Source organism: Scleropages formosus, chromosome 9, assembly GCF_900964775.1.
Source record: "Scleropages formosus chromosome 9, fSclFor1.1, whole genome shotgun sequence".
Lineage (NCBI taxonomy): Eukaryota > Metazoa > Chordata > Actinopteri > Osteoglossiformes > Osteoglossidae > Scleropages > Scleropages formosus.
The window spans coordinates 5,935,608-6,076,538 of record NC_041814.1 but is presented as its reverse complement, the minus strand read 5'-3'; the positions used below and the strand labels follow the sequence as shown (position 1 = coordinate 6,076,538).

The window sequence follows — 140,931 nt, the reverse complement described above, 5'->3', positions numbered from 1 at the left end:
ATCTGATCGCTGTTTGTCAACCAATGATATGACGCCAGAATCGTGAGCACGCCTTAGATTAGGCAACCATACAATGTTGCATCTAAATCAAGCCATACTTTGAAATCGAATTAGATGTATGCAATCGAATAGAAATAATAGAATCGGAAACCAATTACATTCTAAGTATATAAGCGAAATGTACCATTAATAAATGTACTCACGTTGACGTACAAATCAGGAATGTTTCTTCCGGTTCCCAAGAGTACAAAAACAAAACGGAAGCTGAGCTGGTAAGTTTTTTTTTTTTTTTTTTTTTTTTTTTTTGCGCCCAGTGCCTTGGTCTCTGGCCCTGTGCATTCGGCTGTGTCGATCAAAAAGCTGGTCACTGACTTCACCAAGTCTTTCCGCATGTCCTCTCTGAGTGAATAAACACACGTTTTCAAACTGGAAAGTTCTCACTTTCTGTTACACAAAAATAAGTAGAGTAAGCAAGTTATCTGAATTGCCGTGTTTGTTACGATAATAGTTATGGTTTGCCAGTCCCAGTTTTCGTTTTGAAATGTTAATTCTGTGAATATCGCAAACTTTCGCTAGCCTAGTTCTTTGATCGGTTTTCTACTTAAATTTTATGCCGACACGACAGTTTTGCCATTTCGGAGTTTTTTTGTTTGAAATATGTAGTAACGTGTATTCGTGCACACAATGTATTGAATCATGTGTATTTAATCTAATTACATGCTGGAAAATGTATGTTAAAATCATGCTGTTTTCGTTTTTCCTTCTTGTAAACGTGAAATGATGTGAGGACAGGTCTGATTATATTTACTAGGGTACGCGCTCCTTCAGCTGTGCTGTTATGAGTGGCTTCAGGTTAACTCTGTTTGATTCTTACAAGCCAAGATTGGTTATTTAATCTGGGAATTTAACAAACCCTCCGGTTTTATTTCATTCATGAAAAAAATGGGTGTCAGTTGTTGCCTAGTAAAGAACCTCACGCGACCTATAGCCAAAATCCGGCCTGACTCCCTAAAATGGTGCGGAACCGCGAGGCCATTCATTTTTCAAAAATATTGTCCGTGGAAACTGTAGACCTGTTTATGCGTGAGACCAAGTAGTTCCTTTATATCTGGTGCCACGAACTGCGTGGACAACGCGTTCTGCTCCTCCTGCGCTCTTCTTACTTTCTACCATGTCCCTGCAGCGCTGAACCCCTGAACTCGAGTTCCACAATGTCACACTGCTGTCATCCGTACAGAAGTTTAACTGTAGAGAGTTGAATTTCAAGCCAGCTATGGTGTGCTTGGTGATTGTAGGGTTACTTTACTAATTGGTAATTAATTAAAGGAGCAAATTGGGTTGGTGGCACAAACGACGTATGAAAAATGCGTTGATCGCCCATGTGATGGAAGTGCCGCCTTACATACCGATGGCGTGTTTGATACCCAGTTCATCGAGGCAATGACAGAAAAGTAGGAATATTCACTCCGTGTTTGGGATTTCGCCTCAACAAACCATACCAGAAGCCGAGATAACGAGAAAAGGTGGATGTTTTTTTTTTTTTTTTTTTTTTTTTTTATTATTAAGAGTCGGGACGGTGTGTGGGAAGGACTCCTCGTTTCTCTGGAAAGGTTTGAATATGGCGGCGGGGGAAGGGAAGGAAAGGAAGGGCAGGGCAGGGGCAGCAGGGGTGACTGTGCCGAGCAGTACATCAGCTGTCCCCTGGCTCTGGCGACGTGGACGAGCAGAAAGACACATTGCTCCCCATTGATCCTTTTCGCGGAGATCAGCTTATCCTCATCTCCACGCGTCATAACAGGACGGAAAAAAAGGCTGTTGACGAAGATATCTCGGGTTCCTTCTCTGGACGTAGACTCTAGAGACCAGAAAATTGTTCCAGAGAGCCATTTCAAGTGGCATTTGAGCAGTTACCTTATATTTTACTTTTTTCCTTCCCCCTAATAGAAAGACGCAGTATTCGCGCTCCAGAGCGGGCTTGTTTGTAAGATTTTTTTTTTTTTTTGAAAATTACGTGAGTAACAACAATACGGAACATTGCAGTTCTCATTCACAGTTCAGCGAGTTCGTTTCTGTAATTCGTGTCACTTGGCTTAATCCACAAATAAAGGTCCAGGATATGGAAAGGCAGCGGGGTTTGTGAAGCATTATAACTTTCATTTAAATTACAGCAAAAAATGAATAATTTGCTTTTATTTATGTTTACAACAGTGCTGTCGGTAGCACACAGTATTTGCATTTCAAACTAGGAGTATGTCTTCAGTTTTTACGTCGATGAACCTGCTGACCTACAAAAAAGAGCAGAATCCAGTCCAGGCAAACTTGCCTGTCAGGTTTATGAGAAGTACATTCTAATACTAAATATTTCCAGGGACCTCTGGAGTCGCATTTAACAGCATTGTTGATACTACTGTTTACCTATGACACACAAACTTAAACAAACTCTCAAAGGTCATATTTACTCTACTTTTCCAAATGTATATTAAATGGAGTGGAATTTCTGTTTAGTTATGTGAAATCTAGCAAGAGATTTCCTTGATGTAGCTGTCAAACAAAGGGACATGTGACTGTTCTAGAAAAATGGCATTCTCATCTGTTGTACAGAGTACAACCTGTTTTTAAAAAGTTTGAGTGATGCAGTAAATCCTTTGTGGGAGGAGTACTATACATGGTATTGTTGCATTCAGAGGCAGTAATTTAGTCACTAACATAAAGGGGAAGACAACAGATGGGGAAAATCCATTTGTTAATGAAGTCCTTTAATATTTACCTTGGAGTGCATCTTCTGCAAGGCAGCATTCAATTGAGTTCAACTATGATTTCACCTCTTCTTGCTCTTGGCTCATAAAATTCATTTTAATCATTAGCCTTAATTTATGAGGTATCAGCTGCATTCAGTTTGAACACTGGCTTACAGCGATATTTGTTCAAATCAGATCTGTTGAGGCAATTTGAGGAAAAGGAGATTTTCTCTGTGGTTGGAATGCTGTGGATTAGAAACGTATGGTATGTGATCAAGTTCCCCTCTTAAGCACCCAGTGTCTTCACGTGAAGTTGGTATAATGAATAACATGCCTTGTTAAAAGTTGAGAAGGGACTTCTCTACTTCCAGCTTGTGCTGGGTGAGACTTTATTTTTATAAAGTTCCTTCAAAGTCATCAGCATTAAGACTGAACGCTATATACGCAGTGCCCTCTTTGCTTTTTTTTTTTTTTTTTTTTTCTTTTTTTTCCCACCATGAAAAAGCACTTTAGTAAACTTAGAAATGACTGAATTTCCTTTTGCTGATGGATGGCAAATAATTATCATTTGTGCTGAAAAAGCCTAGTGATAGAAATAGGCTGTAGATGAATTCCTACATACGCTGGCAACAATCATCAGCAAATATTTTAGATGGGTATAATTTCCTGTTAAAGTTTCTTCACTTTGTTCATTTCTTTTAGCTGCTGCAGTTGAATTCAGCAGCTTTTTTATTTGGAGACACTTGAGTTGTCAGCCAGAAGGTTTTAATGATATGAAATATTTGTTCCTCTTTTTTCAAACAAGACTGTTTCAGTTTTGGTTTGAAATAGACTACAAAGTGGGGAAAAACAAAGACTGATAACTATGGCTTAGGTGACATTATTTCATAAGCAGTAAAACCCAAACACTAGTTTTCCTCAACTTTGTTAATTTTTTCAGTCAGATGCATTTGATAATTGTTTCAGTATTTTTATTCAACAATGTTGTATATAAATTTTGTACAAGTTCTTGCACCCCACCCAAAAAAAAAAAAAAAAGCCTTCAGGTATAAATAGCAGAAAGTCAGTTTGGGTCAAATGTTTTCTCAACTACCAGTTTAATGTATTTACCAACTGACATTCTTGGAACTAATAACAGATGTGAAATGAGAATACTGATCAGCTGGCAGTTTGAAATGAAGGCAGTCTTCCCCATTACGAGTGCCACTGTGATGGAATTCTACAGCAGTGCATGCAGACGAGATATTATTTCCTGTCATTTTACTACAATTTTTTTTTTTTTTTTTGAGTATCAGAAACTGTGCACAAAGATTTGACAGCCTTATTTATGAAGTGTTAAGTAATTGGTAGTGTTTTAGGGAGTATCTTGTTTGACTAATATCCTAAAGCTGTTATTGTGTCTTAGTTTTTTTTATTTTTCAGTATCTTATAAAAACACCTTTATTTTTTTGGGGGATTGTTAAGTTTTGTGCCTACCTTACTAAACATCTTGTTTATGTAAGTGCCTTTCAAATACATGTGTACTAGAACAAGGTCTTTTTTTAAAAAAAATATTTTGCACCAAAAGAGGTGAACCGGTACAATCTAAAAACAGCCATAGTTTTTAATCTTCATTCTTATTTTGGGATTATTAGCACCAGAAATTCGAGGATTCCATTCATATTATATTGTAATTTGAACATGCTTTTTTTTTTTTTTTTTTTGACCAATATGTTTTTGTCTAAAATTACTTTTTGAGACTAGCTTTACTTGAAGACTGTAGATCATATGGGAATTAAAGATAATGGAACAGATGAAGTTAGTGTTTGATTACTAATTGTACTTTGTCCTGATAATTCAACATGATTGTTTTATTTGTAGGGGGTGCGGTGGCGCAGTGGGTTGGACCGCAGTCCTACTCTCCGGTGGGTCTGGGGTTCGAGTCCCGCTTGGGGTGCCTTGTGACGGACTGGCGTCCCGTCCTGGGTGCATCCCCTTCCCCCTCCGGCCTTACGCCCTGTGTTGCCGGGTAGGCTCCGGTTCCCCGTGACCCCGTAAGGGACGAGCGGTTCCGAAAGTGTGTGTGTGTGTGTGTGTGTGTGTGTGTGTGTTTTATTTGTGAAGACATTTAAAATTCTTTCTAGATTAACAAATTTTTTTTGAAACTTTCATCTAAACAAATGGTGGTAGGTCATGAAGTAGACTGACTTCTCTTTCAGTATCTAGTGTTTCCCTGTGGTTGTAGCAAAAGCAAGTGGTTTGGCTTTTCTTCAGCTGTTCCCTTGCCAAAACACACATGTCAGTTTCTGGCACGTAGACTGTAGCGCAGATGCTGTCAAGAAGGAAAGTTGTCATTTCACTTTTTGGGCCTGGGCCATGTTGGAGTAATAGCCAGATTATTGCAGAACTTCCCTGTGGCCCTAGTGTCATAATCCTACTTTGCATGCTGGGTCTCCCTGGTCAGGAAGCCACCAAACTGACAATGGCCAGCATGCACCACTCCAGTGTTCTGGGCATATGTCCATGTGACCGCAGGAGCCTTCTGTTCACATTTGCACTTATTTATTTAGCAGACTCTTTTCTCCAAAGCAACTTCCAATAAACTCTCTGTTGTTACTAGCCCACACCTTATTCACCAAGGTGACTTGCACTGCTAGATACACTACTTACAATGGGTCACTCACCCATACATCATACCCAAATAGCATGTATTTGGACTGTGGGAGGAAAGCGGAGCACCTGGAGAAAACCCACGCAGAGAACATGCAAACTCCACACAGACTGAGCGGGGATTGAACCCATGTCCACTCGCACCACTCAGGCACTGTGAGACAGCAACACTACTCACTGTGGCACCAGTGAACTTCTGACTTATTTTGACAGTTCTTGGCACAGACTTGAACATATTGTGAGATCTGGCAATGTTCCTGAAGCAACTCAAGGGTCACATTGAAATAACCTTTTAAATGCTTGACTAAATTCAAAAGCACTGTTTTGAAACTTTAATTTTTTTTTCTCCCCTTCTTAATCTTGATAGGGCTGTGCTCTTTACATCAGGGTTTAGGAAGTTACCATGAATCTCTACGTGTGTGTGTTTTATTTATTAATGGATAAACATGATCTTGGGTAACTAAATTGGGTGTCGGTTAGTATATTAACATTTAAAAACTGTTGGCTAATTGGATAACAAATGTCTATTCACATGATACTAATTTATCAAAGTGACTCACATTTCTGCTACAGTGCCCTAAATGTTACCTCAGTCTGCAAGATATATTTATTTACAAGTGGTTACTGATATGTTGCTGTATAGACCCATCTATAGTAGATGAAATTGAAGTGGGGAGTGACTGATAGTGTGTGTCACCTTTTAGTTTAGAATCAAATGTCTTAGAGATTAAACAAAACTGTTCTCTCATTTTAGTCTTGGAACTGACTCCAGAATACCTAGAATTCTACAAGGTTGTTGGACTGGACAACATTCTTGACTTAGTAGTATGATGTTCTGGGACATGGTTGTAATGACAGCAAGACAAATCCTACAAACTCTGGTCTCTTTCCTTTCTGCCTTCTGTTTAAAAAGTTTCTGAAAAGATGTATTTGGTTAAATAATTGGGGGAAAGGAAGGAGACTGAGTTACTTGGAATTTATAGCACAAAGGTAGTTTTGCACACATGCTTACATGTCGGTTGCTTCATTACTGTTCTGAAGAATACTGGAAGGAGTTTATGGGGAATGGGTTGTGCCGTTTGAACAGTTACCAATTGAATTAATCGGTTTGTATCCCAGTTCACTTAATTTGGTTAATAGTTTGGTTAGTTTTTAAATTTCCTTAAATACATCTGTTTAAACAAGATTTATGATAGAATTCAACCTGTCTGTATGCAGAATTATCATGATTAAGTCTCAAACTGCTTATCCTGGTAGTTTCAGCAGTGGGAACAGGCTAAACAGGGTAGCCAGACATCCTTTCCACAGCAACGGCTCTCTAGTCGTTCACAGACCACTTGAGAGATATAATCTCTCCAGCATGTTCTGGGTCTGCCCCAGGGTGTCCTCCTAGTGTGGCACACCCAGTACACCTCACATCTGAGATGCTCATCCTGACTAGGTGTCCAAACCACTTTAACTGGCTTTGCTTGAGCTGGAAGACCGGTGGTCCTGCTGAAGTTCATGGATCGCTCGGCTCATCACTCTTACGAATGTTTTACATTTATTCATTTAGCTGATGCTTTTCTCCAAAACAACTTAGAAAACTTGAGGAAAAATTGCCTGAAACTGGAAGGTAAAAGTAATTTTTGCAGAAGAAAGCATTTTGAGCAGTTAATTACACTGGGCTATCAGTGGGTATGCTTATTGCAGAACTTGTTACAACATTAGTCTTTCTTAATGCTTTACTGTATTTCATAATAACTGGTGCAATATGATTTCAGTAAACATGGGCCTCCACCTCTTATCTAAGTAAGATGCCATGTTATGCTGAGTAGTATCCTCAGTAATGTAGGAGTTGTTGCTAAGGCTCAGCAGCTGCTGTGTTCTCAATCAGCACCCTACCCCTGTATCCTAAGGTTGAGAACACCTTGTACATGTCAACTGGAGAGTACACAATGGAACATCGTGCTCTGGTAATATTTATTTCAGAAATTTGATCAGTTTTTGTTATGCAACATTAATCTAGCATGACTTTCTACACTACAGCCCAACCCATTCTACATGACCGAGGCAACATGGTGTTCTTGCTGGTTAAGAACAGTCTTAGTCATTTAGTGACCAAAGTCTGGCTTAATGTCATCCATTTGGAGAAAAAAATGATTTCAGGGTGGTCTGAATGGCAGATTTCTTGTTGTTTGGTGTTGTGAACTAGGGATAAGCCATATGTGTGTAATGTTCTATGGAATGTGAACAAAAGCTGCATTGTTGAGATCAGCAGAAATGTAAGATTTGTTTGTGTGTGAATGTAGCTATAAGTTTTAAGATTGTTGCTGCATTCCAGTTTTTTCATACTTACTGCAGAAAGGAAGGTTTCACTGTTTCAATATAGGACAAACAAATGTTATGCTTATTCATACCTTAACATGAAAGCGATACTGGGTCTGTAATAAGGGACATGGTGTATATATTGTCAGCATGGTGACAATGGTACCATAGTGAAGATGTTCATCATATAAAATGAACCAGGTTTTGTGGGTCTGTAGCAGTCTAAATTGGTCTTGAAAAGATTTGTAATAATCAGAAGCTGAAAAATTGGTGAATTTTGGCTATGTACAATGTCTGGCATGAAGCTAAATTCTGGCATTTAGTTTTTGTAACTGCAGCCATGAAATGGAAAAAGGCATATCTCTACCAAGATTTTTTTTTTTTTTTTTAATATAAAAAAAAAAAAGGTTCTCTGTCTTTCTGTGGGATTTCTATGCATATCATTTGCATATCCATAGACTGGCCAAATTTTATTGGTTTAAACATCTCTCTGAGTGATCCTTCCATTGAGAAATTTGGAGCTCTGTAGGTTAGAGATTATAACGGAACTTTGCATGTTCTTGCTTTTTGATTTGAAGACTTGAAGTATATGGAGTGAATGTGTTCTTTGTGTACATGCATGTGAAGCAGTGTATATCTCCTTATCTGTGTGGAATTAGACCCTCCGTGCTTTCCTTATCAACCTATACCTATTTGTTCAAACCTTCCAATGTTCACCACAGTCCTCCTGCACTCTGGCTACTGGAAATATAACTATCAAATCTGAAAGCACATCTTGTACAGAGAAGTTTATATTTCAGTTAGATTTCTGGGACCTAATTGATGGTTTAAGGCTGCATTGCAGATCTGTCTACTGCATATAATTTTGTTTAGGTCAATTTTTGTCTTAGATTAAAAAAAACACAGTAATATATAATACTGTATAATTAATAATCACTTTTATTTGGTAGTTTGAAGGATAGGAGATGCTGGAGAGGTGCTTGTCCTCTATAGAACATGTTACAAAAGACATGCACCCCCACACCTACCTACCAGCAGCACCCAGAAGTATGGAGAAATGTTTCTGCAAACACCCTTTATCTGTAGTGAACATACTTAGCAGGCAGCAGTTGGGTCAATGATGTAATCTGAAACTTGAGCTTATTTATGGCCCTTTGGTTCAAGCAGAAGCTTTTTATGACTGGGGGGGGGGCTGTCAAAGATCTGTACATTTTCTTTTGTCCACAACAATGCATTTTGAACTATTGAGGTTATTTTAAAGACTGACTGAAAAATTTGTACTGAATTTTGTGTTTTTTTTTTTTTTTTTTTTGCGTGCAGCTTAAGGAATCTTCAGTGAGGGAAGTCATGATTTAAATGTGAGGATAACATATGACTTGGCTTTTACATAATTTTCCCCCTAGTATTACTTTACACAATATTTGTACTGTCTTAGATCTTTTTACTGAGTGTTTAAAAAAAGCTTGAGTCATTTTTCTGAAACTTTACTGTCAGCTAGGGTCTTTGTGGATTTTGGAGTTTCTCTGATCAGAGGTTGCTGAATGTTTTAGTTCGGTTTCATGCTGATCTAGGGGGGAGGGAATACAGAAGCATTTTGCTTTTCTGAAATCACATTATACTGTAAGATATAACATTTCTGAAGATTTCATGTACTGCATTATAATTAGTCATGCTCTAGTGGTGAGGATGTTGATAAGCCAGAACTGAAACTTTCCCATTTTGCTCTGAGAAACAGTGGACAAAATTGTCAGCCCCCCTAGGTTTTAAACCCCCTGCTAGGATAGAAATTATAAAATGCCATAGAAACACATTGTTTGAGTACTGTTTTTTTTTCACTGAAATCCACACGTATAGTAATATTCAAATGTTCTAAGTATCGCAGAAGTCATTTCTGTCTTTGCGTATAAATTCCAAGTATCTGTGGGGAATTCAAAAGCTACCTGTACATGACATCTTATGGGTTGTTGGTGCTTGGTCAAGAGTGACTCAGTCAAGATGGATTCATATGCAGTTCTGCAGTGGATTTGTTGGGTTATTGAGAAGTTTCTCCTGTCATCTCCTGGGATGGACTGTGTGAAAGAGAGAACTCCTTCCCCTAAACTGGTAGAACACATACTTGAAACTAAAGTTCTTACTTCAATAAAGGAACATCCACTCCAAATGGCTATACTCCAGCCAAAGGCATTGAACATGCTTTTGTTCTATGGTTGATTCATGCAAGATGCCAATGTGTCTGTCTGCTCTACTTGGATATAGATTGTGTAGCCAGGCCCCCAGTATCTCCAGGTTCGTTTGCTATATAGCTGCTTTCTATTCACCTCTGCACCCAAAAAGTTCTTCCAGTTGAGAAATTTGCAGCCTTAACAATATTTCCTGCTCTATTTGCTGAGTGAAACAACCACACGCCCACTTTACTTCCACCAACCCCCTTGTGATCAGGGGTCCAAAGACACTATGCTGCAATATACATTAACCAGAGACTAACTTAAAAGTATGCCAGTAGTGCTAAAAGGCTTTCAACAATTAACTAAAGTTGGTAGGCCAGTTTGTTCTAAATACTCAAGATGACTAGGTGTCTGATCACATTATTAGTCATGATTTGTTCAATTTATTGTGAGTTAAAATAACATGTAGCCTGACACCTCATCTTTTAACCTGTCATAATGATTAAATTGCTTTTAATGCACTTATTCTATAGGTTGCTTGCCTGGTCATTGTGGAAAATGATTCAGCAGTGCTCTGACTCATTCACTGAGAGCAAAGCTTTTTTTTATGTTTGTGGTTTACTAATTTACTGTAGTCTTACCACTAATAATAACTATTCGGCAATCTTCCCTGCTTGTTAACTGCAACTCGTGGTTTTCTTTTTGTTTACATCCGTAAATATAGGGCACAATTTTGCATAACTTTTCCAGTGACAAAAACTGGCTTCGGTAGCATCCTAATCCTGAAAAATATATTGCCAAAAATAAACTGACTTTTGTAACTGTGCTGTTTAAACCTTTTGTTTAAAGGCTCCTAGCAAACTGTATATTTTTACTTTATTTCCAGAAAGATCTGAGAGGTGTAGTGATACTGCGCAGAAGAAACTTCGTCTCTGAATCGGCTGCTAAATTGGACTGACCTGACTACCACCTGCACCAGTTTCCCTTGAACAGTGTGGATCCAGCAGCAACGTGTGCACTAGAACTGGGGCTGGTATCCGGGGAGGGAGCACCAGGGTATTTCTCCCTCCCTTCAAAGGATTTATAGTAAAGAATTTCACAGCACTATCAAGATTCATTTCTTAATTTTTTTTGTAAAGGGCATTAGCACTATAAATAATAGATTCCCCCCCCCCTCTCCTTGAAGCAAACAGAAATTTGGCCTGAGATTACAATCCAGGAGCCTCATACAGAGGAGGAAGGAGGCTAGAAAGTGGTGATCAGAGTTGAGATGAAGCTACAGGCTGTGATGGAGAATCTGCACCGGCAACAGAGGGCCAAGTTGCTCTTGGAGCAGCAGCAGCAGCAGCAGCAGCAGCAGCAGCAGCAGCAGCAGCAGCAGCAGCAGCAGTCAGTGGCTCCCCAACAGACTGGCCAGCCTCAACCATTAAGCTCTTCCCACAACAACACTGTGGAACCAGAGGAGGAGGCCATGGGGAGCCCCGTCACAGAGGCAGAGCAGTCCCAAATGGCAGCATTGGCAGCCATGCGGGCTGTGGCTGATGGCCTTCAGCGGACCCCTGACAGTCCAATGTCAGAGCACAGCAGTGTGGGGGAGGAAGATGAGGTTGATGATGATGAAGGGGAGGGACAGTACAAGGACATGATGGGCTCAGACGAAGAGGAGCACATGTGAGTATTTTCTCCTTGGCTGATTATAAAGTATGTGACTCAGTGTTCACTAAATATTTTTCTTGTGTTAAAATCATGTGGTTCTTTTATAGAACAGTGTTGTCTAACATTACCACTAAGATCTGTTCTGGTCTAGATCTACCATTTTCACAGGTTTCAGGGCTCTTTTTAAACCATCTACTGCCAGATAATGTGGATATCAAGGCACAGTACTCCACAGTGCTTGCACATTGAGAACATGAGAATTAAATCTAACATTTTTGTTACGACAGATGGAACACTAAAATCTTAGATGTATTGAAAATTTCCCAAGTATTTATGGTATGTTTTATAGAAATGTTTTGTACATTTGACATCCATAAACAGCATCCAGATAGTTTTGTGTATGCCAGGATTTACTTATGCTTTTAGTTTAATATTAATTTACTTTTTAAAATATGTTTAATTCATGGTCTGTAGACTTTACAATCTCATGACAGAGTACAGAAAAGTCTCTTGAGATAAAAGTTCAAGTTAATTTTTTGTTTGCTTTCTGTTTTGTTGGCACAGTAAGCAAAAGTGGGATGAGGAAGACTTTGAGAGAGAGATGGATGAGGATTATGAAGATGAGCTGAGTGAGGAAGGTACACCAATTGGCCGGGACAGGATGACCACAGGGAAAGGCATCCTTTTGTTGCCCCATCGTCAGCTACATCCCCACCCCCAGATGGCAAAGGGCCGACACAGCCTGGACCCAGAGCCCAGAGCATCCAGCCTTCAGTCTCATGGTTCTCATAGTCAGCTGGGTGGCCAGGACCATGGTGACTGGACCTATGAGGAGCAGTTCAGACAGGTATGGCCTCAACATTGTCTCCTGCTTGTGTGAAAGTCATTACAATGATTGATTGATTATTTATTTATTTATTTATTTATTTATTTATTTATTGGAACTTTTCAAGGAGTATTTCAGTTTCAGAGTTGTACCGATAATGTAAACTGCTCCAGTGAAATATTTAAGTAAATCTTTCAATGGTACAACAGCAGATCCCTTCCAATGAATGAAGCCTTGGCATGCTCTTGAGCCTTTTTTTAATTATTATTTTTTTAAATTTTAAAATAAGTGGAGTTTTACTCATGTTAAATGTAATTTTTCACAATAGGAATGGTATTGCTAAGCAGTGAAAGCAACCGTTTTGTGTAAGCAGTAAATAAAATGTCAGTTTTCCTTTCCCCCTCTCGTGCCGGTAATACCTGTAACAAGATATGCAACGTGATGTAGTTATTATATTTCTTTCTTTCTTTCTTTCTTTCTTTCTTTCTTTATTTATTTTTTTTTATTTAGTTATTTTCTTTTAATAACTGAAACTTAAGTGTTCACCCTGTCTTGTGACACAATGTCTGCAGAATAATTAGATTTTTATGGTTCCTCAAATTAATGACTATTGTTGGCAGTTACTTAATCAGTGCCTCCAGGAGGATACGTTATATATTCATCAGTCAGATTTCATAATATTTGTTAAATACTTGGTGCGGCCAAAAGTTCCACACAGTATTCAGGTGACAAGAGCAACACAGATAGGAAGGAGTTAAATTTTGGAGGTTTATTTCTGGCAGGTGGGTGGAGGCCAGTGGAATGTGCCTGAGGGGGAATTATAATCTGACCAGGCTGGACACAGACCTTGGCAGAGCAGTTTGCAGCTCTGTATCAGGCCGTGTCACTTGCGAGGATTCTAATTTGAAAGTGAGCCGAGTTTGAGCCTCAGCACTCCAGGTGACCATCTGAAGACAAGTGTTTTCCTTGGCCCCCAAAGCTTTTCTTCTTTAAATTGTGAAGAGAAAAGTCAAAATGTAAAATGTCAGCTTTTCTCTAGACAGTGGGGTGTTTGAATTTAGTTAATCCTTCAAGGCACATTTCCAATAAGATGATATAATTACTTCTCACTGGCTGAAATAATCCAGATTATGAATCAAAATTTGATTTGTGATTTTTGGCAGACACTTTATAAAGATGAAGATAAAGTAGCTATCCTAATCACTTACTTGTGCCCTCACCCCTCTTTCCCTCCTCCACTGGAAGGGCGAATGCCTGTAGCTGTTTTTATTTGTTACATGGAAAATGATCCTGCCTACACCCTTCCAGACCCCCTCCCCACACTGAAGGATATTTTTATAAATGCAACATTCATCATACACGGACATGTCTATCTTAAGAGATAGAACATGAAGAAATCTTATCACAAGATTTTGTTACTCTGGTACAGTGAAAACTGGTAGTGTATAATGGAGGGGAGGGGGGGGGTCCCATCACACAGGGAACAAGTCAAACCTGAATGTTCAACGGCCAGCCTCTACGTCTGTTTTCAGAACTTCCCCAGGCAGTTAGATCTGTTCCTGTGTAGTCATGACATTTGGGCAAAACGGGTTTATGCGAATTACAGGAGAAAAAGTGAAACCGAAATATAAAATGTTGGCAATATTCAGGTAGAGTACTAATACCTGCTGAAAGCAGGTACTTGAAATAAAGAACATCACTTGCTAACAAGGATTATTTAACTCCCTCTGGCTGTTGTGTGGCCCTTTCTTTCAGAAAAGCTCTTTAGGGTTTCTAAATGTTGGCTGTCTGAGGATGTTGTAGGCTTAACAACAAAGACAGAAAAGATGGATCATAAGGATGGGGTTCATAAAATATCTTGATTGTCCTTTGTCTTTATTACCTTAAATATGCTTTCTTATCCTCACTGCTTTGAGGAGAAACAGCCTACCTGCTGTAGCCAGTTGGAGGAATGAAAGGGGATGGGGGTTTTTCCACATTTTTCAAATAAGCTGATAATTACTCATGTCACGCTAAAGGCCCATGTTAAAGAACTGAAAGGTTATCCAGTTCAGAGGTATCGGTTCATCATGCCACCGCAAAAGAGTGGCAATATATGAACAAATGTAAGCAGCCTCTTCAATGGCACTGTCCATAGCCTGTTATGATCCCATTACATGACCACCCCAAGGCAAACGGCCTTTGAAGTTTCACCTCTTGTCTGTCCTTCTGTATTTCAAATGCAAACACGGCAGATGGAACCCAGATGGATAGTAAAGAAGGAATCTCTTTAAAAATTCATTGTACACTCTTGTTGGCCTGTGTATATTGAGGGTAGCATTAAAGATTAATTGGTTTAGCCTGGATGGAGGAAGGGCTATGGTCATGGGCCCCATGGCAGGTATATAGAGGCCTACCCGCAATCCCAGTCTGTCACTGAGAAAACTGGTCACTTTGAATACATAGATTGATTGATTGCTGCTGAATGTATTTGTTTTTTAATTTATTTTTTTTGTATAGTTAATACAGGTATTTTCAAATGTGCCCCATGCTTATTTGGTCCTCAGACCTTCCTAGTTTTCAGATTAGAGTGCACAAATATCACTGCAAGCAGTGTACAGCCTTAAACATATCGTTCCAAAATGCAAAACCATATCACTTCCATCTATATTGCAGTGCTGTTAAAATTGTGTGTGTGTGTGTGTGTGTGTGTGTGTGTGTGTGTGTGTGTGTGTGTGTGTGTGAGAGACATTTGTGGTTTATCTGAAATTTGGTCCAAAAACATGGTTTTATTATATTCAGACAGTATTTTTGTTATGCCAAAAAAAGTGTAAAGTCAATTTAAAAATATATATATATATTTTTTTTTTCCTTACCTGGAATAAACATACATGTATCTGTACAAATAATTGGATGGTGGGAACAAGGCAGACACAGAGAATAATGTGACTCAGCACTGTTTATCATTTGCTTTATTTAGCCGCTGACGCATGTTTGTCAAAATCTAGCCAAAAAAGTGCTGCTAAAATTTCTGTAGTCATGTTGACCAAACCTCTTAATTTTTTTTTTTGTGTGTGTGTGTGTGTGTGTGTGTGTGTGTGTGTTCATTCAGGATTAGCTGTGAAGGTTTCAGTAGTCTTGGACACTTTTTTTTGTAGTCCTTAGCATCTGTTGGAAATAACAGAATAAGGTGCTATAGCAAGCTTAAAATCCAGTAGTAAAGAACAGAAAGTAAAAAGACAAAGCCACAGGTAGTGTGGCAGTTATGGGAGTCGCCTTGTGATATGAAATCCCATTTGAATGCTACTCCTGTTGCAGTACTTTGGATGAAGCTGCTTAGAATGAGTTGAGGCAGTAGGAATACCCTGCTGTATAAGTCATGGCAAAGAGTCATCTAGGATAAAGGTGCCAGCTAAATAATGGCTAATAACAAAAAAAGATCTTGAGGAGGAAGGGAACCAAGGGATGGTGGGAATCAATGGCACAATCTGAACAAAATCCAAGTGAAGCATGAAGTTAAGGGCTTGCTCCTAGCTGTAAGGCACAACATTGGATGGTGTCCAGCAAATACTTTTTTGTGCTTGGCTCGTGTCAAAGTAGCGCAGCCAAGGGGATTCTGGAAATTGGCCGGCATTCAGTGCAACTTTGTGGATTTGGGGGGGCATTAGTCATGCAGGAATGTAAACAAAGAAGGCCCATGTCAGTTCATCTGTGACCCTTCTGTGACTTGCCTGCTCTTGTGATGCTGCATTTTCTTGATTTATTTTGATGTGTAATCCCCCCCCCCCCCCTTCAGGTTTGTTTTTCAAATGAGCAATATCATTTCTCTGTAGAAAGAACCTATGAATGTATGATGCAGCTGTGGATGTAAATATATTATCTGAAACAAGAACAGTCATGACTAAGTGTGAAGCGACAGCCGTTAATAATACAGGAAAACCACATACTTGCTAGTTTCTTGTCTTGTAAATTTCATGTGTAATTGTCTTAGTTCATTAACTCTAGAGGAAACATTTAATAATATGCTAGTCAACATCAGAAAAGTGACTTTAAAGCATTTTGCTCTCATATTTGGCTAAGTTACTTTGTATTCTTTATTAAATGATAGGAATGCCAAGCTGATGAGCAGGAGGAGGGTGTGTGTGTGTGTGTGTGTGTGTGTGTGTGTGTGTGTGTGTGTGTGTGTGTGTGTGTGTGTTGTTTGCTGGGGGTCCTGAAATTTTAGAATTTTGTAGTTATGTTACAAACCTAAGCTATGCTGTACAAGTTTTTATTCATGTATTTAATGAAGTGGTGAATCTGGTCTATTTCACCTATTAACACTATGATCAGAAGTTATGAACTGTTGTAGTTTAATCAGGAAATTGACTATATAACAATGATCTCTATCAGACAAGGGTTGTTTTTAGTCTTTGTCAAATGAAGCTAGGCATATATATTATGTATAATGAGTAGTTCAGGGCCCACCCCCTGTTCCTGCCACTGTCTCTCTGTTCTCTTTGTCCACTAGCACATACAACACAGCACAGGGGAGGACAGCTTACAAGAAGCGAACAAATCAGGGGTCAGGAAGGTTAAACGCCTGCCCATTCACCTATCGATTGGCCCGTGTGACCACAACAGCTCTATTTCTTTCAGAATGCCATGTAAAAAGGGTCCCAGGGTTGTAAACCTTGCGATGTGGGTTTTCTTTTCTGGAGTAGTGGTGGAGTGGAGGCTCTGCTGGGTCCATGGTTCCGGAGATAGCGGTATGTTTTTAGTTTCAGTATCCTTATTCCAAAGGGGTGAGAAGCAGGCCATACAGCTGTCTCCTAGCTGCATGACTCCACCACCCATGCGGAAAGGCTGAGGGCCTGGCACTCTCCAGAATAGCTTATCTGTCCAGGCACAACACTCCATCCATGGTCACCCCAAATCCTGTTAGCCTGGCTGAATGCTTTATTTATATGATTAAATTTGACCTTGCATCTCAAAGACTAGACCTCCATAAAGGGGAAACTTAAATCTAACTGCGTGGAGCTTTTTTTTACACAACAGGAGCATACTTGCATTTATTCATTTAGCAGATACTTTTCTCCAAAGCGACGTACATCTCAGCAAAAATAAAAAGAAAATACTTGTTATGCCTGTCTTGATTTTTGCGACTACTTGGAGACTGTAGAAGTTCTACAAAGACCTCAGCCTTGATTATCTGTTGTAATTATTTTTTCACTTCCCTTAAACTTCAACATGTTATGGTTCCTTCCTGATTTTTATTTGTAATCATGATAAAATCGTATTTGGACCTTTATGTTGCACATATTTCAAAACTGAATTGAGAAATAATACTTGGGTGCAAGTAGGCAAAACAAAATGAGGAAGCTGGCATCCTGTTAGCTTTATTAAGGAGGAACATTGCTGTCATTCATATTTTGCATGGGCCTGAACCCCAGTCTGAGTATAATACAGTCCTGACAAGATCTGTGACATTCTGAGAATAATAAATGGGACAAATACAGGGCCTATAATGAATACTAGCCAAACATCATTGCCTCTGCAAAAAAGAAAAGGTAATGGGAAGATTTTTATACTGGTCTGGTGCAGCCAGTGTAAAATATTCATATCTGTATAATACAACGTGCAAGTTTTAAGGTCTTTGGAAGTCTTATGTACATACAAGTTTTGTTTCATAAAACATGGTACACTGCAAATTACACTCCTGTGTAATTTTAAACATCAAAAGAGGCCCTGATTTCCTCCTGGACATTGTTGATGACTGTGGCTGATATAGTATACCTCAAATACTGTAGTTTAGATGATTAATCACTGCTGATGCATAATTCCTGATCTTCACATTAAACCATTGTGATCATTTTGAATGTGCTTTTGTCTGTTCATCAGTGCTGACAACAGAGAAGAATGTAGGAAAATGTATGTGTACATACTTGAAGGCTTGTAGAGTTTTATTTACACACACACACACACACACACACACACACACACACACACACACACACACACACACACACACAGAACCGCTTGTCCCATACGGGGTCACGGGGAACCGGAGCCTACTCGGCAACACAGGGCGTAAGGCCGGAGGGGGAGGGGACACACCCAGGACGGGACGCCAGTCCGTCGCAAGGCACCCCAAGCGGGACTCGAACCCCAGACCCACCGGAGAGCAGGATCATGGTTCAACCCACTGCGCCACCGCACCCCCCCCCCTAGTTTTATTTATATTCTCAGGAATTTTACTAAACTTAATATACAAAGTGAAGTGAAATTCCTACCCGAGAATATAAATAAAACCCTAGGGCTGGCTGCTCGTGGCACAGCGAATAATGCTGCTGTCTCACGGCACCTGGGTAGTGCGAGAGGACGTGAGTTCAATCCCTGCACAGTGTATGTGGAGTTTGCATGTTCTCCCCATGTCTGTGTGGGTTTCCTCCCACAGTCCAAAGACATGCTGTTCAGGTTCACTCATAGTGTGCGAGTAACAGAGTGTATTCCACTGATGTATGGATGAGTGACCTGTTGTAAGTAGTGTATCTAGAAGTGTAAGTCACTGTGGTGAATGAGGTGTGTGGGCTGATTACACTACATAGTTTAGTGGAAGTTGCTTTAGAGAAAAGTTTCTGCTAAATAAAAAAAAAAAAAAAAAAAGTAAATATTGACAGGTTTACAGAGTAGAAGTGTTTCTGAATTCCATATTTGGTTATTAAAAATACAGAAGGAAAATGTAAAAATTAAGGTGCATATATTTTTATTCTGAGAGCCTTTCCAGCTCAACATTTCTTGTGTTCAACAAAATTTCCTCAAGTAAATTTAGTTTAGCATGGCTGATCTTTTGTCCACAGCTATTGCCCCAACTCTGCAATGAGTATTTGAAGTCCAATCAAGCCAAAACATGTTTATGGATGCTACAAACCAAATTAGTACTTTGTCTCAGCTAAAATGGCACTTGTTTGCCCCAGAACAGGATCTTGCACAATTTATACATTGCTCTAAAACATGACTATCCATCTAGTGATTCTACAAATGTGAGACTTTCACAAAGGACAGAGTACCTGAATAGTTTTGTGTGTATGGGTGTCTTAAGTCTGATTCTGGGAAATTCTAGCCGTTAAAGACATCATATGACATGTCAGGTGTTACTCAGATGGGGAATTTAACTGATCTTTTTTTTTTTTTTAAACCAACTACAGGTGTGATTTTAAAAATCATTTGTTTACTAATTTATTTGTTTAACTACTGAAAAGGAAGTAAGCCTTTTCAGATGAGGGAACTGAGTAGTTAACCAAATTAATCCATTGTTTTCAAAGGCTTGTTTTAAGATGACTTGGTGGGGGGGGGATAGATCTAACGGTGGTGAATTCTTCTGAATGCATTTGAATTTTTTTAAAATACTTTCTTAATGAAAGTCATCCCAATGTGTGCATCAGATGCCAGACCTTATAACCCTCCACCAAAACATTAAATCCACTTGCCTAATATCGCATAGGTCCCCCTCATGTTGCCAAAACAGCTCTGACGTGATAAGGTATGGACTCCACAAGACCTCTGGAGGTGTCCTATAGTAGCTGGCACCAAGAAGTTATCAGCAGATCCTTTAAGTCCTGTAAGTTGCAAGGTGGGGCCTCCATGGATCAGACTTGGTTTTTCCAGTACATCCCACAAATGCGCTATCAGATTGAGATCTGAGAAATTTGGAGGTCAAGTCAGCACCTTGAACTCTGTCATGTTCCTCAAACCATTCCTGAGCAATTTTTGCAGTGTGGCAGCGTGCATTATCCCTCTGAATAAGGCCACTGTCATCAAGGAATACTGTTGCCGTGAGGGGGTGTACGTGGTCTGCAACAATCTTTAGGTAGGTGGTACATGTCAAAGTAACATCCACATGAATGCCGGGATTCAGTTTCCCAGCAGAACATGGGCCAGAGTATCACACTGCCTCTGCTGGCTTGCCTTCTTTCCACAGTACATCCTGCTGCCATCTCTTCCTCAGGTAAATGACACAAGCACCTGCCCGTCCAGACAAGGCCACCTTCTTCTATTGCTCCATGGCCTAATTCTGACACTCATGTGCCCATTGTAGGCTCTTTCAGTGGTGGACAAGGGTCAGCATGGGCACTCTGACTGACCTGTGGCCACACAGCCCCATATGCGGCAAGCTGCAATGCACTGTTGTGTTCTGACACCTTTCTGTCATGGCCAGTATTAAGGTTTTCAGCAATTTGTGCTCTTCTGTTGACCAGACAGTCTTGGGTGGTTGTCCTTCCTTTGACCACTTTTGGTAGGTACTTACCACTGCATACCAAGAACACCCCACAAGACATGCTGTTTTGGAGTTGCTCTGACCCAGTCCTCTGGCCATCACAATTTGGCCCTTGTCAAAGTCGCTCAGATCCTTACGCTTGCCCATTTTTCCTACTTCTCACACATCACATTCAAGAACTGACTGTTCACTTGCTGCCTAATATATCCCACCCCTTGACAGGTGCCGCCGTAATGATATAATCAGTTATTCACTTCACCTCTCAGTGGTTTTAATGTTGTAGCTGATCAGCGTATATAAAACCCATGCAAATAAGAGGCTTGTACAGTAGTTTCACAAAGATGGTGTGTGAGGGTTTTCTTTACCTGTGTTTGTATTCTTAGAATAGATGTAATGTTGTGTAGTTAACAAATTCCAGGCTAACTGTTTCTGTATTTTAAAAGGTTTTATCTTCTGACTAATGCACTGATTGTCCTGTCCAGTCTTTCTGCCAGATTACATCATGGCCTTCTTAAGGCTGCTAGCTTTGATTGGGAAGTGACTGGCAGATGTTAAATGATGGGGCAGCATTTTAGTGTGAGGGGAGTTCATGCTATATGTGTATGTAAGCGCACACAGGTGTGCTCTTGCACCCTAGTTTGAGTTGGGGTTCAGTTGCTAAGCCGATGGCACAGTTTGCTGGGCGCTGCTGCAGTTTTACCATAGCATGTGAAATTGAAGTATCATGCCCTCATTTGCTATGTCTCATGTAAATATGGCTTGTATGTACATGCATATATATATACACACACACACACACACAATTTGTTGAAGCTGCTTGTCCCAGGCGGGGTCGCAGTGAGCCGGAGCCCGGGCCGGAGCCCAACCCGGCAACAGAGGGCATAAGGCTGAAAGGGGAGGGGACACGCCCAGGGCGGGACACCAGCCTGTTGCAAGGCACCCCAAGCGGGACTTTAACACCAGACCCACTGTGGAACAGGACCCGGCCAAGCCCGCTGCACCACCGCACCCTGTTTACGTTCATACAGCTGTAACAAAATTAAATGCTCTTTTAAGGGAAACAGGCTTATTAATTACATACTGGGGCTTTGTTGCTGGTAGATTTTGGAAGCCATTTGAACTGCATGTTTCTATTGCTTTTGTATGATAGAAAATGGTTTTTGCAGTAAGTATCAAGATATTCTGAATACCTCAACATTTCATTGAAACCTAGGCTCCAGATGACTTGCTCAGGACGTGGCAGTTTTTGAAATAAGATGGATTTTATTGAAACTGGTAGTCATTTAAAAAAAAGTGTCAGTTGTCAACATTGTGATGCAGTTTTTCTTCATATATTCTGGGTGGATGTTAAAGCTGGCTTGGCAAGAGCCACTGTTTGAGATGCATTGACAGTGAAGAATGGAGGGCAGATGACTACCCCTCCCCCTAAAGTCGTAGGGAAAAAGGACTTCAGCAGATGTCAAACACAAATGTGTTTTGTTTCTATTGTAAAATTTAATGAACTTGAGCTCTTAAATTCTTTACATAATACAGCATTGCACCTTTCACAATGCATGCATTGTGTATCTGCCTGAATTTTAAAAAGAAGTATCGCAAGGAGATGCCTTATTAGCATGTGTGCTTTTTATTTTACTCCATGCAAAAAACCTAGAATTCCCCACCCAGTTAAGCAGATAAGCAGATGTGTTCTACTTAGACAGGGGTTGGAGGTGGGTTTGGGGATGGGGGTGGGAGCAGCACTGGGGGTCTCAGAGGTTCTTGAAGCAGAGATGAAGATGTATCCAGGAATAAGAACAAGAAGGAGCCAGTTAATGAACACAATGAGATGAGTGGAGAGGACTGGACTGTTTAGTTACGTTTGTACCTTCATTTTTGCCATTGTTTGGGTCGATCTTCCGTTTACCAATTGCTGATAATCTGGAAAAAAAAAATTTATCTTAACAGCGGGTTATTTCCACTTCCACAAGTGGTACGCTCAGACACACCCTTGACTTCACACCCAGAAGTTATTTGCTTTCATTTCTCTTGCTGCTACACATCAGAATGCCAACCTGTAAGCTATAAATTTAAAAAACACAGCAAAGTTTAAGACTTGATAACCAAGAGGGAACCAGTGCATTGTCTTGCATTTGCATTTACATTTACATCTATTTATTTAGCAGACTTTCTCCAAAGTGATTTCCAATGAACTCTATGTAGTGTTATCAGCCCACAGACCTTATTCACCAATTTATCCTTTGTATATTCTTGGTTTCTGTATTTGAACAATATTTTATGTTTATTTTACTGGTTGCTCATTCTTTGGTTTTTCAAAGCCTCCAGTTTCAGTACTAAAGTCAAGCTGTGTTTCTGGGTTGTGGTGAGCTACATTTGGACACAAGGGGGAGTTCAGGACTGGCAGGAGGGTAGAGGCGAAAGGAAGGTGACGACTGAACCGTCATGGACAAGGAGGAAGCAGGAGAAAGGGGTTCCATTAGAAACTGGGAGAGAGACTGAGGGGAGCCATTTAAAAGATTTGCAGCATGGCACTCCTCAGATATGCATACATCCTGTAATTAAGACTCTACTTGCCCCCCAGCTCCACATTACTGCCCCTCCTTCCCCATCCCCCACTAACTGCCCCCTGTGCCTTGGATAATAAGATCTTAAGGCTGCTTCCCGTCACTAATGAGTCCTAAATGGCACAAAGGGAATGGCCATCTTGTGGCTGCAGTATGAGCCTGTCAAACAGAGAAACTTTTTTTTCCCCCCCCTCTCCCAGATTTACCTTTCTCAGAGATTGAATTTGTAAGGAGCTATTATCTCTGCTTTGGTGCCAGTTGACCAGACATCAAAGTTTTCATTTTATTCATTCATTCATTCATTCAGTCATTTATTTCTTCCTTCCCCCCCTTTCTCTCCTCTCTTATTTTCACACCGTTTAGCCATGGAAACAACAAGGTTGTGTATTTTAAATGACTTTCAGAGATGTTTGTTTTTCATACAAGTTCTGTCTGTGGTTGTTTATCATGAAAATTGATCCTGCCACACATTTTTGTCTGTCTGGCAAACAAAAGTCAAGAGTGGTGAGAAGCTTGGTGTAAAAGAAGACACACCCTGCAGAGGCTTCAGTTACGCAGCCACGTCCTCAACAAATGTCCCTGGCTTTTTTTTTTTTTTTGGTTCTTCTTAATCCACAGTGGCACTCAAGAACCACAAAAGTTCTCCTCCCTCTATGTGTCTCAAAACATCAACCCTGTTTACTAACGTAAAGTCAGAGCTCAGATCCTGTTGATTTGATTGCTGACACAGCTTTTTTTTTTTTTTTTTTTAAAAACTAACAGCTCTATGAATTGGATGGAGACCCCAACAGAAAAGAATTTCTGGATGACCTCTTCAGCTTCATGCAACAGAGAGGTAGGCTCTGGGTTCGCTATCATGAGGACAGTAATATGGTGGTTCACCCCCCCCGTTCCCAGGATTAGACTTTCATGGCTGCAGGTCATGGGTTGATCCTGCATGACCCCCCCAAGGAAGGCTCATCCTAAATATAATCAGCTTTTTTTTTTTTTTTTTTTTTTTTTTTTTTTTTTTTTTCTCCTCCCTGTTGGTGAATTTTTTTTCTGAAACTTTATAGCAAGTCAAATTCACAAGACATGCAATTTTTACAGAACATAATTCATAGGCGGTAAACAATTTATTTTGTTCACTGAATTTACACACACTGTATTTGCCTGCTGTATCACTTCTTCCAAATGGGCAAAACGCAAATCATCAATGTCTTACTTTTGAAAAGGAACACTTTTGTTGTTGTAGTTTCCTATATATTGAAATTACTCAGCAAAAAACCTGCTACTTTTGGACATTTCTATTCTCAAAGAACGTTTTTCTGTTAATAACCTGCACTCGAGAATTATCTGAAGTTAACATTTCCGGTTAATGGTTTGTGTAAGCTGCTGTATGTCATTTTGTATCATTTGAATAACCAACCTTTCCCTGAAATGCTCTTTTTCACAAAGTCCTAATATGTGGCCTTCAGTCCCTTTTGCTCTAGTTCTAGTTCCACTGGAACCAAATTCAGGAGTGGGTCGCTGTACTCAACAATTTGTTACACTACCCAGTGTTATAAATGTGAGGTACTGCCCCCTGCAGACTGCAGAAGGAAGCACCTAGATCTTATACTCTGTCTGCAGCTGCACAATAAACTACCTACATCCAGACCTTCTGCTCCTCCAGAGTTTCCCTGTTTAAAACAAGTACTAATTAGGGTTATTTTTTTAAGTTGCATGTTTTGAATAATGTGAAGTTTTTTTTTTTTTTTTTTTTTTTTTTTTTTTTTTTTTTTTCCCCTCCTTAGAAAATAACTTTGTACCCAGTATAAAATCCATTGAGTTGAGATAATTATAGAGACAATGAAGGGGAAATTGAGTAACTAATCATAACATCTGTCATTCAAACTTCTGAGGTTTGAGGAAGTATGGATTGGATTATGGAAGGATGTAAAAATTCACATGACCTCCTCTTTGCTTCTGTAAGGGACCCCAGTGAACAGGATTCCCATCATGGCCAAGCAAGTCCTAGACCTTTATATGCTGTACCAGCTGGTGACAGAGAAGGGAGGCCTGGTGGAGGTCATCAATAAGAAGCTGTGGAGGGAGATCACTAAAGGACTCAATCTGCCTACCTCAATCACCAGTGCTGCATTCACCCTCAGGACACAGTGAGTAACTGGACTAAAGAGGAAGGAGTTCTCTGTTTATGAATTTGTCATTATATGTAACAGTAGAAAGAGTAAATGGTAGTCCTGTGACTGATATCCTGTAAAATAAGTTCTTGTATCTGTCAGATACATGAAGTACTTGTACCCTTATGAATGTGAAAAACGGGGCCTCAGCAACCCCACCGAGCTCCAGGCAGCCATCGACAGCAACAGACGAGAGGGCCGTCGGCAGGGGTTTGGTAGCTCGCTCTTCACTTACTCCCCCAATGGCACTCCAACCATGCTGTCCTCACCCAAGCTTACCATGCCAACCATGGGTGTGGCAGTGGGGACCAATGGGGTACCACTAACTCCGATTCAGAAAATCAAGAAAGGTGAGAAGGTGACAGGGGTATAAAGGTAAATCTTTTTGTATCAGAGGTTGAAATTCTGTTTCTACCAGGCTGGGAACCTGCAGATTCTTTAAATCTCTAACCACAAGGAGCATATGGTCTCCTACAGTAACTGGTTGTGTCAAATTAAGTGATTAATGGTTTGTAAGACGACAGACCCAGAAACAGCTCTGGGCCTTCAGATGCAGGATTTCCTGCACTTGCTCCAGAATGTTGAGAATTTTTGATGCTAACAATAAAGTTGACCTCCTCCGAATGTACTGACAAGTTCATCACTCCGAAAAACATGTTTTGGATGGAAAAGTTCTTCCTTGAAATTGGAGGTACTGCTACTTGCTTTTTGAAGGGCAGCGCAGGAATACCATGCATTATGATATCTCCATGCCATTTCTGCTCTTTTGTAGAAGACGAAAGCGGTCAGGCCCAGTCAGCCGGGGGCCGGGTGCCCGGTGCTCTGGTTGGTCACTCTGTAGTGGCAGCTCAGGCTGCAGTAGCCCAGGCAGCAATGGTGGCCCAGGTGGCAGCCCTGGAGCAACTGAGGGACAAGTTGGAGACGGGCGAGCCTCCTGAGAAGAAAATGGCCTTGCCAGCCGAGGAGCACCAGCGGCTCCTGCAGAGGGCACTGCAGCACAACCTGCTGTCTATGACTGCACAGATGCCCATGAACATTCGTATCAGCAATCAAGGTAAGGCCTCTGGCCCAGGAGACCGATAATAAAGTAATATTTCATTGAATATACTGGAATACAAAACTCTGGAAATTGTAACTGTGTTCTCAGTAATTTAGCTGCACATCTGTTGGTGTATAGAAGGACATAAATGGCCAAAGCAAGATGTTCTCTACAGCTACTACACTGCCAACCAATGTGGCACTGCTGAGCTTCATTTGGGATGAGATGTCTGCCCAGTCTTTCACTGCTTGTTGCAGCAGCATAGTGTATGTACTACCTTGGTCATAGCTCAGTGTATATCTGACTGCCCTTCACTTCTTTGTATCATGCCCAAGTTTAGCCATTAGCTGCAGACCATAGGGGGGTCATGAGTTGGCAGCAGGTGGTGTAGGGGTTACAGCAGCTGTCTCTGGACATGGAAGTTGCAGGTTCCAATCCAGTCTCCTGCTATAGTACCCTTGTGCAAGATACTTGTCCTGAATTGCTCTAGAAAAGTAGTGTTAACTGTGACTCTGCATGGTGAACACTACAACATAAGAGCTGAACAGAGCTCACACAGAGAATCACCTGCATATAGCACATCAATATCACATCACACAGTCCATTCAAACTGCATGTAAATGAGAAGAGATATTTCTTCTCAATGCCAGGGGAGTCCCCAGGTCTTGTGTAAATGTAGGACAGCCTGCAAAATTACTATATTTGGTTATCAGTTTTGTGGGCAGGGTTGCACAGGTGGGGGATTTTGACATGACACATTTCAAAAGAATGTTTTTCGGAATGCAGCATTTCGGAGAACTGAGAGCAAGTAAAACTCCTGAAGCTCATACCACTGTGAGGAAATCAGTTGTAGGTGATGAGTGTAATAACCATTTTTTTTTTCTTCTTTTTTCTTGCTAATTGGGATGCTTTTAGTTTGAACTTTTTTGTGACCTTTCGTGCTTTTCTTAGCTTGACATGTTCATGGTCTTTTTTTTAAGTTATGAGTAATTTTAATTTTTTTTAAACTATGCACCCCCCCCCCCCCCCCCCCCCCCACATCTTTTCTATCCTGCAATTATTTGAATGAGCTTGACAAAGGGTGGCTTTAGTGGCTAAAAGAAGAATTATAATTTTCACAAAACTGCTTAAGTCTAAGTTTTTGTAGCTTTTCTCCCTGCTCTATCACTTCTTCCAATTGGGCAGCTTGTGTCATTGTAGTGATGATCTGTGACCCCCACCTCCATTCCACAGACTGTAGACAAGACTCTGCCCTCAACCTCAGCAACAATGGTATGAACAGCATCAGCATGTCTGTGGAACTCAACGGTGTCATCTACACTGGTAGGGATCCCTTGCCGATGTCTTGTAATACATAAAAAAGATATTTAACTACATCATATTTATCCTTTTAGACTGCAAGGTTTTTCACTTCTCATACAGTGTAAATTTAGATTCTGTTCATGGCTAGAATGCATGGAAATTGAAACCACCCAATCTCTTTTTTTTCCTTTTATGTTTATGGATAGACAGTTCTGCATTTTTGTCATGTCAAAGCAGAACTGCCTCTTTTTAAGCCATCTAAATCAGATTAACATTTCGTAATCTTAAGTGGCCCGAGTTGATTTTCAAAAAGGATTTTGAATTGTACCCTAACAGAAGCATTGTGTGTTTTACAGGCTTTCACTATTATGCAATTTCTTTCAGGGGTGCTATTTGCTCAGGCCACAGGGTCAGCCGCATCAGGACCATCTGGATCATCAGGTCCCAACAACAGCAAAACATCTGGTGGGCGAGGCGGGTCCCAGCCAGTGCCCAACACACCTACCTCATCCTCTTCCACCAACCCATCGCCTTAACAGCCTCTGACCTGTCCCTTTCTAAAGCTAACTAAAGCCAAAAAGCAACCTCATTTTCTCTTTAGCCTGCACCAAAAAGGACAAATAGAAATGAAAATTCAAATACACTATCTCAGGTTTTCTTAGCACCATTGTTTTGTTGGAACTTTTTGGAGAACTTTTTTTTGTCTATTCAGCAACCAAAATGTTTCTGAAGAGCCAGTATATAATAGAGGTATATGGACATCTTGTGAATAACTTATTTCTTCATATTACTTTCATAACTGTACAGATTACCTGAGAACAAAAGGAAAAATAAATCAATATATGGTTTTATGAACTGTTTAAACAATTTCACACATCTACTGACAATGAAGCTTCTCTTCAGATGAGGAAATTTTTTTTTTTTTTTTTTTTTTTTTTCTTTCATACGAATGTTTATTATAAACATGGTCATTGCAAAACGTATATTTAGAGTTAAAATGTGTATATACATACTATTTTATTCTTTAAATGATGGATTAGAGTATATGTTATTTCTTCAGGGCATAAAAGAGCACCGTCGTAACCTCAAGTTTCTTCTCAAACCTGTTTTCAGATTATATTATGGATTTAAATGGGATGCAATGTTTGAGAAACAGTTGGTACATGACTGTAGCCATGCTTCAGACAGAGGCCTTCCTTTTCCAAATGAACATCAACAGATAATGCAATGTATTGTTTGCTTACCTAAAGTGCTTTTTCGATTAGGATTTTTTTTTTTTTTTGTATTGTGTACTGTGTCTGATTTTGATCTTCCTTCTGGTGTTAGATTATCCTTTAGTTTATTAGCAACATATTAACATAAATTTACAGCAGCAGTCCGGTCTATAATTTCTGTCATTGTTTCCCGTTACTTGTTAATGGAGTCAAGTGCCATTATTGCAGTATGTGTGTGTGTGTGTGTGTGTGTGTGTGTATATATAGAGCAATACCTCTAGACTCCCCATGCTATAGGAGCGTATATTCACAGCTTGACTTTAACTGGTTCAAGTAACTGATACCATTGCCTTTAAATGGGGTTACAGCTGACCAGGAGTCTCTGTGTGTTGGATGAACAGAGGCATCCTTCCTTCTCAGGGTGGTTGGGTTTTTTTTTTTTTTCCCTCCTCCCCCCCTGCAGTATGTGCAGCTCTGTGTTCAAAAAACTGCATTGCAGCAGAGGAAAAAGCGATTCTGTCTCGTAAGTGAGAGGGAGGATGAGGGATGTAGTCAAAAGTCTGTGATCATGCACATGCATTCAGATTTTTTTTACAAGCTAATTTATGCAGCGGAGGGGCAAGCTTTGTTTATTGGGGGAGGGGTGAAAATTCAGGTTATGCGTGAGTTGCTATCAGGTAATTGTGGAGCTTCTTGGGTGGTTCAGAACACTGGCAGTCCAGCAACTCTCAGGCATTTATGTAGACCTATTATGCAAATAACTCAATCTTATGTGAAGTGCCGAAAGACTGCTTCTGGTCTGACATTCCCAGCTTTGTGCCATGTTTAGAACATCGGTCTGTATTATTCATCTGGCACTACTGTTTGTTGGCTACCCTGCAATGTTTTTCTTGCTCAGAAGCTTCAGGATTTGCTCTTTGTCTCCACAGGAGCCAGTTTTAATGTTAAGGCATGTGTGTTTCAAACAACTCAGGTCTTGCGCCACAGCAGTAACCAGCACCAGGAGAAGTGTATGCCCCATATGTGAGAAAATAAAACTATTTAGCAGTATGGTTACAAAAATATTTTTTTCCGACTGTATTTATTTTATCCAATGTGATGGATTTAGATTTCGTATATTAGTAAATCCAATGGCTTAGGGTTTCGTGGTGTCACGTATTTTTCTGCTTTGCAGTGTGTGCACGCTCGTGCTTGTACTAACCATTCAAATATTTTTATATTTGCTACAGAAGATTGCTCTAACTCTTGGCATTTTCCAAGTGCTACACCTCTGCACTAGCACACTAATTTCAGTTTATAAGCAGATGTCGCAGATTCATACATTAGGGACCCTCTGGTTACACTGTTACAGCAAAGTGTTTTTATTGCAACTCTTGAAATACCTCAACTTTCCTGTACTTCATTTGATAGGCCCACAACACTACCTATCAGACAGCATTGCTATCTACTTGTAGTAATGTGGACAACAATCCTGGTGGTGCAATAAAGATGTGGTAAACTTTTTACTGATTCACTGGTCTCTGATACTCCCCCATTCTATGGAATTTTTACATTCTTAGGAAATATATTTGAATACAATGCAAATTTAATAAGCTGTTAACTCATGTTACATTAGGAAGAGCCTTTGAATGCTCAGCTTTGTATCTCACTTTTCTTTAGTATAAGCATAATAAATGTTGCTGTGAATGTAGGTTTGCTGCAGCACCCACTTAATAGAATCTGTTGACCTACAAGACTGTACCGAAAGTAGAGAAATGGTTTGTTAGAATGGTTAACAAGCCATTCTACTCCATCTTAGCATAACTGATCCGCTTTATCTGGTGTCTATAAACTTATATTTGTAGAACACGGAATTGTTATTGACATTCATTGTAACTGATTACCACATATACATGACTGCATGAATGGAATTTTCTAGTTTGATATATGAAACAAGGATTAAAGAATTAATTAATTAAATACTGAGAATGTAAACTGTTGTGGTAAATATGCCCCCCCCCCCTCATAGATCAGAATTATTTAAAGGGGCAATTCCTTGAACCCTGTGTGTTAATTTCTGTTTTCAAGTCTTAGCCTTCAAGGTTGGTGGAGGACCGGATGATTTTCAGGACAACTGTCCATAGTTGCCTTGAGTTGACATTGACGGCACCTAACAGAAATTATTGTTTCCTGGTGGAGGGTATTTGAGTATTTGGCTTAAAGGGGATGGTAAAGGCTCTTTGTATGTTCAAGCAATATCTGGTTAGAACTTGTATACATCTGACTTGCACATTAGCAGAGCGTATGAACTGGTTGTTCTGGATTGTTTAAATGACATTGTTTTGCCAAAGTTCAAGAACTGATTGCAATAGGACAAAAAGATAAAGAAAATATAAAATGAATATATGTGGCCTGTCTTGTTTTTCCTCATTCTGTGCTTTATTTTGCTATTTTCTTTTAAGAAAAAAATTTTAATTTTTTTTTTTTTTTTTTTGCATGTTAACGCATAACATATTCTTTTCCAACTCTTAAACCAAGCTTTGGGCAATATTAAATGTACCGTAAATGTAAATATATTTTTAAAACTTTTCTCTTCACAGCACCAATGCATGCTTTTCCCCACCCGGAGTAATCTTTCTTTGCCTCCACCTCCACAAACTAGTGCGTACCTAGTAAGCGTACTTAGTGAAGTGCTTGTCTACCATTTACCTTGTTTTGATAATTCCTCTGGCACTGCTCATATCTTTGTGTTTACACACAATTGAAACATGAGCAATTTCCTAAATACTGGCGCCATTCCATTTTTCGCTGATGTCTCTACACTCAAAATACGTAAAGCCGTTGAAGGTCATTAAATATTAATGACTGTTCTGCAATATCTGAGAAAATCCAAGCCATTGGTACAAGTCTGAAGACTATATAAACGTATAAATTTAAGCTTGACTGCATTTGTTTGCGAATGCCTGTGGCTGCATTTCATTTACTGTTTTTCTCCCCAGGGTTTGCTACAAAAGTCCTGTTGTGAGAATTGCGAGGTAAACTAGATTTTATGATGTGCTGCTGGTATGAGCTCAATGTAAGCTTGGGAGACCTGAGTTTGTTTATCTTTTGAGCCTCCCATTTTACATGATGTTTGCAGTTCAGCTTTAAGATTTTGTCAAAAAGTGGGTTTTTTTTCTTTAAATTTTTTTTTTAATTTTTTTTAAAAATATAAATACAGCTGTGGGCCTCAAGATTCAGTAATGTATGGTGGTATATGTATGTTCTTTTGTCCTTGTGATGCTCCTTTAGCAATGTTTTTCTGCTATGGTAGGTAATTACTGTCTTGTGAAAAGTCTTAGGTACCACATAAGTGCATGTTAATGGCATTTTATATGTTCCCTGCCTTTGGTCTCAGACAAATTAACTTCCGTTGCGCATTCTAAATGTCTAAAGGCCTTTACGGATAGTAATATTGTTCACTGTGAGACGGATATTTATGTAGTGGTATGTTTTGGTAAGAAGATGGGGGAAGGGTGAATGGCAATCAGTCTCAATGCTCAGGTCAGCACTGTTCTTCATATTGACCTCACAACCTCCTGGCCTTTGGGGAGACATTCTAACTTCTGACACATTGCTGCTCTTTTTCTATGAAGTCATTAGGGTGTAATATTCTTAAACATCTACTCATGAAAGTACAAAAGTCAAAGCTGTTGTTTAAATTTCAGTAAATCACAAGCAATTTAAAAATGTGTACTGTATAGTTTATTTAGCATTCTCAGGGAAAAAGCTATTTTGCCTTATAACATTTATCAGGAGATATTAAAACACTGAATACCTCATGACTATATTTACTGGAGCCTTTTTGATCTCAGCTGTGAGTTGTTTTCCACTTATGGTTGTCTGTATTTGATGCGTTAAGACTGTGTACTGGTTCCCAGTATCACTCTGCTATGATTCTGTAGCCTAGAGGACATCATAGAAAATGGATTTCTTATCAAAAACTGGGTTGCATTGACTCTTCCTTTTGTTGAATGAGTGTTAAACAAGTGGAAAGCAACTTGCTAGTATTTAATGTTTGAAATGACAGCTTTTCTTGTGTTGATTCAGTCATAAAGGGTGGCACTTATCTGGTATTTTTAAAGGTGGTAAGTGGTATTGTTAGCACTGTTTCATCTGGAGGTTTTTGGAGTCAGCTTTTAATTTTTATTCTGTGCTATATCTTATGTTCTTTGCTGGGTGTTATCTACATTTCTTCAGCTGTCCTGTCAGATGAGATGATCAATCTCTATAGTGTCTATATTTTCTAATAGTAGATCTACATTTGTTGAGCTCAAATGATTACAGCCAAATTCTTCAGAATTACAAGAATGTTCTCCCTGTCATTGTCATAGTTCATAGAAAAGGCTTTAGAGCGCAGCTCCTTTTGTCTCGGTTATTCCACTAACATGTGTGAGATATTTTGGAATCTGCTGACTGGAGACTTTGTCACTTTAGTCTTGTCGTATGGGGGTAGTTTTCTCACCACTCCTGGCTGCCACCCCGTGAAGTGAAGCTCACACTGCAGTAAATGTTGCTGAGATACAGCAAATCCTATGGAATTTTAAAATAAATGGCAGACAGATTTAATCAGTTTGAGAATTTCTTTTTACTGATGTTTCTTTCATGAATAATGTTGCTAACTAGTGCCATCATTATCAGAAAGGTGGGATGTGCTTTTTCTTTTCCTTCTTCAATCCTCTTTGCAGAATCTGAGTGTTTGAAGGGCAGTGATTTTGCAGTGTTCATAATTATAGTGAATTGTATGTTTTTATGCTTTGTAGTTATTTGTCTACCCTTCATAAACCTTGCATCTTAATTTCGTCATTAATGTTAGGCTGACAACAAATCACCTGAGACCAGGTCTTGCATTTTGGAATCACAATTATTGTAGCAGACAAATCTAATCTGGAAAGCAGTTACAAAATATTTGGCAATAGCAGTTTTGGGGTTTTTTTTTTTTTTTTTTTCTGGAAAGAGTCTGGTGTGATAAGTTGCCTCCTGGGGGGGGGGGTCAAACCTTACACAATGAACGACTCCAACAGAGACAATCCAAAGTTTTCAACACGAAAGGTTAAACAAGCTCTTGTGAAAGTCACTCCCTGGAGTTTTAAATGTAAGAAACAATTATCATCTACAAAAAAAGTTATGCTGTGAGTCTTTTTATAAAAATAACATGTTGATTGTAATAACATTATTATTTACATAAAGAAAACTATCTCAGTGTTTGCTTTTAGGTACTTGCCTTAATAGGTATTGCAAGTCGAGATGGCAAAATCTTAATTTACAGCATTATACTGTAGGTGCTGTAAACAAAAAAATACATAGTTTATTGCAGAGACAACCAAAAAATATGTGAAATATGGATATATTCTGAAGCTATAGAATGCCTTATGCTGATTGATGACTCATATTGTACTTTGCATAAAAGCATAATTCTGTTAACTTTATTCCTGCATTTCATTATTTGTATTAATCCAACATTTTTAATTGTACTTAGTTCTAAAATCTTATCTTGAAGTTCAGGGGTACTATTGCAGCTTTTCTAATATAAATGATTTGTCTGTGGTATGCAAAGGATATCAGAATATTGAGGAACTTTTTCTTCTTTCTCAGAAAATATGATTCTACCTCCAGTTTTGCTAATGAATTCATTTTATAACAGTTATAGTCCATTTTGTGCTGAAATGATTGCTTTTTTTTCTTTTAAGAGTGATATTTTTATTTTGGGTTTCCTAATTTTTGTACATCTATACTTGTATTGATTTTGTTGTGTATTTGTGTGACCTTATTAAATTTCCCTTACTGGCAGCTGATTTTATCAAGCCAGTGAGCAACTCCTAACAGTAGGAGTTTTGGGTGAAATATTAAATATTCCATAGCACAACAAGGACTGTGAACTATCCAGGAAGTGCAGCACAGACATGCTTCCACATTTTATCCAAGAACACTGAATTATTTGGTAAAAATAACTATATAGTGCAGATTATTGAATAGTTCTTTCTCTTTTAAAATTCAGAAGAAATCTATTGAACTTGAGTTAAAATTATTTTGTCTGAATATAGTGATTAGGTGTAAAACGTGTGTATGGAAAATGCTGCATTTTTGCAGTCTTCAAAATCATCTGTATATACAAGGCATCCATGCTGTGGCAAACATGCAGAAAAGTGTTAAGATTTCAATGAATACAATATAAGGAAAATGATGAAAACAAAAGTTTAAAAAAAAAAAAAAAAATACATTGGCCCTCTTAGTGCATCACATTTTGAACAGCATGGTTATGAGTTGAATGACTTGACCCTCTTTTTCAAAAATTGTTTTGCTTGAAGATTTTGTCTTTTCTTCTTTTACAGAACTGAAAAGTAATTTTTAGCATTAACTGTGTGTTTTGCAATGTGAAAAATAGTTTTTAAAGGGGTGCTCTTTTTCATTAGCTTTGTCTTTACTAATGTGCAGTATATTGCTGCTCTCAGATTTTACAAAGATTTGTGTTGGCAATTTTTAGGCAAAAACACTTGAGGTTTACATTTTTAAACTATCGTACATCGTATACTCAGCCTCAGAGTATTATTAAAAATGGAGAGTTGCAACTGTAACCAAATTAATATTATTAATAAAATACAATTGATATTTACCAAACTCGGCTCATGAGTGCTGTTTCTCCAATGGATTTACCCATAAAGATTAAAAGGTGGGATACTGTAAATTACACTTTTTATACCCAAAACGTGACTACTGAAAGTAAGATAAATATTAAAAGCAGTTTAACGTAACGGTAACTTCAGTTATGGATTATACCCACATTAAATCTAGCTTTTAAATACTGTACTATTTAATTTGGTTTTCATGCACAACTGTCAGCTTTTCATCCCCATAAACTAAGAGTGATATTAATCAAGCCGTTTTTTCCCCGCGACACCTGCGGCCTACTTTTGTCTTCGTGGTAAGCGCATCTGTTAAGCCGAGATCAATAACCATCGCCTCTTACTATGAAACGGTGTACAGAAAACAGGCAATATTTTAATCATTACTTTTAATATTACATTTTATGAGGGTTGAAATTAAATCTCACGACAGCCAGTATGAGTTGAAATACGACGAGAGGTCTGAAAACCAACACGTCAAACCCTGGAAGCATCACGTTACTCCGTCGTCACGTGGCCTCGAGAAGGTTCCGTAGCTCCGCCCCGCGGCGGATTTATTCCTGCTGCTGTTGTGGTTCGTTCGACCCGGTTGATTCGAATGAGCGACATCGGCTGTTGACGATGAGTAGGGAGAACAACAACAACAAGAATAAGAATAAGAGGTCGTAGCAGTATTAACAGACTGTTACAGGAGCCATGGCATGTTAGCGTGTCTTACCGTGATTCGCTCATGTCCCGTTATTTCACTCTCGACTGCTGCTTCCTTCTGTAGTACTGACTAGTGAGTAGTTTTGCTAGAACATGAAACTTCGATCGAGGAGCACTGGCGTGGCGGTGGCGGTGGGGACTCCGCGCAAAAAATGCCAGCTTTCCAGAAGAGCCCCGGCGGCTCGCCGTGGGCGAACGAAGGTAGGCTACGGCCAGTCAGTCCTACGGCAGAGTCAGTAAATGTTTCTGCTGACGTCGTCTGTGAGTTTCTGTTTATCTTATTAATATAAAAAAGTGTCCCCAGCGAAGTCAGCCTGTCACTGTCTGCGACGACTTCTCTTCTGCACGCAGAAACGCCTCAGACGCCTTCGTTCACAGGGACCGACCACACACAGCGTTCAGAGACTGTGTGTTAAACATGCACATGACATGTCATCATGTCGTGTATCGCTGCGTAGAGTCATGTCAGATCGACTGAAAAATAATTAGTTATTGGAAACAAACCTGAACTTCTCAAATGAAATACATAGCGGTGTGCACACGAGTAACTTCAGCTGTAGTTCGTCGTCTCTCTCTGCGCTATAGTTATCAAAGCTCAGCTAGTAAAAAGATGTTACTTCATTTCATTTCTCTTTGCGGCAATCCGGGGGATTGGGTTTGTATGAAGCTGGACGTCACGTGTCGCTGACTGTGTGCGCAGTGTTACACTGAGTGTAAACATGGCAGCGGGACAGGGATAGATGTAGGTCACCCATCCGCCCAGAGGCCCTGTGTTCGCACTGCACTACACGCCTGCTCTCCCACTGCTAGTATTTCAGAGAGCGTGAGGGCAGCAGGTGGCGTAGAATAGTGGTTAGAACCGTTCAGAATGGCAGGTTTGAAACCAAGCTGTTTTACCCTCAAGAAAGGTACTTACTAAGTTACCTTGAATTGATACAGAAAAAAAAATTCAACTCTATAAATGAGTAAACCACGGTATATCTGACTTTGTAAGTCACCTTTTTACAAATTTGACGTTATAAACTTTTTCATGCAGTGTTGATTTTTAAGATTAGATTTATTTTGAATTTACTGTAAGTTCTTAGTTGAATCCTGTATGCATAATAATATTACATTTATTTATTTAACAGATGCTTTTCTCCAAAGCAACTTCAGCCCACACACCTCATTCACCAAGGTGACTTACACTGCTAAATACACAATGGGTCCCTCATCCATACATCAGTGGAACACACTCTCTCTGTCCATCACACACTAGAGGTGAACCTGAACAGCATGTCTTTGGACTGTGAGAGGAAACCCATGCAGACACAGGGAGAACATGCAAACTACACAGACTGAGCAGGGATTGAACCCACATCCTCTTGCACTACCCAGGCACTGCGAGACAGAACGCCGCCCATCGTGCTACCCACTCTTGGTCTGACTCAGATGTGATTTGGCCTGTCTCTTATCATGTTTTGGTTTGTTTCCTGATTCATGTAGGTTGCTACCCAAGAGAACCCTGCAGAATGCTCCGATGAGGAGGACGTGCCAGTGGTCAGAAGGTCTTCCATCATGAAAGCAAGGGCCAGACGAAAGCCTTGGCCATCAGACAACAGCAAAGGTGCAGAAAAACAGAACCACAGTGATCTTCGTACTCTTCTTTGTAGTACATTAGCACTCTCCCAAAAAGACATTGCTGAAGAATTTATCACAGCACATAAGGGGTTTAGGGTTTCAACAGACATGAGCCCTTTTTTATTATTTGTTTATTATTCTTTATTATTAGATACCCTTCAACCTGTGTGCAGCAACACTTTTCATACTTTACCACACTTTACGGATCCCTGATCTGATACTGCTAATTCTAGCATCTGTTTTTCAAATTCCATTAGTTGTAGTCACACATTAGTGATTATCCCCATCCCCAAATGAAAGCACTACTTTACTTTTAATGCCATTTTAAAATTTATGAAGTAGAGCCCAAGTGATTGGTAGAATTGCGGATTAAAATGTGACATTGGCTGGTTAAATAAAACTATGCAAATGAACAAATACCTTTTAAGGTAGTTGTCTGCAGTTCTGACAGGTAGGTGTTTTTTCTTGCTTTATAAATCTGAAAGCACCTTGGTTTAACTGATCAGTAAGTGGTGGACTTAGATTCAAAATACAGTGAAATGTGATGGTATTTTGTCAACATTATCATTATTATTGAATGATATTCTATGTATTGTCTTAATTGTATTACTCATGCTTTACTGCTGTTATATTTTGTGGAACTCAGATTTGATTGCACCAGAAACTGGTTAAAAAAGATATTTAACAGTTGAGTGGATAACAACAAATATTTCTGTTCAGGTGCGACATTTCATCAAGAGGAAGCAATGAACCCAGACCAGTGTTTCTTTGGTTATAGTACATTTAGCCCTGTGAATAAAATGGAAGACGATAACCGAGTGTTTAACCCGTGAGTGTGATTCTTTTTGACTTTCTAGTAGTATCATGTATGAGGTAATAACTTAAGAATATGGTTATAATAACACTGTTTACATGTAAGAAATGTAACTGTATGTGAAATTTAAGAACTCACTATCAGATTTCCCCCCTCCCCCCCAGAACTCTAAATGTGATTTTTATAACCATCCCATCTTGCTTAGTAGTCTTATGATTTGAAATGGTTGTTTTAGCATTTTAGTTATATCAGTTTTACCTTCCTGACCTTTCAGTTACACTTTCATCAAAAACATTCCATCACAGTCTCTGCTGTCAAAGCCTTGTGTGCGGGAAATCCCACTGAAGACAAGGAGCACCCCTGAAGCCACACTTGTCTTAGATCTGGTGTGTTTTTCATCTTCCTTGCCTGTCATTGTTACACACACATAGACACAGACAGAGAGGCAATAACCGCTTGTCCCGAATGGGGTTGCAGTGAGCCAGAGCCTTACCCAGTAACAGGGTGCAAGGCCAAAGGCGGAGGGGACATACCCCGAATAGGATGCCAGTCTGCTGCAGGACACCCCAAGCAAGGCTCGAACCCCAGACATGCCAAACCCCCGTTTTCCATTTTTGGAATGTTCACTTTCTCATGTAGGAATGGTTTGTGATTTAAAAAATTGTTTGGACCTGTTTCCACATTGTGAAATAATCAGAAATTATACAAACAAATAGACAAAATATTAGTTCCAAATTTCAAGAATTTACTATTATGTCATACATCTGCAATGTGTTATTGTATTCCTGAGTCTTTTTTTTTCCAGGTTGAAGGTTTGGACTAGGTAAAAAATTCTTTTTTTTTTTTTTTTTTTGGTGATTTGAAGTTTTATCAAATAGTTTTTTTTCTTTGAATAGAAGTTGTTAAAATATTTTGGAATTATGCTTTGTTTACTTATCACATCTTTATTAAAAGAGTATGGTTTGGCTTTAACTAGTGAACAATGGGGGTGGAGTGGTACAGCAGGCTTGGCCATGGCCTGCTTTGTGGTGTATCTGGGGTTCGAGTCCTGCTTGGGGTGCCTTGTGGCGGACTGGCATCTCGTCCTGGGTGCATCACTTCCCCCTCCAGCCCTATGCCCTGTGCTGCTGAGCTAGGCTCCGGCTCACTGTGACCCCGCTTGGGACAAGCGGCTTCAGACTCTGTGTGTGTGTGTGTAGTGAACAATTTTTTTTTTTTTTTTTTTTTTTTTTGGGGTCCTGCAGGAGGAGACGCTTGTGTACAGTTCTCTTAGCATGATTGCAAAGGCCAGCTACACTTTTGACATACATTTTCAGGATTGTGAATACAAAGTAAGTTCCATTCCTTTGTTGTTTACTTTAAAATATTGTTGCACTGATTGCATAAATAATCATGCCATCCAGCATAACTTCAGTTTGTGCCAGTAGAACTTTCAGCTTTGTAAACAATTGTAAAATCTGCTGTTAAACAACAAAATGTCATTTGTGCAGTTTTGCAGTGTTACCATTTCTTTGTTTGCACTTGGCAAAAGTTTTCTGTCTTGGTGCCTGGAGATACAGTACCATTTACAATCCATACAGTGTCAGTATTTTCTCAACCTAATTTTGTGTATAATGGCACAATGACACAGTGGATAACACTGGTGCCTCTCAGTGCCTGAGTGCATGCTTAGGCATGGGTTCAAATTTGGCTCGGGCTGTGCAGAGTTTGCACGTTCTCCCCATTTTTGCAATCCCAAGACATTTAGAGGAGACGTCCATACCCTCCCTTACTATAAAAACCAGTATGTGTTTTTTTTGGCACTTCCTCATCCCCTTAACCAGTTTTGTATTCAAAATTTGTTCTTTTAATATATATACATACACATACAGGATTATCGAAGTACGCTCATGTAGTCCAGTCTCATGGGTTTTTTTTCCTGTGCATGTTGTACTGTAGCTGCATATAGAATTAGAATATGATAGAATAACAGAACTGATGACAAGTCCCTGGCCACCTCTGTGTTACATTTGACTAACATACTTGTCACATAATAAATCAACTCTCAGTCCTAATTAAGTTTATAAGAAGTGAATTTTAGGCCTTCTATTTTTACACATTAAGACCTTTTGATATACTGTATACAACTATCATTCATTTAGTTGATGGCTTGGTGGGACAGAAGTGTTTTAAATGCTGTGTAGTCTTTTTTTTCTTTTCTTTTCAAATTTAATTTTTTTTTTTTTTTTAAAATCAGGTTCTTTGCAGATATACCAACAGCGTATTTTGTAGTTGGAAATTTAGTTATCATAGGTTGTGCAGTGTAGGTGGTTTTCATTGTAAAATGAATTGTAATTATTGGTGGTTGTTTATATTCTTGTTGTAGGTCTACCTGATTCTAAGGCCATATGTCAAAGAATTTTTGAACAGAATGTCAAAACACTTTGAGGTAAGTTTCACTTTATGTGCAATGTAAAATTGGAACAATTTATTAGTTATTCATAGAAAAAAATGCAACTTGTATCATCTAGATCCAGCTGCTGGCAAGATATATATATACACACAAAAACAGATTTTCTTCAGTGGTAATGTCTGTAAAAAATTAGTAGGAAGGTGATCAGGAATGGTCGATATTCTGAGTTTTATGCAGCTATTCGTGTGATGAACATTGCTGCATATAGTGAAAAGAAAAACTAATTGTACTTAAGAGTCACATGACTGCAGCTGTGTCTCTTTCTGCTAAGGTAATGCACAAATTGTATTTTTTATGAGATGTATGTCATTTTGGAGAAAAGTGTCTGCTAAATGAATAAATGTAAATGGTTCATGTATTACTGCTCTGTATTTACTATGAATTTGTTGGATAAAATTTTATAGAGAATAATGCATTTTTTTATGGGCCTGGTACAATTCATTAATACTAAACAAATCCTTGGTGTGCTCTGCTGTTCTGTTTCCTGAGCTTCCTTTCAGTTTTATCTTATGTGTTTTAGATCTTTGTGTATACTTCTGCTAAGAAAGAATATGCAGAAAAAATCTTGGAGATACTGGACTCTGAAAAAAAGTCCTTTAGGTGAGAAATTTGTTCCCCTGTATCGGCATTATTTGAATAACACGCTTGTACCTCGTGTTACAAACATCAGAGTTACGAACGTTGAAGCTAGAAATTTTATACTTAATTGCATTTTCATCACCATTGGATTTTATTACATTTCTGTTGCAGTGTAACATGGCCTGCATTTCTGCCTGCTACCATTAGATGGCAGCAAAACGCATTCAGATGTAAGACAAATTCAGAAGTGCTGTGGGAATGAGGGCGCTGGATCAGATTTGCGGATGGATTTCAGTCGGGAATTTTTTTATTTATTATTTCTGTATCAGAGACTTTTACAGAAATTACCCAGCGAATAGAGTTATGTTTCTGTTATGCTTTTTTGACCACTAACTTAAAATTATTCAAATGCTGACAGAAATGTTTATGTAATGCTTCCTCATGGCCAGTTTTGTTCACCATGAAACATGCAGTCAGCATTTAAGGTGAGAGAGTTTTTAACATTCTCCCCACACAATCCTCAGTTACACTGCAACTCACCCCCCTTTCTCTATGCCACTGTATTATTCTGCTGTGGTTCTTGATGGAGGAACATAGCACTGTCTTGTGTGTATAAAGCAGAACACAGCACTTTGAATAGGAGGTTGCAGAGATGAGCCTTTATTTCAGTAATTTTAAACTACTGTTCATTTTAATGTTTTAATGTTAATAAAGGATGATAAAATAAACTGACATCTAGCCAGCCTGTCTCATGCTGAATGTTTCCAGGAACACTAAGACTTTGCAATAGAGGAACTTTTGATGAAAATAGAGTAGTGTAGTAGTGTATTTTCCTTAAGCTTTTGTTGATTTTTACCATAGTGGGTAGACCTACAGCCTACCCTACTCCAAGTTACGGACCGACTTGCCAATTGCATTGGCGTGGTGAGGTACAAGTGTATTTTGACATCCACGATTTCTTCCATTTGTTTACAAGATATACAGATTATATTATTGTCTTTGTGACAGCAGTTTAAAAATAGTCACTTATTCTGTTCAGTTTTATATTTTTGACTCTCACCTTTGTCTTATGCAAAATGTAATATACAGTAGGACTATCTTTCTCCTGGTGTTTACTATTATTAACATTTGATAGTTACCTCACCTTTGTATTAATGTGATAATAGTTTATAGATTATGTATCTTTTTGAGAAAACATGGAATAATGCATATTTAAAAGTGATGTGACATGCTAGTTTACTTAATTTGTTTCTTTTTTTTTTTTTTTTTTTTTTTTTAAAAGAAAAACTCATTTTGGACCTAGAATCTTTTGTAGCCGTTTAGAAGATGGAGGCACACTATGATTTCTGTTCTATTTATAAACATGTGACTTCAACCAGAGTTCTTTTTCCAGCTTAACTCAAGTAATGTGAACAAGCTGCCAAGTAACCTCCAAGATGAAATACAGTTCTTCAGTTTATAGCACATAGTGGATTCTGTGCTGAATAATACCTTACAACTTTGTCTTCTAAAAACAAAGATCAACTGTGAAAGGGTTTTAAACACAATCTTCTGTTTAATACTCTGAAATGCTGTATATCTTGGCAATATAATGGCAGTTAGTGTTTCTGTAAAGAGGTGTATAAAGTGAAAGTACTAGAGCTTGTGCAGTTTACCGCAGAATGAATACCGCTTTTGGAGTAGTTATAATCTTTCACTGTCTTCTCTGCAGACATCGTTTGTACCGTGAGGACTGTTTTTGTGTTCTTGGCCACTATGTAAAGGACCTGGGTGTACTGGAAAGGGACCTGGCGAAGACAGTGGTTTTAGGCACCGCACCCCACACTTTCCCGTACCATGTAAATCCTACATTCTTTTTTTCAGTTTGAGCCAATTTGATTGTTTGAGTTTGGTTACATTTTCTTGTTTACATTTCTCTTGTTCAGGTAATGAACATGATTCCTATTAAGAGCTGGACAGGAGACAAGGAGGACAAAGAGCTGCAGAAGCTGGTTCCATACCTTGAAAAACTGTCCGAAGCTGTAAGTTGACAGTGTGTTTGCAGTGTGCAGCCTGAGGTTCTGTGAGATAATGCCCTGTGTCTATGTTCACAAAGTAAACTTTTTAATCTAAGTCTTTAATTTCCATAAAGCAATTATCAGGCACATTTTTAAGGTTCCCGAATTTGGGTGGGGGGAAAAAAAAATTAACCACTGCCTGACTTTTGAGGCTCAATTTCCTTATCTGAAATATACAGTACATTGCTTCTATAGTAGGGGTGCAGTGGCGCAGTGGGTTGGACCGGGTCCTGCTCTCCGGTGGGTCTGGGGTTCAAGTCCCGCTTGGGGTGCCTTGCGATGGACTGGCGTCCCGTCCTGGGTGTGTCCCCTCCCCCTCCGGCCTTACGCCCTGTGTTACCGGGTAGGCTCCGGTTCCCCGCGACCCCGTATGGGACAAGCGGTTCTGAAAGTGTGTGTGTGTGTGTGTGTGTGCTTCTATAGTTAGCTTTTTTGATTTCACCTGATTGTTATTTCTTTGACATTAATCTGACTTCAGTAGCACAAATATTGTAATATTCTTAATCTAATTGTCATTTTGGAATGAATCTGCTACCAAATGGGAAAAGAAAACAAAAATCCTGATAAAAATAACCTCTATAATTTGAGCATCTTTGTGTACTAGACTGTGCTAAAGTTAAAAGGTCTATGTATAACATTATAATTTATTTCCAGTGTTAGGTGAGAAAGCCTGAACCACTAAATTGAACACATTGTATTGCTGCTGGGAGGTTGTCATTTTAAATTGTCAGTTTTTATCAGATTTCAGAAAAAATAATGTGTATGAACTTGCTTCAGTTTCTCCTGCCATGTTCTTGGTTCATCCTTAGTTATTTTTTACATTAAAAAAACTATTTTTCACGTAAGTTATTTTCAATTTTTGTTAAATACAGCATTCTTGCTCCTTTTACAGGCTGATTTTCGACATGTGTTGAAGAGAAGGACAGACCATTTGCACAGGCTGCTCTCTGAAGACTGAGAGTTGGCCTCGATTAATGACGCTTTCCTCCTCTGCTTGTTTACATCACCTCGCAACCTTGTTCAATAATGCACTTCTCTCATACTGTAATACTCACTGAACGATGGTATGGAGAGTAAGATCTGGTTCGAAACAATGTTTTTCATGGGAGTATATTGTAGGGGCTGCCCTAGGGAACCGTGTATGTTGTAGAAAATATTCATAATATTTTTAAATAGTCTGATAGACTTGGTGATCTAATGTTGACTTCCTTTATGAAAATAGAAGTTGACTTTGTTGGAGAAATGTATTTTTATTTACAAAAGAGTAGAACTTGATTTAAAAGATGCAGCATTTCAGCAGAACTTCTTGAAACGTGTTAAAATAGTGCAAAGGCAGTAAGTATCATGTTTTAATACGGATGAACATTTAAAGTATTTATACATTTCTTTTTCAAAGAATTCTGTACTGTTAAGAAAATTGTTTTACTTTACATGTAAACACACGGTCTTATCAGATATTTTTGCATCTGTGTCTGTATATTGTTTAAGTTTTTTTTGTAAATTATCTGTTGTGAATAAATTAATTCTAAGTATTAATTTGACTTGAATGGCATGGAACTAGAACTCATGAACTGTTATTATGAATGACTTACTGATGATAGTTTTGTTTGCCTCCTCCACCCCTCCATTATGTGTTCTGTGCTCTCTTTGTATGTTTCATAGTTATTACTCTTGCGAGAATTCAGTAATGTAATGAAGTAATACAATGTTCAAAAGATTTTGTATGTCTTGAGTACATGTTTCAAGTGCTTAAACAGTATTACTGTTTGAAAAAGTGTGTAACATTTTACAGATTGCATGAGGGTTGCACTACAAAGATGTTATAAACATGCGTTTTGGGCAAGGAATTGTAATCTACCTTTTAAAACAATTTAATGAAACTATCATTTAGAAAATGCAAATGAGATTATGGAATATTTAATGGACGATGCCATTCTGTTTGGAAATCCTTCTCTTGGGTTTCTTTTTTAAACTGCACTGCACCAGTGACTGAAAATCACAGAGAATGTGTCTATTCTTAAGTGACCTAGATGTCTGTTGTTCAGGTGTACCTCTGTAGGAATTCTAAAATAGTTTGCCCTTTGAGTTAGTTGTGGGGGTAGACTGATTGAAGTGCTTTCAAACCTTCCATCAAATTCCAGCAGATCAGTGGCCATAGAATAAAGATTGTTTCACTTCCAAATACCTAATATACATTAACATGTGATCAGATACATTTTATTTTGTGAAGATCTGTTTTTCATTGTAAAGTTACATTTTATGGTGAAGTGGTAATACACACACACACACACACACACACACACACACACACACACACACACACACACACACTTTCAGAGCCACTTGTCCTATACAGGGTCACGGAGAACCAGAGCCTACCCGGTAACACAGGGCGTATGGCCAGAAGGGGAAGGGTCACACCCAGGACAGGACGCCAGTCCGCCACAAGGCACCCCAAGCAGGACTCGAACCCCAGACATACTAGAGAGCAGGACCTGGTCCAACCCACTGTGCCACTGCACCCCCTACATTGAAGGGGTAATAGCTAGTAGGATATTTATATACATTTACACCTCCATGCTTTTATGCTTCTGGTAGTCTTTAGGAAATTACTAAAATATAAAAACTGTATACAACTACACAGTGACATTTGTACTGGACTGTGTAGTAAGTTAAGACATTTACTTTTATTTATTTAGCAGATGCTTTTCTCCAAAGCAACTTCCAATGAACTCTATGTAGTGTTATCAGCACACACACCTTATTCACCAAGGTGACTTACACTGTTAGATACACTACTTACACTGGGTCACTCATCAATACATCAGTAGAACACACTCTTTCTGTCACTCACACACTATGGGTGAACCTGAGCAGCATGTCTTTGGACTGTGGAAGGAAACCAGAGCACCCGGAAGAAACCCACGCAGACAACATGCAAACTCCACAGACAGGGTGGGGATCGAACCCATGTCCTCGCACACCACCCACGCGCTGTGAGATAGCAGCGCTTGCAAAGTTAACAAGAAACATACCCACACACATACAGTCACATAAACAAACCTATGTATGTAAGTGTGTGTGTGGCTCCAGACTAGTTGTAATCTTGGCTGGACTGCCCACGTGTGTGAGAAACAAAGAATCATTTGTGTGACCGGTCTCTTCCTGCGCCTTTAATGGTTCCGATGTGTTCTACATATTATTGTAGGTCCACACACAGGCGTCTCTGCCGCTTCCTTCTTGGCATCATAGCTGTTTTTTCCACTGTTCTTCTATGCTGCCAGATGCACACGTTGCACTAATACCTTCTCACAAGTGTCTTCCTTACTTTCTGGTGTAATCCTTAATTGCATCGATTGAAACATTTTGTGGTGGGTCAGTGTACATTTAAGCTTTTATGCATTTGTATTTAATTTTTTATGCATTTTGATTTTTTAACTACATATATGTAGCGGTATATCAGAGCTCTACTCGTATGATTTATTAACGTTAAGTGCAGCGTACAATTTGTCAGGTGCTGGGTGGGACACCAAAGAAAGTCGAGACTCGGTGAAGTTATTGACACTTAGTTAAGTGGGGGCACCGAGACACACACATATACACACACATCTGTAATGCAGCCTAATCGTCGATTTCACACTGAAGTCTTCGAACTAACGTTGCTTTTTTCACGTACCGCACACTACCGCATATCGACGAAGCGCTTCATGAAAGCGTTTTAAACAAGTGCCAAGAATCTGTAAAAAGCGTGTGGAGCCCGTGCTGTGGCGACTCCTCCTCGGTATGTCAGCCCCCCCCCGCACGTTATTTGCTCCATATGGTCCTGCTGACGTTCAGAGGTGGGGGGGGACTGTAGTAATTTGTCTCACTTGAAATTTGATTCAGAAGTTTGCAGTTACTTAAGAAGTTGGAGCTGAGGAGAGAGTGCGGACGAAATGGTGTCTGAGGAGCCGCTGCTACGCAGGAAATCCGAGGAAACCGTCTGAAACGTTCGCCAGGCGCAGCGCACACACACTTTTACACTTCGGACTTCCCGGCAGTTCACAGTAAGTGCATCACCATGCGTTTGTTTCAGAAAGAGGGATGCAGAGACACACATAGACGCACTGAGATTCGCACTGGATCTTTCCGTTCAACTCCGCTCTCTGGAATTTTAAATTGCGCTTTTGGCTGCTTTTAAAGTACACGTACGGAAATTAAAGGCTTCCCTTTTTTGCGATGCGCTGGGCTAAGTTCGTCCTTCTTCTTCTTGCACTTCACACAGACTTATTTCCTACACCTATCGTATGTATCGAGTACGTTTTTGGGCAAAATTATTAACGTCCTCAGAACATGGTAAAAAGATAAATGCAGTGTTTAGACACAGTTTTATTCTACTTAGACCGTTTTAATCGGCGATATTACTGTGCTTGTTTACCGACTGCAGCAGCAGTTGCGAGACGCCTTTCTGTTTGTTTGTACCGCGGAGGCAAGTATGAGAGATGAATAGCAGGCCTGCGCGCGGCGCTCCGCTGCCCCTTGACTGTGAGCCACTAATTAGAGCAGGCGGCTCCTCCCGGGCTGCCGCGCGCACGAGCCCGCCAATCGGGCCGGAGCTCCGCCGTAAACTCAGTTCCCAGATGTGCGTTTCTTCAACGGAGAGAAGGGGGCGGGAGTTGGGGGGGGGGGTCTGCAAAGCCCTGATGAAATAACCAGTTGTATAGATTTTCTGCAGAGCATCTTGACGCCCTGCATGGTCTTATAACATTTACATTTATTTATTTAGCAGATGCTTTTCTCCAAAGTGACTTCTAATGAACTCTATGTAGTGTTATCAGCCCACACACCTTATTCACCAAGGTGACTTACACTGCTAGGTACACTACTTACAATGGGTCACTCATACATACATACATAAGTGGAACACACTCATTGTCACTCACACACTGTGGGAGAACCTGAACAGCATGTATTTGCACTGTGGGAGTAAAGCAGAGCACCCAGAGGAAACCCACATAGACACGGGGAGAACATGCAAACTCCACACAGACTGAGCAGGGATCAAACCCACATCCTCTTGCACCACCCAGGTGCTGTGAGACAGCAGCGCTACTCACTGTGCCGTATGACATTATGCATCCTGTATATGATGATGATGATTATGCTTATGGTTAGTTTTACTATTGCTGTTGTGTAGCTATATTATTACGTATCCTAGGTGTCACCTATTATATTAGTTAGTTTGTTGCCTTGCAGTCTGAACGTCTTGGGCTCCAATCACGTTCCCGCTATAGCACCATAGATGAGGTACTTACCCTGAATTTATACATCAAAATACTCTCCTGCATAATTCGTTGTACAGTTGAGTGACATTATAAGGCTGCTTGGACAAATGACTCAAGTAAGTGAATGTTAATAATTAATAATCATAGTGGATATTATGGGGACAGCATGAAGCATTGTGGTTAGAGCTGCTGAATTTGGATCTGACGGTTGCAGGTTTGAATCCTCTAGTGAGATGCTTACCCTGGATTTCGCCAGTAAAAATTACCCAGCTGTAAATGGGTAAATTATCCTAATTTCCTTTGGAGAAAAGTAGGGAGCTAAATTAATATTTGTGTGTGATGTAAAGATTATTGTACTGAATTTTGTTGCTGATTAAGATCACGAAGCCACCACCTCTGGCACATAAACGAAGATTATCATACATCAACCCGTCGAATGTGAACGACCGGGCCATACTGAGGACAGAGCCTATCCCAGAAGCAAAAGACATGAGGAAGGATACACTGAATAGGATGCCAGTTTGTTGCCAGCAAATCACACACTCATTCTCTCGCGCATACACACACGATGGGCAAATTAGATTTAATTCTGTTGCTAAGTATGTATCTAGACAATTCAGTCTCTTTGCACGTTCTTTGTTCTGTTTACTCTGCTGGATATAGTCCTGCTTTTGCTGTCCTTTCTCTTTAGCTCTTTATATACAGATCTGGTCACCTTTATAAATCTCCTAGACACTGTATTGGTCTTACTACTGTACTGTCTGGATGTGTGTATAAAACACTGTCATAAACAGTTAAAATTAATAACTGCTTCTTTGCAATACAGGTTGTCTGGCCATGACATCAACAGGACACTTTGCCTCCAAGCGTGGGACTAAGGAGTTTGACAGTGTGAAGGAGTCTATCAGTGACATCATCAACCAGTTACAGGACATTGACCCAGCACGTTTATCCTTCTCCCCCTTCCTGGATCTGGACACCCAGATTTCCTTGGCACCAGTGTCTGATAGTCCAGAGTCCTCTGTAGAAGAGCTGCACTCTCCTTCTCACTCTGTGCCTGGTTCCCAGCACTCCTTGGAACCCCTGTCTGCAGGAGAACACCTTGATCGTAAGTGGATAAGTGGTTCTACTGTTTAATACAGTTAGTGTATTCCAAAGTTGATATGACTTTTATAATACTAGTTTTAGACTGAGTTTAGATTTTTCTCCATTCCATTCAGTGACAGTTCTCAGTTGTGATTAACAGAAGACTAAAAGCTGTTAATGTCTCCTCTGTTGGTTAGGAGGCAATTCATGCTGCAAGGAGACTTGCGATACCTTCTCGGAACAACCAAGGCGTATTTCCAGGAAGAAGGGTGCAGTGGTGGGGACTATGGTCAATGACCTCCATATGGTGACGAATTTAGAAGATTACTGTGACAATCATAACATTATTCCTGTACAAGCTCTTGAGGGTGGCATCCTCACGGGTAGGGATACAGAGGGGAGTCCCTTGGAGGCCACCAATCTAGATTCAACTGTCGATGAAGGCATCCCACTGATAAGGGCCCCGCCAGACTGCATTGAGCTGGCTGTGTGGGATTCACAAGAGCAGCAGGAGAGTGGAGCCACACTAGAGGCTGCAGACAAGGGGTGCTGCTCCTGCTCTCAATGTTGCCTGAGTGGCCGTGTTCCAGCAGCTTGCTCAGCATTTGCTGCCCTTCTGATTCTTCCTGGAATTTTGTATGCACTCTACTTCTACCTACCCCTGGATGCCCCCCACTGTCCTGATCTGGTCAGCCGACTGATCTTCACACTGCATTGCTGTATAGTGTCGGCTCTGCCTGTCTTGCTAGGTATGCTCATCTCCAAGATCTCTGATATTCCATAACTGTGTCATCCTTTTAACTATTGGAGGTTATGTGAAATACACCATTCAAAATAATAAAACACATCTGCAACACTTGAAGAAAATATTATGTGGTGCAGTCAGTAAATCCTAAAACTGGACACTGTGTAATGTTTCTGAGCTCTAATTTCTGATTACTGGCTTGAAACCATTGTAGTGTTACATGTGACCAGTCCAAGAACTTGGCTGTATCCCATATTTTGGTTCTTCATTTAAATTTGAGGTTAGATCTTTCTAGACTTGTAGTTATTTTATTTGCACATTTGTTGCAAACAATTCTGCGCGTCATCTTAATTCCCCTTCCCTTACAAAACTGTTTTTCTGGATTGGGATTAAGTTGTTGCAATACATTGTGAATCCATCTAAATGTGAATTAAGTGCAGGTGTTTTATTTCTTCTTAGTATAAATTGTTGCCACTCCATCTTAATTTGTTGAGTCTATACATCATGGTATATAATCGTCAGCAGAAATTGATGGTAATGTCAGATGTTCAGAGTCACACTATTTAGCAGCAAGATGGGTCACGGTACAAACACTGCTATAGCTATGGTCACGCTGTACTTATAAAATCAATGAGACTGGTTGCTCTCTTTTAGGTATGTTGTCCAGTGCTGTATGCCGGTTCTGTTCCGCATCCATGGATCCAGTGGGAGAGTGCCCTAGAAGATCCTTATTTCTGCAGTTATTTGTCACCTCATCCACTGAGCAGCTGTTCCTCTACACCCTTAATCTTGCTGTCATGGCAACATTCCTGCATCAAGATCAGCTAAAGGCTGTGCCTATTCTGTCTGGAATCTTTGTTGCAGGGAGGTAAGGGTAGCATGCGATTCAAAAATAAGAGAGTACAGTTATCACATATTCCTGGTCAGTTTATTTAGTTTTGAAACTGTAAAAACAAGCATTATGAATCATGTTTCCTCTCTTTCCCCTAGATTGGTCTACTGGCTCTCCCTTCATGTTTGCAGTGCCTGGAGAGGTTTTGGTTCAGGGCTCACTGTTTTTCCTCTTCTAGCTATGGTAGTCTTCAACTTGTACCATTTATTTGACCTAGCTATCAGGCAGTTTCTCCCTGAGTTGGAACACACAAACTCTCTCTTCCCCACTCCCTCTGCCTGGCCAATACACATACCAGGACAGATGGATTTCTTGCCTACAGGCTGTTCGGACACACAAAGCGGCAGAGGATACTGTTGAGCTTTGTCCTTTGGAAACTCAACGTGTTCCAGAAATCTTTCATTCCTGTGGTATATTGGTCTACAGCTTCGCACAGCTGCATGAAATACAAATAGAGCTAAGCTCCAAGCCAGTAAAACCTTAACTTAAGTGGCATTTTGCATACAAAGACTTTTTTTAGAATATTCTAGATCCCAGCTTCAGAAAATTTACTTTTTAATTTGAAGAAAACTGCAGCTAAACATATAATACTGTTGATTTACATTCCTGGTAAAGAACAAACTTAGTTTATAATCTGAACATTATTTGTTATGTTCAGATACACGCTTTAAAATAAACTAAAGTAACATTGTGTATATAGAAGGACAGAGAGAAGGACAGTTTAAGTTTTAGGATTTTTTAGGACCACTTACTGCACACTAAATTAACAAAACAAAAAATGTTTTTATTTACTTGTGACCAATTTTGTTCCTCAGTATGACACCAATGTACAAAAGTAAAGCTATATTAAAACAAATAAAACTATATGAATGACATACAGAAAATTGCTTAGACCTGTCAACAGAACCATGGTGACTTCAGATGTGCCAGTCAGAGTGTGTTTTATGCAGACTGGGTTTCCTCCAGGTTAAAAGTTGCCATCTCAATGTCTCTGACCTCACTGGCATAGCCACTCTGGCTCACCTGGTTCCTCGCTGCCGTTCGCGAGCGTATTACTCTGCTCGCTATCCACATGAGCACCCAACAGAGACATATGAGTGACAGCAAGCCCCCCACAAGAATGCCGAGCATGGTAGTTGACTGTTTCACGTCATCCATGATCTTGCCTCTGTGGTCCCAGGGGTAGACAACGGCGCTGCATGTTCCCAACTGAAGGTCCAAGGTGGAGTATGGGGGACAATCCAGGCAATTATTTTCCCATGGACCAAAGCATGTTTGACAGCTTTTGTGGCACGGCTGGCAAAGACGAATTGAGTCGGTGCTGTTACTGCCCCATTCGTAATAACGAGGGGGGCAGGAGACCAAGCAGATGTTCTCAAACTTGTATAAAGGATAGATGCATTCTGAATTAAAAATAAACAAAGAAGTTTCTCATTTAAGTAAAAACTCTCAAATGCATTGTAGTGTATTTTTATTCCCCTTGGTATTTAATTGGTAGTGGATTACTGAGCTTTCAGGCTTATTTTGATTAGTACAGTTTTAAATCAATGTTTGCATTTAATACTATATCCAAATCGTTAATAAGTTAATGTGTAGTCCAGAATATGAATAAGATCTCACAGGAATTCAAAACTGCAACGTAGAACTTGACAGAATAGAAAACAAGCATTTTTAATAAAAATAATTTAACAAAAGCTCGTATGCTTTCCAGTGTTACATTCTAAGTCATAGACTTTATGGCAGACAGCGATATGAATATGCTAAATTCAAAAACCAAACCACCAGCAAAATGCCACTTTAGATCCACATGAATACCTTTGTCAGCCAAATCTGATTTTAACTCTACAACAAAAATGTAAATGTTTAAACTATAAATATTTACGAAATAAAAATATGCTCCGATTATGCCTATGATATTGTTTATAATGTGTTAGTAAAAGCTACATATTGATGACAGGATACCTGAAAAAGTCCAATCACAAATCTGTAACAAAATGGACTCATAACATAAGCTACTGTACCTGCTGCAATTTCCTACCTTTACAAGTACCATCGGAATTGAGAACTGAACACTGCTGAACCACTGCGCGCTCTGTGCGACGTCCTCTCATATTCTCCTCTGTCCCATAAAGCTGTAGTTGGAACTTTGACAAGATACCTAAGGAGGTATGAAATGATGACAACATCAGCCATGGTGGAAAAGTGTAATATCCTTGTAAATTGATACACACATTTCACATCCTTTTGGATTTAATTTATAATTTTTTGCAGCTAATCAAGTAAGACGTACGTTCATTTTCAGTAAGCCCACAAAAGCTGATTCTTCCATTCAAGTAAAATGAATCTTTTTTTAATACATTTCCTGTTATTTTAAGTTGAGTCTGGAAAAAAAAGTTCTCATTTACCTGTGCTGGACCAGCCTCTGATATTCACTATTTTGAGGGCCCATTCTCCACTGGGTTCCTCGTCCCAGGCGTGCGTACTCATGAAGGCCCAGTTGGTGTATCCCTTATGAGATTTATCAAGAGGCCTGAAGATGAAGGAAGCTCATCTTCGTCACCGAAACACAAGCTAGTAAACTGTACAGTAAATTCAGAGAGCAGCTGTTTAAACACAGTCGGGGGGGCTGTCAGTGACCTATGAGCTGCTCAAAGACACATAACAGTAGCCGGCTTGGTGTGGTGTGACTTGCAACATAAATGCTGGCTAGTGGAAATTTAAATCACTTCAGTTTATTTTTATAGAGCACTCTTCTCACACAGTGACACAAAGCGCTGAACAAAGGATCAAGAGACATAATAGTAACCGATAAAAGTTCAGCCATACATTAAATGACTATAATCTATACTGTAAGACAACTAACCACGGAGGAAAGGAAAACAAAAAATGATTCTTTGGTGGTCCTGGGCATTCTAGAAAGAGAAATAGTGCCAGTTGTTACAGCTAACAGAAGCAAAGCTATACAGCTCTTTATGACACTGCTAGTCATTAGAAGCTAATAAGCTGATTCATAAATAAATCTAAAAAATAATGTTTTTTGGAAGGCATTGTGGTACAGGCAGGAAGCAATTAAGTACAAAATGTCACTGGAGCTGAAACACTTGAAATGAACTCTGTGAGAAGCACTATTTTTCTTAAATCTGAAAAGATTTAGTATAATTAATACTTATACAAAAGCTATTATTTCAAAGAGTGCAGTTTAGCGTTAATCCTGTAGCACTTGCCTGACAGTGGTCAAGACGGAGGGTGTTCCCGAGGGGCTCATGAGAACAATAATCAGATCTCCACGTCGGATGTAGCTCAGTGTGAGTCTTGCTTGGATATGTTCCAGCGATGAAATCCAGTTTCTGGTTCTCAGGCATGCTGTCACATTCCACTTCAGCACTAAATCCCCATGTAGTTCACTAGCAGACAGCGAGACATTCAGTACCAGCCAGTTATACAAGAATCCCAGAGAATTAATATTTGTCAATGGAAAAATTCACCTCCACTTGAACAATTTTAGAGTAGCCATGAAGATCAAGAAGAGGGCATTTTCCACGGGGTTGAAAAAGAGATGGACAGCTTCAAGACGTACTCCAATTCCCTCAATTAATGAAGGTTAGCGGCCCAACAATTTTAACCATACTAAAAGCAATTTTTTGGAAAGTTAAGTCCTCCCAACAAAAGCGAGGAAGCCAATTGCTTCCAATATAGCATGGATTCTCATACATTTTGATTTGGTGCTTTGCTTTTTTTTGGTCTTTTCTCATTTATCATTTAATTAAAGATGTTTAAAAGGCCAACATCCTCAGCTTTCTTTTTTCTGTCTTAGAATAAAGACCTATTTGTTAGGAAACTACTGTCCTGCACTCCTCTCTTGTCTATGTTCCCACTTCCACCCCCAACAGACCATACATTGGAAAATACAATTTCTATCTAAAAACACAAAATGAAACTATGATTTTCTTTACAGGGGTCTGGTGATGACATCAATGAGGCACTTCCTTTGAGGTCTAACAGGTTTCCATTTCCTGGCCAGGTCCACAAACATCCCAGCGTCGAGCAGTCCAAACCCGTAATAATGGCTAACTGGAACAACAATGTATTTTAAAGTCATTTTTTCAGCATCCCTTCATTTGTGTTCATTCATGATTCTACAACGCACGAGTATTATTTCATAATTGTTGCTCTTCAATAATTGGCTGTACTCTAGAATCACGTCTGCATCCAAATCTCTCCTTCTGTTCATGTAAAGCTCTCAGTGTATTGTTCTCTGATGTAAGTTGCTTTGGAGATAAGCATCTACTAAATGTATAAATGTAAAGAAGTATTACTTAAAGTATTTATATGTAACTTCACCTGTATTTCTAGATACCCCAGTTCTCCCCAGTAACTCTTTTCATGCTTCCAGCCTCACCAGGTCTGCCTGCTCCATTTATATGCCAGTCATTCACTCGCAGATTTGCTGGTCTGGAAGCTCGAACTGTGATGTGCTGCACGTCACGCCAGGTCAGTGTAGGGCTGTGGGTGTGACCAAACTATATTTATTTTGTTGTTGGTTTTAACCACAGAGGAACTGTTTTTTTTATCATTCTTTGGGAGTGGTTACTTTGCCTCTAAAGCCAGTGCGATGATCCCAGCAGCCAAAGGGGCGGATGCAGACGTTCCAGTATGAGATGAGGTACAAGAGTGCCGCAGGTCTGTTGTGACCTGTAAAACAGGGAAAAGGAGCGTATGAAATAAATGAGCCATGGCCTTAAAACAGGGACACGGAAGCTAGGGGACTGTGCTCTCTATGCTCTGATGGGAAATGCTTGTTGAGTTCTGAGTCAGGCAAAGGAGGTGTACGTTATCTGTTAAGAAATAATTCACTTTTAAGCACTCTTTTAAAACAAAATATAATATTATAAATTCAATATTATAAATGTATTAAACGCATAGACACATATTACATATACATTTATATGTATATAGAGAGAGAAGGGAAAAGAGAGAAACAATAAGTAAGCATTGCTCTCTTGACAGAAAATACAGATGTGACAAATACTGCACTCATGGAACAGAATGAAACGTAGAAAAGAAGGGAAACATTTTACAGTTTTGCGGTGATGCAGGCTGCCGCCGCTGTAGGTAGTCGTTAGAATGGCGGAACAAGGCTCACTGTAGACAGGCACAGTTCCCCTCTCTGTGGCACTGCTGACAGACAGTGTGTAAATGCTATTGACATAACCATCAAGGTTACAGTTGTCATAGTTGATGCCGCCATTCCCAGAGGCCCAAACATATATCGAACCCAAACCTCCACGGCCCTGTAAAATAAAATTTCATTGAGAGTAAAAGCTTTGCATAATTGAAAAAACTCTATCAATTTCTCATTCTCATAACCTCAGATTAAAATTCAGGGGTAAATTCAGCTCGTGCAGCAGTCTTTTTAGAGCATGACTATCAAGCCATACATTGTTTATGCCTCTGATGAAAGCCTCCTGGGTCAAGAAGCTTGGCCCATCCACAATCTTGCCATTGTCTTCAGGTCCCCAACTGGCACTATATATATCAATATGCTGTTGGTTGAAGTTTAGAGACTTGGCCTCTATTAGGTCAGTCAAATGACCATCCAACATCCGAACCCCTAAGTACCAAGGTAAAAACAATACAGCCATGAGAACAAAAACAGTATGACACTGACTCTTCTCATGATTAGAGCTCATGTTATCATGTAACCACCAGTATTCCAATAATTGCCCATCAACTGAATATTCGATTTATCTATTGCTAAAAAAGAAATGGATTGCTGCCCACTGTTGATCTTCATAAGGTGATTAATTTACTATTTCTTTCCGGAATAATATACATAGAAAATTCTGTGAAATCACCGCTTGCCTCCGATCTTAGCTTGAAATGCTACCCCAACTCCACACACTCCATTATTTGCCACAGCAGCCACTTGTCCAGCACAGCGTGTCCCATGACTACATGGTATGGGACCAAAATCATTGATTACAAACACATATTTAACTGTATTGTTAGCTGTATTGTTTGAAATGTATACAGATTTGAATCACAATAAATTAACTATGAATTGCAGTTCCCAGTATTGTTAATTACAGTTACCTGTTTTCATTTTTTAGTGTGTATCGAGGTTCAGGGTTGTCATCATTATCATTCATGTCATAGCTGGCCTGTGGGTCCTAGGAAAATAAAGGTCCAGGACAGACTCTGTTTGTGATTAAGGAACAAAAGGGTCCCTCTTTTTAACGATCAGACCACATTGTTTACATTTGCTGTGAACTCACATAGTTGCCCAAAATATCTGGGTGACTCTTCTCAATGCCGTCATCTATGACTGACACCACTACCCCTTTTCCTGTGTATCCTAAAGCCCAAGCTGACACTACATTCAGCTCAAAATCTTCACTCTTCAGGAGAAAGCATTTAAGAAAATTTTGAGTATTAAAAAAATCTAAACATTTAATATTTAAACATGCCACTGTTTTAAACATTTTGATAGCAGGGAAAAAATAATAGTAAAATTAAAGTGGAAATGTAAGTACCAAATACCACTGGTATTTAAAAAGAGGATCATTAAGTCGGAAATTCTGCTGCCTTTTCTTTCGTATTCTCCTGAACTGCTGGGAGAAAAAAAATACCTGAAAAATGAAGGTAAAGCAACAAACATAAGTGTAAATGTAACGTCATGTAGAGTATTTATAGCCCCTGGAGAAAACAGTTATTTGCAGGTTTTATTTCTGTGTTTCACCTCTGGATCCTTCTTGAGCCGCACATTATACAAATAATGGGGCTGTAATGATTGTCGTGGGACCCTCAGGTGCATCATGTGGTAGTAGTCGTCATCTGCAAAGACCTAACAAAGTCTGTTATTCTATATGTCACACCAACCCACTGCAACAAACATATATATTATAATTTAACTGTTTGGGGTATTACCTTGCCAAAGTTAAGGAATCCATGTTTCCTTGTCAGTCTTTCAATATTCTCAGGTGTTCCTTTCATAAGAACTGCCCAACTATTAGTATAAACGTGGCTCTTTGCAAAAATACTACAAAGAGCTATCAAAAACCAAATTAAATCCATATTTTCTCTTTTCTCTTGACTATTTTTTACATTGAGATGCTTTTAAAAAGATATGGCTAAATTAATTTGAGCAGATCCTTGTGTCAGTGTAGTAAGAAGTTCCAGTACCACCACCAACGACTTACAAAAACCTGAGTGCCAGGTGGAATAGGATGGAATAGTCTGCCTCTTCAGCCTTGGACTGTTTCTACATAAAGATAAACTTTCAGCTCATGTTATTTTCTGGTCAGTGTGCAGGAAAATACTATTTCACTTCTAAAAAATTAATTTTGATTGCGTTCGGGTGGTTGAAAATTGAGCGACTGTCTTAATAGTACCGCAGTATCTTGTCTGTCCAAGACTATTTCACTTAAATACATTGGCTTCTGAGCTTAAGAAAAGTCCTAAAACCAAGTCTGCTCGCAACTCATTTTGTTCATAACTCCTCTATTAGTCAATAAAAGCTTAATAATACAGACCTCACTCAATTTACTTATTGGTTAGGTTTTGTAAAAATCTTGGCTATAGCTGTAATAATTACTATAATAACATATATAGCCAATAATGTAGTTAAAGTCTCTACAAACTCCCAATTAGTCTCCACTGTTGACTGATTCCGAACAATATGCAATGCTCCTTCACATCTTCACATCACTGTCAACATTGTTTATTGTCTCCACTCTGGTCTCCATGGTAACAGGTCACCTTTTCTTAGTGGAGGTATTAGAATCACCATCAGTGAACAGCTCCGTGATGCACGAAAAACAACACAAATGAAATAAAAAATAATTTGTCAGTGCTGTGATTGTGCCAATTAAACCATGGTTCCACCTCTTACTTCTGGATGTAATTATATGACACATAACGTCACACAGCCCATGAAGTTGCCCCCCATGAACAAAAACAAATCTATGTTTCATTACCACATTGTTTATTCTGTTTTGTGCCGTTCAAAGCACGATTCTGTCTCTTATACTTTTCATATACTTTTGATTTTAATAATGATATTAATTAATATTATACTATTTCCAGACTTGGGGGTGCAGTGGCGCAGTGGGTTGGACCACAGTCCTGCTCCCTGGTGGGTCTGGGGTTTGAGTCCCGCTTGGGGTGCCTTGCGACGGACTGGCGTTCCATCCTGGGTGTGTCCCCTCCCCCTCTAGCCTTATGCCCTGTGTAACCGGGTAGGCTCCGGTTCCCCGCAACCCCGTATGGGACAAGTGGTTCTGAAAATGTGTGTGTGTGTGTATTTTCAGACTGCTGTCTTTTACCTGTGTTCAGGTTATACCACTTCCCTCTCATTTCCATTTGTAATTGGCTTAAAACAATTGTTGTTTTATATGGAATAATAGAGGACATGGGTGCCATATACATAATTTACATAATTGTTATTGTCTATTGATAAACTCAGCAGGCCAAGTAAAACCCCACAAATTAAAATGCCTGTTTTTTGGGAGGGGTCATATTGTTACTGGAGCATTTTAGGGTAGGTACCTTGCTCAGCAGAATTACAGCTGGAGGTGGAATTCATGCCTACAACCTTTGGGTGCAAAGGCAGCAGCACTAACTACTACACTACCAGCAGCTGTCCCTCAGTTTAAGTTAAAAAGTCAGGGCAATGGATGCAATGCATGCCCTCTCACTATAAAGTGTACAATTATAGTTTAAATCACTTGCCAGCAGACTGGAGGTGCGACATTTTCTTATGTTGCGAGAAATAGAAGAGTGATTCCATTGAAAATATTGGTCTCTAGTTGTACTGTATACCCTTTGAATTACTTACACATGCTTTAATAGAACCTTCCTCTAGGAGCGCTGTGCTATTCCCCCACCACGAAACAGATAGACTTTTATTTTGACAACACTTTTCCTCGGGTATCTACCGGAAGTGGTTTTTTCTGTGGCGATTAATCTGTCGCACCTAAGACAGTGCAGCTTCGTCTTTCGAGCATGGCGAACTTCATCGGTAAGTCGAAATTTTTAACGATATAATACGCTCAGCTGGTGTTGCTTGTTTACGATTACGTTTAGTGACCGAACACTATCACAGCCCTACTGCGGAAAAGTATGGGCTAAATCATTCATTGCAACCGCACGGAACACAGAGTCTGGACGGTGGATGTCCGGCGGTTGTTTATGTAATGCTTATTCTACTTAAGCTTTAATTTTGACATTTCACCTTGTGGCTCGTCCGACCTGAGACGGGCGCGCGGGATGAGGACGGTGTGGCACGGGAACGGGACGGGAAGGGGATCGCGAGGGTGTGTGTGGTTCTAAACCACTAGTGTGCGTTCCTCCAGCTGCGCATTTCCGCAGCATTTTTTCAGCGACACCGTTTTCTTATTGACCTTGACTAAGCGGTAAGCCTAGGCTTGAGCTAGTTGTAAGGGCTCATTCTGGAGCGCTGATAATTCCCGGGATCTCCATTAACGAGCCAGTGAAGTGTCCGTGAAGGATTAATTTAAACCAGTCCAGTCGCACCCCGGCCTCAGTAATGTGAAGTACTAGTAGTACCACTCCACACAAAGTAGATTCTGAGCAAAGAAAATTGCATGATTTACACAGCCTTTTACACGCCGGTCATAGGTAATGTGAGTTCAGCTATTATTTTAGTATGGTATGGTAAGCCGCTTCAAGCTTTTCAATCAGCATCCCAGGTAGGTACGCCAAGCAGTTTACACTACGAGTACTGAAATACACACAGCAGTTGCCAAGTTCTTCACACACCAGCACGGACGGTATCCTGGCAGGACTCTGTCAGAATTTTCTTCTAAGCCATTGTGTGACCATTACAACTTTTACTTTCTGCTTTAGAGCCATCATTACTACTAGTAAAACCCCTTTAAAGTCTTCACTGACTGCATGCACCATCTACAAGGTGGAACAAATATTGTATCACTTTGCAAAGGGTGCCTGTGGCTGGATCTACAAATATTGTTCCAGAATTAGTACATTAGTTTACACCATAGGATGCTGGTCAGAAGTTTGTAACGAACAAGCTTTCCCAGACTATAGTGTCGCATGTTATCAGTTATGTATCTTAGTGTGAATGTGTATAATCATGAAAAGCCAGTTACTATACAGTGAAAAGCCTCAATCCTTGCATAGTGACATGGTTCATTCTTATTAAAAACAGGTTTCTTACCAAGCAAGACAGAACGTGCGCATTTGTTATGTAACGAATATTAAGTTGGCTTCACGAAAGCTTTTAATTTTACACATTTATTTAATTCATTTAAATGTCAAAATTAAATAAAATCCTGTGGGGTTTTTCTGAAGAATGTATATCCTGGTTTAGAGAATAGATTTGAGAAGAGTTAATAGCTGCCAGTTCTTTTTTTTTTTTTTTTTTTCCTTCGCTGATTTCATTCATTGTGCTTTCAGTTACTCAGCTCGCCAAGTGTGGGTCCTTCTCTTTGAGGTAAGGACATATGGATCTGTGTACGTGACTGCACGTGTCATTCTTGTCCTTTTTAAATATCGCTTCTGTTTCTGTTCTGTTTGGTCCTTTCTTTGCAGTCGCTGAAAGTTGTCCATTTCCAAGAACTCCCATAGCCTCAGGATCACAGTTATGATTTAGTTAGAGATGATAAGCAGAGGATTTTAACTTATTTTTTAGTTAACTAAATAGATTACACAGATTAAACAAATTGTAGATTAAATAGATTAAACAGTATCAGTGACATAAGTAATGTAGTTATAGGAATACTAGCAGTTCTGAAAAAGTTACATTTGCAATTTGTTATATTTGTAAATAATGTCATTTCATTAGCAAGCATTATTTGCGCAGGGGATAACCTATTATTTTCTTTCACAAGACCCACTTCAGCATTTGTTATTCCGAAGAAGAGTATTCATCAGAGTCCAAGAAATGAGACTTCAAACAGGTAAGAAAAGTTAGCTGATCTTTACTGAATCTTTCTTTAACTGCTTCAGGTTTAGCAGGTTCTACAGTAGGGTTTGAGTGGTCAGACGATTCTTTCCCTCCACTTCAGCCTGGTTCCAGCAAGAGAGAAAAGCACTGCTGTGGCTACCAAGACATCGGCTGTGACCAGCAGCAAGGGGGAATACGTCATCACAAAGCTGGATGATCTGGTCAACTGGGCACGCAGGGTGAGGGCTCAAGCTGCTTAGTGTGTGTTATCTTGGAAAAACTTACTGCAGAATTTAAACGATCAATTCATAATCTTTTCATTTATGTTTGCAATCTTGTTGGAGGAATAGGTAGTGATGTGTCAGAGGGTCCTATAGCAGTTAAGGACATGGAATAGCTACCTCAAGGTTGCTGAATCAAAACCCACTCCCTACTACTGCTGTAGTGAGGAAGCTGCTTAATCTGAAGTGCTCTGGTAAAACACCCAGTTGTCAAAGTGGGCCAGATACTGTAAGCTGGTTTGATAAGTGTGTCAGCTGAACAATTTATTTATATTGGCTTATTTGAAAGTAACAGTAGATTAATGAAGATGTACCTTTGTTTGGAAGTGTATTCTGTTTTCATGTATTTTTGATGAAGTGTGTGTGTGTGTGTGTGTGTGTGTGTGTGTGTGTGTGTGTGTGTGTGTGTTCAATAGAGCTCTCTGTGGCCTATGACATTTGGTCTTGCCTGCTGTGCTGTGGAAATGATGCACATGGCAGCACCACGTTACGACATGGATCGCTTTGGAGTGGTGTTCAGAGCCAGCCCAAGACAGTCTGATGTGATGATTGTTGCAGGGACCTTGACTAATAAGATGGCACCTGCACTCCGCAAGGTAATGTTTGTCACAATAACTAGGATGTGGTAACACGCATGCAGCTTAAAGGTTATCCATTTCAACCTAGTGCTTGAAATGTGGCCTTTCTTGTTTAGTTTAAGTACTTTGATTTTTTATTTATTTATTTATTTATTTTAAATGAGGACCGTGAATCATGGAATTTGGAGTTATTGTATATGAAAGTACATTTAACCATAATTTATAATTTCATATGAATTCTCTATAATATCCGTCCATTAGCAATAACTGCTTGTTCCGTGCAAAGTTGCTGTGGTCTGGAGCCTGTCCTGGATGCACAGGATGTAAGTCAGGGTACACACTGGATGGGATGCCTGTTGTTTTATGGGTGAATTGAAAACCCTAAACTGCCCGTAGTGTGTATGTGTCAGTGACTCAATGTGTTATATTGCTCTGTTCTGCTGTATAAATGGGTAAAACATTGTGGGAAATTAAGTGTAGTATATCTAGCATACTGTATGTCACTGTGATTAAAGGTATCAGGTAAATGCTAGTAAATAATCATTCTAAGTTGCCTTGGAAAAAAGTCTCTGCTAAATGAACAGATGATATGGAAATGAAATACGCTGTAAAAATGTATTCTGGGACATCAAATTCTTTCCATTTGGAACATTCGTTTATGGGGGAAGATTTTTGTAAGCTTAGTTGACTAGAAAATCTTGGCTAATTCATAATGCCTGGTTTTCCTTACATTTCTTACATTCTACTGCTAGAATTTGTTCCAGATGTATGACTTTTTTATATGCCCTATATACCACTTGTTTATCCAAATGTTTTTTTTGCATTTATTTAATAGTATTATAACTTGTGTCATAATTCTCTCTTGATTTATCCAGGAACTCCTGTAGTTTTTCACTAAATTACAGTGTAACTTGCATATCATCATTCTATTTCTCATAAGCCTTGCTGTGCATTTTGTGCGTTCTGTATGGTCATGTGTCTTTTTTCCTCCAGGTGTATGACCAGATGCCTGAGCCAAGATATGTGATTTCAATGGGAAGGTATAGTGATGATTTGCCAAATATTTAACTTCTGATGTTCGGACTTGACTTAAACGAGTGTGACAAAATGGCTCTGGTTTACAGGGAATTTTATTGGTAACTTTGTTTTAATACCATCACATGAATCACACACCTTACACATCATATGTATATCTTTATCAACAGTTTTTTTTGTTGTTCTATACTTTAGTTAGCTCCTTTAGTGTTCATATGAAACTTGAAGTACTGTTTTTGATGTGTGCAGCTAATATTGTAACCATGTAATAGAAAATATACTTGAAGTCAGTTTTGTTGAGTACATTTTACTGTGGTGTTATACTGTAGTGTATTAGGCTTGTCTCAACATTAAGCCAAAAAATTGTATGTAATTAGTTTACCATATACTGCCCAAGGCATATGGTACCATAAGCTTGTATTTATGTAAAGTACTGAATACTTATGGACAATAACTTCTTATACATTTAAAAAAAAATAAACAGGAATCTAATACAGTAAATCAGTACACATTGTATGGTACTGTATATTGTATTAATACGTTTACCATTTGTGATAAGTAATTAGTGATTTGTAATTTCAGTGGCACTGTGATGCACTCAGCATTATTCATGCATAGAAATCAATTTTTGCTTTTTTTTCTGCACAAACTTGTAGTGGATACATGCATAAAACTGAGTTAAATGTGTGAATGATGCAACTCCACTGTGTATTAAGGCAGCGGGCAGCATTGCAGGTGGAGTGACCCAGTTGTGTAATCCCTGCTCCAGTCATTATCCTAAATTGCTTCTGAGATAGTTGGTCAGGTGTTTAAATGCCTACACAACTACAAGTTGCTTAGGATAAAAACCTAACATTTTAAGTCACTCTGAAGAAAAGTGTGGGTTAGCAATTAATAAAAATGTGTGTGAGAGATATATACACACTCACGAACATATTCCATGTTATAAGTATTATCTCCTCGATGTAAGTGTAAGATGTATGCCCCCTAGTTGATGTCTCTCCTACGGTCTCCTGCAGTTGTGCCAACGGAGGGGGCTATTACCACTACTCCTATGCTGTAGTCCGAGGCTGTGACCGCATTGTCCCAGTGGATATTTATGTTCCAGGTAAGAGATACTAGGTATTAAGCAGTGCCTTTCATAAGCTATGTCTGTATTGTTTTTCACTGAGTGTGCAAAAATGAAAACCTGTAGCATTGATTTAAACAGTTTATATTTGAAAGCTGCTTCTATTTGTGTAGCTGTCCCTTTAAGAGCATGACAATCAGTCTGTTGGTTATTCATTCATAACCTCTCCAAAACTGATCATAATGTTACCGCTGGTAATATCTATCAGTTAAAATCCATCTGTGGGGGGGAAGGGTAAAATTTCTTTTATACAGAACTATTTGGGGGGAGGGGTGCTTGGGGTGCCTTGTGACAGACTGGTGCCCCGTCCTGGGAGTGTCCCCTCTCCCCTAACCCTGCGTTCTGTGCTGCCAGGTTAGGCTCTGGCTCACCACGACCCTGCTTGGGACAAGCAGTTTCAGTCAATGTGTGTGTGATAACTATTTGGAGTGGTAGCATTTTCATTTCCTTCCCCCCCCCCTCTTCCCAGGGTGCCCACCCACAGCAGAAGCTCTACTTTATGGCACTCTGCAGCTGCAGAAGAAGATAAAGCGGGAGAAGAGACTGAGGATATGGTATCGGAAATGAGGAAGCATTTTCTCACTCAAGCAAATCTGTACTTATGTAATTTTCTCCTCTGAATTGACCACCACTAGGTCACTTTGACCCATATGGGGCTTTAAGTTTGTATTGTAATAAATCTATATTGTACATTGTGCTTGTGCTTTCACTTCACACATTTTTGTTGTGGGAATGGTTTAGTGAATTTCCTAGGTCATAAATGAGCTGCTGAACAGTCTGAAGTCTAGTGACTTTTCTACATTTTTTTCCCCAAAATGCATGTTTTTCAGTGTTGATTATACATTTATTCATTTAGCAGATGCTTTTCTCCAATGCAACTTCCAATGAGCATGATGTAGCTATAATGAGTTACTCATGAATACATCAGTGATACTCATACTATGGGTGAACCTGAACAGCATCTCTTTGGATTGTGTGAGGAAACTGGAGCAGCTGGAGGAAACCCATGCAAACTCCACACAGACTGCACAGCGATTTAACCCATGTCCTCTTACCTTTGCTATGATTAGCAATGGTCTAGAAACAAATATTCAGCAGTTCAGTTAATCTCACTGAATTAGCAGGGCAGTGATTTATTCAAACTACACTGTGCTTCTGGTGTGGGCTTCAGCCCACCACAGTCGTGCACTGGACAAGCCAGTATTCACAATGGACATCTGTTTTGATGTAGAATGCTTTACAGTGAGTGAAACATCCAGGAACAAAGTCTTAATGATCCATGACCTCTAAATTTGGCATTTATTCAGATACACCAAAGGAGAGAAGAATTGATTTATGTGATGGATCTAACAAATGTCACCCCTGAGTTTGTAGTATATATCTAAAGGAGAAAAATACAGTTTGTCACAAAGGACACAAACATACAGAACGGTAGGAAACATAAGGAAAAAGGTTAAAGTGGTGGCAGAAAACTGAAGCAGGCATTGCTAGCTTCAGTCTTTTACAATGGTAGGTGTTATCATCTTACAGAAAGCATAGTATTTACACTCCTCCGGAGGAATGATATCCAACAGTGTAGTGGTAATTTTCTCTTTCTTGAAGCCAGCCTGAATTAGGTGAGGCACTTGAGTTTCCTAAAATCAATGTAAAGATGAGAAGTTAATACAAGATTTATCATACCTTTATACAGTCTATTGCCCAGTATGCAGTATGAAAAATACAACAGTACTTGAACGGGAGCTTAGTAAAGGGTGGGAGTCATACACATTCTGGTTTGACCTTACTCTCACTAACCTGGAACATTTTTTCAATGTTATCATACTTAGTCTTCAGCAGTTCACCCCAAGATGTTAAGTTGCAGTAGGTGAGGACACCACCCGGTTTCAGCAGCCTGTGTGCATGTGACTGTCAACAGATTTTTGGATGTTAGGCCAAAAAGAGCTGGGTTATCAGCATTTTAATATACAGTGGGGGGTGGCATTGGAGCTAATATTAAGTTAAAGGAGCATCACAATTACATAGGAAAGGACCTGGCCTTGACACCATATGACTGAGTCCCAAGAGAACTTACTGTCACACACATGGGAAACATTCAAGCTGCGTTTAGAAAAGTGAATGTAGAAATACAAATATTGCAGGAACTACTACAAAGAAAATGATAGCATGGTATCCAAAGAACAATAGTTCCCTTGTCTGGAACAAAAAAAAAATTGTATCAAGATGTCTGTGGGCATGACAAGGATTGGCTTTTCATTGTGAAGTTGTATGTTTTTATTTTGTATTCTGCTGATTACTTTTTCTGCTCCAAGAGGTGCCAATCTTAATGGAATGTTAATTATGTTCAAGTCAATTAAATTTATTGTTATAGAGCACTCTTCTCAAGCAGTGACACAGAGCACTTGAACACAGGCATAAGGCAAAGAAATATCAGAAAAAAAGACACGACTACAGACTAGTGTAACAAATGCTTTTATAAAGCTATAAGTATGCCTATTGGCCACAGAGGAAAATTATGTTCCATTTAAACATTTTTAGTAATGATTTACCTTGATGAAATCAAACTGGTGAGTGTGCCAGGTTTCTTCAGACAATGGATACGTGTCATACAGAATACCTGCATTTGAATATTAAAAATGCAACTTACTAAAGAAAAAACTGACAATTGTAAATTCAAGGGAAAACCATTTTTCATATAAAACAGTACTAGCAGAAAGCTATTGTCACTGGTGTAGGTGCTATGGGGACAGCTGGTAGTGTAGTGGTTAGAGTTGCTGCCTTTGGATCCAAAGGCTGCAGGTTTGATCCCTACCTCCTGTTGTAGGACCCTTGAGCAAGGTACTTACCCTAAATTTCTCCAGTAAAATTACCCAGCTGTATAAATGGGTATGTAATTGTAACCTTAACACTAAGCTGCTTTGGAGAAAAGAGCCAGCTAAATGAATAAATGTAAACTAGAAATAATGAATAAGCCTCACCATCAAAGTGTCCATCAGGCAGTGTAGGAACAACAGCTTCCCACAAGCCTTTCAGAGGAACTATCTAGAAATGCAGAAATACAGATAGTCAGTTCCAAGAGTTATGTCAGTAGGGTCATCTCAGCAAAGTCTCAAGAGCCTTATAGTCAGAAGAAATCTTCACCTTGTGTGGCTGTTCCTTAGCCCAGTTCTGCAACCTCTGGAAAACACCATCATTGCACTCAATGATCCAGTGTTCCTTGATGGGAAAGGATTCAATCTTGGTGGCAGCAATTGCCATTCCGAAACCAATTTCAAGAACCCGCCCTCCTGTAAAATAAAAACACTACTTGCAAACACTTTTGAGAACAAAGTAGATGAGCAACAGGTAATTTACCACATTTATCAGACAAACATTTTCTTACTGTGGCATTTTGAAATGGTTCATTGTCAATACACAAGTGTAAAAGTGCAGTGTACAGCAGAGGCGAGGAGCACATGCCATCAAGCAGGGGCTGCTAGTGGGAGAGGAACAAGTTGTGACAGCCTGGTCCATGAAGTTCCACAAAGCAGCCTTTTGGAGAAGTGTAAAAATAGACTGCTGTGGCCCTGGGAAAGCCAGGGAGTGCCCTGTCAATGGCAGCTGTCAGAGCTCTTCCCAAACTCTCAGTGCTGTAGTAAATAGTACAGAACTTCACTTGAAAAGTTACAATCAAGCATTCTTCCAAAGTCCCCTCGACCCAGGGAATGATTTCAGGATAAAACTTCACAAGCGGTAGCTTTCTTAAATTTAAAAGACCCCACAGTTATACATTACACGAAACAATCTTTTCACAGGTGACCTTTCTGTAAGTAACGCCACCGCTTGTCCCAATATGACAGGGCGCGGAGATCTCGACATGTCAGTAGTAAGTCAGTTATGGTTGCACTTCACGCGGGGCGAACCGCACCTTTTGGGCGGTAAATAATCACCGGGGGGTGTAAAAGATGGTGCGAAATATTTTTCCTTCTGTTTTCACTTGACTAAAACCTTTTGGCCCGACTGCAGCAGCAGGTGCCGAGACGAGAGCAGCGAGGTAGTTTTACAGCGGCACTGCGGGAGACACGGGTCCAGAAGAGCGCGCGCGCGGCTCGTCACCGCGAGCTGAGGCAACCGGACAAACGGGTCATCGAAAAGACGGTGCACAAGATAAGAAAGAAAGAGCAGCATTGCTGCGGGAGTCGCGCACCTCTGGAGGCGGCCGCGGTGGCGAGCTCGTGCATGTAAGGGGTCTCCCAGCGCTCCATCACCGGCTTGCCCAGGATCGCGAGGTGTGTGTCCGCCTCGTTGTACTGAGCGTCCGCCTCCGTCCAACCCGGCTTGCAGTCCTCTCCTTGCGAGAAGATCGGCTCCGCTGCGCTCATCGTAGACTGAACCGAAAGGGCGTGGATGACCCCAAAAAAAAAAAAAACAAACTGTGTTTGGGGAAGAAAGCAGCGGAGAGACAGGAGAAACGAAAGACTGGAAGAAGTTGTGCGGCCGAGGGCGGTGAAAGAAGGGGCGTTCCAAGGCCGCGGAGATTTATATTTGAGCGGGAGTGCTGATCTTGCACGTTTTCCGCGGGGGTAAATAAAGTATATCCTTCAAGCTGCTGATAACTGTAAGTCTTCAGCGTTCGACCCGAACACGTGACAACGGGAAAAGTTCCGCACCCCCCTAACCCATCATCGTAAATCGGAGCTCGGTTCGCACACAGCGCTATAACAAAGTACAACGGGCAGCTACTATATACACTTGCAGCGAATTCAAAAATCAGCTCCATACTGATACTGGCGACTTCATGATGCTGAAAGAGTCACTGATTAACTTAGAGCTCATATGCACTTTAGCAAAAGAGCAGGTTGGCTTATCGCAGTTGATACTCAAGTTACACAATTTGTGAGCCGGTCTTTCTAGGAGCCTGCAGTAGAAATGTTGAGTTTTTTACATTTATTTATTTAGCAGACACTTTTCTCCAAAGCAAGTTCCAATTAACTCTATGTAGTGTTATCAGTCCACACACCTTATTCACCAGGGTGACTTATACTGCTAGATACACTACTTACAATGGGTTGCTCATCCATACATCAGTGGAACACACTCTCTCTCTCTGTCACTCACACACAATGGGTAAACCTGAGCAGCATGTCTTTGGACTGTGGGAGGAAACCAGAGCACTCAGAGAAAACCAACACAGGGAGAACATGCAAACTCCACACAGACTGAGCAGGGATTGAACCCATATCCTCTTGCACCATCCAGGCACTGTGAGACACCAGCACTACTCACTGTGCTGCTGTGCCACCGTGCCACCCCATTTACTCTCATGTTTGATGTAGCTGGCCTAAGATGTTGTGCAAAAGAACTGCTACTGTAGTGGTTAGAGTTGTGGCTTTTGGCCCCAAAGGTTGCAGGTTTGAATCCCACCTCTGACTGTAGTACCCTTGAGTAAGATATTTACCCTAAATTGCTGCAGTCAAAAAGAAAAAAGCTGGCACTTAAGTTGCTTTGGAGAAAAGCTTCAGGTAAATATAGGCTATATCTAACATACAATAACTTGTAGGTGCAAAGAATGGGTTGCTGGTAGTGTGTATTACAAGTTTATCCCCAGCTTCTGTGTCAGTTTGTGGATTTTTTAAAACGTATGAATTAATGGCCTTAATGGTCCACAGAATGTGCTGACCAAAGGCTGCGAAGGGCCAGCTTTGTAGCACATCACAGAGGGAAGTCACTCACACTTGTTCACTCACATACTATGAGCAATTTAACGCGCATCAAAAACTATTATTATTATCATCATTACTGTTATGTTGTTGTTCTTATGTTATTAGTGTTTGAGGAATGGCACCCATGTGAACACAGAAGGAATGTGCAGAGTCCTTGCAGACACAGCTGGTGCTAGATGTGAACTTACAGCCCACAGCACTAGACCAAGAGTTTTGCACATGCATTTTTGGGGACAGGTGCTACGTCTGGAAAAAGGATCTCCCCTGGCTCCACTGTACACATCCATCTCAAAATCGATAGCTGAGTCAGCGAAGGGGCAGCTGCCCGTTTTGTGTTTTATTAACAAAGATTCTCTCAACATTATGGAATTTCATAAAAGAGATTTTAAACAATGTGACAGTAGCTATAAATTTAAATGAACCAATTGAATGTTTGATGAAGGATATGATCTTTTCTAATATATTCTGTACTGAGGCTGTTCTAACCTGGCCTCAGAAGAAAGGGCAATATCCTGAGTAATATTGGTAACACATGGAAGAAAAGAGAACTGTCAACCTATAACAAGGTCAGATTTAACAAAAACGTAAAACGTCTTTCACACCACAGTTGTCTTTTATCCTTTTAAATGTTTTTGTTAATAGTTTTTGTTTAGGAAGTTTTGATGCAAAATGATTTATGTCCAAAAGTAAGTGAAAGTGTCATTTAAAGGTTTAAAAGTTAAACCTGTAAATATCACAAAACAGTAGTGAATCTCTGAATAGCTGTGACTTCACCAAGTTGCACTGGCTGGTAAGTTACTTCTCGCCATTAGGTGGATGTCTTTACAGCAGGCTCACACACACACACACACACACACACACACACACACACACACACACACACACACACACACACACACGCTGGCTGAAGCCGCTTGTCCCGAGCGGGGTCGCAGCGAGCCAGAGCCTAATCTGGCAACACAGGGCGCAAGGTAGGAGGGGACACACCCTGGACCGGACGCCAGTCCATCGCAAGGCACGAACCCCAGACACCCCAGAGAGAATGACCCAGCCAAATCCACTGCGGCAGGCTATAGCTAATAGAACATTATAGTCGTCACGTGATATATTTCAAACTGCATCCATTTAGACAGGTAACAAAAGGCAGTGATGCTGCGCTCGCCGGTCACATACACATTAATGTAACAAGGCTGGCTGGCAGTGTCTGGCTGGTGCAATATAATGTGCTAGGGACGATCATACCCAAAAGGTGCAGTTGGATATTTCTAAAGTTTTCATGTTGTGAAATTAAAAGGTGTTATGTATGAAAAATGTCTACCTGCAGGAGGACACTGAGATGAAGAGGGCAAAAGGCATGTTCTCGGGCAGTGGAACAACTCTGACTGTGTATGTGACAGCTTAGGGTTGTGGCTGTCACTCATTAACTCCGAAGAGAGTTATTAATTAATAACGAAACAGTGCAGGTGAGCGATTTTAAATCAATGGCATAATGAATAAACAGACATCTGAGGAATCCTTATAAATAGAGGCAAAGGGAAATCTAAAAGTCATATAAGAAATCGTTGTAATCAATAATTGTAAATGTGGGCTGTGTCCACTGCAGTAGACAGGGGTGTCCAACAAATGTTCTCATGGGTCACAGTACATTACATTTATGGTGTTTATAGTAGGGGGTGTGGTGGCGCAGTGGGTTGGACCGCGGTCCTGCTCTCCGGTGGGTCTGGGGTTCGAGTCCCGCTTGGGGTGCCTTGCGACAGACTGGCGTCCCATCCTGGGTGTGTCCCCTCCCCCTCCGGCCTTACGCACTGTGTTACCGGGTAGGCTCCGGTTCCCCGCGACCCCATATGGGACAAGTGGTTCAGACAATGTGTGTGTGTGTGTGTGTGTGTGTGTGTGTGTGTGTGTGTGTGTGTGTGTGTGTGTGTGTGTGTAAAATCAATAATTGTAAATGTGGGCTGTGTCCACTGCAGTAGACAGGGGTGTCCAACAAATGTTCTCATGGGTCAGAGTACATTACATTTATGGTGTTTATAGTAGGGGGTGCAGTGGGTTAGACCACAGTCCTGCTTTCCGGTGGGTCTGGGGTTCGAGTTCCGCTTGGGGTGCCTTGTGACGGACTGACATCCCGTCCTGGGTGTGTCCCCTCCCCCTCTGGCCTCGCGCCCTGTGTTGCCGGGTAGGTTCTGGTTCCCCGTGACCCTGTATGGGACAAGGGGTTCTGAAAATGTGTGTGTGTTTATGGTATGCATAGTATATATTAATTTGAGCAAGGTACTTGCCCTAAAATTACTCCAGATATAATTATAATAAATAGAATTACAATATCGAATTTATTATACTGATATAATAATTATAATAATAAATTATTAATAGTACAGTTTGTTATATCAGTAGAATTTAAATTCACTTGGATCACAGGATAATACAGCTGAAGTTATTCACAAAATTTAAACTCTGCGCACACTAGCTGGTAACAGCGAGTTAGAGAATAGCAGAGACTGGACCATACTGTCCCAGTTTTGCAGCTCAGCGGGAGTTCAGAGCATGTTGTTCAGGTGCAGCTAGGCAGGTAGTGGCTGTAGTTCTGTTTCGTGCAGTTGGTCTGCGTAAGCTGTGCTTTTATGATTTTATGACAAACCTGCACTTATTCATTAAAATGAAGAACAAATGAATGAATTTAACTTCTTAAGGCACATTGAAAGACCTTGACACAAAACATATACACATTTTCCAAATTTCAAAACCAGTTTGGTCAAGGCATCCAAGGTAAAAAAAATGAATTTAGGAAGAGAAATCCTTATAAGAACATGTCCTTCCAGTTCAGAATCAGTGGTCAAGGCGAAGCTGTGCAGTATCTGAAATTATCCTCAAGAATTCCAAACCAGTTTTGGATTTCACTTTTTGCCAGTGCATATTTATATGAGCAAATGTCCTCCAGGATGAAGCATGTGAAGTGCCTGGTGACATCGCAAATCATCAAAAGTCTTCTGGAGAGTTTGGTTTTTTGGTGGTGCTACTTCACCCCTCCCGCCTGACATCGAGAGTCTTCTTTGTGGGAAGCAATGCCAAGTCTTACATTGAAATATTGGTTTTATTTGTAAAACAAAGTTTCTATCATCACATTAATAAGTAACTTTTATCGTAATGATATTATGTGTCTTGCTCATTTTTTCTAATTAAATTTTTTAGATTAGACTCTTGAGATTCAGTGTGTCACTTGCTGTGACTCTCCAGAGAGTAGACATGGCCATGTGTCTCAGCAGCGCACTACTCGGTCATAATGAAACAGAATCGCTCCAGAAGAGAGCGCTGTTTCAAACTGTTATTTAACACAGTATCTCCCGCAACGTGCCCGTCAGCTTTTGTCGTGGTGGAGGAATGGAGCAGTGTGTGTGCTGGCAGGTCTGTCAGTCTATTGCGATTTATGCCACCAGTCACCCAAGGCGTCTGACACTCATCAGGGCTGAGGAGGAATAAAAGCAAAACGAGGTTGTTCATATGAATTCTATATATTATGGTAATTCTTTTTATCTTCTATCTGCTGAAGTCATTTGTTGTCCTTTCTAGCCATGGTTCATCTGTAATGTGTTTATACTAAGGCTGCTAATTCCTTTCCTGATACATGGAGACTTTCATAAAATACCTTTACCAAATACATATGCACAGAGAATACAAGGAAGATAAAGGGGAGGCAATTTAAACTAATAGTAATGTTTGCTTAATAATTCAATTCAATTTATTTTTATAGAGCGCTCTTCTCACGCAGTGACACAGAACGCTTTAACACAGGTATAAGGCAAGAAAAACAAATACATCAGAGAAGAAAAAAAAGAAGACAGTTGACTAATGACTACCATAATATAGTACTTTTATAGAGCTATAAGTATGCCTACTGGTCACGGAGGAAAGGAACAAAAACTCCCAACTGAAAGTCAAGGGACAAAAAACCTCTGGTGGTCCAAGGGCCAGTGGTTGCCCACCCCTCCTGGGCATTCTAGATTAAGTAACAATTCCAAGGCAGTTAACAAGTAGTAATGATATTGTTGCTATATGGTATCTTGAATCCCCAACTCAGCATGGAACGTCTCGTCCATCATGGCAGTTGGTCATCATCTTCAGTCAGTATGGGATTCGTCTGTCACCACCGGCCGGCCTCAAGTCTTATGTAGCGAAGCAATGCTCAACAAGAAGAAAGAACAGAGTTAGTTATTTGTAACTTAAACAAGTCAATTTAATATGCATTTGTTTGAAGTTGGAAAAGACAAACACAGTTAAGTGGAATTACATTTCAAGGCGGAATGCCTGAGTGAACATGTAAGTCTTTAGTCTGGATTTGAAAACAGAAACAGAAGAGGCATTTCTGACAGTAACTGGCAAAGTATTCCACAGTTTAGGTGCTTTATAACTAAAGGTGCGACCTCCTACTGAGGTCTTATTGGTCATAGGTACTTTAAGGTAACCTGCATCCCAACAAATAATTAAAAAGTAGAATTAGTGCTTACTTTTTGTTACAGTGGTATTGTGGACAGGGGGGCGCGATGGCGCAGTGGGTTGGACCGGGTCCTGCTTTCCAGTGGGCCTGGGGTTTGAGTCCCACTTGCGGTGCCTTGCGACGGACTGGCTTCCTGTCCTGGGTGTGTCCCCTCCCCCTCTGGCCTTACTGCCTTAAGCAGTTCAGAAAGTGTGTGTGTGTGTGTTGTGGACAGCTTTTAATTCTTCCAACCTGCAGTCATTGCTAATTTTGAATATGTTTCTGAAGTACTACACTCTGTGAAAGCAAATTAATATGCTCTGCCATGGTGCTAAGTCATCTTTGTTCACTGGGTTGTTCACTGCTGTGAAGCTGAATAGACAGTTTGGAATCATTCCTCTCTCAAGTTAGTTATAGTGGCTGATAAAGGTTTTCTTTTAAATTAGCTGGTACTTTCTAAAGTGCACAGATCATTAAGATTACAGGCTTTGGAAAGAAAGGCCTAGGCCACTTTCTTCCTATCAGTCCAAAATGCAGGATTAATTTAAAAGTGCAGCCTGTATTCTGAGAGGAACAATTCCATAGCATAGGACTGGCTGGAGCATAGAGGGCAATGAAGATATGCATTTATTACAGTATTGTGTTTCACGGTAAGCAAGAGTTTTAAGTCTCCTTTGATCCTCAATCTATGGCCGCAGTGGAGGAAGCTGAGGAAGCAGGTCATATCGGTCTTTCTGAGAGAGATTGGAAACCAGCTGAGTGGCTGCATTCTGAATATCTGCACTGAAGTGAGACATGAGCATTTAACCCTGTGCAGCACTTCCATTATTAAAGTGCTGTCGGAAAGAACCAGTTACTCAAGCAAACAGCATTTGAAGACACAGGTAAAACAGTAGTCTTCCCTCACCTTGGCAAGGAAATGTGTTTCTCAAAAAACTATCATGATGGAAAAGTTCTGGTTTTTTTTGTTCAAAAATAAATATGCTATGCCATCGGTATGTGACATTTGGTATGTCACTTAATATAGAAAAATAGTTTAAGCACATTATCATTTCATGAAATACCTTGTTCCAGTGCAAGCAATCTCAGCCTTTCAAAAGCAAAAAAAACACAACAGAAGGCCTATGGTTCTACTGAAATATATTTTCTGATAGAGTATATTTGGGGGGGCGTGGTGGTGCAGTTGGCTTGGCTGGGCCCTGCTCCCTGGCAGGTCTAGGGCTTGAGTCCTGCTTGGGGTACCCTGTGATGGACTGGGGTCCCATCCTGGGTGTGTCCCCAACACCCTGCGTTGCCGCATTAGGCTCCAGTTTGCCGTGACCCTGTCTGGGGCAAGTGGCTTCAGCTAATGTGTATGTGATAGAGTATATTTGGTTAGATCACTGAAATAGATGGTCTTTGCTTGGCTTATTCTTATAACATATGTTGATATTATTTTATTATCCTTCTCGCGTACCATTTTATTTGATCACAGAATGCTTCCATTTGTATCCTACAGATCTATTGACAGTCCTTTTAAAATAGTAAGACTGACAAACAATAATAAAAATAATATACAAATATTCAAAGTACCATGCTACTGTTTGTTATTTAAAGACACACACAGTAACAAACTAAAATACATTTTAAAAATAAGACATTTCTCTTGTATAAAATTAAGAACAGAATCAAATTTTACCAGTCCTTTCCGAATATCCAATACAGTACCTAATAGAGAAACTTTATCTCGAAAGTACCCGTCCTGGGTGTGTCCCCTCCCCCTCCGGTCTTACGCCCTGTGTTACCGGGTTGGCTCCGGTTCAACGTGACCCCGTATGGGACAAGCGGTTCTGAAAATGTGTGTGTGTGTGTGTGTGTGTGATCTCGAAAGTAAATCAAGTAGACCTGTCACTTGCATTGAACTACATTTCCCAGCATGCCCCGTCGCATACTTTTTTTTTTTTTCTTTTTTTTTTTTAAAAAAAAAAAACTCGACCCCCTGCAGAGGGAACCCCGTGGCAGTTGCGTCGTCGTTGCGCAGATTCAGTTTGAACCTGGAGCGGAGTGACCTTCCCGGTGTAGTTGAAGAGAGTTAACACTCCGACAGCAGACCGGTGGTCGCGTCCTATCGGTAGCACCCGCCGCAGAAATGAACAACAATTTAGCCGGAGATGAAATCGGGTAAGATGGATAAATATTATCCTGGCCGGAACAGTTAATCATATACTGAAATCAAATAAATGTACGTTTATTAGAACTAAATAATTGTGTTTTACACATAATAATTCGGGTACGCGTGAACACTGTAGTGTATATATTATGTATTATGCCCCGGCCGATGCTAAGCTAGCAGGCTAACTAACTACGGCTGTTGCTACCGGCCTGTGCAGGACGTCTCCGTTTCCTGGGACGGGGATCCTGGCTGTAGGTGGCGGGGAAGGTGAAACACCCACGGAAATGTCATCGCTTTCCGTGGCTACTTTCTCAAGGTTGCCCAGTTCTCACCTGCAACTTGAATGTTTTTTCCTTGGAGACGGTTGCGGAGAAGTTTGATTAAACTTATTTTGATGATGTCCAGCAGCTGAAGAACTAGCTCTGCCAGTGCCAGCCTGCTGAACACACATAGCGGACGAGACACTCGAGTTGGGTTCTCATGACAGCTGCTCCTGTCGCGACCCTCGCGAACGTGTCCCCCTCCAGGAACACTTTCGTCGCAGCTCGGGAGCGGATACTGGGGGACAATGAATGTCGCTTGTGGTCGCTGTGTCAGCTCCGGGGACGGGTTCGCCCGCGCTGCGCGCTGCTAGCAGCACCAACTCGCCCTACACAGCCGAGCGACTGTTAGCCATTGACAGCTAATGTATTTTATCAACGATTTTTGTCATGTTTTAGTTCAGCTCAGTTTTGTGACGAAAGCAGAAGCGAGGTCATTGGCACCTAACCTTTTGTTAGGAGTCACTGCACTGAGGTCGGAAGGGATGAACCTGCTGTCCTCGCAGGAGCGTCACTCACTGTCATTGTGTCAGGAAGGAGTGAAGGACTTGCCGTCTTAGCTTAGGTCATTAGGAAATAGTCAAGGACCTGATGTCTTCAGGAGTGAAGGACTCACTGTCCTCAGACGATCCAGGGGAAGAAAAAGTGAAAGACCTGCTGTCCTCTCGGATTACAATCCTGTCGGCGCTGAAAACAAGCTGTGCCGATGGTGGTGACTAGTTTGAAGGCGCTTCTTCGTTATCTGCTAGCAGCTAGAATCCACAACACAGACAGATGCGTTTATTATTACACGGGGAGCTTCCAGGTGGAGCGATGCTTGGAGGTGTGTGTGTGAGTCTTGAGTGAGGGAGAGAGCGCGCGCGCCCTTGCTTGCGCGGTGTGTTTGCCGCTCGGCTCGCGCTGGAGACGTGGCAGGAGCGCGGCGGAGAGCACCGGCCGCCGTACAGTACAACACCTCCTTCCTTGTTCACGGTTATTATGGAACAAGTAAACACGGCTTCACATTTTCCGAACGCTTGCGTTTCGTGGCTTTATGTTGCCCAGAGAGCTTTACTTTTTGCCTCACAAAGACGCCGGTGTACGGCGTTCATCTGAATTTTTGTACATGATCATGAGCTACTTTCGAGTTCCTTACTTTCACTTTTGCTGTAGGTGAAAAAAACGAAGAGAAATGTATTCGGCTCTCAGTCCTTCGCGGCTTCGGTCGTCGCAAGGCCGTCTCTAATTGTGCTCATTTGCGAATAATAAAGCCACTGACTGCTTTAAATTCACAACACAATTCCGACAAGTAATGGCAGCAACTAAGCTCTGTTTGAAAAGGTGGTGTGTGTTGACGATGTGTCCGACTGCAAACGGAACTTAAACCAAATCTTAGATTCACCGATAAAAATACAGTGAGTGTCGGGTGAAAGCAGTGTGCGTGGAGTCTAAAAAGCATGTGCGAGCAGGGAATATCTCTTGAAATGTTATTGTGTTAAATATGTGTCAGTGAGTACTCTTTATTTTGGTCCCTGAAGTGGCCAATGGACTTGTAACCTGAAGGCCGTAGGTTCATGCTTCATTTTATTGCATCCTGTATCTTTTGTACCTACCCTGACCTGTGCCAGTAATACCCAGGTGTATACATGGGATACATACGGTAACAGGAAAAAAAAAAAAAAAAACTTTTTACTGTTAAATGGATGGTAGGGGAGTCAGTCATTTAACTGTAGAATTACAGTTGAACAGGTATACACAAGTATTGTGTTTGACCCTTAGCATATGACCGTTATAAATTACTGTAGTTGACATTATAATAAGTTTATATAATACTAAGTTAATAAGTTGACATTGTAATGTTAATATATATGGGGTGGCACAGCGAGTAGCACTGCTGTCTCGCAGCGCCTGGGTGGTGTGAGAGGATGTGGGTTTGATCCCCGCTCAGTCTGTGTGGAGTTTGCGTATTCTCCCCGTGTCACTCTGCATGGGTTTCCTCCAGGTGCTTTAGTTGCCTCCCACAGTCCAAAGACATGCTGTTCAGGTTTACCCATAGTGTGTGTGACAGAGAGTGTGTTCCACTGATGTATGGATGAGTGACCCATTGTATGTAATATATCTAGCAGTGTAAGTCACCTTGGTGGATAAGGTGTGTCGGCTGGTAACACTACATAGAGTTCATTGTAAGTCGCTTTGGAGAAACGTGTCTGCTAAAAAAAATAAACGTAAATGTTTGGCAATATTAGTAAAGTGCATTTTGGTTCTAAATTATAGTATTAACAAATGGTTGTATTTTTCCTGAATCCATAATAAAACTTTTGGCGATACATCTATTTTGCTGTATCAGTGTGTAGATCATAAAACAAGCATTTATTCAAACCATCACTGGTATGCTATTAGATAAGTCTTACTAACTTTAACTTACTTTATCCGAGTGTCTGGTGCCAACCCCATTGATGGTGTATTCTTTCCTGTTAACCAAACCCCAAATCTTTCAAACCCAATACATAACATCACTTCCTTCCAGGAAGTACATGTAGTGAACAGTGCAAGAACACAAAAAGCAGTGCCCAAAAAACACTAAAATATCCTTTATTAAACAGAAAAGATGCAACTTGTCCACATTATGTAGATTTACTGTCTGTGTATGGTTTAATTCTGGCTGATAAGCAGCAAGTAGTTAAGGGAATGGCTGTACATTTTTTTTTAAGGGGCATTAACCTAATACATACAGTTACTGTGTAAATACCCAACATTATACCTTTTTAATAGATATTTTAAATTGTATGAATTAGTTTTTAACTTCAAATTTTATAATTAAATATAATAGTAAATATGATAAATGGATAGAATAGTAAATCATATAATCTTCAGTATGGTGTTCTGAAAGTTTACTGCAGGTGATTTAATGATCATTTTACTTACCGTTACAAAGTGGAAGTCGTTTTAAAATGATGCCTTTCCACTTCTAAATGTATTCAAGTATAATGTGTTACATGCAACCATATATTCTAGAGTAATTCTCAAATAAGTAATACTCTAAACTATAGATTGTCACACTGTGTTTGTAAATCAGCATTTTTCAGTTTTGCAGGAGGTTTAGTGTACAGTCTTGGTACTTTACTGTGTGCTATACAGACTGCATATGTTGTGTTTTTAGGAAGCTCTTTGTGGGTGGCTTGGACTGGAGTACCACACAGGGTAAGTTTAACAAATATTCTCTTGCGTTAATATTCTAGGGAAAAAAAACAAGTACTGTGGGCACCATGTCAACATGTTGATCCTGTGGTGCTCTGCTTTGCTGTCAGTGCATATCCTTTATCACACATTTCAGTTCATAGAATTATTACATGCACAGCTATTGCTCATAGCCTCCAAATACATTTTAATACAAGTGAAACACTAATAATTTAATTATTAAGGTGCTTCTGGGAAGCACCTGATCATGTTTACCATGACTCATGACTACTTTTCTTAGGATTCAAAAATAAGAGAAAATATTAACATGCTTTCTTTTGGATGTAATGCAGCCTTGTTCTTTTCTTTGTCCGTCTTTTGCACTCATTTTGTGAGGCTCAAGAGGCCATTGCTACATCTATAGCTCTCAGGCATCCAGCTCTGTCCATTGAGTAGTAGATGAAAACATGGTTAGGCAACTTTGCCATTGAGCTTTGAAACCACGCTAAGCACTAACTGCATTTTCCATAGTCAAGATCCACAATCATTTTCAAACTTGTCCTTGTGTTGCCTCCTCAGGGCTTTCAGTGACGAGCCAAGCAATTATCATTCTTTCACTTGCTGCAAATTTGTGTGTTTAAACCAGTGTCTCTCTTAATGCCCTTCAGAATGTGTTAAAATGTTGTTTAACTCTGCAGATAAATGATGTTACCTTGGAGGATTTGACTCATTCTGTTTTGATTCCAGAATTTGTTGAATTTATATGATATTATAAACAAAGGGAAGCTACTGCTTACAAGCAATGAAATTAATGAAAAATTGGCATTAATGTTACATTTGTGTAAGACCAGTACTTTCCTTCTCCAGTTAAGTAGTTTTTTTTATTTAATTTTACAATTCCTGTCCAACCTCCATGCAATACCCAATAAATATACAAGGTTTTCATTTTGACATAAGTCTTAAATGACTTGAGGTTGTCTCAGCCAAATATCTGTAAAATGAAATAATCTGCTTTTAGTTGAATAAGCTTACCCCAAACTCCATTCTCTTCTGAATGCTCTCAGATGTTCTTAAGTGCAGTTCTTAACATGTAGTTCTGCATCTTTTAAATGACAACTATTTTAATTGTGTTGCTTTGCTGAGTCTTGTAATGGGGAATTGTATTATAGAACAATGCTGTAATAACATTTGGTTTATTCAGCTACAAGTAACTGGGGCAAAAAATATGTGGGCAGATATATTAGTACTCAAGTCACCACACAACCAGTGGCAGCCTGGCAATCCAAAATCTAAAGTGCTTCTCCGGGGGGGGGGAGAATCAGGTGCAGTTTCTACAATTACCACATACGTGATGGGAACTGGAGTGAAGAGACTTATGGGAGAACCAAAAAGCAGCTTTAACAATGTATGACAAATATAGAATATGTGAGTCATTAACTGGCCCTAGATGGAGTCCTGGAAAAAAATCCAGGAGAGATAATGAGGAACATTTCTTAACAGAATATCTTTATTACAAAACATGACAAAGAAATTTATTATAGCTTAGTCATGGAAAAAGAAACATTGACAAAAGTTTTGCCCTTAATTTTATCATCTAATATTTCCTATGCTTTCCATTAATATTTGTCTTTTTTCTTGCCAGAAACGTTACGGAATTATTTCTCTCAGTATGGGGAAGTAGTTGACTGCGTCATAATGAAAGACAAGACTACCAATCAGTCACGGGGTTTTGGTTTTGTCAAGTTTAAAGACCCCAACTGCGTACGGACAGTGCTGGAGACGAAACCACACAACTTGGATGGCAGAAATGTGAGCGTATCTGTTGGATTCTAATTCCTAATTGGTGGCAGTTTAGTAATAGTCTGTTCCTTCAGTACAAATGGAAAAACCTTTGTCAGTCACCCAAAGTGGTGAGAATTATGTTTTTTTTGGTCTTAACACCAGATTGACCCAAAGCCATGTACTCCACGAGGCATGCAGCCTGAAAAAACGAGATCAAAGGACGGTTGGGTAAGGGCCGTGTTCTGTTTCACTGACCCCTGTTCTGAAGGCACATGTTGGATTGAATAATCAAGCCTGACTTCCTGTCCTCCTGAATTGTAGGGAATTTGGGCGTTTATATATTTAATATGCGCTGTGATGGTGTTAACTATTGAATCCAGAGTCTCAGGCCATTGTCGTCTAAAATGATTTCAGTTGAGGTTTTGGAAATCACTATCAGAACAGTTAACTTTATATTAAATAAAGTGGAGATATAAGTTGGTTGGAAGGGTGTATCTGAGAAAGAAAAATAGTACTATGGTCTGTAGCTACAATTAGTCACACTGAAGTGACATTCCTCTCCCCTGGATTAGAAGAGAACCACTTTACATGCTCCCTTCCTCTCTTTCATTAGGTAGTATAAAGTATATAGATGAATGGATCTGAGAGTCTTTGATGAACTTGCAGTGTGTTGTTGTTTTACAGAAGGGTGGCAAAGGTGACAGCAATAAATCCAAGAAGATCTTTGTAGGTGGAATTCCTCATAACTGTGGTGAACCTGAACTCAGGGACTATTTCAGTAGATTTGGAGTGGTAAGTTTTTAAGATTCTGCATATTGAGACATTCATTATTCCAAAAATACAGTGCAGTCTAAGTATTTGGGCAGTGAGACACTTTTTTTTTTTTTTTTGCTTTGTACTCCAGTACAGTGACTATGAGGTTAAAGTGCAAACTGTCAGCTTTAATTTGAGGGTATTTACATCTATATCAGGTGAAATGTAGGAATTACTGGCCTTTTTATACATAGACGCCCTCCCATTTTAAGGGACCAAAAGTATTTAAACACTTGCTCAGTTTATCTGGCTGTGTCACTGCATCATTGTTTCATGCAGAAGAGAACAAAAAAGGACTAGAAATTATTCTAGATGTCACATTTGCATTTGGAGTCTGTTGCTGCTGTCTCTGAACATGAGACAGTGGCAAAGCCAGTAAAGCATGCCACAATGAGGCTGAAAAATCAGAATAAGCCAATCAGGTAGGTAGTCAGAACATTAGGTGAGTCGAATTCAACTGTTTGATATATTGTTGAGGTGCAACAACACAATGGTTGAGCTTAGCAATATCAAACAATCCGGTAGACCATGGAAAACAGCAATAGTGGGTGACTAAAGAATACTTTTGTCATGAAGGAAAACCCCTTTTTAGCTGTTGAACAGATGAAGAACGCTATCCAGAATATATGCCTAGATGTGTTAAAGATTACTTTAAAGAGAAGAATACACAAGCATAACATCAAAGATTTTAATACTAGATGGAGATGACTGGTAAGCTCTAAGAACAGAAAGGCCTGGTTACACTTTGTCAAAAAATAAATTAAAATGCCTCTAAGAGTTCTTGAACAAAGTCTTGTGGACAGATGAGATGATTAACCTGTACCAGAGCATTGGAAAGAGCAAAATGTGCAGGAAAAAGAAACTGCTCATGATCCAAAGCATACAGCGTCATCTGTGAACCATGGTGACAGTAGTGTCATGACTTCAGCACATATGGCTCCCATCTTTACTGGATAACTTCTCTTTATCAGCAATGTAACTGCCGACACCAGGATGAATTCTGAAGTGTACAGAAGCATCTTATCTACTCAGGTCAAACCAAATGCCTCAAAATTCATTGGACAACACTTCACCTTGCTGTAGAGTAATGACTGAAAACTAAATTGCTAAAGCAAGTGTGGAGTTTTTGAGGGTCAAAAAGTTAAATGTTCTTAACTGACTGTCTTCCCCTGACCTGAATCCCATTGAGTATCACTTACTGAAGACGAGAGAAAACAAAAAGTGCCGGAAACAGGCAGGAACTGAAGGTGGCTGCAGTACAGGCCCAGCAAAGCATCCCCAGGGAAGATACCCAGTTTCTGGTTATGTCTATGGGTTGCACAGTTAAGAAAATCATGAAATACAAAGGATTTATGGCTAAGTACTAAATATTACAATTTCTTGAAAAGATTTATATTAATTGGTTCAATTTTCTTTTAGACCCTAAAAATGGGGGGGGGGGGGGTGTCTGTGCATAAAAATTTCTGTAATCCTTACTTGGTTCATCCAATATAGATGTGAATACCCCCAAGTTAAAGCTAGCAGTCTGTACTTTAACTCATAGTCATTGTTTAATTTCAAGTTCATGTAGCTGGAGTACACAGCCAAATCAACAAAAAGTGTGTCGCTCTCCAAATACTTATCGACTGGACTGTATATTGAGGGATAGGGTGCTTAAGTGTCCTTTTTAAGCTGGGTACAAGTTGGACAGTCTTGGTTTTAGTCTTATTCTTTCCTTCTTGTTTATTATCTGGATTCAGGTTACCGAAGTGGTAATGATCTATGATGCAGAGAAGCAAAGGCCTCGAGGTAAAAGCTGATCTAGTTTTCTTTCCATAACTTCCATCTACAATCTTATGACAAACTATTCTGACCCAAAGAGGAAGACCATATTCAATATCCACCAGTTGTATTTGTATACCTTGTGTCTTCTTGCACTCTGTGGGTATGTGCCATGTCCATAGTGTGTTCATTTGATCAGGCCCTGATACTACTGGCTCTTACGGCTGTGCACTTTTCTTCCATGTGACAAGAATTCACATGGTAAGAAGGGATGTCAGTAGCATTGCATGCATTTTTGTCATTACTGTCTTATCATGGTGCTGTGTGAATTATTTTGTCTCTGGTACATTCACTGGCAGTCTCATAAACATTGCAGCTAATTAATTCAGGAATAGCTGTAAAAACTAAGTATTACATTGTTGGCAAAAGTGTCTTGTAATTTTGTGGGGAGGCTGAAAGCCAAGTTATGGGTATTTAAGGGTTCATAGCCCTGCGTAAAATACTAGGCATTCATATGTGAAATAGCTTCCTTTTGTTAATTTATATAATTTAAAACTTTCACAACCCGTAATTGTAACAAACCTGCCAGCAATACAGAGCAATACTGAACTGTTGTCACATAAATATTGATACTGTATTTTGTAAGATATGAATTTATATTTCATTTGTAACAATTTTTCTTTAAATGCCTTGAGATTACTATGCACATGGATGAAAAGAGCAGCTGGAAGTTTGGCCGGTGGATCATTGCTGCACAATTACATTGTACCAATTGTCCTCTCAAATTGAGAACTTGCTTCTTATTCAGTATTCAATCATCTCTTTGGGGAGAAAAGACAACAGAATAGTTTGCCATTTGAATTTGTCTAATATAAATCAGCTTTAGAATTCACATGATTGATTCCCCCCCCCCCAATAAAATTCATTTTTACTTTTAAGTTATATATTTAAGACATTGTTAGAATATATGCTATAAGTGCTTTCCCTTTTAATTAAGTACTTCTGTAAGTAAGCCCCTTGTCTTTCTTTTTCTGTCCTCTCTCCTTGTGAATTGTTTGAATGTGATTAACGGTGTCTTAAGATTTGTCTTTTCTCCTCTAGGTTATGTGTACCAAGTTATACCACAGAGGTACAGGCCAGCTGTAAATTAGACAGGATGTCTGCTGCTTATGTGGTCTTGTTTGGGGTGTAAACACAGTTCTTTTTTGATGAAACAGGTTTTTTTTGTTGTTCACTTACACCAATTTTACTAGAATGACATGTTTTAAAAGTCACTTTGCATGTATTTAGTTCATGGAGTTAGATTAAAGTTGGACTGCAGATGGAGTGTATTTTAGGAAGATCTGTTTCTAGATCAGGCAGATGGAGAATGCTTGTTTCAATATTAGAAATTTCAGCAATTCCCTTGGTCATGGAGAACATTTAATTTAAATCAGGTTAGGTCCCTAAGTGAAGATGTTCTTGCAACCTACTTCTTCTGCCCTTGTACCAAAATGAAACTGGTTCACTTCAGTTGTTTCTAGCTGCTCTGCATCTGTGTCTTCCACAAGGCATGAAGGTATCCTCGAAGGGCAAGGTTGGGTATGCCATATTGTACTGAAATGTTTTTGTGGTAACTGCTGCGGACACATATGGGGCAGATATGGGGCAATATGGGGCAGATTACATCAGTTCCCTGCAGTTGTGCCTCTGGCTGCATAGATGGAAGCACAGCAGTGCTGTGGGAGCAATTTTGTGTCACATTTGATCTGTCACTTTCTGTTGAATTTCTCTGTTCCATAAATTAGAGTAGTGTAGGCACAGCCTTAGGAATTAATGGATTTTAGGCTTATTTTATTTATTCCATTGATAGTTTTACTTTGTGTAATTCAGCATGAGATTTTGACTTAATGTTCATTGTCTTTTTTTGAAAACTGCAGAAGCTTAGATAACAACCTAGTATGTTGTCATGCTTACTGTAATAATGGTTTATAAACAATTATATTTTGCTTTTACTCAACTTTTCTAGTTTTAAATAGAACTTTGGTTACACCCCTTGAAATTTCATCTTACATTTTTAAGAACACATGACTGCAAATTTGAATTGCAAATTTAAAATGGCCTATATCTTTGTGTCATTGTAAAAAATATATATATTTTTCAATTTAAGCTTATCTTGGCTTGCCCAAAAGAAGAAAGTCATTGGGAAAGCTTGGAGAAAGCTCTAAGCATTGTTTAAAATTTTCTGTTTACTGTTTTTGTTGTTCATTAACAATGGCTGCTGTCAGCATTTCTGTAAAGCAGAGAATACCAAGGGGAAAATCAAGGTGGGGTTCGGATGAGACTGCATAGAATCTCATGCGAATACTTCATTTCCATTTTGAGTACTGTCAGCTGAATATTTAACACAGATATATACACAATTAATTGGCTAATGTGACTATGACTATAACCATGACTAATACATGATATATTCACATAATGTGCACCATGTCTAGTGTAAATTTATTGTAATGTAAATGGGAGCTGTTAATCAGCAAATTGTCACTTGGTTTCCAATGATGTTTCATCTGCCATAATTTATGGTACAAGCTTTGTAATATTGTGGTAAGTTACATTACCTCAACACAAACACGGAAGCACCCGTACTCCCTGTCGGTAGCTAGGCTTCTGAATGTGCAAGATGGAAAGAATGAGTACTGGTGAGGTATAGTGCCAGTGTTGTCCCTCATCCCTGGCCCATCAGATTGTACTGTGCTGCAGGTCTGCAACGTTATCCGAACCCCAGGTGCTTCCCACCTAGTCTTGATGGAACCTCTTGGCCCGCCCCGATACTGTTCTTCATCTTGTGTTGTCACAACGCCCTGCTACCTTGATTTACTCTTGGTCGTTGGCTAGGTTTTGGATTTATTACTTTCGAGGCCGAACAATCAGTGGACCAGGCTGTCAACATGCATTTTCACGACATCATGGGCAAAAAAGTGTGTAGTTGTAGTTTTATTTTACCCTTCAAAACAAACTGAGGCTTGGGCGATGAGGGACGTTGGTGGGGGCTTGCGCCTTTGCACACAGTGCTATTTCCATGGGCAACATGAACTTGCTGCCTCTGTCAACAAGGTGCCAAGCTTTTTTGAAAGGGATACTTACTCACTGCTTGTTCATCATATCAACATATTCAGAAACCTGTTTAAAATTACATTGGTATTTATTGGTTCATTGCTTTTAAAATTTTATGGGGGGAAGAAAAAGTACTTAAATTGTAAAATGGCAAACAAGACTTACTTTGCAAAAGTAACAAAGGGTCTTCCCTCTCTGGTTTCCCCTTTGAAATATTAGATACAACTTCTGTAGTCGCCCAAGGCTTGGCTAAACTGAACCACTCCTTTTGGATGTTTTAAAATATTTACTTTTGAATCTTATTTTAAAATGGTACATATTCTGGGGAACGAGGATTTAAGGGCCGGGAAATAACATCATTGAATCTTACCTCCTAAAGGACTGGTTGCTCTTCTGTTTTTTAATTTAATTTAATTTAATTTAATTTCCTATATTTTTTGCCAGGTCACTTACTGTTTGAGTTCTTCAAAAGATTTGAACAAGTTATACAAAACAGCTAAGCCATTATCTCAATTAAGTGACCTCAGTTGTGTAATCTTCATACTGTGTCAATTAGGTTTTTTCTAAATTTAGAGGGTGGGCTTTCATATTAACTTATTAATTTATTTAACATCTGTTTGGTTGTATTTTTATGTTGTATCTGTACGTAACATAATTTGAAACCGTTCCTTAAAAGTAACTTTCAAGCTTCTGCTCTCTGTTACTCTTTAGTACTTGTAAGATTTTATGAATGGTTCTGCCATCCTGTCCTTGCTAGTATGGTGAAGCATATGATACAATGAATGATTAATGGTTTTCCTTTTGCCTCCTTTCATATGTATGCTCTGAGAGCAACTGGTTAATCTACACAGTATTAATAATCCATTATGCCTAATGTGTCAAATAACTTGTGCACTAGATGTTGCTGCAAATGTAAATCAATGAGGTCACATTGAGCAGGTTCCCTGATGAGATAAAATGTTAAACTCTGAGTACTCATTTTGTTCTGTCGCTCTTCTGAAAGTAAACACACTTTCTCAACTTAGCTTTCTGGAAATTTTGTCATTCACTGCTGAAAAGTATAAAGCAATTTTTACCAATACATCAATAAAGAAATTATTTCTAAAACCCCGTATATATCATAGAGCTATATACCTGAAACCCTTTATGTTCTACCTCCCCTTGCTGTGGTCTTTTTGGCTGTGTCCTGTTTTCCAGAAGGAATCAGGACTCTACCTAAGCCATTGTTCTTGATATGACATTACCTTGAGCTAGGACTTGAGGGGGGAGTTTTTTTTTTTTTTTTTGTTATAAAATTAGAAACTAGAGCACATCAATCTGTATCCCTGCTTTGGTGTTGGGGGCTTTTAAGTCCTGGAATCCATCATTTCATTCCCATGATGCCTTAGGGAGAGGGCCCAGGTAGCTGGGCTGTGGGCTTTGGGCCACGTGCTGAAGCAGTGCATCGCTAAGTAGGTCAACAGAGGGAAGAGGAGAGGCAAAGAGTGTCACCGTGTTTTACCTACTTTAAGGCAAAAAATAACATTGAGTAGTTTTCCTCATGCTGAAGGTGACCCCAATAACTCAACCCCTTTAGAGCCAAATCTATTTCTGTCTGATTTCCCCCTCTCCTGTCCTGGTTAGCTTTTGGTGCTTCCAATGCACAGAACTTTAGTTGATGGTTTGCAAAGAAAAAATTGAAACATGAGAGTAGCTGGAGGGGTCCCATAAGGGTCACAATGTATATAATAATTACCCTGAGCTAGATTCAAATGCATGTACTTCGAACATGGGGAGGAATTCATGTTGAATCCCTTTCAGACATAATTCCTTAATTTTATTTGAGCTAAGAATGGAGTCTGGAGTTGCAGGAGTACCTTTTTATAATTTATTTGACACAGTATGAAGATGCATATTTGACTTAAAATGTTGTCCATTTGTATTCTTTGCATGTTTACTTTTCTGTTCTGATAGATTGCTCCGTAAGTGTAAGATTTTCTTACTACATCCATTTTCTGCTAAAATTAAGTTCAGTGAAAAAAAGATTCTTTAAGCATTAGCCTGGGAAAGGTAAGTCTTGATCTTTCATTAGATGTTTTTTTTTTTTTTTTTTATTATTTTTTATTTTTTTTATTTTCCCAAAATTAATGGGCCAAGGATGAAATGGCAGAAGGAATTGAGACTTCTGTGTTTCTCAGGTAGATGTTTTTGGATATACAGTATTCTAAATAATTCACATTTAAAACTTTTTAAAATGGTGTATATTGTATTCATGTATTTCCTGTTGTCTTTTTAAGAATATAGATATGTAGTATATATATTTTGTGTAACATTTGAAATTACACAGTACAAAAATGTACCTGAGAAACATCAAAAAAAAAAGTATACTCTTATTGCTATACTTTATAGAAACTATATATAGGCCCAAATATGTCTTAATACTAGAATTTTGTTTATTTCCTTAAATTGCTGAAGCATCTATGATTATGATTGTTTTTGGACATGATGTGCTAGGGAATTGTTGTCTGCTATTAAAGACTTGTCTCGCCAATTGCTCCTTCCTTGTCCTGTCCCCAGGTAGAGGTGAAGAAGGCCGAGCCCCGGGACAGCAAAGCCCCAGGCCCTGGGCAGCCTGCAGCCGGCCAGTGGGGCCCCAGGGGCATCTTGACCACAGCTAACGGCTGGTCCGCACAGCCAGCTCAGGGTTGGCAACAGAGCTATGGGCCTCAAGGTGAGTGAGGGCATGCACCACGGTCTGCTTTCACTTCAGTTCAACTGCTTCTTCGGCTTTGATTGATGATTGCATGGTTCAGAAATACACAAGAAACCTACACCCTCTCTCTTTCCTTTACTAATGACACATATTCATGTCACATCTGTACACATCCATACTGTAAAATGATTTTTAAATTTTCATTTTTGTGTGCCTGAACTTTCTAAAAATACAGAAATGCTATACAATATACGTTTTTTGGGAAATGGGTAAGTGACGTTTTGAAAGGTGTTCAATCATTATAATTCTGTATTTTCTTTGAAGGAGTTTGGGTATCCACGGGCCAGCCAATAGGTATGTTTTAAAATTCAAGATCTCCAGATTTTTGAATAACATTTATGTAATCTTCTTACCCTTAAAAAAATGTAGACAAAAAATATCAGCTGTAACACTATACAAACTATATGTTTATGCTGTTGGTGTAATGTACGTTTGTATTTTCTGAGATGTACATTGCTTTGGAGAAAAGCCTCTGCTAAATTAATAAATGTAAATGTAGTTCACCATAGAAACAGAAAGCATTAATTACCATAGAAACAAAGAATGAAAACACAGATTTGTGCTGTAACACTTTTTTCTGCTTTTCATATCACAGAAGAGATGTCTTACTGCTGTTTCTTACTGACCAAAGTGGTTCAGAATTGAAAACACTTGTCATGCATGTTTTTTTTTTACACTTATGTACTGCTTAACAGCTGAACAAAAAACATTTAAGTGCTGCTCACAAAAAAGGCCTGGAAAGCATATATATTAAAAATTTACTTTCACGTTGTCAGTTTCTGTTTTCTACATTAAGGTAATTTTTAAATTAGATTAAGTTTTAAGGCTGGTGTTTTGTGATATAAACAGTCTCCTGGCGGCGAAGATTTATAAATATTTTTTCTTCTCAAATTGGCTTGAGAAAGAGGTCTCAGTGCTGTATTTGATTGTTTGTTAGGTGGTTACGGGCCCCCGCTCCCCACAGGCAGAGGGGCCCCTGCACAGCCCCCCTCGCCTTTTAATGCTTTCCTTGTCACAGCTACACCTGCGGGTGGCTTTGGGGCACCTCAGGGATACCCTCAACAGGGGTACGGCACCCCACCTCAGTTTGGTGAGTCAAAGAACTTACTAGCACACAGTATTCAGTGCAAAGTACTCTTTCACAGAATTGTACTTTGTTGGGATCGGGAAAAATAGTTGGTTTGCAAGCTTTTTTTTATAAATCCAACATAATGAATGAAACAAAAAGTAATAAAACAACTTTATTTTGCTGCAGTGAAGTACAAAGTAAAGCAAACTAATGTTTTGAACAATGAATGTGTCTCCTGGCAGACATGCAACTTAAAGTGGAGTTCATTTTAATCTTTAAGCAGTTTGTTAGCACATAATTCTATTTGACACAAAATATTTTTAAAACTGGCCTTTCATAACTTACAAACATTTTGAGATTATTGTTTTAAGTTTTTTGTTGCTATAAATTTTTTTCAGGGAGAGAGAAGACTAATAATAAGATTTGACTAACTTTTCTTTTTTGTGGCTTTGCTGAAGGGTACAGTTTTAGTACTCCTCAAGGTGACCAGTTTGCCCCACAAGGAGTGCCTCCCCCTCCAACCACCCCTGTGGCAGGACCTCTTGGGTTTGCCCCTGCCACCACCCCTACTCAGGACTTGAGCAAAGCTCCCACAGCACAGCCTGACTTCCCCTACAGTCAGTATGGTAGGTAGGATCCACAATGTTGTTCTCAGCTCCACAGCCCTGTATATTATGCCATATTACATCTGAATTGTGCAAAGTTGCTTTAATTACCTCAGTACAATGTATGATAATAACCCTACATAAGCTGAAGACTTCATCAGTACTCAGCCTTATATTGTTCATATTATAAACCTTTAATTGGATGACATTACATGCAACATTTTTCAGTAAAATGTGTACATCTCAGCTGGAGCAATTACTCCTTATCCAATATTAGTCACTTTTTCAGCATTTTTCAGGTTCTCCTTGGAGTAACTGTGGACAGGTAAATAATGGTAGGTTGTAATTAGATCATCCTTGGCAATGTGGTTTTGGAGAGGATTTACCCTTTGGTACAAATAATATAAAATTCATTGGCATTTATTCACTTTTCTCCAAAGCAACTCACAATATTAAGCTGCTAACAATTTACCCATTTGTACCACTGGATAATTTTTTTTACTGAAGCAACTTGAGGTACTACAGCAGGAGGTGGGATTCTAAATCTGCCACCCCCCAAAGTCAGCAGTTCTAAACACTGTGCTACTACGCCATCTCTTGCCCCTATTGTACGCAGAATTATATGGAAAGATTAAGAAAATTTCTCATTTAATGCTAAGCATACTGCAGTGTGCCATAGTCATTTCAGATTTTTTATGGTAAATAAGTAAGAATTAAATAAAAAGTCTACTGCCAAAGAGTAGTTATTAACCGAATAGAATGACGAGTAAACAGTGGGGGAGAATAAAGCAGTAATGATAAAATATTCTAGAACTGGAAACTTATTACTTAATCCTTTAGTTTATCAACTGAATAAATTTTCTTAAACTACATTTTAAGGAGAAATGGATGTTTCATTCGTGTTAACTTTTTTTTAAAATTTGCTTTTCATTATTTGTGCATTTATAATAGAATTAAATATGTATGCAAGGAGTAGAGAGCAATTTGTATAGCTTGAAAAGCTATTTGACAGGTCAGTAAAATGACAGAACAGTAGAAAATTAGAATGGGGAAATTAAACTTTCTCACAGCAACTGAAAAACACTAACTCACCACTGGTACATGTATGGTTGCCATTCTTTACCCTGCCTTGTATCTCACCTAAATGAACAGCTGAACCCACATCTTGTTTAGTGTGCCATGCATTTGCTTTGCTTTCATCCTGCTCTTCATGACTAGGCTTGGCTGCCTGATTACAAATGTGTAAGTGAAGTGCTGACTTTAGACAGAGAAGGACAGAAGCAACCCACTCATTTTGCTCCTACTTTTAGAGTACTAATTGCTAATCAGCGGTATGGCTAAGTCTGCATACAGTGAGAAAAATGAAAGTGAACAGAACCAAGGGTATACAGTGACCGGAGCGGGGCACTGACCTGCCTTTTGAATAGGACCCTTTCCCATAGATCCAATGTTTAAAAGTAGACTCTCTCTGGGTTTAGTCAACCTGGTCTCCTCGTTTCCCTATTAGGCTTGGGTAACTATCCTCAGGACCCCTCTGCCTACGGACCAACGCGTCCTTCTCACAGTTATGGTCAGGATGAGCAGGGATATAGTGGAGGTAGGTGTGAGTATTGCCTTTTACAACCACAAAAGTAGATAACTCAACCTGATGGTTTCATAAGGCCACAATGTTGTTTCCCTTTTTGTTTCTTCAAGTCTCTGTTTTTCTGTATGTATGTGTATGTGTATAATGTGCCTTTAATTATGTAGAGTATAATATATTTATATACATACACATACAGCTTTCTGTCTAATTAAAAAGCTTAGGCTTATTCTGTTGAATTAATTTTCAAGTTTTAAGATAATTCTGGTCTCTCACAAGGTATCAAGAGGTGCTACAAGTGTTTAGATTGGATTTCTGTCAGATATTGGTTTTATTTGCCGCCTTTTTTTTGGTGCAAGCAATCTTTCATGCCTGGTGAGAATGTTTTTAATAAAAGCTAATATAACAAAGGTTATGTTTCTCTGGTAATAGCTGCAGCTCATTATACAGAGAATATCAGCTTCAGACCTGTCTGCGTCTTCTCTCTGCATTGCTTTGCTTGTAAAAGGATGATCTAATTGTCATGAATGTTCCCATGTCTCAACCTAGTGTTATTTTGCTCATGGATTTTCTTATTTCATTTTCGTTTTTCCACTAATCATTCAGTGTATATCATCATATCCATAGGCATGTGTTCTCCCAAATATCTTCATTCCAACTCAAGGAGTGGCAATCTCTGTACTCTTGTTACTCAGACAACCTGAAATAAATCTGCTGATGTCTTAGTACATAAATTTTAGTGTAAACTGCTTGTAAAACTGTTTGTTGCCTTTTTGAACTATGCAGGTTTTGGTGCTAAATCACAAAATTTTTTGACTGATTAAAAATTGCAGAAGAATTCCACTCAACATTGTTGTTGCATTTTTCATTGATATACTGAGGCTGTGGAAAATTAGAATGTTTAACTCAGTGATTCAAATCTTTCTAATGAAATGGTAAGCATGACTGATACTGCACAGTGTTTTAGAAACATTTCAGTTACAGGCAGTACCCGGGTTACGAATGTCAGACTTGCGTACAACCTGTAGTTACGAACCACCCCCTTTACTGACTGGAAGTTCATTTTTTGTCACCCTTAAGTAACAATCAAAAAAACTTCATAATTAAGCCTATTATATTCAAAATTTGAGTTACATGCAATGGTTTGTAATAACAAACGGGCGCTACTTTGCGACCAGCATCAAAACATTGCACGTCTACAGCTGTTTGTTGGCTCGTGAGCCCGAGGTAGGACAGACTTTTTTTTTCAGTCAGACAGCGTTGCTGTTAACAGTGACTCGTGTGTTACTGTATTTGGCTTTAATTTTTTTTTGTTTTTACCCTCCTAACCATGATACCAAAGTGTAAATGTGATGCAAGTGATGGTGATGCATCCAAGAAAAGGAAAACAATCATGATTGAAACTAAAGTGGAAATAATAAAGCGACTGGAAAAAGGTGATGCGCCAACGAACATTGGAGAAGTGAACATTAAAGTTTCTTTAATGTTTTGCACGCACACTCTCTCGCTCGCTATTTTAAATAGTATAGTTGTCATGACCCCGCCTGCACCTCATCCAGCAGCTTCAGTTGGAGCACTCGGCTATAAAAGACTCTTCTCAACCTCCTCCGGAATCTCACTTGACGCAACCGTCCCCATTGTGTTCTCAAACCTACCTCGCTTTGCTCTTCCAAGTCCTGTCCCTCATCGTTCCCCAGTCCCGTTCCAGATCTCTTTGATAACGACCGCCCGCCTTGTTCCTCGACCACGATTTCGGATCCTCGCCTCTGTTCGGTTCGCTGATCGACCAACCATTCGCCCGTCTCCAACTACGAGAACACATCTAGTCCTTTGATACTGAATAAACGATCCTGCACTTGGGTCCAGCATCCTCTCTGTACTCTCTTCATCATAACAGTAGTAACATTTGTCTTTCTCTATTATACTGTAGTTATTTATTATTGTCATTACCATTACATCATAACATTGTATTATTATTATTATTACTGTATTGCTATATTAAAGATGTTTTAGTGTATCCGGAAGTGTTTCTTTAATGTTTCTTTATGCATAGAAAGGTATACAATATACTGAGACAAACGTTTGACAAACTGACATTAGATACCCACCATACCTAACTGCTTCGACTTATGTCAGAATCCGACTTAAAGCCAGACTGAGAACACGGAACTCATTCGTAATCCAGGGACTGCCTGTATATCATTGTTTATTTTGATTGTCTTTATACAAGCTTATAAATTAAGCTAGTGTTGAATATTGAAAATTTTTTCTTCCAAATATATAATTGTAAGGCAGGTGTATTGTAAAGAAGTATACAGTTGACCCTTGAACTACATGGGTTTGAACTGCCAGGTCCACTTAATATGTGGATTTTTTTCAATAAATGTATTGGAAAATTTCTTGGAGATTTGCGACAATTTGAAAAAACTCGCAGACGAACTGCATAGCCCAGAAATATCGGGGGAAAAATTAAGAAAAAGTTAGGTATGTTATGAATGCATAAAATATATGTTGATACTACTCTGTCGTTTACTACCATAAAATATACACGTAATACGAATAACATCTATGGTCTCCGGAAAAGCAAAATTTCGTTCCACTGTATACAAGCTATATAGAGGAATGACAATAAAAACAACTTGAACTTGATCTGCAGTGTTTTGCCTTATATAAGACAATACTGATGTATGTACTGACAGACAAACGACGTAAACTTATGGTATCGATAACTACAGCACAGTACTGTAAATGTAATTTCTCTTCCTTAGGATTTTAACATTTTCTTTTTTCTAGCTTACTTTATTGTAAGAATACAGTATATAATACATTAAACATACAAAATATTTGCTAATCGACTATGTTATCGGTAAGGCTTCCAGTGAACAGCAGGCTATTAGTAAAGTTTTTGGGGAGTCAAAAGTTATACACGGCTTTTCGACTGCACGGGGGGGTCGGTGCCCCTAACCACCGCATTGTTCAAGGGTCAACTGTATTTTGTGAATACATGGCATCTAGCAAATATCAGTTTTCAATAAAAATCAGTAAAATGAATGAACACTCATACCTGTTTTGCCTTGATACAACAATGAAAATTTGCTGATATTAACCTTTATTGCTTACTCACTTTTGCCACAGGCTACGGTCAAGAGCTAACCGGCTTTGGACAGAGTTTTACTGACCCCAGCCAGCCTGCGCCCTCCTATGGGGCTCCTTCAGCACAGCCCTCAGCAGGACCCCCATCCACAGCCAGCAGCTTCGGCCGTGGACAGAATCACAATGTTCAGGGCTTCCATCCTTATCGGCGCTGAGAGTGACATGGCACAACACAAAAGTACAAATGTCAGGGAAATAGGTGAATAAGTATATTCTGTTCACAAAAAACAAAACTGGATTTTAGGTGGGGTGTTTTTGTCTAAACACTCATGCTTACAAAAACACTTATGACCAGGGATTCCTTTTTTGGATTCAATCTCATATGCTTGATATAAGAGTTTTATTGAACCTTGAAAATGAAATTAAATGATCATTTTTGTGGTCTTTTCCAAATGTATATGGAGTACTAAAAACTATTTCACAATACAATTTGACTGTCCAGTCGAACAGCAGAAAAAATATTTGCCAGATAAAATTATGACAACAGGGTATTGAGTCATTTTTCAGCTTTAATTCTAAGAAAAAGTAATTTAAGATTTTTGATTTTCATTTGTGAATTTACTTTCTGAGCCTTTAAAACATTTATTTTAAGACCTATTAAAAGAAAATATATATTATAAACAAACTGCAATTTTTTAAGAGAATTTTGTACTATGAAATGTATGCTTTGCTTGTTTTTTTAATTTATTTAAAGATGTAGACTTCCCTCAGGTGGCTGTTGAAGTGCATTTGGCACTTGTAACATAAGGATACAAAAAGGAAACCCATTTTAAAATAAAAAATGTTTTAAAATATCCATGTCTTTATCTCATATTCTTTCATCTTTACTGCTCAACCTATTTATTCAAGCATATTAACTGTTTAAAATATTTTATTCTGATTACTATTTTGTTGGTTTTCTTTTATAAAGTACAAAATAGAAACAAAATCAAACCGATATGTAGAAATTAATAGTGGAATAAAGTAGCATATGTCATCATCCAAAAAAATATACCATAGTAGAACTAAGAAATCCAATTATACTGTTCTGTACATTCAGTCCTAAGAGTAAAACCAACCATAAAAGATGTGTTCTGCTAACTGAAATTCTCTAAAAAATACCTCTTTTCTCAGTTATATTTATAGTACTGGAAAAGCTAGTAATGTAGTGGTAGAGCAGCCTTTGGACCAATAGGTCACAAGTTTGATTCCCACCTCCAGTTATAGTACCCTTGAGCAAGGTACTTACTCTAAATTGATTTGGTAAAATTACCCAGGTGTATGAATGGGTATATAATTTCAAGTAACTCTGAGAAAAGCATCAGGTAAATGAATAAATGTAAATTGCAAGACCATTATGTTCCTACAGTCAAGAGTCATAGGAAGAATAGTATTATCAGTTTATACTCTTAGTAAGAACATTTACATTTATGCATTTAGCATATGCTTTTCTCCAAAGCAACATACATCTCATAGAAAATACAATGTGTGCATTACATTAGGAGAAAGAGACTTAGATGCAGATGTGATTTTAAAGTATAATTTCTTTCTACCATATGAACCAATGTGCATCACACAAGTAGCTGCATAAAACTTTATCCAAATCTTGACATTTCCTAATCACATTCCTAATAATAATACATTTTTATAAACATTTAGATTACATTACGCGAGTAGCTGCGTGAAGGTTTTTCTTAGGTTTATCATTTTACTTTTAGCTGTGGAAGAGGTGAGCTTTAAGACCCTTTTTAAATGTGGACAGATTCATCAGTTCTGAGTTAGAGGCGGAAGTTGTTCCATCACACTGGAGCCAGAACTAAGAACCTTTGTGCTTTTACTTTTGGACTTTCTGTGCGTGGGACCCCACCAAGTGGGCAGAGGTCGAGGAGCATAGCAGTCTGGCTAAGGTTTAGCAGATGATCAGGTCTTGCAGACATCTGGAAGCAGTTCTGTTTATGGTTTTGTAGGTCATAACCAGAGTCTTGAATTTGCTCCGGGTGGTTAAAGTAAGCTAAAGCAGAGAGACGAGGAGGGCAGATATGTGGGAACACTTTGGCAAGTCAAACACAACTTGTGCAGCAGTGTTCTGTATCAGCTGTAGAGGTTTGATGGCAGTAGCAGGAAGGCCAGACAAGAGAGAGTTGCAATAGTCTAGGTGGGATATCACCATGGTCTGGACAATTAATTGTGCAACGTCTGTTGTTAGATAGGTATGGATCCTACAGATGTTATGTAGGATGTGTCTACAGGTCCAAGATATGGCTTTGATGTGCTGAGAGAAAAACAGACTTGAGTCAATCATCACTCCTTCACTCTTAGCTGAGGAGGTAGGCAAAATGAGTGAGTTGTCCAGTTTGACAGAGAGATCACGACAGGAAGACAGGCCAGCTGCGAAGTGAAGGATCTCTGTTTTGGAAAGGTTGAGTTGTAAGTGGTGATTAGACATCCAGGCAGAGATGTGTTAGGAAATTTCTGATTCTCCAGGTGGAAATGAAAGGAAGAGCTGGGTATCATTGGTAGCAGTGGGAGTTGAATCCATGAAAGGCAATGACAGGGCCGAGGGAAGAGGTGTAGATTGAGAAGTGCAGAGAGCCCAGTACCAAGCCCTGTGGGACACCAGTTGAGAGAGGCTGAGGAGATGAATGGAAGCCCCACTAGACCAATTGGTAGATTCTGTCTGATAGGTAGGACTCAAACCATTTTAGTGTTATTCCTTTGATATCAAGCTGACCAAGAGAGGAGAGTAGCATCCTGTGTTGAATGCTGCACACAGGTCAAGAAGGATGAGGACCAAGGACAAGGAGGCCACTCTAGCCGACTGGAGACCATCTGACACTGCCAGGAGCACAGTCTCTGTGGAATGTCCAGCTTTGAATCCAATGATCCAATCATTTGATGCTTTTGACCAAAACAGCTTATAGTATTTGACCAATCCTACTTGTGCCCAAATCCTACTGAAGTTTTTTACCGGATCAATTCAGAGTAAGTACCTTGCTCAAGGCTGTTATTACAGCTGTAGCAGGGAGTGGGTCTTCAACAATCCACCTTGAGATGACAAGTCCATGTCCTTAAGTGCTGCACTATCTGCTGCCATAAACACTCTCCCACCCACATTTATACCTTGCCTGCTGTCAAAGCCTCTTGTGATCAGTTAACGATTTGTCTCTTTTTTTGTATAACCTAGAAAATGAGTAGGTATACTTATAGCTCTATAATACGTTCTTCATTATGGTAGCCATTAGTTGACTCTTCTTTGCATCAATTTTTCTTGCTGTATGCCTGTGTTAAAGTGCTCTGTGTCACTGCGTGAGAAGAGCACTCTATAAAAAATAAAATAATAATTATAATAATCTCCTCCGTGAACCGCCACCTTATCGTGGTGGAGGGGTTTGAGTGCCTGAATGAGTCCAGGAGCTATGTTGTCTGGGGCTACATGCCCCTGGTAGGGTCTCCCATGGCAGACAGGTCCTGGATGACAGACGAGACAAAGCGCGGTTCAAAAATCCCTTATGACGAAAAAATCAAGGCGTCCGTTTACCCCGCCCGGTATGGGGTCACCGGGGCCCCACCCTGGAGCCAGGCCTGGGGGGGGGGGCTCGCATGCGAGCGCCTGGTGGCCAGGTCTATGCCCACGGGGCCTGGCCGGGCTCAGCCCGAAGCCACAACGTGGAGCCGCTCTTCGGTGGGCTCACCACCTGCCGGAGAAACCGTAAGGGGCCGGTGCATTGTGATTTGGGCGGTGGTCGGGGCCGAGTGCCCGGCCGACCCAAACCTCGGGCGCCAACTCTGGTTTTTGGGACTTGGAATGTCACCTCACTGGCGGGGAAGGAGCCTGAGCTGGTGCGGGAAGTTGAGAGATACCGTCTAGATATAGTCGGGCTCACTTCCACTCACAGCTTGGGTTCTGGAACCACTCTACTCGATCGAGGGTGGACTCTCCACTATTCTGGCGTTGCCCAAGGTGAGAGGCGGCGGGCTGGGTGGGCTTATTAATAGCCCCCCAGTTCAGCCGCCATGTGTTGGAGTCTACCCCGGTGAATGAGAGGGTCATCTCCCTACGCCTTCGGGTCAGGGAACGGTCTCTCACTGTCGTTTGTGCTTATGCGCCTAGCGGCAGTGTAGAGTACCCGGCCTTTTTAGAGTCCCTGGGGAGCGTGCTGGAAAGCGCTCCCACTGGGGACTCTGTCGTTCTACTGGGGGACTTTACGCCACACGTGGGCAGCGACAGGATACCTGGAGGGGCGTTATGGTGGGGAGCGGCGGCGTGGGTCGGGATGGAGGTGGGCGGGAAAAATAAGGTGTCGTGATTGGGAGGAACGGCCTCCCTGATCTGAACCCGAGCGGTGAGCTGTTATTGGATTTCTGTGCTAGTCGCGGTTTATCCATAACGAACACCATGTTCATGCATAAGGGTGTCCACCAGTGCACTTGGCACCAGGACACCCTAGGTCGGAGGTCGATGATCGACTTTGTAGTCGTTTCTTCTGACCTTCGGCCATATGTCTTGGACACTGGGGGAAGAGAGGGGCTGAGCTGTCAACTGATCACCACCTGGTGGTGAGTTGGATTCGATGGCGGGGGAAAAAGCTGGACAGACCTGGCAGGCCCAAACGCATAGTGAGGGTCTGTTGGGAACGTTTGGCGGAGGCCCCTGTCAGAGAGGTCTTCAACTCCCACCTCCGACAGAGTTTCAACCAGGTCCCGAGGGAGGTGGGGGACATTGAGTCTGAATGGACTATGTTCCGCTCCTCCATTGTCGGTGCGGCGGTTCGGAGCTGCGGCCATAAGGTCTCCGGTGCCTGTCGCGGCGGCAATCCCCGAACACGGTGGTGGACACCGGAAGTAAGGGATGCCGTCAAACTGAAGAAGGAGTTCTATCGGGCCTGGCTGGCTCATGGGACTCCTGAAGCAGCTGACAGGTACCGACGGGCCAAACGGAGCGCGGCTCTGGCAGTCGCCGCGGCAAAAACTCGGGCTTGGGAGGAGTTCGGTGAGGCCATGGAGGAAGACTTTCGGTCGGCCTCAAAGAGATTCTGGCAAACCGTCCGGCGACTCAGAGGGGGGAAGCGGTGTTCCACGAACACTGTTTACAGTGGAAGTGGTGCGCTGCTGACCTCAGCTGAGGACGTTCTCGGGCGGTGGAAGGAGTACTTTGAGGATCTCCTCAATCCCTCCGACACGCCTTCCGTAGAGGAAGCTGAGGCTGGGGACTCGGAGGGGGACTCGTCCATTACCCTGGCTGAAGTTGCTGAGGTAGTCAAAAAACTCCTCGGTGGCAAGGCTCCGGGGGTGGATGAGATCCGCCCCGAGTTTCTCAAGTCTCTGGATGTTGTGGGGCTGTCTTGGCTGACACACCTCTGCAGCATCGCGTGGAGTTCGGGAACGGTGCCTCTGGACTGGCAGACCGGGGTGGTGGTCCCTCTTTTTAAGAAGGGGGACCGGAGATTGTGTTCCAACTACAGGGGGATCACACTCCTTAGCCTCCCTGGGAAAGTCTATGCCAGGGTACTGGAAAGGAGAATCCGACCGATAGTCGAACCTCGGATTCAGGAGGAGCAATGCGGTTTTCGCCCTGGCCGTGGAACACTGGACCAGCTCTATACCCTCACTAGGGTGTTGGAGGGTTCGTGGGAGTTTGCCCAACCAGTCCATATGTGTTTTGTGGACCTGGAGAAGGCATTCGACCGTGTCCCTCGTGGCATCCTGTGGGGGGTGCTTCGGGATTATGGGGTTCGGGGCTCGTTGCTACGGGCTGTTCGTTCCCTGTATGACCGGAGCAGGAGCTTGGTTCGCATTGCCGGCAGAAAGTCAGACCTGTTCCCGGTGCATGTTGGACTCCGCCAGGGCTGCCCTTTGTCACCGATTCTGTTCATTATTTTTATGGACAGAATTTCTAGGCGCAGTCAGGGAACGGAGGGTGTCTGTTTTGGTGGCCGCGAGATCTCGTCTCTGCTTTTTGCGGACGATGTGGTCCTGTTGGCTTCATCAAGTCAAGACTTGCAGCGTGCACTGGGGAGGTTTGCAGCCGAGTGCGAAGCGGCGGGGATGAGAATCAGCACCTCCAAATCCGAGGCCATGGTTCTCAGTCGGAAAAAGGTGGATTGCTCCCTCCGGGTTAGGGGGGAGTTGCTCCCTCAAGTGGAGGAGTTTAAGTATCTTGGGGTCTTGTTCACGAGTGAGGGAAAAATGGAGCGGCAGGTCGACAGACGGATCGGTGCGGCGTCCGCAGTAATGCGGTCATTGTACCGGTCTGTTGTGGTGAAGAGGGAGCTGAGTCGTAAGGCGAAGCTCTCAATTTACCGGTCAATCTACGTTCCTACCCTCACCTATGGTCATGAACTCTGGATCATGACCGAAAGAATGAGATCGCGGATACAAGCGGCAGAAATGAGTTTCCTCCGCAGAGTGGCTGGGCGCACCCTTAGGGATAGGGTGAGGAGCTCAGTCACCCGGGAGGAGCTCGGAGTAGAGCCGCTGCTCCTCCGCATCGAGAGGAGCCAGTTGAGGTGGCTCGGGCATCTGTTCCGGATGCCTCCTGGACGCCTCCCTGGGGAGGTGCTCCGGGCTTGTCCCACTGGGAGGAGGCCTCGGGGCAGACCCAGGACACGTTGGAGAGACTATGTCTCCCGGCTGGCCTGGGAACGCCTTGGGGTTCCCCCAGAGGAACTGGAGGAGGTGTGCGGGGAGAGGGAGGTCTGGAGTACTCTGCTCGGACTGCTGCCCCCGCGACCCGGCCCGGATAAAAGCGGAGGAAGATGGATGGATGGATGGAATTATAATAATAAAAAATGGTGCCCCTGATAGTTTTCCACTGAGTCTTAGCCATTTATGCTTATAGACTGTACAAGACATTTTTTAACTGTATCTCCAAAACAGTATAATTTTGTTTTTAGTATTTTTAGTGCATTTTCTCTTTTAAGAAGACCGATGTACGTGAAGATGCCAATGGCACCTGCTCTACAGAAGAACAAAATCACCAGGCCTGATGAGTCCCTGAAGAATTTTCAATGGAGGAATTCTGATAACATCAGACACTTCCCAGAGTGGGTTTACTTTGTCTGAGAGGTTATCTTTGGTTTCTTGAACATTACAGCAAAGAAGATACTGTGGATTCAAAGGCATGGGGTGAGAGCCTTCTTTGATTTGACTGTAGCTGAGGAGGGGGATTACTGGAAAATTGTCAAGGTCTGTAAAGAACACACTGAGAACCTTGTTTTGGTTTTTTATGTCATAATGGGGTTGTGGCAGGGTAACTACAGCATAGTGACAGTTCATGCAAATGACCCTTTCATTTCAGCAAAGGTTGTGCTAGATTTTTTTAGCTGTTTTGCTAATGTTGGACATAGTTTCGACGTTAAAGACAAACTGGGCATTTACATTCAGTCGCTGCGAGACAACAGCACTACTCGCTGTGCCAGAGTACCACATTTAGAAAGGATGAAGTGCTATGAGTTGCAACTACGTTCTGACCCTGCGATCTGAGTCATCCTTCAGCATTTTTAAAATTGAGGGCAGTCCAGGTTACCCTTTTTATTATAAGCAGCCCCCCTCCTATCACCTGTATGAAGGCCAGGATGATACAGATGTAGACTGTAAAGACATGAAATGCCAGAAATGCTTGAAGGTTGGACAACTGGCCAGAAACGGTACTCATCCCTGCTGCTGTACCCAGAGCAGTGGAGAGGGTCTTCTCTGCTGCACCTGTCCCCAGTGGAAGGCCTCCCAGATGGGAGAGGCATCTTTGAGGATGGCAATGGCCAAGGGGAGTATGAAGAAGATGCAGCCAGGAGAAACTGGGGAGCAGATGGGAGCAGCGGTGAGGTTAAAAAAGGCTGACAAGGATGAGGACAAGGATATCTGGCATAGCAGCTGAATCCCCAGACATTAAAAAGGACAGTAATGTGAGCAGGAGGAGAAAGAGGTGCAGGAAGGGGGGCAATGGACTGGTAGGCACTACACAAATTGGCTGAGAAGCATCATAATCCCCCTCAGGAGACTTTAGGGTAGAAGGAAGGGTAGTTGGGGAATCATTGGCAGCTTCTGCCATCTTCAAGAATTCCTCAGATGGGGATGAGGAGTCAGAACAGGGATTTGTGGACGATGGGAAATTTATTGATTTATTTATTGTTTTAATTGTATGAATTTGGGTAGTTTTATCTCTTTTTAATGTGTTAGTGTTAAACTGAAATGATGTTTAGTAGTGTGATCTATGGATACATTGCATTTGTGTTGTGTAATTGGAGATGTAAATTATTACTTGTGTCTGGGAGAGTTAAATGATGATTGTTATTTGCTGTAATAGGCATTGGTTGTAGTTTTGTGTATTATGAGGAAGAGCATTTGAATGGAATGTAGGTGTTTGTGGGTATAGATGGGGTATATGAAGGTTATTGGGTGTTAAAGGGATGTGTGTAGCAGTTGTTAAATAGGTACAGTATGCCTACGTGATTTTTGGATATGACTGACAATTGTTGCAAGAAGTGTTTGTTTGTTATTCAGATATTGGTGTAAAATTTGCAGGGGGGTGCGGTGGTGCAACGAAATTGGTTGGGTCCTGCTCTCTGGCGAGTCTGGGGTTCAAGCCTTGCTTGATGTGCCTTGTGGCAGACTGGCGTCCTGTCCTGGCTGTGTCCCCTTGTACCCTGCGATGCTGGGTTGGGCTCTGGTTTGCTGCAACTGTGCTTGGGACAAGCAATTTCAACCTGTGTGTGTGCGTGTAAAATTTGTTGGATTGTGTTAAAATTGGCGAGGGGGCGCAGTGTTGCACCAGGCTTGGCTGGATCTTGCTCTCTGGCAGGTCTGGGGTTTGAGTCCTGCTTGGGGTGCCTTGTGATGGACTGGCGTCCTACGCTGGTGTGTCCCCTCCCCCTCCAACCCTGCACCCCATGTTGCCGAGCTAGGCTCCGGTTCACCGTGACCCCTCTTGGGACAAGCGGTTTCAGACTGTGCGTGTATTAAAATTGTGTGATGTTTAATAGTTGTAAGGTGTATTAGATGCATGATGTCATGTATTTGATGTACAATTTTCACTAGAACTAGGAAGTATGCCTATATAATACCGGTACTGAAATTGCTGCATTGGCTCCTGGTTACATTTAGAGGAGACTACAGAATCCTACTTCTTACCTATAAGGCAGTAAACGGCATTGCTCCGGTTTACATTTGTGAGATTATTGATTCTTATATTCCAGGATGATATCTTCATTCATTGGATGTAGGTTACCTTAAAGTACCTGTGATCAACAAGACCTCAATAGGAGGTCACGCCTTTAGTTATAAATTAAATAAAGCACCTAACTGTGGAATAGTTTGCCAGTCACTGTCAGAAGTGCTCAGTCTGTCTTAGTCTTCAAATCCAACTAATGATTTACATGTTCACTCGCCGACTCGGGCATATCGCCACGAAATTTAATTCCACTGGGCTGTATTTCTGTTTTTCCGATTTCTCTGTGTCAAAAACGTTACGTATTGAACATTTCTTTAACTTATAAATTATTAACAATTTTTTCTTGTTGAGCATTTTCTCCCTACAAGACCTGAGGAGCTTTACAGACGCACCCATGCTGACTGAAAACGATGACCAATCCAATCGCCATGCTGGACGAGACGTACCTAGCTAACTTGGAAAGGAAGCTACCAGCAATAATAACAGCATTATTACTTGTAAACTGGCTTATTATTACAAGTCTTATTTAATCTAGAATGCCCAGGCAGGAGGAGTGGGAAGCCACTGGTTAGATAAAATATCATATGTGATATATGTTTGGATTTAATTTCTTATTTTAAGTGTGAAGGAATTACAAATCAGTACACTCATAACACTACACTCTGCCGGGTCGTGATAAACGTTGTCGTTGAGAACAATTTACTTTTCTGATATCACGATTGGAGGCGGGACTTCAACAACTTTCTAGAAATTCTAGAAATATATCCAAAAATCTTGTTGTTGAGTCTCTCGAGGATATGAATATTATAAAACTAACAACAAACCACCAAAAATCATCAGAAACGTTTAATTTAACAGAAACACCAGAGAATATAAAACTAGAGTTAGAGCGTTAACCCGGAAGTATTTCTAATAATTTCCTAGACCTCAAAAGTCACGCGATATTACTGTCCGCGAGAACGAGATCTTCCTTTTCCAACAAGGCCTTAGAAACATGGTGGGTGAAATGTCTTCTGCGGAATTTAAATTTACAATATCCATGTCCATCGAGACATCATCCATTTACATTTAGCCAGTTAAAATATACTAGTATCAGTGTTAAAGTTTAGAACTCTTAGTGAAGAGTATTTTGTTTACTATTTTCTTCCTAATATTTTTCTTTTTATAGTTCAGTGACGCTAAAGCGGACTGTGTACCTTATTGAGTGCTTCTGTAAAACCTTCACTGTATTTTATGAAGACATTTTAAATTGTGCTGATTCGCAAACGGTATTTAATAACTCGGTGTTAAGATGAATGAGATCGGTAGCAAACGACGCTAGCAATGCATTGGATAAGTTTTGTTGTTTTTCATCACGGCCTGTGCCACGGCCCGGGTGGCTGAAATCATTCCCTCGTCTGAGAAAGAAGGAACGTCACGTACAGTTTCAGTTGTAAACCAAAATTTGTCCTAAAACATGTTAGATTGCTTTCCCAGGACGAGGACTGACGTTCTCTACAGCTTATTGTACCCTTGTAGACTGTAGTCATAACTAGATGTTAATGCTGTATTTAAAATACTCGACAACTGCCAACTGAACTGGCCATTCCAGGAATATACGAGTTCTGCAAGTATAATCATTTATTTTTCAGGCGGATGCTGAGCAGAAGAAGAAGCGCACCTTCAGGAAGTTCACCTACAGAGGTGTTGACCTGGACCAGCTGCTGGATATGTCCTAGTTAGTACTCTTGTTTTTTAACACCAGTTGAAGTTTATTTAAACATTGGTAGGTCTGTAAAAAGTTCATGTTATCACAGTTTTCTTGAACTAATATATAAAAGATTACAAAGGTTTATCTTGCCAGTGTTTGCATATTGAAGCAATTCTAGGGCCAGGTGTATTAACATCCTCATGTTTTTTGTTTTGCTTTAAACACACAGATTCTGGAACAGTTTTTAATGGTCTTCTTTGTTGACCCCCCCCAGAAGCAGAAATCTGCCTCCCTAGGATATGATTCTGAGTGCAGTAACATTATAGATTACAAGTTAACCTTGACCACTTTCTGTGCTTTCTATAGTGAGCAGCTGATGCAGCTCTACTCTGCCCGCCAGCGGCGAAGGTTGAATCGTGGACTTCGCCGCAAGCAGCAGTCCCTCCTGAAGCGTCTGCGCAAGGCTAAAAAAGAAGCTCCTCCCATGGAAAAACCTGAAGTGGTAAAGACCCACTTGCGAGACATGATTATCCTCCCTGAGATGGTGGGATCCATGGTTGGAGTGTACAATGGCAAGACCTTCAACCAGGTGGAAATTAAGGTGAGAAAGTGAATGTGAAAGCTGGCTGTGCTTTTAGTCTTGCAGAGTAGCAATAGATAGGTCAGTGGTTAATGTGAGAATAATGTGAATGAGAATACTTGATATTTTTAAGGATAATTTTATCACTTCCAGTATCCCTGGCATAGACTGAGCTGGTTATTCCAAGTCATACAGGATGACACCCTGAGTGAAAGTGTATTTTAGGGTTTTACTTAAAGCAGTTTTGTATTTCAGTAAAACGTAGTCACATCTGTACGTCAAGTGGTTTGCCTTTCGTTTACTTGGAATGTCTCCGAACAGTTTTCTTTCTCTAAATGGGACAAACTCAGCATTCATACATCTTTTTTTTCAGCCTGAGATGATTGGCCACTACCTAGGGGAGTTTTCCATCACATACAAGCCTGTCAAGCATGGTCGACCTGGTATTGGTGCCACCCACTCCTCTCGCTTCATTCCACTCAAGTAAAATTACCACATTTTGTGTGTAAATAAAAATGATTTCCAACAATTTTTCTGGTTTTTCATTATTCAAATACTTTTTCAAGGGACAACCCAAAAAGTTTTATATTTAAGCCCTCTGGAAATTTGGCATTGAAAACTTTCTGCAGCATATATAGGGACTGGAGATGACTGGTATGCATTATGCTTTTTTTTTTTTTTTTTTTTTAAATATAAAATGTGAATTCAGTCTTGTTTGTATAAACATCACAAATTATTCTTGTACAAATCAAGAATTTAATTTATTGGTATACATTTTAACATTCAAGATGATAGCTAGGAGATGAATTTTGGTTTGCCATTGTTAGTGACTTCATCAGCTGATGAAATAACTTGTGAACATGTAAAATGAATCGGTTCTTACATTTAACTGGTAATTTATGGCATAAGTAGATGTTAAGCACAGTGAATGTTGAGAGCCACTAATTGGCAGTAGTGCATTACAGAAGCATTCTAACTGCAGTGTCACTTTTTTGTGTTCCAAATATTGGCTTCAGAAGTAATACCTGGTGTCACTTTCATAGTGTTTATCATTGCCAAAGAACATAATATAACAAATATCACTTCCAAGAAAGATTACGTTGTGTACTGTGAGCAAATTGTGATTAGTGCATTTTTTTTTTTCCATAGGTGCCCTAAAAAAAAAAATTACGTAGATATCCGTAGGTCTTTTTTCATTGTATGTTATTTGGTAACACACTATACATTTTGTTAGCAAGTACACTTGGTTCTCATTTCACAAACATTTATAAAACTGTTGAACATTTTTCAGTTTGTGTTGTCCTGCTTGTCCCTTATGAAATATTTTTTGTGAACCAAACCTGTGCATCCTCGCCCAGCTGTTAGATGTATTGAAACACATCTGAACAGCACCAGGCTAATTCAACTGGCTTTCAGTGTTTACAAGTCTAAACTGATATTTTTTCAGCGTTGGGTGACAAATCCTCTGATCTGCAGGACAGCTGGTAGCATAGCAGTTAAAGCTGCTGCCTTCAGATTCAAAGGTTGCAGGTTCCAGTCTCATTTCCTGCTGCATTGCTGTTCAAGATTCTTACCCTAAATTACTGCACTAAAAAATATCCAGCTGTACAAGTGGGTAATTGATTGCAGGTAGCTAAACACTAAGTTGCTTTGAAAAAAAGCATCAGCTAAATGAAAAAGGTGGGCAGGTGTGTATATCTTTAGCTGCCAAAGCAGCTTAGAATTTTAAGATACAGTATCTTCCCATTAATGCAGCTGAGTAGTATTTTCGGGAACAATTTAGGGTAAGTAGCTCAAGGGTCCTATAGCAGGAGGTGGGACTTAAACCTGCAACCTATGAGCCCAAAGGTGGTATTTCTGACCATTGCACTACCTGGTGTATTTGTTGCTTTCTTCACACCATGTTTCCAATGTATGCTTTGGAATACAGCAACCTTGCATAAGACAAATTTTTAATTCACTGTAGTTTTATCTGCATTCTGTCCAGAACCTACCCTGGAATAAGGTGAGAGGTTAAAAAAAATGATATATTTCTAATCCAAGAGGGACATTCTTCTTGGTTGTAACAGATATAAGCCAAGGATGCAATATATTGTGCAAAAGCACATCTATTACTCAGCTAAATGAATACTGATATCAGGAATTAGTATTTAGGTACATAAAACATGTGTTTCACTTTAAAAGAACAGTTATTAAACATTTGTTTAATTCAAATTGTATCCTCGTTCAGTTACATGCTACAATGCAAATGAAGATAATGAATGGGATTTTTTTTCTTATTGCGCTGCTATTACTGACCTTACGGTAGCTGTCCTAGTATTGTTTCCCGTGTTAAAGGTATTTGTCGTTTATTGGCTGTTCCCCTCCCTGTTTCCGCAATCGCTTTACTGACCCCTTCTGTCTGTATTGCAGGCCATGGACGTAATCTTAAACATTCAGCATTACTATTTCTAATATAAACAGATTGAAAACTGGTGAGAGAGAAAGGAGGGGCAAGATCTGGATCTGTAAGTACTACATGGACGAAGCACTGGTCGGTCATATCAGTTCGAAGTAGCCTGTATTTCTGGTCGGGTACCGCCGGGTCCGGTCTAGCTCCCGAGAACATGATACTCACTGGCAATGATTTGAAAATATTCCGTTAACTATTTTCTTCTGTTTTGTGTCCGGCCTCACTGTAACAGTTACAATCCAACATTCACCTGGCCCTAAGTAAGTTAGTTCGCGCTACAATGGCTCACCTAGCCTAAGCCTTAGCCCCTGCTGCTGTTCTCTTCGTAATCGACATGATGATGATGATGATGATGATCACAGTCAGTCATCATGATCTTCATGATCATGATCATGTGTCTGGAGTGGAGACCACGAAGAACGAATTGTTATTGCGTTGAATGAAAGTGAACACGAATGTATCTGAAGCCGAAAAGAAATGGCTAACATTACTCACTGGCGTTCGTGTGAAACATGAAAAAGTCAGCTTTTTTTAAGTGATAGACGAACGGGATATTATGTCGAGCTTAGCATTTAGCTGTATCATGAGAAACACCATCAGATGTAGTCACCGGCGTCATGCTCCTATTTGTGTGGACTAATAGCCGTGAGCCCGCCAGTCTGAGTCTTTCCGTGTTCCCGCAAGGTGCTGTGTGACTCAGGAAAGTGCCGCGTAGCCGCTCTGAAAGCAGGCCTAGTCCGTGCCAGCCGGCCGGTGCCGGATCCTTTCGGCACGAACCGACCCGCTCCGTCCTGCCGGAGCGCCGCTCGCAGCCGCCTCTCTGCGCTACGAGTATGATACGTCGTAGTTGAGGACCGCAGTGCTGCCCGAGACGAGAGCAATCCGTGCAGTTAACACGAGCTACCAGCGCTCAGCATGACTGAACACCTCGACAGTGAACAACGATAATTCACAGTGACAGTGGGTACCAGTGGCAGTGACTGAAGACTTGACTTGTTGCTGACACTGAACATGACTGAGCACCAGGCATTGATACTAAAGTTGAACGTTGAACACTGATGACTACCAAACTGACGATTGAACTCAAACAAAAATATTGTTGCACATTTTGAGGAATTAAAGGGCCTTTGTGAAAGGAATATAAATCAGGCTAAGCATTAAAGAAAAATAAATTATTTTGAAAGATAATCTCTATTTGTTGAGCATAATGATGAGGCCTCTGAGAAAAGAACATGAACTTCTGTATTTTTCTCTCCAACTTTTAGTGGTCCTTTAACAACATGCCTTTTGATGGAATGAAGTCCCTTTAATTCTTTTGCTTTTTAAACTATTTAAATACTTTCCATTGTGCTCCGAGTGCTCTGTAGCAGTATTGACGTTACTCTAACATAACCTTCCTTGTGTCATCATGACTAAATATTACTAAATAGCTCTCCAAATGAATCATGAATGTCCTGCAGTTTATCACATTTAAAATATTGTAATTCAATTAAAAAGTGATTAGTTCGTTCAGCCTCGAATATAGAGTAAGATATTAGTGCTTTATAACCTTGTAAATTAATTGAGGTAAGTGATTGGTTCATTCAGCTTCAAATGTAAAATAAAAGCTTAGTACTTTGGTATGTATATAAGGGTACCATAAGACAGTATTTGTTCACCAGTTGTAGTCTTGCAACTTATTTGTCCTCTGTCACACACTCTCTGTCATCAGCCTTTTGAGTAGGAGGCTATTATTTGAGAAACCGAGTGGACAGAGCTTGTTAAAGCAATGGTTAGTGTGTGAGTGTGTTTCACTGATGCATGGATGAGTGACCCCTTGTAAGTAGTGTATCTAGCAATTTAGTCACCTTGGTGAATAAGGTGTGTGGGCTAGTAACGCTACATAGTATCCGCTGTAAGTCGCTTTGGACAAAAGCGTCTGCTAAGTGAATAAATGTAAATGTTTCCAGAAAAGTATTTTTTAGCAGCAGTGGTCTCATGGGTTGATGGGTCTGTACTGAGAAAAAGTTTCATTAATTTCTTTTTTTCTGCCACATTAAGAAAATGTCAACATTTTTGTCCTGTTTGGAGACTGACTGAGGGTGTGTAATGCATCCCTATATGCTGGGAACACAGGTACCTGCCAAGCATTAAACAGTAGCACTGGAGAAAGGGTGAGACTCAGATTTCAAAATAAATACTATCTTCGTGTTGTACCTACCAACAAGAAACTGAACATGTTTTCTTTAATCAGTTGGACAGGTGTAGACATCTGGTTTATTTTGTAGTAACAGACAAGTAAAATACAATGACAATAAATAATAGATGAATTTGGCTTGAGACTGGAATATCTGACACTGACAGACACAATCCACAATAGTACAGTTTGTATTTATAATGATGTTAATTCTTATTATGTTAAGTCAGAACAGAGTGGGTTCTTTCTGCAGTAAAATATTTGTTTTAGGTGAACTTGAGATAAATAATTGTTATGATATCAAGCCAAAGGTTTTATAAATAAAAATAAGTCCATAGTTCACTGATGTATTTTAGTGCAAAAATTGGCAGTTTTTTTTTTTTGTTTAAAAACTTTACAAAATCTAATTTCCTGGTGCAAAATATTATAATTTTGTCATGATTTTTTTTGTTGTATGCTTACTGTAATTCATGTACATTGTGTAATATGTAAAGTCTAACAAAATCAGTTGAATTTAAAACATGCAGAAGAATAATGGTTGAAAAGCTCTGCAGAAAATCTGAAAGTTCATAGGATACTTAAATGAACCAGGAGTAGCCTTGCCTTTTACTCTTTAAAAGTAACACAATATTGTTCCTATATCGTCATGCTAAGCTGTTTTACTGCTTGTTGATATAATGCAATAAATACTTTTCTTTATGATTCCATGATTCTTTCAACTGCAGTTGGCATCATTTGGTTATAGTAATATGGATGGTTAAAGTGTTTTCATCCAGTCCCATTTGCCTTGCTCCTTGTGATATAATTTCAGTATGAAATCTGAAATTGCCGCCTGTCTTATTAATTTCTCAAAATGTGCATCAGTCACAAAACATTCCTCATTCAGATGATGTATTCTGATAGAGCCCCCATAGACATGTAATACAGCACCTCTACTGAACACACACACACACACACAAGCGCATGCGTGTGCACGGACAGAAAGGCCAAAATACTGGCTGGAGAGTCAGTAGCTCGGGACAGAGGTCTTCTCCTGAAACATAACGAAGCTGGCCAGGCATGAATATTGCTCTGATTGGGCTCATTGCTTTGGTACAACCTGCAGCCTGTTTCTCTCAAAAACTCATGCTCAAGTGGAGTTTCTCTAAACTAGCTGGGTGCTGTTTTGAAGCAAGTTCAGGCTTAATTCTATTTCATGTGACACTTGGTTTACGGCACCTCAGCATGTTTCAGTTAGAACAAAGTGGTTTGATTTAGTCTACTTTACAGTGACATTCCACACTTCTTGTGGAATTGTCTGAGCACCAAATTTTTTTTAAGGCTATGGTCAGACATTGGAAAATGTTTTTTATAAGTGGACACAGTTTAATGATTTTTCTTTTCTGTTTTTTGATAGGTTGCCAAATCTGGTTGAGGCTTGTTGGCCGGTTAATGCATAGAGTAAAGAAGGTCAAACTTGAAGACGAAACCGAAGGTAGTTGGAAAAGGTAGAGTACATGTTCTTGCTTATTGAGGGTGGAAATAGTGAAATATGCAAGGCTCAGAAGTAATGAGACATTTTTGTTGATTCATAAAATGACTGATGATTACTTACAACAGTTTGAAAGAATATGCTTTCTTTGCTGGCTTTGTATTTTGTGATGTGTTTTGTAGTACTGTGTCTAGCAGGTGATTTTGTGCTACCTCATCTCCTCTCGTTGGAGCTTTCAGTTTGGCAACTGTCAGAATGACCGCAGTGGATGAGATCTCGGACAGCACAGAAGTCGTGGACATGGAGGATGCTCCCAAACAGTTCTTTGTGGAGAAGCACTCATGGGAAGGCTTACGTGACATCATCCACAGCAGTCGGAAATACTCGGGAATGATTGTCAACAAAGCGCCGCACGACTTCCAGTTTGTGCAGAAACGGGATGAATCTGGTCCCCACTCTCATAGGCTCTACTACCTCGGTAAGCTGACGATCTCTTGTTTTAAGTAGCTGTGATCACTTCTGGATCGTAAGTGGTTCACACACAGGGAAGCATTGTGTAGGAATGTACTGATTTTTTTTTTCAATTATTGTACCATATAATTGAGGTTTTCTTCGAATCAAATCATGTTTAAAAATGGGGCTAATTTGTAAATACTACTTCATTTGAAAAATGCCAGGAAAGTGTTCATAATTGAGTTAGTACAATGAATAAGTACTCAATAGTTTGATTAATGAAAAAAAATTAAGTTGTGTCCATTTATTCAGTTTTAGGTTTAACAAAATATTAAGTAGAGAATATATTTTACTTTATTTTTTCTGTTATATTTTAGTAAATCAACGTATTTTAAATGTTCATGGGTATTCCTCAACTCAAGTTATGTTTAGATTCAATGCTTGACAAGTCCTCAAACTTGTTCAGCAGCAGGCAGCATAGAGGTGGGAGGACATGAACACTTAACCTAAAAATTTCTAGTTTAAGATGACTTTACCCAGAGCTGCCCAGTGAAAATGCTCAGTAATGAAATTCTCTGTCTCTTTCTCAAAAGTCTTTGTCTCTTTCAATGTAACTGTCAGATAAACAAATTGATCACAGTAATGTGATTTCAGTGGTGAGGTTATTTCATTAACAGATTGATCAAGAAAACTTCAGAAAAGAAGTTATCAGTTCAGCTGAACAAAAAACAACCTATACAGGACCAGGACTGAAGATAAACAGGCCAAAATACTCTGTTTAGAGTAAACCGTTTCCTAACACAACCTTGTATCAGATACTACATGTTGTACTTCTTTTGAATATATACTGTTAATTCTGTATTTAGCTGAAACCTTCATTCAAGGTGATTTAGTGTCACCTAAGCAAGTTTCAAAGACTTACCTATTTATACAACAGGTTATTCTTTCTATGTGTGTTCAGGGTAGGTATCGTGTTCAAGGGTACTACTTCGTGAATGGAATTAAGACCAGGAACTTTAAAATTACTACAGCACCATCCAAACTGCTGTGCTACCGGCTGTTCTACTCCTCTACCTTTTAATTTTTTTATTTTAAGCATAAACAAACTGAAATATAGGTATTGTGTACATTTTAGTTTTAGATATTGAACAGTTTTGGTAAAATACTAAAATATTATTCATGATAGTCTGAGAAAGTTGAGGTGCTAAGCAAGCTCGGTAAGGTCCTTAGACCAGAGTGATAGCTGAGCTAGGGGTTTCCGTAAACACTAAACAGTCAGTCTGATATCAAACTTTTGGTATTGTCCAGCAAAGGGGCAATTAAGGGATTTCAGGCTACTATCTAGCAGCTTCTTTCTCCATCCTGCCCAATTAGGAATGCCCTACGGAAGCAGGGAAAACTCACTACTCTACTCTGAAATTCCCAAGAAGATTAGAAAAGAGGCTCTCTTGGTGCTGTCTTGGAAACAGATGCTGGATCACTTTCAGGTACGTCACCTGTAAGATTGGTAAAGTTGAAGGGGGTCACTGGGTGAAGCTTTCGAAAGTAGCAACACAGATCGGTTCGAAATCTCTGTGTCTTGCTGGCTTTGTACTGCCCATAGTAGCCATCTATCTCACACCAGCACTACATTCCCATATTGACACGTCTCCCTTTTCTATTGGGCTGTACAATAAGCTAAGGTTTGGTGCTGTGGTCCCCCTCTGTGAATATCTTCCAGTAAAAAAAAAAAAAAAATCACAATTGTTTCCCAGAAACAAGAAAAAAAAAAACCTGCTGTATAATGATGATAAATACCCAGAATCTCTATTGCCGCCAGTGAAGTTAATTTTTCCTATTCAGGCAAGTCAGTGTAGCAATTATGTCAAGTGAATTTGACTTGCTTTTAAAAATTATGCAGTGGTCAGCAACTAGCTGAAAAATTCTTTAAGGCTTTAATTTCCTATGTCAAAGAAAGAACAATAATTTTAGAATGGATTATATTGCATTATGTGTGTTTGATATTTTTCCAGACTGCTGATGTTCTCAGGCAATACTGTCATCCCTTCCTTTCTGTTCTGCTGGCCAAAGAGCCAATGTTTTTCTTTTTCTTTTTTTTTTTTTTTTCTTTTTTCTTTTTTTTTCTGTTTCATTCCTCCAGGCAACACCCCATCATGGTGTTTACTCACGGGAGGAAGAGCTCCTTCGAGAAAGGAAGAGACTGGGAGTCTTTGGGATCACGTCGTATGACTACCACGCCCAGAGCGGCCTCTTCCTCTTCCAGGCCAGCAACAGCCTCTTTTATTGTCGGGATGGTGGACACAATGGCTTTATTGTGAGTGTATGCAGTGGGAGCAAATGGTCATGGTGGCCACTCCTCCTCATGCTGTGTCCTTTAATAACCCCTAATAACCATACGGCAGTACAGTAGACCTCCAACCCTGCTCAATGTCTAATGTTCAGCAGGCAAGTCCAATGAAGCCGGTGGAGATTAAGACTCAGTGCTCAGGAACTCGCATGGACCCCAAGATCTCTCCAGGGGACCCAAGCTTCATTGCCTTCATCAACAACAATGACCTTTGGGTGGCCAACATTGAGACAGGGGAGGAGAAGAGGCTGACTTTCTGTCATCAAGGTCAGACTCTGTGGGTCAAATGACCAAAAGAACATAGTTTTACAGTTTCTATCATATCACTGTAATTCTAGTTATGAGTGATTCTTGTGATTTCTCAAAAAAAAAGCAGTAGTAATTTTTAATTATATTTCACTTATATTTTATGGAATGACTTAATATTTTTCTTTCATTAATCCAAACTCAATAATAAAACTAATATTTGTTTTCTAAAGGGTTAAACAATGTAAAGAATGACCCGAAGTCTGCAGGTGTTGCAACGTTTGTGATCCAGGAGGAGTTTGACCGGTTTACTGGCTACTGGTGGTCTCCTGCAGCCCCCGAAGGTAAGAAAGTTGCTGTGATCATTGCTTTCAGAGCAGACTGAAGACTTGGCTTAGCTTGTGTGTTTTTGTTTGTATGTGTTTGATAAGCAACATTTGTAAGACTCGTCAATTTTCACAGCATAATTTAAGAAAATACAGTATATGCAAAACAATGTGTGTGTCTGTGTTGAACTGTTACAGAAAGGAAATCGCCATGTTTTTGTTTCCATTGTAACTAATGCTTAAATTGTACTGCTGGTTAGGAATGATCTGAGCAGTGGTATATGTTTAGTAGGTTTTTATTGCTTCAGTGGTAATAAAGTGTAGTGTTTTTGTGTGTAATAATGACTGAGATCTGCAGTGTATGTTTGCTGTTGTTTGTTGTGGATGTTAGACTCGGATGGGGGGAGGACACTGCAGCTGTTATATGAGGAGGTAGACGAGTCAGAGGTGGAGATCATTCATGTGCCCTCTCCAGCTCTGGAAGAGCGCAAGGCTGACGCCTACCGATATCCCCGCACCGGTGGGTCCTGCTTTACCTAACCCTCTGCATGACTCCAACTTCTTAATGTCTTTTGCATCTTCTGACAAAGCAGTGTGAGAAACTGAAGTGGTGACAGTCACAAGGTAGTGCTAAATAGGTTAGTCTTTTGCTTTCAGAATTTTGGTGTGAACAAATATTTGGAGATGTTCATGTACTGCTCTTTTTGGCTGTACTTCATAACTGGATATTTTATTACTGCAGAATTAGAATGTGCTGCGTCAGTTCATGTTTGGTTTTATTAATGGTCCATATGATGATATATGAAGCTGTTGTTCTCACTGGGCTTGTTTACCTGTACCAGCTGGTGTCCTAGCCAGAGTCTAAACTTCGAGGTGTTCCTGTTCATGTCCTTCTGTTTTAAGAATTAAACTATAAATTAAAGTTCTATATTGTGATGAATGAAGGACAAACAACATTTTTTTTTCTCTCCATAGGAAGTAAAAACCCTCAAATCACCCTTAAACTAGCAGAGATAAAACAGACCATCTTGGGCAGGGTAAGCTTTTGACTCTATCATGGTATTATTCTGTATGGTGTGTTGATGGAGGGAGACTTTGGTATTCATGAATGTGGTCCTTATTTGTGTGCGTTCAGATTGTGAGTACACAGGACAAAGAGCTTGTTCTGCCCTTCACCACATTATTTCCTGGGGTGGAGTACATTGCCAGGGCTGGCTGGACGAGAGATGGAAAATAGTGAGTTGTACTTACAAACTTTGCTGTTACAAGTGCTCTTGACTGACTGAATCACCATGTTATTGTAGTTATGGCTTCTTCTGAGGTAAGGTTGCTTGGGTTGAGGTTGTGGTTGAGACCGTGTGCCATGGGTTACGATTGTGATTTGTGGTTGTGTGATTGTGACCATACTTTCTTGTGCCTTCTGTTTAGTGCCTGGGCGGTGCTGCTGGACCGCAGTCAGCAGAGGCTGCAGTTGGTGCTACTTCCCCCAGCGCTCTTCATCCCTGTGGTGGATGACCCTGCCCGGAGGCAGGAGAACATGGAAGCGGTGCCCGAGAGTGTCCACCCCTTCATCATCTATGAGGAGGTCACTAACATCTGGATCAATGTGAGACCCTAAGGGGGTTTTAAATCTGCACACACCTCAAGTGTTGCTGTGTCTTAGAGCTTGAAAAGAACAGCTAGTTACACCATAATATTCTAATTGCAATTCAGTGCAGTCTCAAATTTCACTGCCCTTTGTATATCCACTAAATTATGGTTTTCACTAAGTACCCTTATACTGATGTAAAATGGGAAGAATACCCTATTATGTGAGCATGTAATCTTACTGTCTTGTGCACATGTAAGAGGGAAGGTAACATATGACATATTTATAAAAAAAAAAAAAAAAAAATTATATAATGTGTTCTGAATTAAATTTCAGCAGTTATGAATTGGGACACTCTTTAGCATGAACATGGCAGAGAGTGTGGAGCAGAGTTTTGTTTGGTTTTTTTTTAATTTTTTAATAGAAATTTTCCTTTAATATTAGGATAAACTATTCATCATTAAATTTTCTTTTTCCCTCTTTATGTAGGAGGATGTTATATGTTAGTTTTAAAATATTCCTGCAAATTCCTCCTAAAAAAAGTCAGTGGTTTTATTGTTCTCTGCCTGTGCTGTGGTCACAAGTTCATAGTTTGGCATTGACCTTTACAGTGAGTTGGTTCCTGAGTTGCTGGGTTAGGCTCCGGTTCCCCGTGACCTTGTATGGGACAAGTGGTTCAGAAAATGTGTGGTTCCTTTTTATAAAAACTTGAAGAGGATCAGATATGGAATGGGAGCCCTATGCCTTTGTAAATTTATCTAAAGGAAACAGTGGGTTAAAGGATCTGAACACTCCCATCTTTTTGCCATGTAGTGAATCACCAAGGTGATACAATAAGTTACCCAATATAATTACACCCCTTTGAAAATGGACTGCTTAAGACAACATAGCCTTGTTTAGTGATATTTGTTTCTGTTTTAGTTATATTTAGTTGTATTAAGGTTGCAGGATCAAGTCTAAGATAATGAATGATCTGCTGTTTTACCTTAGCTACTTAACCTTCAGTACCCTGTATACACTTTAAGTACTATACACTACACCACTCTGGGTACACTTCTGCTAGGTAGCTGCATAGTCTAGTTTTAAAAAGACTATTTTAAGGGTAAATTAAGATAATGAGATCTTTCAAGTATATGTGTTGTTTTTGTTTCAGATTTCAGCAGGACTACTAATAATTTTCAGAATACCTTCTTGATTTAAAGTTGTTACAGTATGTGACTTATTTTAGCATGGCCCTGTATTATTAATTTTTTAAGAAGTATTTTGTTTAATTAGCACAAGTTGAGTCCATATTGGGAATTTACATGTCCATTGTGTGCAAACACACTGCTGTTTTCTTAATCAACAGGTTCATGACATTTTCTACCCATTTATCCAAACAAAGGATGATGAGATTACCTTTCTCTGGGTGAATGAATCCAAAACAGGCTTCTGCCATCTATACAGAATCACATCATTCTTACAGCTGGGCTGCTACCAGTGGTCCAGGGACTACAGGCACACCAAGGGTAAGAAAAAATTTCTAAACATTGTTCTGATTGCTTTAAAAAAACAAGCAGTGTAGGGAGAACTGAGCTTTATTGGCACATATTTGATACTTTAAAATAAATGTTTTGTTTTGTTTTTCTTAGATATGATGTGTTCATTCAGAACACAACGCATCCACATCTGTCGACTTGATAGAATGGATAAGATATAGGATATTTAAAAAATACAATTTTCTTTTTTGTCTTTCTGTGCTCTAGGAGATTTCAGGTGTCCCATAAAAGAAGAGGTGCCTCTAACCAGTGGGGAGTGGGAGGTGCTGGCTAGGCATGGCTCCAAGGTAAACAGTGAAAACAAGCTTGTTCACCAACCCCTTTCTAATCAAATGAACTGCAGCAGCTCCTCATTTGAAATTTGTTTTGCTTCTTCCTACTTTTTGGTGTTTAGATATGGGTGAACGAAGCTACCAAGCTGGTGTACTTCCAGGGCACAAAAGACACCCCACTGGAGCACCACCTGTATGTGGTCAGCTACAGCGCTCCAGGCGACATTGTCAGGCTCACCAAGTCTGGCTTCTCTCACAGCTGCTCTGTCAGTCCGGTACGAACAATACCCATGTGGCTTGGTTCCTTTCCGCTTATGTTTAATCCATTCTCCTGCTGCTCTGACTGGTTCTGTCTTCTCTCGCTGACACCAGTGGTGATGTTTTTCATTTTCTTGCGCGACTAACTGTGGTGCTGCAGTTTTTGAAGGTGTGGTGAAGTGTGCATTAGGTCTGTGTCAAACTGGATTTACCACTTAGGACCAAGATAAGCTGAAGCTGTTGGGAATCAGGTGACATGCCCACTTGTCTTGTCTTGTCTTTTCCTGCAGAATTTTGATATGTTCATTAGCCACTATAGCAGTGTGAGCACTCCTCCATGTGTCCATGTCTACAAACTGCTGGGCTCTGACAGCGACCCGCTGCACAAGCAGCCAGAATTCTGGGCTAGCATGATGGAGGCCTCAGGTAAGGGGGCAGTATCGTTATACCACAACAGTCCAGTGTGCCTCCATATTAATACATGTGGAAAATTGCTAATAAACAGCTGACAGTGAAAACTGAGAATGCTTTGTGGTGTGAAAATTTGCGTTGATGCATTGTGCATGACCATTTTGATTCAATATACATATCTCTATTAGGTTGTCCTTCAGATTACATCCCACCAGAGATATTTGATTTCCCGGGGAAGTCAGGTTTCCAGCTCTATGGGATGGTATACAAACCACACAACTTGATACCTGATAGGAAACATCCAACAATTCTCTTTGTGTATGGGGGACCTCAGGTTAGTGGCACTTTTTTTCCTCAACCAGATGTTCTAAATCATAACCCTGGATGAGACTCATAGGGTCACATTTAGTTATGTTTTTGTTCTGCAGCTTTTTGAATCTTATGTTACAATTTTTGGTAGCTATTATAGTGCTCATCATGCACTGTAATAGGCAAGGATATAACATTACTTCAGGATTTTTACCTTTCTATAATGGGGGCCCAAAAATAAACAATTAAATCCTCTTAATCTCTAGTAAAGTATTCAGGAAGGACACAACAGTGTGCTGAATGGTCGATAACTTCTAGTAGGAACTATAAACTTGGATTGGTGCAGAGTTCATCTGTATCTCCCCATAGGTGCAACTGGTGAACAACTCCTTCAAAGGAGTAAAATACCTGCGTCTCAATACACTGGCGTCTTTGGGCTATGCTGTAGTGGTCATTGATGGCAGGGGTTCATGTCAGAGAGGCCTGAAGTTTGAAGGAGCTCTGAAAAACAAAATGGTGAGCAGGATTGCTCCAGCTTTCACTGTATGGAAGTGCATGAGCAAAACAAATCAGAGTAAACTGTCTGATACGCTGCTTTTTTGACAGCTTTCATTTTCTACTGTGTCTACAGGGTCAAGTGGAGATCGAGGACCAGGTAGAGGGCCTCCAGTATGTGGCAGAAAAGTACAATTTTGTGGATCTCAGTCGCGTGGCCATCCATGGCTGGTCCTACGGCGGCTTCCTTTCCCTAATGGGCCTCATTCACAGGCCCAACATCTTCAAGGTGATACCCTTTCCCTTAATTGTATATCCTATATGCTTTGTGTTAGGTGTCCTTCACCCTTGTTAGTGTTCATAGCAACTTGATGATTCATTTTTTTCCCTACCTGGGTGCTGCATTAATTTGTTTTATATCTAATATAAATTTTACTTTATCTATTATTAATTCATGAATAATTTGACATTATCTACTCAAGACTAGCTGATTATAAATTTACTTGATTTCAGAGACAGCCATTTAACTCATCCCACAAAACAGGGTTCTGCTTAACAAAAATTTGGGATAGCTATATATGAAAATGGATACTCTCCAGTTTAATGATGGGATTTTTGCCTGGCATATGGAGCTATTTTGCAGCTACAGCAATTTTTTTTTTTTTTTTTTTTTTTTTTTTTTTAAATAATGCGCAAGACTGTAGCACACTACGATCCCTCACAGGCTGTTTTGGCTTAAAGTCAAATTCAGTTCAGTCTCTGTGGAGTTTGCATGTTCTGTGTCTTTATACGTTTCCTCTGGGTGCTCCAGGTTCCTCCCACAGTCCAAAGATGTAGCGTGTGCATGTGTGAGTAATGTGTATATGACTCTATATGACTGCCCTGAGATGGACTGGTTCTATTTGGTAAAATTAAATTTTATGTTGATGAATTTTGTGATCTTGTGGCATCCCATATCATGTGCTCCGTAGCTTCAGTCCATGTAGGATATCTTACTGCCCACCATATTATTTATTATTATTATTTTTTTTATTATAGAGCGCTCTTCTCACGCAGTGACACAGAGCGCTTTAACACAGGCATACAGCAAGAAAAATTGATACAAACAAAGAAGACAGTCAACTAATGGCTACCATAATGAAGAACTTATTATAGAGCTATAAGTATACCTACTGGCCACTAGGGAAAGGGACAAAAACTCCCAACTGAAGGTTGAGGGAGAAAAAAAACCTCTGAGGGTCCACGGGCCAGTGGTTGTCCACCCCTCCTGGGCATTCTAGAAAGTAACAATTTGTAAGCCAGTGTTTAACAAGTAATTATAATGTTGGTAAATGGCATCTTGGATCCCCAGCTCGGCATGGAACGTCTCGATCATCATGGCAGATGGACATCATCCTCTGTCAGCACGGGATTCGTCTGTCACCACTGGCCGGCCTCCTCAGGTCTTATGTAGCAAGGTAGTGCTCAAAGAGAAGATAGGACAGAGTTAGTAATTTGTTACTTAAGTAAATTTAAAATGCATTTTTGTAAAGGTGATGAAATAAAGAACCAAGGCAGGTCGAATTACGTTACGAGGTGAAATGCCTGAGTGAACATGTAAGTCTTTAGTCGGGATTTGAAAACAGAAACAGCCAGGGCATTTCTGACAGTAACTGGTAGACTATTCCATAGTTTAGGTGCTCTATAACTAAGAGCGCAACCTCCTACTGAGGCCTTATTGATCACAGGTGCTTTAAGGTAACCTGCATCTAATGAATGGATATATCGTCCTGACCTATACAACGGTGTCTGCACTCTAAGTTGGTGCTGTATAGTAATTACTGCTGTAAGCTAGTCTTATCATTTTATTTCTTGCATTGTCTTTATTTCAGGTTTTTTTTCTTTAGGAACAATTTTGGTTTGGACCATAATTTTATGAACATTATTTCCCTCCAATAAAAATATGGTAATTCAACCCTTGTATGGTTCCCAAACTGACAAGGTGGTTTTACAGAACACATTAGGCCTGCTAAGCAGGGAAAATCTATATCACGTATGTGCTCTTACAGTTGTTGCAGACAAATAATGTTTTTGCTAATCATATCAGCCAGCTGGTTGCGTTTTGAGAAGAAATGTTTAATGCTTTAACAGACAAATAGCATACATTTGAATTACAACCCAAGGATTTACTTGTAAATTGTACATTCTCCTGAGCAGGATAGACTTTGAAAAATTACATAGCATATCAAATTTTTAAAGTTTAAGTGATTTGATTGACCTTAAATTTATCTGGGCAGGGTCATTTTTTATTTTTTATGTATTCCTAATATGCATTTTATAGGCATGACACAATTTTATATGTCAAACTAATACTGTATTTATTACAAATGAAGTCATGGTCCTAAATCCACGTTCACTAGAGGTCACTGTTACAAAGTATATCACACTGATGGCGACAGAAACCTGAAGATCTTTTCAAATATAACGCAGCAATGTCCTTACAGAAATTTATTTGAAATTTAATTTTTTTTGTTTAGCTTTCATGTTCTCCAGAGGTGCTGAGAATGTTAAGGTATCTACAGTTACTTACCCATTTATACAGCTGGATAATTTTACCAGAGCAATTTAGGGTAAGTACCTTACTCATGGGTACTACACCTGGAGGTAGGATTCAAGCCTGCAGCTTTTGGGTCCAAAGGCAGCAGCTCTAACCACTACACTACCAACTGCCCCTGTTTAACCAGTTAAAGTCAATTTCCCCACCAAAAGCCTCTGACAATGATGAACATACACCTTTCATGACCAGGTGGCGATTGCTGGTGCCCCAGTGACGGTGTGGATGGCCTACGACACTGGCTACACTGAGCGCTACATGGACGTGCCTGAGAATAATCAGCAGGGCTACGAGGCAGGCTCAGTGGCTCTGCACGTGGACAAGCTGCCCAACGAGTGAGTTTCTGGCCCCCAGGGGTGGGGTTATTAAATTTGCATCAAGTAAACATCAGCCATCAGGTCCACACCAATTCTCTTCATATAAACACTTACTGCTCAGGGCTTTTCCAGTCCTGCATTGCTAATCTTTCAGTTTCTTGTTTCTTGTTTATACTGAGTTCCATAGATTCCTTATTTCAGGCAAATGCAAATATGAAGTGACATGTTATCAGAACACATAGAGTAAAAAACCCATAAGCAAGACTGTTAAACAGTATTGGAGAAAGAGGTTAGGTAAGAGCACTGGGGGATTGGTTCTCTTTCTGGGTGGGGAGAAGAAAACATTCCTCAAGGCTGGCAGGTCTGGACAAGCCAGGGAGAGATCAGGTAAGATCTGCAGAGGCCAGGTGCCATTCTTTATGACACCAGTGTTTGTACTGTAGTATCACACTTTCATTTTGACTGCTCATTTGTAGGCATTTCATGTGTAGTTGAGGTCATAAACCATCTATAAAACTTACTGGTATTATTTAACTTGCATTATTTCTAAGGTTTGTGACTAAAATGAAAGATGCTCTTAGTTTTTCAAACAGTTTTTAGTCTTAATTGTTTATTATTTAGGTTGACAAGTGTTTCTAACCAGTCTACTTTCCCTCTAGGCCCAATCGTTTGCTCATTTTACATGGATTTCTTGATGAAAATGTGCACTTTTTCCACACCAATTTCCTGGTGTCACAACTAATTCGTGCCGGGAAGCCGTACCAACTACAGGTTAGGGACCTCTCATATGCTTTTGGTACTTTTTGCTTTCACTGGTTTTCAGTAGGTTTTAAAAGATGGCTTGTAGAAACACGGGAATGTTTTTCAAGTTGTGGTAAGAAGAAAAAATATGAATTCAGTCCTGTCATGACTGCTCTGCTAAGTTATGTGGTTTGTAGCTACTGAAGCAATAAAGCACATATTTTCTCTATATGTTAGCCGTTGCAAAATTGCTGTAAATCTGAATGTGTCTACTTTGTGGATGTTTGGTTAAAGAAGTAATGAGAATGCAAAGGGTCCATTTTTGCAATCCTGATTAAACGTAGTGCTACACTCAAAGCTTTTTTTTAAAATGAGAATCTCTGTTGACAGTGTAATTTAGATCAAGACTGATCTTAATATGTTTTGAGAATCTAGCCCACAAATCTATATCATTCTAATAATGATGAGAATATGTCTGATGTTCCTTGTGCCTTTTCCATGAATAAGTTCTTCTCGTCTTTCCTTGCAGATCTACCCTAATGAGCGACATAGCATCCGCTGCCCAGAGTCAGGGGAGCATTATGAGATTATGCTGTTGTACTTTCTACAGCAGCACCTCTGATCAGGGCAGGCTCTTCTGAGACAGTGTCTCTTTTCTTGCCGTCTTTCATCGTCATTGCACCTCCTGTACCTCCTCTGGACACCTTATGGCCCAGGGCTCCCAGATGGCACCCACAGATCCCATGTGTCCTCGTTCCCACCTCCTGCCCGCTCGCACTTTCTGTGGAAGGAGACCTTTTTTAAAATCCATTTTTAAATCCAGCCAAGGGCCTCCAAGCGCAGTTCACACAAACTGGAGAATGAAGAATTTGAAAGTTATAAGGACAAACACATAGCTCGTTCTGAAACAATAACTTTCTAGTAATTTATAAATTTAGTATTGTGCCACAAATGATGTTATTTGTTTTGGAAACCAGATTATTTTTCATTTTTCCTCTGCCTTCACCCTTTTGTTTTCTTCTTGTCTTTTTTTCTCACCAGTGGCCTAATGGGGCACATAGCAAGCTTCTGTGATATGAAGACACACGCACACACAACTTTACCCCTTTTTTGTCTCATATGCTTCAGACTTTTTTTCTGTGTTCTTCTGTTTTCCCCAATATGTTTGTTTTAGCCATACAGTTATGCCTCAAGAATAACGTGGTGTCACTCTGTGAGCCAGACTTAACTTTGGTTTTGGGGAGGGTAGTATAAAAAGATTTTAGTGTATGAAACCGCCAACTACTACCTGCAACCAGTATTTTAAGTGTGTATTATTAAAAGAAAATATTTTTATGAATTCTTATTCTTTTATAATGAGTAGACAATGTAGCAACTCATTAAAATACTGCAGTCACTCTCACTTTCTTCTTCTAGTGATCTAATGCTCTTACTGCATTATGACTTGCCCACTTCAGATGCATTTGTGTTCCAGAACTCTTAATCTTGTTTCTGAGGCTGCTGAGCATGTCTTATAATATAATTTGTCCCCGTTAATTAACAGCTGCAGATTCTTATAAAGGTCAGTGATACTGTCCATCGTTCTTTTAACATAGCTGGTCAAAAGTTCAGCTTTTCATGTCATGTCTGAGATCGCTGGTCAAAAGGAAAGAGTAACTGAAGATTTCCATAGCAAAATGTAGAAACCAAACACAGATGTATTCATCTGAAGTTGGCAAGCCTTTCAAAGAGTCTTCTGACATACATTAATGAAAAAATAAGATTCAACATTTTCCCCAAACTGTTTACCTAGGAGACTTTGCATGGATCTCACAGTGCCTTTTTACTGGTGGACACAAGGGATAGATGCTTTCTACTGAACGCTCTCCTGCAGCTCAACGCAAAAATTCAAAGGTTTGGTTATCGGAGCGTTATTTCGTGGGCTGGTGTGGACGACCTGGATAGGCACATTTTTATTCAGTTTTTCTCTCAGGAAAATTTTCTTTTCTGTACGTTATTGTGTTGTAATGTGTGGGCACGTTCGTACACATTTGTTGTTCATGGCGAGCGTGCATAAACGTCAGTGTGATGTTGCTGCTGATTGAAAATGGATCCTTGGAAATTAAGATCAGGGTTGGTTTATGAAAATGTAAAAAAAAAAAAAAAAAATAAAATAAACTGCTAAGTATGACAATTTCATTCAGATCAAGTAAAAAAATATTTCTCCCATAAAAGTATAAAAAGAATTTTTTCTGGGTCACCTCCATCATTACATCATACCGTCCTCAGTAAATGTTAGATGAACCACATACGTTCTGTGGACTGTAAATTGGTCTTTTCAGTGGTAATAGATAGCCCAGTAGTTAAATGCATTCCTTTAAAAGTAGTTACATTTAATTTAGAAATACTTTTCAATCTCATCAGAGCCAGCTGGCATCCAGAGTGTGGACCCGTATTCTCTTGGTAATTTACATCGGGGAGCTTGAAAGAATGGGGAGTTGTGTCCTCTTCACTTTTCATATATACAATCCCATCTTGTCTGAAATTTAGCTGTGACATTTCCACTGTGACTTGGTCATTTCTCACTGTACCTTAAACCTAGTTTGAGTTCTCCTGAGAAGGACCATAATTGCATTACAGTAAGGTCTTTCCATGTTTTCTCAAATGAAATGATTCACTTAATTGAAACCTTACACATGTTTTATGTTTGTGTCCAAAGCATGCCCTTGTGTAGCACATTCACACTAGAAGATCAGACAGATGGAACTGATGCGGCAGGCGTGTGGTGGCACAGCCATCATTAACAAGATCAACCGTGTCTCTGCATATTAATTTTATGGTGTAGTCACCTTTATGTTTTTTTTGTCCCCTTGGCAAGACACCGCAATTATTTTATTTGTTTGGCACTGTGGATGTTGGACACATGCCTGTATGTATCGGTAATAAAAGCTTTTAATCACCAACATACGTAGGTGATCGTCAAGGTGCTTACTGCCTCTTGGAAAACACTCCTGCCTATGTGTAATTGCTATTTTTATAGCTGTGGCAAGAGAAAGACTGGCCCTCTGAGAGAGACTGACGGTGCCTTATTAAAAACCAGATGATGAAAACTGTTTTATACCTTTTTCAGTCATGGTCTTTGCTTGACTTTCATTTAATCCCTAATAGAAGAGGAGGATGATGGCTTCATCTGAGAATACCATGCAAACCCAACTTGCTTGAATATACTTTGATGGCTTGTCTATTTTATGTTTCAGATTTGTGATGGTTATAGTTGCCTGTTTTTATCATACCCAAGGTCAGATTCAGTGCATGGTTTAGTAAATGGTTGCGTGCCTCTGGTTTGTTGATTTTGTCTTTTAAAGAAGTATGTTCCTCACAAATGCTCTGTTTTCGGGGGAAATGATCAGTGTTTTTTGGACAAAGCATGTTGATTGTCCCATAAGCTAATGGATTTAAATATGTTCATTTGAATTAATTCAATGGAAGGCGATAAAGAACCACAGATGTATTAAAAGTCCAAAGGCAGTCACCTTTCAAGACACATCTTTCAGCATGTTGGAGCGCATTATGAGATTAACCAAGCTTGTAATGCAATTTTCTCTGAGCTGGTGGACATTGAATGTGATGGGAAAAGTGGCTTCACTGTTTGCTGTAGTCTTGTCAGACAGCTTAACACATTTTGTGATCAAGGCTGATTGTTCGAGTGCAGTTTTCGTGTGAGGCACCTCTGAGACATTTGCTATACTCACTTGTGACTGTACGTTGTATGGGCGCTGCTCCACTAATACTAGAACTAGAAGCCCTAAACATCCAAAGATGATATCTGAGGAATTAAAGTTTTATTGGTTTTATTGGTACAACAAAAGTTCATTTTTCAGTGGTCATCTTTGTTCACTTTGAAGAGAAACTGAAACTAGAAAAGGTGTTCAATATAAATTACTGAAGACAAGTTATTACAAACATATGTACATTTTCTATTTTTACATAATTTAAGTTACAAAACCATGACATTGTACACATTCACACAACACAGAAAATGTAGCTGTTACAATAAAAATAAAATTCAAACTTTTTACCTTACTAAAGGACCCTTAAATGTAGAGCTGTTAATATTTACAGTGAGGTGCAACAGGGCACCGCTACAGTCAATGTGACTGGGAAAACAAGTCACAGACGGTAAGTCATTTAGGACGCACTTTGATCCATGACCATATTTTGTAGGTACAGGTAAGAGTTAAGCTGACCCATCTCTGGTTCTGGAATGAGTAAATGTTATCACTTTACAGTTAAACTTTAACTCTGGGTTGGACCGGGTCCTGCTCTCCAGTGGGTCTGGGGTTGGAGTTCCACTTGGGGTGCCTTGCGACAGACTGGAGTCCTGTCCTGGGTGTGTCCCCTCCCCCTCCAGCTTTACACCCTGTGTTGCCAGGTTAGGCTCTGGCTCCCCACGACCCCGAATGGGACAAGCGGTTCTGATAGTGTGTGTGTGTGTGTGTGTGTGTGTGTGAGAGAGAGTTAAACTTTAATTGTAAGTTTCTTTATAAATACATAATTGCACATTCTAAATCAGTTCTACCATTTAAGTTTTTGTCAAACAAAAATAAGACCTGTTTATTTCTGGATGAACTAAAGACAAGTGTTTTGCTTCATTTCTTAAGAAAGAGGGAATGACTAGAGTTCTCTGAAGACCCCCTTGACTGCTTGCTTCTTGTTCTTTGCAAGGTCACATGACACCTTTCCCTCCACTATGAACCACTCATATGACCCTCAGATGATGAAGTCACCAAAGGCATTCTGGGAAACCAGACTCTGCTTTTGTTCTAACTTGTATCTTTCAATTGGCAGAAGATAACAGCACACTTTGAGGAGCATCTACAAAACAAAACAATTTAAAAAGAAATATTTCAAACTGAGTGGTGAAATGATTGCTTTAGTCCTTTCTTCTGTAGTATCTGAGCATTAGAAAGTCGTCTACATCATTTGTTTAACCACTATCTCTGGACCAAAACAGCCAGGCTCTGTCTAGTCCATGGTCAAGGCTCTGGGACAAATACCTTCAATAGTCCTGGGCTATTTTTCTCTAACACCACAATGTTTAGAAAAGTTTGCTCCAAGTTTGCACTATGATTTGTACTCAATCTCAGCTGGCACTATCTTCATGACAGTGGTCTTCAGGGGAAAATATCGTCCCCGTCGGGTTTTCCAGAATGCCCCCTGCTTCCTCTGATGCCTTTGTTTAGGGAGGGGGCCAGTGAAGTACTTGCCATTCAGGTTGGAGCGGCCACAGTTGCTAAACCACCAGCCACCTGAAGCAGGAAGATAAAATTGGACATTTATTGAATCTACTGTAAGACTGTATCCATTACTGTGTACACGTTCGCATCTTCATAAACGTACCCGAGAGATGCTTGGCACAGTTGATGTCTGCCCTCTGGTCATTGTCTTTGTCTCGGGTGGAGAAGGGCAGCCCGGTGCTATCTGTGTTCAAGGCACTTTCCAGGTTCCCAGAAGAGCTTTCCTTCAGGTGCAGGGAATAGTTCCTCTCTTGTCCGCCCATGCTGAAGTGGTACTGAATAGATTCTATTTCGTCCCTCCAGTCAGACAGCTCCACCAGCAGAATATATTCTCCTTGTGCAGAAAGGGCATGCATCTTCTCCAGCCCCAGCCAGAATTCACCTAGAGAATGACCTCCAATTACACTCCTGTCTCTCATCTTGTCTTCTGAGACTTAATGTCTTAATGCAAAAAATCATCTTTGGAATAATTCTACAGAGCTACTGTGACCTTCCAAAATGGGATCTCTGTGCTTAGTTTAAATCACTTTCAGAAAGTGAAGTCACTTTGGTAAGTGACTTCTAGACGTAACTTTAGCAACGGGGATTACAGAATAGCGATTAGATTACGTATTTATAACAGGTCTCCCAATGGGATTTGCTAAATCTATGACACATCTACAATCCCTTGTTAGTGTAAATCTCTTCTGCCTCATTAACTTACACTCTGGTGTGATTCTAAAGGAAAGATCTGTATCCAGAATCGCACGGGTCAGACATGGAAATTTGTGTTTGTGTAAAAAGTTACACAGAAGGAATCCTGGAGGTTCATGAGGTTATTCGCAGAAGCTTGTATAAGAAAATGCAGTGAAATTTTACCGTAAGGGCTGCCGAAACCGCTTTGGTATGCCTGCCACAGTTGGTCAAAGTCCAGTGAGCCATCGTAGCGACTTTGGATAACTGTCCATCCACCTTCTGCAGGAGGAGAGGCAGATAAAGAGAGGATTAGCAAGAAGCCTTCTGTATAGTAGGAGTGCGGTGGAGCCCCGGCCTGTGCCAGCAGCAGGAACCCAAAGCTGATCACCAAGGATGCAAATGTCAAGGTTGCTAAACTTAAGGCAGATCATTTTTATTGTCATTCAAGGTCAAGGCTTAATCACCTGAGCTATGTTAATGTGAATAATGAATATGGAAATGTTTTTTGTTCCACTCACCAGAAGTCATCTCACAGAAAACTTCAAATGGCTGTGAATTAAGTGGCTGGATTGTGTACACTCCACTGGTGTGCTCTCCTCTCAGGAACAGCTGGTGACAGTCCGGTGCCACCTCTGAAACATGGTAAAAACCAGGTTCAAAACTCACAGCTTTTCAATTAATATAACTTATTCTAGTCACACATTAATTGGTTAAACTCAGCATTAAAGCAGCAATGTCCTCAGGTCAAAGTTTATTATCCCTAAAGTTATAAGCATTAGTAGAGAGGGCCAGGATGGTAAATTTTTATTCACAAGTGGAAAAAAAAAATGCTCAGTACTATCTGTGGATTGTAAAAATAACTTACCTTGGTGTCTAAATATTTGCTCATCTCATTCGGTACATTTGCTCTTTAAAATTAAACCAAAACACTGTCTTATCTGTCTTGTGTAAGAGAACTTGGGTTGTGTCCCTGTGTTTTCCCAAAGAAGAGAGATTACTTCTGCTCTAGAGCGACTGCTGACCTGCCCAAACAAGTGCCATAGTAAACACGTGTCCCTGGCACTGATCGCTCCCGACTAAGTGTGGAGTGAAGATCTGCCGCTGTGTGTCCATACCGTGTGACGGTATGCTGACTCTCCGTATCCGTACATAAGGATGTGTGTCCATTTATAGACTGATCCCTGAACAAAGGGAACTGTCAGCTGTGTGAAGTTTGGAGACTTAATAAAAGTGCTGCTCTTTTATGGCGCACTTTTCTCTCGCAGCAGCTGTAAAGGCACGGGGATGTACAGATAATGGCAAAGGGCTGGGCCACAGTGGGGGCTGTCTGGCTCTGACCGAACCAGGGCAAAGGTCAGTTGTTGTTGAATGGCTGGCTGCCTGAGCATGTTTTTGTGCAGAAGGACTGGAGTATTCAAAACAAAATGTGTGTGCAAAGTTCATGAGTTTAAACAATTCCAGGGTTTTACCACACATGACGTCTTGGCCTAGGCTGTAAGAAGCGTCACGTTTTGAGAACATCAGAGCGGTCTTCCGCACACCCCCCTCCCCTGCCCCCCCCCCCCCCCCACTCCTGCTGCATTTTTCACTAATCCCTTTGTATTTGGCTCCTGGGTTGGCTCAGGTCAGGACTTGTGAACTCTCACCTATTTCAGAACCAGAGAAGGCCGCATGTGTGTTTGTGCATGTTTTTCCTTTCTTCTCGGGCACTTGCCAAATGATCGTGACGTCACGGTTTCCCCTTAGCCATCATTGTACTGTGGTCTGGTGAATCACTTCTTGGTTTTTATGTGTGACCTCTCATCTACATGGCAGTAGTCCAATTTAAACCTCCTTTCTCACGAGTCTGGTGTGCTTCCTGCAAACTGATTTGGGCCAACTTCTGGTATCAAAATTAACAATATCTAAAGCATTTACTTAATATCTATAAATAAAATTGTATAAATCTATACGAGAAATGAAGGGGGTGCAGTGGGTTGGACCAGGTCCTGCTCTCCAGTGGGTCTGGGGTTCGAGCCCCACTTGGGGTGCCTTGTGGCAGACTGGCATCCCGTCCTGAGTGTGTCCCCTCCGGCCTTATGCCCTGAGTTGCCGGGTAGGCTCCGGTTCCCCGCGACCCCGTATGGGACAAGCGGTTCGGAAAAAAAAAATATACGAGAAATTAATAAATATTATTCCCTGACTTGGCTGTGCTTTTACTTAATTCACTGGGTTCCTGCTAAGCCATTGTTCTCCCCACCACCACCCTACTCAGCACCATTTTGAACCATCTGAGCAGAATTAAACTTTCCCCCAGTTGGCTGGTGGCCTGTCTTCGAGCTCCGTACGAAGACAGTGCTCAAACCATCTGAAATGACAACCTAATCAGAGTTCATGCTGTTCCAGCAGAACTCATCAACTCTCACATATTTGGGCTGCCTGGGGGGGGAATGGTTTTCTTCTGCATTCTTTACATCCTCCTGACATCATGGAGTTTCCTCTAAGCTAACATTGTGCTCTTGGATTCAGTGTTCCAGCACCCCCCCTCCCCCCAACCCCTAACACTGCCTTCGAGGTTCACCTTTCACCCAGTTACTGTTTAGCACATCCTAGGTGGTAGAAACTGATGAATGAGAATCATCTAACACCAACAGGTTTGTAACGTTATATTTCTGCTCACTACAGACTCCCAGCCACAGTGTGAGTCTCTGTCCTGATGTACAACCGGTCCGCAATCCAGCTCAAATACACGTTCTTCCACAACAGAGTGTAGGTTACTGATAAGGTCAGTCACAACAATCCAGTTACTGCTGGAGAAAAATGTGAACTTCTTTGGGTGCACACCAGCTGCACAAAATCTCAGTGATACTTTTATAAACAATGGACTGACTACACTGTCAATAAAAGAAACTGTTATGGTCCACATTCTTTTTAAATAGCTATGCTGTAGTGATAAAGTAACTCGGTCACATGGATTTTGGTTATGGTGAAGCTGAAAATCATTTCTGTGCTCTGTTCCATGTTACTGGTTTTTATAGCACCACTCCTTGTTAATTAAACAGCTATATAAATAGAAATATGGCATAAAGGGGTCTATGTATCAAATTCAGAAATTTGCTTACAGGTCAATACCTTCTTCCTATTGGGGCTGTTAATTTTTAGAGTACTGAAGACCAAAAGATAAGCATTATACCTTTAGCTGACACTTTCCCCAAAGCAACTTTCAGTGTTAAGGTCCCTACAAGTGTTCACCCATTTCTACAGCTGGGTAATTTTACTGGAGTAATTCAGGGTAAGTACCTTGCTCAACGGTAATACAGCCAGAGGTGGGATTTGACCATGCAACGGTAGCAGCTCTAACCACTACACTACCAGGAAAGAGGGGGGGAGGGTGGTGGTGTTGGAGACACGTTAGGCATTACTGAACATAGGAAAATGGGCCACCAGGCTTCTGTTGTACCTTAAGTCCCATTCTAGGACATATAAGTGCTTTTCCTCTGCTTGGCAGTGAAGAAATGTTTAAGATGCTAATTAAATTAACCCTTTCTGCAGGTTAATGAGAGCTCCTGCCACTTTCCAGCTCATGGATACTGTAATGAGCTTATAGGATGTGTCAAACTCTGGGATACACGAGTAATAGTGGTCGGCGGTCAAAACCTTAAGAGTCAGATCTGGACTCTTACCGCTGGGGGAATCTCCCTGTTCCTCGGTGCTGTTGAAGGCGATCTCCTCCTCTTTGCGTCTCAGGGAAGATCTCTCCTTCCTCTGCTTCATCTGAGAAGGACAAACACTGGTATGTATGTGATGACACTGCTGTACGCTAACTGCGCTGCCATTGATTAGGATAAGAGGTGGATTTGTGAGACAGGAGTGAAGTGCTTTTAAAATGGTTCACGTGCTGACCTGGCTCTGGAGGTGCCTGATGCGCACGTTCTGCTTCTCCACCTTCTCCTGCTGCTCCCGGATCCGCTCCACGAGCTCGTCGATGCGCCGGTTCTGCGCCTCCAGCATCCACTGAAAAGGGGACCACAACATGACGGCGGTGCTTCTCCACTCCTCAGGTGCAGGATGTGCGCCTCTCCAGCGGAGCACTCCCTCCCTGTTCAGCTTTCAGGAGCTGTACTTTTGTTGAATTAAAAACTTATTTACATTTAATAAATGATTTATTCATTTGCAGACGCTTTTGTCCAAACTAAGCGACGTACGTACATCTCAACATCCGATTCTAGACATTCATTGTGAATTGCTGACATTTACCAGTCCAGTGTAACTTTTCCTCTGGGTAAAAAAAACGCGGCGGGCGACTTGGGACTAAAATTCTTAAAACTTCACCTTGGCTGTAAAAGTTTTCAGCTGGGATTGCAGCTGAAAAACTAGTGGATACGTGCAGGTGGTCACCGCATCGCCTTCCCCTTGACGACATTGCGCAATCCCTTTGTTCGGCTCTCGCGCCGCCTCCGCGCACGTACTGCATGCTTCGAGCGCGCGCCACGCAGACCACAACACGCGCTCGCGACCGGACTCGAGGGGGCCGCTGCAGAAGACCCGGTGTTCTGTGTCCTGTCCTCACATGATCCCAGTGGAACTATCGGGAGAAGACGCAATTCCTTCCTCTTGAGCAGCTCCAGTTCGGCAGTTGCTACACTGTACTTAACTGCGCCGATATAAATGATAACAGAAGTGTGAATATTATCCGAGCAAACGAATGATGGTGTATTAATATTTCCTCTCTGTTAGGAGACCTGTGCGTGGACTTATTGTATCCCCCCATTGATTTTACCATGATCATGTAGGCCAGGCATATTTCACATTTCAACTTCAAGTAAAGTTGCCATACTGTCTTTGCATATTTGCATGGTTTGCACACCATGCTAGTGTTGAGATAAATAAAACGTTCAATACGCATTTTGAACTTTTATTTTAAAACTGGCCTGTAACTTGTCTTGAAAATGAGTTGTACTCATCTTTATATGTGAGTATAACCTATATTTTGAGTTCACTTGCCTACTTAGGTAAAGTTGCAGTGGAGGTAGTTTTCAGTTTCCAAAGAGAGTTTAGAGTTTGGAGAGAGAGGCAGCCTTACCTGTATGATGCCAGCATCGGTGTAGTTGTTGGTGTGGATCTCCAGGCCTTCTCCTTGCAGGATGCCGTCCACCTTCTCTTCCAGCTTGCCTATCCTCTCGTGAAACTGCAGCCGTTCTCTCTGGAGCTCTTCAGTCTTCTCTCGCAGCTCAGAGGAGATGTTGAGGACCTGGCTCTCCTGCTCCTCCAGCAGCTGTGCCTGAGCCCTCAGCGCCTCTCCGTCTGTCTTCAGGTTCTGAGTCTGCTTGCCAAGCTCAGCCACGGTGCTGTTGAACAGCTTGATCTTGGTGGAGATGTCTCGGATCTGGCTTTTTGTCTTGTCCACGTGCTCTTTCAAGCCATGGCCCAGCTGCAGAAGTCCATGTGCAATCACATTCACATCATCCCAGGAGGCATACTGCACCTTCTTCTCCTTCCTCGCTGTGGCACCCCTGTCGAGAAGGTAACCTATCCCAACAGTGGTGTGGAGTGCCATGCACAGAATGAGTGTAGCCTTCATCTTGGTTCTCTTTGGATCTCTTCTTTCTAGTGGAAGTTGCTGAGCAGATACTTGATTGGTCTCAGGTATATGAGCTCTGTGTCATTTAAAAAGCACACCCTGCCTTTTATACTCTCCTAGTCCTTCAAGGAAGAGACTCTGATTGGCTCTTTCCACAGCAGAGGCGTGTACATCATCTGTGTTTCAAAAGAGGACCTTCACAAAGCTTCAAAAAAGACTATGATGCAACATGAACCTTTACATCCTTACTGTAAAATAATAACTGGCGTGTACCATTAAAAACAAGTGCGAGGCCAAAGAAAGTGGTCTCACGTGAAAAATAGACATTTTGTCTCCTTTTGCTCATTTAAAATGCGTGAACTTTTTTTTCTATTTACTGTTGATGAAAACCTATTAGCTCATTTTAATTTTAATCATTTCCACCCAAATTTTTTATACTGTAATTATTTTAACTCTGGCCCATCAATATATAATCACTTGTGCTCTGGAACTACTATTTAAGTCCTATCCAGAAACCTCTTTTATTTTTGATTCATGTTGTCATTTAAAAGCTTATTAACATTTTGTTGTATTACTTCAAATTTAATTCCAGTATACAAATCTGACTTTCTGTAATTCATATCAAAACAAAGAATAAATAAATTACTAATTGTATATACTTAAAAAGTTAAATTTAACTTGGTTACTTCTTCCACAACTGCACACATTTCTAGATAATTATTAACTGAATGCAATCTTTTATTAACACTAAAACAAAAACAAAAGCTTTTTTAATGAAAGGACTTGCTATGTTGTAAAGTAAATTTCATATAAAGGAAATGTGTAGTCTATTACACATCTATTAGACCAGTGCTGTTTTAGCATCACAAAATGTAAATCCTCGAGCAATGCGTCTGTTCATTCTGAAAGTGAACTGAAATATTGAAAGAGAAATGAATAACGATGGCTTTTTACTGTGTACACTTGAAGTGCAGCTGGACTTTAGGCTTGCCTGTAGTGCTCTGTGTGGTCGGCCGCCCTGCATCGTGCCGTGTGGAATGTGGTAAAATGGTGCTGTGAGGCAGGAACAGTGTGAGAAGTAGGGGAAAGTTCAGGCACACAAAATTCCTGTATTATACATCACTTGTGCACGACCAGAGCATACGGACAGCACGTGTACAGGCAGTCCTGGCTAGAGAAAAATTAACCCTTTGCTTCCTCCCAGTTTGTAGCTGTGTTGTTGCTTAGCTGAGCTGAAGTAACTTGTCACGTATGTTAAAATCACTAGGGTTTTCATGTTAGGGTATTCAGTTTTTCAGCATACCGTGTTTCACCAAACCATTTGCAGCAGAGCTTGTACTTTCTCCCAGAAGTGTGATTCCTGGTGTCAGGAAAATCTTTAAAGTATCTAAAGTAACAATAAAGAAAAAGCAGTGATGATATTCTATGGCTACAGGTAAACAGGCTATTATCTTTAGTGAATAGACTTACTGAATAAATTAAAAATGCAATATTGGACTCTGATTTCTAAATAAGATTCGGTGAATTTCCAAACATTTATTATAGCAAATGTCAGCCATCACAGTGTACGTCTGCAGTTGGTGGGGATAAATTATCTTTGTTTAGATGTAACATGACAGAATTTTATATTTATTGATTTTGACTGTTTAAAGTGCAACAGATGATAATATAAAAGAATGATCTAAATGTTTCTCCCCTTTACTTTGCGTCACAGTAAGCTGTTATTTTGTGGTAACACAGATGTGTATTTTATATCTTCCAAACACTGCTGGGGGGAGTTGGTTTTGAGCTCATTAAGTTCCACAAAAAGTCATTTTCTGCCTTGCCCCTTGACAATGCAGTCCTTTATTTGAATATCGTGTTAATACTGGCACACAAATAACAGTTCCCAACAGCAGATTCTTGCTTTAAAGATAATACGGTGTTTTATTTAAGAAG

General features: G+C 40.2%; 10 protein-coding genes across 15 annotated transcripts; 7 read left to right on the top strand and 3 right to left on the bottom strand.

Moving 5' to 3' along the window:
• The first annotated feature begins 103 nt into the window (after positions 1-103).
• Positions 104-28,385, top strand: arid3a (AT-rich interactive domain 3A). Of its 4 annotated transcripts, none has more exons than XM_029254565.1 (10): positions 104-272; positions 10,750-10,945; positions 11,046-11,530; positions 12,080-12,362; positions 23,901-23,973; positions 25,093-25,276; positions 25,403-25,650; positions 26,073-26,354; positions 27,573-27,662; positions 28,026-28,385. In XM_029254565.1, exons 3-10 carry the CDS (start codon positions 11,130-11,132, stop codon positions 28,175-28,177), a joined length of 1,713 nt encoding a protein of 570 aa, XP_029110398.1. In that variant the 5' UTR covers positions 104-272; positions 10,750-10,945; positions 11,046-11,129; the 3' UTR covers positions 28,178-28,385. The 4 variants fall into 4 exon arrangements, with proteins under 4 accessions (XP_029110398.1, XP_029110397.1, XP_029110396.1 ...); XM_029254564.1 differs by having other exon boundaries at positions 10,746-10,915; XM_029254563.1 differs by having other exon boundaries at positions 10,746-10,945.
• A 7,634-nt stretch (positions 28,386-36,019) lies between these two features.
• On the top strand, positions 36,020-45,873 carry ctdspl3 (CTD (carboxy-terminal domain, RNA polymerase II, polypeptide A) small phosphatase like 3). Its single transcript, XM_029254557.1, has 10 exons — positions 36,020-36,405; positions 37,690-37,810; positions 38,545-38,653; positions 38,913-39,024; positions 39,883-39,969; positions 41,004-41,066; positions 41,611-41,690; positions 43,381-43,507; positions 43,595-43,690; positions 44,619-45,873. Exons 1-10 carry the CDS (start codon positions 36,298-36,300, stop codon positions 44,682-44,684), a joined length of 969 nt encoding a protein of 322 aa, XP_029110390.1. The 5' UTR covers positions 36,020-36,297; the 3' UTR covers positions 44,685-45,873.
• A 1,690-nt stretch (positions 45,874-47,563) lies between these two features.
• Positions 47,564-52,646, top strand: LOC108930542 (transmembrane protein 79-like). 2 transcript variants are annotated; one of them, XM_018745826.1, is made up of 5 exons: positions 47,564-47,772; positions 49,817-50,098; positions 50,274-50,825; positions 51,476-51,689; positions 51,812-52,645. In XM_018745826.1, exons 2-5 carry the CDS (start codon positions 49,828-49,830, stop codon positions 52,071-52,073), a joined length of 1,299 nt encoding a protein of 432 aa, XP_018601342.1. In that variant the 5' UTR covers positions 47,564-47,772; positions 49,817-49,827; the 3' UTR covers positions 52,074-52,645. The 2 variants fall into 2 exon arrangements, with proteins under 2 accessions (XP_018601342.1, XP_018601343.1); XM_018745827.1 differs by lacking the exon at positions 47,564-47,772 and adding an exon at positions 47,931-47,958 and having other exon boundaries at positions 51,812-52,646.
• Positions 52,647-52,652: 6 nt separating this feature from the next.
• On the bottom strand, positions 52,653-58,527 carry LOC108930528 (proprotein convertase subtilisin/kexin type 4-like). The gene is made up of 13 exons (XM_029254788.1): positions 58,453-58,527; positions 57,989-58,111; positions 57,807-57,883; positions 57,576-57,664; positions 57,152-57,324; positions 56,792-57,004; positions 56,305-56,405; positions 56,113-56,216; positions 55,667-55,784; positions 54,938-55,117; positions 54,119-54,243; positions 53,752-53,871; positions 52,653-53,116 (listed from the first exon to the last, which is right to left on the bottom strand). The coding sequence occupies exons 1-13, from the start codon at positions 58,525-58,527 to the stop codon at positions 52,656-52,658; spliced, it is 1,959 nt and encodes a 652-aa protein (XP_029110621.1). The 3' UTR covers positions 52,653-52,655.
• A 2,117-nt stretch (positions 58,528-60,644) lies between these two features.
• On the top strand, positions 60,645-66,611 carry ndufs7 (NADH:ubiquinone oxidoreductase core subunit S7). The gene is made up of 8 exons (XM_018745828.2): positions 60,645-60,732; positions 62,151-62,187; positions 62,585-62,653; positions 62,762-62,879; positions 63,338-63,517; positions 64,493-64,539; positions 65,554-65,642; positions 66,133-66,611. Exons 1-8 carry the CDS (start codon positions 60,717-60,719, stop codon positions 66,228-66,230), a joined length of 654 nt encoding a protein of 217 aa, XP_018601344.2. The 5' UTR covers positions 60,645-60,716; the 3' UTR covers positions 66,231-66,611.
• A 332-nt stretch (positions 66,612-66,943) lies between these two features.
• On the bottom strand, positions 66,944-70,260 carry gamt (guanidinoacetate N-methyltransferase). The gene is made up of 6 exons (XM_018745841.2): positions 69,847-70,260; positions 68,802-68,947; positions 68,639-68,702; positions 68,210-68,277; positions 67,458-67,568; positions 66,944-67,297 (listed from the first exon to the last, which is right to left on the bottom strand). The coding sequence occupies exons 1-6, from the start codon at positions 70,019-70,021 to the stop codon at positions 67,157-67,159; spliced, it is 705 nt and encodes a 234-aa protein (XP_018601357.1). The 5' UTR covers positions 70,022-70,260; the 3' UTR covers positions 66,944-67,156.
• A 7,558-nt stretch (positions 70,261-77,818) lies between these two features.
• dazap1 (DAZ associated protein 1) lies at positions 77,819-98,638 on the top strand. 2 transcript variants are annotated; one of them, XM_018745911.1, is made up of 13 exons: positions 77,819-77,993; positions 81,445-81,485; positions 83,104-83,270; positions 83,406-83,471; positions 83,928-84,035; positions 85,796-85,844; positions 88,695-88,777; positions 91,470-91,623; positions 91,930-91,959; positions 92,603-92,755; positions 93,193-93,360; positions 94,847-94,936; positions 98,057-98,638. In XM_018745911.1, exons 1-13 carry the CDS (start codon positions 77,962-77,964, stop codon positions 98,227-98,229), a joined length of 1,314 nt encoding a protein of 437 aa, XP_018601427.1. In that variant the 5' UTR covers positions 77,819-77,961; the 3' UTR covers positions 98,230-98,638. The 2 variants fall into 2 exon arrangements, with proteins under 2 accessions (XP_018601427.1, XP_018601428.1); XM_018745912.1 differs by lacking the exon at positions 94,847-94,936.
• A 9,506-nt stretch (positions 98,639-108,144) lies between these two features.
• Positions 108,145-110,018, top strand: rps15 (ribosomal protein S15). Its single transcript, XM_018745825.1, has 4 exons — positions 108,145-108,216; positions 108,851-108,936; positions 109,276-109,510; positions 109,863-110,018. The coding sequence occupies exons 1-4, from the start codon at positions 108,214-108,216 to the stop codon at positions 109,974-109,976; spliced, it is 438 nt and encodes a 145-aa protein (XP_018601341.1). The 5' UTR covers positions 108,145-108,213; the 3' UTR covers positions 109,977-110,018.
• Positions 110,019-111,877: 1,859 nt separating this feature from the next.
• dpp9 (dipeptidyl-peptidase 9) lies at positions 111,878-130,208 on the top strand. Its single transcript, XM_018745888.2, has 21 exons — positions 111,878-111,996; positions 115,514-115,604; positions 115,828-116,066; positions 117,416-117,528; positions 118,182-118,355; positions 118,484-118,655; positions 118,868-118,978; positions 119,352-119,480; positions 119,936-119,997; positions 120,096-120,196; positions 120,389-120,566; positions 121,897-122,056; positions 122,294-122,373; positions 122,481-122,633; positions 122,907-123,042; positions 123,216-123,361; positions 123,706-123,852; positions 123,968-124,120; positions 126,617-126,759; positions 127,401-127,512; positions 128,012-130,208. Exons 2-21 carry the CDS (start codon positions 115,549-115,551, stop codon positions 128,102-128,104), a joined length of 2,658 nt encoding a protein of 885 aa, XP_018601404.2. The 5' UTR covers positions 111,878-111,996; positions 115,514-115,548; the 3' UTR covers positions 128,105-130,208.
• Positions 130,209-131,958: 1,750 nt separating this feature from the next.
• angptl4 (angiopoietin-like 4) lies at positions 131,959-139,061 on the bottom strand. Its single transcript, XM_018745891.2, has 7 exons — positions 138,496-139,061; positions 137,316-137,426; positions 137,096-137,186; positions 133,952-134,065; positions 133,617-133,712; positions 132,862-133,140; positions 131,959-132,770 (listed from the first exon to the last, which is right to left on the bottom strand). The coding sequence occupies exons 1-7, from the start codon at positions 138,991-138,993 to the stop codon at positions 132,586-132,588; spliced, it is 1,374 nt and encodes a 457-aa protein (XP_018601407.1). The 5' UTR covers positions 138,994-139,061; the 3' UTR covers positions 131,959-132,585.
• Between the last annotated feature and the right edge of the window lie 1,870 nt (positions 139,062-140,931).

What these genes read in the sequence shown, in the direction of transcription:
- arid3a (XM_029254565.1), top strand. Translation starts at nt 11,130, where the DNA reads ATGAAGCTACAGGCTGTGATGGAGAATCTGCACCGGCAACAGAGGGCC. An exon ending in TCAGACGAAGAGGAGCACAT is followed by an intron (nt 11,531 to 12,079) that starts GTGAGTATTTTC and finishes TTGTTGGCACAG; the next exon opens with TAAGCAAAAGTGGGATGAGG. An exon ending in CAGCTTCATGCAACAGAGAG is followed by an intron (nt 23,974 to 25,092) that starts GTAGGCTCTGGG and finishes TGCTTCTGTAAG; the next exon opens with GGACCCCAGTGAACAGGATT.
- ctdspl3 (XM_029254557.1), top strand. Translation starts at nt 36,298, where the DNA reads ATGAAACTTCGATCGAGGAGCACTGGCGTGGCGGTGGCGGTGGGGACT. An exon ending in CTCGCCGTGGGCGAACGAAG is followed by an intron (nt 36,406 to 37,689) that starts GTAGGCTACGGC and finishes TGATTCATGTAG; the next exon opens with GTTGCTACCCAAGAGAACCC. An exon ending in TTCAGGATTGTGAATACAAA is followed by an intron (nt 39,970 to 41,003) that starts GTAAGTTCCATT and finishes TTCTTGTTGTAG; the next exon opens with GTCTACCTGATTCTAAGGCC.
- LOC108930542 (XM_018745827.1), top strand. Translation starts at nt 49,828, where the DNA reads ATGACATCAACAGGACACTTTGCCTCCAAGCGTGGGACTAAGGAGTTT. An exon ending in TGCAGGAGAACACCTTGATC is followed by an intron (nt 50,099 to 50,273) that starts GTAAGTGGATAA and finishes TCTGTTGGTTAG; the next exon opens with GAGGCAATTCATGCTGCAAG. An exon ending in GGAATCTTTGTTGCAGGGAG is followed by an intron (nt 51,690 to 51,811) that starts GTAAGGGTAGCA and finishes TCTTTCCCCTAG; the next exon opens with ATTGGTCTACTGGCTCTCCC.
- LOC108930528 (XM_029254788.1), bottom strand. Translation starts at nt 58,527, where the DNA reads ATGCACCTGAGGGTCCCACGACAATCATTACAGCCCCATTATTTGTAT. An exon ending in ATTTCAAGCTAAGATCGGAG is followed by an intron (nt 57,325 to 57,575) that starts GCAAGCGGTGAT and finishes CTTGGTACTTAG; the next exon opens with GGGTTCGGATGTTGGATGGT. An exon ending in GCACTGGCTTTAGAGGCAAA is followed by an intron (nt 56,217 to 56,304) that starts GTAACCACTCCC and finishes TCACACCCACAG; the next exon opens with CCCTACACTGACCTGGCGTG.
- ndufs7 (XM_018745828.2), top strand. An exon ending in TGTGGGTCCTTCTCTTTGAG is followed by an intron (nt 62,188 to 62,584) that starts GTAAGGACATAT and finishes TTCTTTCACAAG; the next exon opens with ACCCACTTCAGCATTTGTTA. An exon ending in TATGTGATTTCAATGGGAAG is followed by an intron (nt 64,540 to 65,553) that starts GTATAGTGATGA and finishes GGTCTCCTGCAG; the next exon opens with TTGTGCCAACGGAGGGGGCT.
- gamt (XM_018745841.2), bottom strand. Translation starts at nt 70,021, where the DNA reads ATGAGCGCAGCGGAGCCGATCTTCTCGCAAGGAGAGGACTGCAAGCCG. An exon ending in CTAAGGAACAGCCACACAAG is followed by an intron (nt 68,703 to 68,801) that starts GTGAAGATTTCT and finishes CTGCATTTCTAG; the next exon opens with ATAGTTCCTCTGAAAGGCTT. An exon ending in GCCTGATGGACACTTTGATG is followed by an intron (nt 68,278 to 68,638) that starts GTGAGGCTTATT and finishes ATTCAAATGCAG; the next exon opens with GTATTCTGTATGACACGTAT.
- dazap1 (XM_018745911.1), top strand. Translation starts at nt 77,962, where the DNA reads ATGAACAACAATTTAGCCGGAGATGAAATCGG. An exon ending in ATTTCAGTAGATTTGGAGTG is followed by an intron (nt 84,036 to 85,795) that starts GTAAGTTTTTAA and finishes ATCTGGATTCAG; the next exon opens with GTTACCGAAGTGGTAATGAT. An exon ending in AGAGAAGCAAAGGCCTCGAG is followed by an intron (nt 85,845 to 88,694) that starts GTAAAAGCTGAT and finishes GTCGTTGGCTAG; the next exon opens with GTTTTGGATTTATTACTTTC.
- rps15 (XM_018745825.1), top strand. An exon ending in CAGCTGCTGGATATGTCCTA is followed by an intron (nt 108,937 to 109,275) that starts GTTAGTACTCTT and finishes TGCTTTCTATAG; the next exon opens with TGAGCAGCTGATGCAGCTCT. An exon ending in TCAACCAGGTGGAAATTAAG is followed by an intron (nt 109,511 to 109,862) that starts GTGAGAAAGTGA and finishes CTTTTTTTTCAG; the next exon opens with CCTGAGATGATTGGCCACTA.
- dpp9 (XM_018745888.2), top strand. Translation starts at nt 115,549, where the DNA reads ATGCATAGAGTAAAGAAGGTCAAACTTGAAGACGAAACCGAAGGTAGT. An exon ending in ACCGAAGGTAGTTGGAAAAG is followed by an intron (nt 115,605 to 115,827) that starts GTAGAGTACATG and finishes TGGAGCTTTCAG; the next exon opens with TTTGGCAACTGTCAGAATGA. An exon ending in TTGTGTATGGGGGACCTCAG is followed by an intron (nt 123,362 to 123,705) that starts GTTAGTGGCACT and finishes ATCTCCCCATAG; the next exon opens with GTGCAACTGGTGAACAACTC.
- angptl4 (XM_018745891.2), bottom strand. Translation starts at nt 138,993, where the DNA reads ATGAAGGCTACACTCATTCTGTGCATGGCACTCCACACCACTGTTGGG. An exon ending in CGGTTTCGGCAGCCCTTACG is followed by an intron (nt 133,141 to 133,616) that starts GTAAAATTTCAC and finishes GTCATTCTCTAG; the next exon opens with GTGAATTCTGGCTGGGGCTG. An exon ending in CTGTGCCAAGCATCTCTCGG is followed by an intron (nt 132,771 to 132,861) that starts GTACGTTTATGA and finishes TTCCTGCTTCAG; the next exon opens with GTGGCTGGTGGTTTAGCAAC.